Source organism: Centruroides vittatus, unplaced genomic scaffold, assembly GCF_030686945.1.
Source record: "Centruroides vittatus isolate TY-2023 unplaced genomic scaffold, ASM3068694v2 contig_1154, whole genome shotgun sequence".
NCBI lineage: Eukaryota > Metazoa > Arthropoda > Arachnida > Scorpiones > Buthidae > Centruroides > Centruroides vittatus.
In genome coordinates, this window is record NW_027120741.1 from 934,113 (window position 1) to 1,050,462 (window position 116,350).

The window sequence follows — 116,350 nt, forward strand, 5'->3', positions numbered from 1 at the left end:
TAATATAATTTTTCTAATTTATTTAACCGATTTATTAATTTTGCTGTTCTTTTATGTAAAAGAAAAGAAGTAAAGAGAACTATATAATTATATAATGATTAATATTAATTAATATATTAATTATATTATACTTAATAAATAAAAGAATACAATTTATTACACTTAATAAAATATGTTAGATTTATAAATATGTTATAATTTTAAATAATTAACTTCAAAACTTTTCATTTTATATTTTTATTATGAAAATAAAAAAATAATTTAAATATTTTACAATAATGACATTTGAATTATTAATACATTGTAAAAAATTAAAATATTATTATTACGATGAGGTGATAATTTATGATGAAGCAAAAAATAAAAACATTTCATAAAACAGAATAATTTAAATATTAAATCGTTCATTTATAATGAACATGAAGATTTTATATGCCAGTATACTGTATAGGCCTATATATTTAAAAATATTACAATAAATTGTTAAAAACCATTATGGAAGTTTTAAGTAATGAACTAAAGATATACATATTTTTTTGATTTCTTTTCCTATTGAACTTCCACCATTTCTGCATTTAGTATCGGAATCAAATTCTGTATCGTCATCATCATCATCGTCGTAATCATCATCATCATCTTGATTATAATACCTATGTAGAACGGTGCATACGGTGTGTTGACAAAAGCTAGCTACTTTCTGACCTCTCGTAGCATTTCTGTTTAATTGATCCGCCAAGCCAGAAACGATGGAAGAAGCTGAAATTCTGGATAGACTCATGTATGATTTATTTCTAGTAAAGTCTACCGCGAATGTCATGGCGGAATTAAACATTTCGTAAACAGTATTGAAGACATTCGATACTAATGACGTCCTGGATAACAGATCCATATCCGTCGGATGATGAATGTCGACTTTTTCCCAAGGATCATCTTCTATTGTCGCTAATCGAAACTGGCGACTATATTCAGGTTCTAAAAGTACCCTGTTCAATCTTTCTGGGAAATTTGTAATAAAGGCATCTACGCCTTCTCTGAAAATAAAACAATAATATTTCTTTTTAATTAAGAATATCATACGCAGAGAAATAATGAATGATTACTCTCTTAATTCAATGATCATTAATTAAATCTTGCTAATACGAAAGTTTTCAAGAGTACTTTTTTACTAATACTTCTAGAAAGACAAATTATATATTTTTAATGATCGCTGTTTGAAATATAACATAGGATAAAATATGATCTCAATTAACAATGTCTTTATTCGTACTAAAATACAAAACAAAATGTAATTAGGTTCTAATAACTTTGCAGAAAAAACTTTAATATATTTTCCTCATATGTCTAAAATCTAAATAGGGCCAATTTCCAATAGAAAATAGAGATATCCCGGTCTTCGTGATGCGTTGCCTTGTCCCAGCAAATAATATTTCTTTAATTTTGAGATATCTGAGTTTAAACACTTAAGAACCATTCTATTTATAAACTATTTTTAAAATAATTAACTATTTTAAATTCGATTTTATAGAATAAATTTATTATTAAACTTTATATATTGAAGTGAAATATCTGTCAGCGTGGTCAAAAAGAAAAATACCAGTCGGAATTTTTTCTGTTTACCCCGTTTGCCTACTAATGATTTAACTAATGTGTTTAAACAAAATACAGTACCGAATAACGGTCACCTCCTGACAGTGGTCTTCTTAACAGTGGCCATTTTTTTCAGAAACTTTTTTAAAGAAAAATGCGTATAAAATGACTTCCAAACAAAGCCCTTTTCTTGTGTTCCTCTCAGTGGCTGTTGTTCAAAATTTTAATTGCATTTCAATCAGGAGATAGACAATTCTTACTTACTTACTAGCAAAATTTTATAAATTATTCGTTCAAATTTAATTTTAATTTTTTAAAATTCGACTTTATCAATGTAAAGGTCGCCTTTGGCGGCCTGAGTCAAAGAAATCGCCCGACTGAGATAATTGCTCCCACCTGGAGCCGGGGTCATAAACGGCCGGAAGGATCAAAGGTGGAGCGTCCCCACTTAAGGGTCAATGTGTTGGCCACGTGCCGGCCAGCTTGAGAAAACAAAAATAAATAAAGCACGGACGCAAATGTGAGCTACGTCGGCGGGAGATAGGGCGGACGTCTTGGAAGGCTCTAAGAAGGGGAAGGAAGTGATTGGTCGCAGGAGGCAGTGCCAGAATCCCTTAAATTGGAAGGGTGGCAAAAAAGCGAGGAGAAAGGGCGAGGGACCTGGTACGTGGCGGTCTCTAACAACAGGCAGACCTTTGAGGCGGATAGAGAGAGTGTTCTCCTCTTGGAAAGTCCTCTGGAGAAAGGTTGTTGTAGAGACGGACGGCCACGAGGTTAAGCCATCTCCGGAAGAGTGACTCGTGTTCCCAGGCCAGCTAAGTCGACGTGCTGCATCACAGCTTCGATACTGTAGTGTACGTAATGCTATTACATAGTGTATATCTTTGTAAATATTTGTAAATAAACTGTATATAACTAATCATTGAGTGTGGAGGTGTGACTTTCCGACGGACCTTCTAACGGAACATTTGTAAAGATCACGAGACGAGTAAGAAGGATCTTCACTATCAATTAAACACCAGAATACTTCCAGCTTTAACACAAAATGACGTACAAAATTGAATGTATTAACATTATTAAATTTCTTTTGAAGAAGACATAGCTGAAACAAGTATTCAATTTCAGCAATATTATTATCAATTTGTTAAATTGTAATTCGAGAAAAATCAGATTGACTTAATTACTTTCTAAATATCTTTATTAAATAATAAACTTTCTAATAACTTTCAAAAAATGAATCTCTGTATATGAAATTCATAATGTCGCAATGTTATAAATAATGCATTAAAAGAATAATATTAAAATTTATTAATATTTAAAATAGTTTTAGATATAAATTAACCTGAGGGATCTTCGAAAGAAAGCAGAATAATCAACTGTCCACTGATATACTTTATTAATTTTTGAAAGAGAATCACGCATTGTCAAAGCATTCCTGAGTCTTCCTCGAGTTCTAAACGTTGCTAAACAGTTATTGATTCCGTCTCCTTGCCAAATATTCTTCTTTATATTTAAATTCTTCCACATTCTTTGAATTGATAATAGTGCATCGTTCAATCCAACATCCCAACCTAAAAATAAATTAGCATATATATATATATATATATATATCACAGTTCAAAAATGGAACAATTTACTTAAAAACATTTTATCTTACCTATTTTATCTGTTAGATGTTCTAAATTTTCTATCTTCAATGTATCCATAAATCCTCTAACTATATCACTATCTCCAGTGTGACCGATAGAGAATAGTATATTAATAGGTGTGACATCATCTCCTGTTAAATATTAACACCATACATACTTATTTCAAAATAATTAAAAATTGTTTAGGGAAAAAGAAAGCAAAACTCATTTAAGTTGGATTATTTAGCTCAAATTCCACACTTATATGACATTTAAGAATAATTTTGTTTTAATTTAACGAATATTTCCTCATGTAATTAGCATACAATCATCAATTTACTGATATATTAGTCGTTATAATTAAATTTAAATAAGTGACGTGAATTTCTAATGTTATTAATTACATGATTTTATGAAAGAATTTACATTAGTTACTATATAATTATTATTACATATGAATAAACTTCAAAAACTGATATGCATATCTGCAGAAACAATACATTTTGTGCATGGTGACTTTTAAAACAGTATAAATGTTTAGATGCACATAACTATCTACATGTTCGGGTTAAAAAATATAAATGTTTAAGTACTCAAAGAAATATATTAAGATTCTGGCTGAGATCCGAAACATGTTTAATAATAATGTAGACACTATGAAATAATGACTATTAAACTTAAGTAATGGTTAGTTTTTTAGGTAACTAATGGATGGATTCATTAACTAGGATATGAATATGTCTCTAAAGCTCGCTTAATAGTTGTAGTAATATGTTAATAAAGAAGTTCGGATCTCATGTAATATAAAGCTCACGGAATCTCATTTTCTGTCTTGATTCTTCCTTCAGAAGACATATAGTTCATACTTTAAGTGCTAATTACTTATTGAATATGTTCAAATTTAATAAATTTAAAACTCAGAAGTTCTTAATTACTACGTCTTTTATCTTTAATGATTTAGTAGTATCAGAGGCAGATTTGATATTTTGCTGCCCGTAGGCTATAACTTTCTTGTTATCCTCATAGGTAATAATATATCTTAAAACAAAAAAATACTTTTTAAACTAAAATTATATTTATTGCCTTTAAAATTACTTTTATGTACAAGTAAGAATTTTAACGAGATTTGATATTTTTAAAAATTTGCTGCTCTAGGCTTCAGCCTTTCGGAAAATCTGCCCCTAATTAAGCACTCATACATTTAAAATAGGAAATATAAAAATAAAAATCAAATAAAACATTGTTGTTTTATTCGATATTTATTTTTATTTTAATATTTCAAACAATAAATTTCATAAAAAGCAAAATGTTTTATATTGTTCTGTAAAGAGTTACAACCAATTTTTCTTTGATTAAATATTTTATTCAATGGAGCATTTATTAATTTAACTTCAGCTTTGTCATGAATATCATACGAATGGCATTCACAACGAAAAATTGATAATTAGTTTCAGCAAAAGGGGGAATTCAGTAATTTAATGCCAGGTTAATTGAGATAATCACTTTGAATAATAAACTACAAAAAGAATTTTTATGAAACTGAAATGGAATATTATTAAATATATTTTATGAAATAGCAAATAATATTTTTATCAAATAATAAATTAGTTTTAATAGTTTATAATGAAATATTAATAGTCATAAATTATTTATTGCCTATTATAAGAAACTCTAATATAATTCAAATATTCAAGTTAAGAGATTTTTTGATGTTTAAAATTATATTTTATACCTCTGTTCCATAAATGATCGATCAGTGCCTTAGCCAGATTAGTGCCCGCAGTATATTTGTGCTGAGGAGCTAGTGATGAGGATTTTAAGTCTAAAAATAGTAAGACGAAATTCTCTTTATAGTCACTGCTTCCTAAAAAGAAAAATTGTAGAAATGAACTTTCGGTATAAGGCTTTAATTACGTAATATTCTTATTTAACAATGGACTTACCCGGAGAAGAAATATTTCGTACATATTTAATATATTCGATAAAATCTTCTCTATTGTCACATATTCTGAAACAATCGCAAGGAAATCCGTGGTATGTGCTATGCAACGATCCATTTGTAGTGAATTGAACATCGACTTCGATGGCATTCGCTCCTTTGTCTAAATAAGTATCTAATTCTTTAATGGTGTTCACCATATGAGCTATGTTGTATATTGGACGCTGTTGATCCGCTTCTAATTTCCAAAACTACTCAAAAATATCACAAAATCATTAAATATGAAAAAATATTTTTAAATAATATAATGTAAAGATAATTAATCTTCTTAATCTCAAAAATTAATGTCGATATAAATTTAAAAGTTCAAAATATTTATTGATAATTGAAATATCGATAATTTAAACCTATAGAAATGTAATTTAGGATTATAATTTAATATGGGCACTTTATTTTATTAGGCTACTTCGTACTTTTTCGTAAGATATACATCATTCACACAAATAATTCATAAATCATAAACACAAATAGAAACACAAAAAAATATAAGTAATCTTGTTTTAAGTTTTATAAGAATTAAATAAATTTAAAGTTATTTTTAAGCACTTTAAATTTCATTTTAAAATTTCATATATTTATCAAAATAAATTTTTATCGTGTAAGAATTCCATTAATAGACAAATTATGAAAGATTGAATTTCTATGTCCTTTTTACTTAGCAAATTAACAAAAAGATAAAAAAAATTTTTTTCTATTTTATTTAAATCAAATTTTTCACAAGAATAAATCACAAGAATAAAAAGTTTTAGTGTTTTACTAAAATCAATCAATCAAGTTTTACTAAAATAATTGTGAAATAAAATAATTTTTACATAATATAAATAGGATTAAACCGTGCGAAATTAATGTTTAACAATTCTATGTAAAATAAAATCGAATGATTAATTATTGATTTTGATAATTAATAACAGAGATTTACGGTAATTGTTGATTTAGTTACTATACTAAATCAACAATTTTTTAGTAAATTCAATTTTCAGAAAATAGTTATTAAATTTATTTCTAATTGGAATTAGGCCTATATTAAGTTTTAAATCGCAATAATTATTACTCTATTATTCGGTCAATATTTCAAAAAAGTTACATCAGGTTATAAATGTTTTTCTTAACAATAAGTTGCAAGTTCCGCATGTTTGTTGTTTTGATAAGTTCAAGTATTGTGAAACAATTCTAGAGGCTATGTAAAAGCCAACCTGTTTTTCAACTGCATTTATTACCTTTAATCATCCGATAAGACCTAGTAATTTTACACTGTTGATTATACCTATTAAGTCAATAAGCATTGTAAAATTTACCTACCACGTTATAAAAAAATTTATACCTATGCTGAACTATTAGTCATACTTATTATAGCAAACACATTAATTAAATAAACTGTAACTCACCTGTACAGTGAAGATGTATGTGAAAAAGACTAGTTTTAATTTCATTATACTTCGGGATTATTCTCTGCAATTACAAGGATAAGTTTACTTCAGTAAGACTTCAAAATATGTAGTGATTTCATAAATGTAACAAAGATATTAAGTTTTTTCCCGGTTAATTACTTCAGTACCAGTCAATGTCCTTTCAATATTTTACATTTGAGAGAATTCGAAAATTGGGTCTCGTTCTTTTATTTTACAAAATTTCCCTCGAAAAAATTAAAAGGGAAATCTAAATATAGATAAAAGGATAGGATCATAGGAAATATAAATGTGATACACTTTCTAGTAGGACGAAGTAAATATTCATTGACCTTATGAGTAAAAGATACAAATACAATGTAGGTCGAGACTCTTCATTCTGTACAGGACATAAACCTTGATCGCAGACTTTACTATTTCCCTTTCGTAATTCAAGTACGACCTAAATTATAGCGAAAATACCTTCTTCAAGAACATATAGAGCGTTAAAGTGTAGATATTTATTTATGTGCGTGTTAATTGCTTAACAATTATTCTGACATCCTATTTATGAACTACCGTACTCAAGTTAATAAACAATGAAAAAAAGATAGTGATACAACACTTAGAAACATACCATATTCGGTCAGAAGTTAACAGTCAAGAAAAAAATAAAGATTCTTAGAATATATGGTATACAACCAGAGCTACTATATACTATGTTAATTTAATTTGTAACGACTAATAAATCGATGCTGTGTCATTTCGAACTTGTTCTATATTCTCGTTGAAGCAGGTTCTACCAGTTTAATTGCCAGGAAAATAATAAATGAAAAATATTTCCGGATTTATGAATTATAAAGTATATGTAACGACAGACATATTGAGCTTTATTATAAAACAATTCATGCTACTTTATATGACAAAACTTTTGCATGCAGGTTTCCTAGTAGACTTGCATAAATTATATATACAAATACATGTAAATAAATATAAAAATTATTAAAGTCGTAAAAAATTTTAAAATTATTTATTTATACGTTAAATTTTAAAGAAAAAAATTGTTAAAAACTAAGTATATTAACTTATAAGTGTAAATAATTAATTAAAATGCTTAAAGATTAAACTTCAAAAAATAAATCGAAATATTAAATCATGTAATATTTAAAAAAATAATTAAAATCTAGGTTCTAAATACAGTAAAATTATCAAAAAATAATTACATTTCGTAATATCGCTTCAATTATATAAATGACATAGGTATAATAATTAATTAGTAAGCCTTGATGCAATAAAGAAGTATACTAATAGCAACAGTATGCTTATTAAGAATTTCGATTGTAATAACCTGTAACCACTTGCATAATATTTACATCATACCTAAAGTTGATAGATAGCAAAGAACTGAATAGAAAATCTCACCTTTTCTATTGGAATAAGTAAGTGCTTATCATGTCTACGCCAATTGTAGAAGGTAGAATAAAGTATCTCCGATTCTTACCCTATTGATAAATCTCATGACTCAAAATAAGGAAAGCATTTTAATGGCCCAAGGTCACATCTAGTCGCCGGTTCCTCGGTAACATAAATGAACAATTGAGGCCAAAGAAGGTTGTCGACCTGACCACCCGTGGAATATCTCTTATTATTCTTTAAGTTTATTCTAGACAGAATTTAGCAATGAAAGTAGGATTGTTAAACTCATGAAAAATACTATAAATAAATTATTATAAATTTCTTTCCCAATTGCTAGGCAGTGAATCGAGTTTTCCAATCATTGGCATTAGGAAAATTGTAAAATATATATAACTTTCATTTAATTTTTTTGTATTAGTTCATATATAAATGAGATAATCCCCTGACCCATTTAGATATTTATAATTTTCAAGGATGTTTTATATAATATAATAAAAGATAATATAAGAATATTGCAAAACTCATTTTATTGTCATAAAATTTGCTCTTAACAATTGTCAATATTCATTACACAAATATTATGTAAAATTATATAATAATTTATTTAATTATAAAATTATAAAAATTATAAAATAAATTATTATATAATAAAATTGTTATATTTTTGTAAAGTATATTATTATTTTTAATTATTTAAGTATAAAATGTAAAAGTGTTGTCACTTAAAAATTACATAAAAGTAGATTGTTATTATTATTATTTTGCATTTAGTCCAAATTATTTTATTTTTAGTGTGGGAAAATGCCCTCAACTTATTTTTATCGACTTGAAATATCAAGGAGTAATCGACGCTAAAACAATTTAATAGTTTGATAAATATATGTAACTGGATTGTTTTACGCTACAGTTAACAACAACGACCTTGTCATAAATTCGTAGGGATAGAATATGAGTCTATTTTACACTCGAATTCTCAAAGAAATAAAGACTATAAGGTCGTTATTGTCATACGTTACGCTAATACATTAATCAGTTTATCATGTATTTTTATAATTTATATAAATACAACTTCATAAAAAGATTTTACGGATTTTGGAATTTTTTTATTTATTTTACATTTAATATGTAACGTCATAAATATACATTTTCTAATACATAGTTTGTTTATATAAATTTCAATTTCTATTCCATTTTCTCTATTCTCACAAGGAAATCCTGTGCGAAAGTCAGTCATATGCTAATGCAATTTTCAAGATGTTACTCTCGGGAATCTAAGGATACGGTTGAATTCTTTTTGCTACACTTTCTGCACAATTGAATTAAGCTCACGCATGTTTGATTCGAGTGTTAGTAGGTCTACTATATGAGAGTTGAGAACCTTTCAAATGAATCTTGGCAAGGAAAAGAAATTGTTTGAACAAATAAGTACTATCAACAACAACAATATTCATATAAACTTTCTTTGTTTACATTTATCCTTCTATTATGTATAACTTTATATGCGTTGTCTCTTTTTTATTCTAGTAATAACATTTCGAATTACTTGATGTCAAGTTTTCATTTTTCTATAAATAAATAACTAGGCGTAAATACTGTACATTATATACTTTTTTATATAATATTAATCTTATTAGGCGTAATCTTAAGTTTGATAAAAAGCTTTTATTAATAATTCTAAATATTTTAAGAATAATTTTTTATTAATATAAATATATTTTAAGATTTAATATATATATTAACTATTTTACTGGATTTTTTTTTTTTTAACTTTTATAGGAATCAGTTTAAGCTTTCTTGAATATATATATATATATATATATTATATAATGATTTTACAGAAAGTACAAAAAAAGTCATATTTATCCTTCAATTAATTAATGGGATGCAGCGACGACCATTACATCAATCTCATATCAAATAATTTAAACAAAATTTAAAATTCTTTATAAAAAAAAAACTTTATTTTTTAAGCAGCAGACGGATTTATATGTAAGCTAAACAAGACAGAGCATGCAGTCGAAACTACAGCTAAGGGCCTCACTCTTTTAAATTTATTACTACTAGAAAGGCCTCATGTTTTATAGCTTAGAGCCATAACAGGTCTAAATCCAGCTCTAAAAATATTTTAAGAAATAAAGAATTCAGTTTATGTTAACAAAATTGGGAGATAAGTAATTATGAAGAATCGCATGTACTATTTATTTATTTATTTTTTGAAGATTCCTAAGCATTTATTATTATTCAAAGAAATTAAATATAAAATTATTAAGAATTTAAAAAATTAATATTTAAAATTTATGATTATATTAACTAACGATAAAACTCCTTCAAAAATTTTCCTCATAAATTGTTTGATAGAAAAGAAAAATGGTAAAAGTGAAAAATTAATTTTTAAGTAACATCTTCGTAAAGAAGGATTTTTTAAAAAAAATATATTATATAAAAATTATTTTCATAAAGAATCTTTAAGGTTAAACTGTAATTTTTATAAAATAAAATATAAAATTACTAGCAGATAGGCCCGGCGTTGCTCGGGCAAAAGTAACGATAGCGAAGATTAAGATTATTACGTTATAGTCACAGAAGAAAAAGAGTAATTTCATCAACAAACTAAATATTTCTAAAGAAAAGTCGAATTTGAAAATCGAATATTCTAATATTGTTCGATTTTCACGACGTGTTCTGATTATATCGTTCGATTTTCATCGAATGTTCTAAAGAAGAAAAGTCGAGAAAAACCGAATAATCTGTTTAAATTTGAAAATCGAATATGTTCTAACATAATACTTTTTTTTGTTCTTTTCCTCCAGCGCCCGTAAGTCTTGCACGTCGCCTTTCTTTTGTTCTCCATTGGTACTTAACACTTCCATGTTGATGGAAGTGTTAAGCCTTAATCCTGTCCCTCTCCCCGTGGGGAGGAATTTCGAAAAATCACCTCTTAGTGTACGTTTTCGTGACGTACCGTAACTACGTACCAAATTTCAACTTTCATCTCTTAACCGTTTGGGCTCTTAACATTTCCATTGTTACGTAACACTTCCATTGTTGACACTTCCATTGTTACTTCACACTTCCGTTGTTACTTCACACTTCCATTGTTACGTAACACTTCTATCAACAATGGAAGTGTTAAGACTTAATCCTGTCCCTCTCCCCCGTGGGGAGGAATTTCGAAAAAATCCCTTCTTAGTGCGCGTTCTAGTGACATACCCTAACTGCGTACCAAATTTCAACTTTCAAGTCCTAACCGTTTGGGCTCTGCGCTGATTATTATTATTATTATTATTATCATCAACTCGTCTCGATTATATATATATAGATTTACGATTTCAAATTTTAAATTCTTTTATAATTCTACAAATTTACAGTGGAAAAAAAAAGAAATTCTTTTAGAAAAATTAAATAAATTCTCTAAAAAAATCTTTCAAAGAATTTATTTAATAAATAAGTAATTTTTAATTTCTCCATATAATTTTCTTGTTTATTTCAATAATCACAATGGAAATTAGATATTAAGTATAATAAAATTATTATTATTTCGTATTAAAGAAAATAAATAAAAATATGTTTGATTAATTTTATTTACAAGGCGATCCAAAAGTCAGTTAATCAAGACATATTTTTTTAAAAATTACTTTTAATAACGATCAAAAGCGAAATGGAATAACTTAAGATGTATGTATATTAGCTTATATATCATAATAACATTGATACTTTGTAATATTTAACTTATAAGTCACATAGGCTTAATATTAAAACAAATACATCTTCGAGATTAATTAAAGAAACTAAATTATTTATAAAATTATGAAATTAAATTTACATATTTCACATATTAATGAATTTAAAGCAAAAAGATTTCGTTAATGGAAGTTCAATTCATTTGAATTTTATAGCTTATAGAAGTAAAACAATAATTAAACTTAAAATATTCAATATATTACGAATTAAGTATTAATTAATCATTGGTCATTATTTAATATATTAATTAATTAATATAAAAAATTATTTCTAAAGTATAACATCGTCTGTAATTTAATATTTTAGATATACTTGGCCGCATATATAGACACTGAACGTATAGGCGCATTGGAACTCTTGTATTGGATAACGTCGACTTGCGATGCCAAAAATTTCATCCAGTTTGTACAGATGTACATCAGCTAATGTACAGTCCAAGTCTATGTTATACAAATTACAGTAAGATATAATATGTCTGGGATCTATTGCATAAAACGCTTGTGATGTAAGTCTTGTAGATTGTGATAGCTTGTAATTTTTATGTAACGGGACACAGGGGCCTGTGTTGTACAAGATCAAGTATATTTAAGATATTAATTAATGTAGTTCTTTATGTACATTTAAAAGAAAATACAGCAAGTTATATGTTTATAAATAATAAATCGAACTAATGTTATTATCCAATATGGTAATATTACTAACTCAATTTTGAAATATACTTAAATTTTTGAAAATTTGATAAAAATCTTAAATATTTATAACGGAAAAAAAACAAAAATTTAAAATACCAAGAAGTATATTGATGAAATGTTAAAAGTAAAGGAAAAAATAACATTATTGAAAGTATAAAATAGGAAAATAGCAAATTTAAAAAATTGAAGGAAATTTTACTTAAAAAAGTTTAAAAAATAAACAATAAAATTCCTTAAAAAAGGAAATAAATTTATTGTAAACTAGCTGATAAATCCTTTATTTATGATACTAAATGTAATCATTTAATTACACAAGGAATTGGAATTTAATTTACCTGTTTAGTTTAAAAAATTTAATAAAATTTATTATTATATTAATCTTTTGGTATGTTTAACCAAGAGACGTCTGGATGATATACTCATAATATAAATAAAGATTTTTTATAACATAAAATTAAAAAACTAAAGAATTTGGTATTTTTTCTACTTAAAAAAAAATTATATAATTATTATTTTAGACATTTTTGTAGACAATTCCTTTAGAGAGAAAAATAAACCACGCTGTTTTGAATTGATGAAACATTCTATTGATACTATAAAAAAACATTAAAATAATTATCACATACTAAACTGCTTTTTTAAAAGTATTTAACAGAATATTATATAAAAAATAATTATATATATATGTTACAGTCAAAACCCGTTTTTAGTTAGAACGCGTTTTAACTAGTTGAAACTAGTTTATACTGGATGTCTTTGTTAAATCCCTAGTCTAGTTAAAACTAGTTTTAACTCAAATTCATTTTTGACCACCAGTAAATTCTAGTTTTAACCAGACAAAACGGGTTTTAGCAGTAAATTAACTAGACAAAACGGGTTTTGTCTAGTTAATTTACTGCTGTACATGTTTTGATTTTAGATAAAACTAGTTTTAACTTTTAACATTAGTTAAAACTAATTTTAGCTACATAAATATGTTTGGGGGAAATAAATAAAGTTATGTATAGTGATTCGGGAGAAGATGCCTAACATTTTGCTTATGAAGGAAATTATAGCGATAATTTGGGTTTTGGAGGCCTCTAACGAAAATATCATATTCTTGAGTATGTTTTTCAAATAAAACTTTGGAGTATATGAAAAATAATTGTTTATTGTGTTTGCAATGACGACTTTTTCACTGTCTGGCATTTTAAGCATCTCACCCCAAGTATCCGGATGAGATGCCAAATGCCAGTAGGGCAAGATAACAAATATAATTGCATGAAATTAATTTTAGAATATCTTAACCAAATTTAATTTATTGCATATGTAGTACAAAGTACTTCATAGTAAGTATAACAGCACAGTATAAGTATTGTTAAGTTTCCGCCCGTTCTAACGTGCTCTATAGCTAGCTGAAAGCTTTTTTCAGTCCAAAAACCTTTTTGAGAAGTCCTTATATAGATTTCTATGCATATCCTGCAATAAAACGAGAAAACAAAAATTTATTAAAAATAGGCATATTGGAATTCAATTAACAAAAAATAGGCATGTTACCCCAAGAAAAATGTGGCTTCTTTTCCATTTGTCGGGGTAAGATGCCTAGTGGAGTCACGTGTTCTAGCATGTCCGATCGGGATTGGCGGTAGCTCACAATGGAAACTTTAGAACCTTAACTACATCACACATTAATTGTTTTTTGCAATTTTTAACAAATTCTATTTTAACTTTTAGTTTTAAAATGATTCTAGAAACATTTCACAACAAAAACTTCGTTCTTATCTTTCTTTTATTCTTCTCAGATGTAGAAAATGAGGTAACAGTAGCCAACTACAGCTTTCCGCACTCAATATTGGCCCAACGATTCATCATACAAACACATGACAATATCTGACGTCACCGTTTGAAAATATCAAAAAGTAGGCATCTTCCCCCGCTTACCATCTTACCCCGAATCACTCTATATGTTGCAGTCAAAACCAGTTTTTAGTTAGGATGCGTTTTAACTAGTTTATACTGGATGTCTTTGTTAAAACCCGTTTTGTCTAGTTAAAACTAGAATTTACTGCTAGTCAAAAATGAATTTGAGTTAAAACTAGTTTTAACTAGTCAAAACGGATTTTAACAAAGACATCCAGTATAAACTAGTTTCAACTAGTTAAAACGCGTTCTAACTTAAAACGGGTTTTGACTGTAACATCTATATAAAATTATTATAAATAATATATAATAAATAAATAAATAAATAAAGTTACATATAGTATTTTTAAATATTAATAAAAGGTGTTTAAAAAGTTATGTTATAAATATATAGGCTATATATATATAAGTAGATAACAAACTGAATTTTTAAAATTTCTTATAACAACAAACAACAAACATTTATAGCTATATATATATTATAATTCTTAAAATCTACGGCAAAAATTTGCTGAAGCAATTCGTAGAAGTTACACAAACATATGAATGATATTAGCAAGAATGAGAATAGAAGTTGGCGTTAAGGTAGAGAAAATAATATTACATATATGAAAATATTATTAAAAACTGATAAATTAATAAACAGTACAAAATAAAACATTCGAGAATAAAGTGCATTTGGTGATAATGATATTTGACGATTTTTAACTAACATACACCTTCTTGTCGAAATAATACAATTATTAAAACAAAAACAATTGATATTCAAACAAAAACATCTGAGATGTAAAAAGATTATGCCAAGTAAAAATTTATGACAATTTAGACGACGGTCAAAATTTGTCCTAGTTTTTCTTTGGTAAAGACAAGCTTGGCGCTTGGAAGCGGTATCCACAAGATTTTTACCTGTATTATTGTTTGTTTTTTCCTCATGACTAGGTGTATTAGTGGGCACAAGGCATTCTTACATCATCTTTATTTCTGAATCTTCTATAGGCCGATACGCGTTTCGGGCAAAGGCTCCTCATCCGTCGGCTACACAATAAGACATATTATAAATTTCTTATATTACAAGTGTTTTATCATAATATGTTATGACATACCATGACATTCGGGAATTTCTTTGTGTTATGTCGATACTTATACATTTCGTTTAAAATTACGTAATGTATTATTGTTTTCTACATTTCGCCTCCAAGCGAAATGTAGAAAACAATATGGAAAAATTTGAGACAATACACGTGCTTACTTGAATAAAAAAAACCATATAGAATAACGGAGTTTACTCTTAAAAAATTGTAAAATTTTAAATGTACGGAGGATTATCCAATCGTGTTAGAGGGAAACTGAAAATCGTGTTGTACTGGGGATTTTTTTAATTTACGAACTTTGCTAGAGCGTAACAGTGTTATAGAAGTGCCGTGTTGTGCAGAGAATACCTGTATAATGTAAATATTTTGTATAAAAGTATCTGCAATGACAATTTTTAATAATTCATTTTAAATGAAAATAACTTTGTAAGACATTTTGTGAAGTAAAAAAAAAAAAAAAAAAAGCAATTTATTGAAATTTTACAAAAAAAATTTATTATTAGAAGGGCTGCATTAATGCATGGACTCACGTGTTCACGGTCAGGCCTCATCTTGTTTGTTTGTTTAGTTAGGGCAACGCAACACTTGAGCGATCTGGCAACATGCGAGGTTTTCACTGGGCATGTGCTGTTTACCTGCAGTTTATTTATATTATTATTATCAATTATTAATTAAAGAAAATAGCGTTTTGTATACGTATATTCCATTTGCTTAATAAATTACGTCAGTTACATGGTATTTAGTATTGAATATATTGTACAGAAATACGTAAATCTCGGATAATTCGTAGTCGCAATTATTTCGTTCTTTAAATTTCGAACTAACGAGGATTTCCTGTATGTATAAATACTAAATGTTGGACCGAAAAATATATAAACATATAAATATAGAACCCATACAAGATAGATTAAAAAACTTTTGCCATTTCTGAAAGAAGTGATTTTTCTGTGTTATTTAAATTTGGGAAAATACTGAAATTCAGAGTGATTATTTTAAAAAAACACTGAATAACTTTACATTCTGACACGTTATGATGCTTTTATAAGAAATTATCGTTATTGACATTTTAACGTAATTATCGTTTCTAAGATTTATAGCCATTCATTTATTATATAGTACAACTATTATTAATATTGCTATACTTATGCAAATTTTGATGTTATTGTTAAACATTTACGAGTAGAGATTAACTGATTACATAAAGCAATTTAATCACATATCTGCAGTACTTCGTTACTTCCTGAATGATATCACATACTCATGCATTTTATAAATGACTATTCATAAATTAATATATAAATTTTTAATAAAGCATCAATTAACTTATTCACGAATCTATTTATATTTAATAATATATAATGTATTTTTAAATTCATATAAAATTTGATGAATCCTTAATCGGTCATCATCATGATAATATTGGATCTGAATTTGATATATAATTCATTTTATTTTAAAAACAATAATAACGAATTATACGTGCATCAACTAATTTAAATACAGTATATTTATTTATTGAAATTAACTTTGAATATCGTGTTTGAATATCGTGTTTCCGATTTCATAATATATTTTAAAACTAACGTTTAAAAAACACATAAATCAAATTAAAAATCCATAATAAAAACTTTTATTTAATTTATAAAACCTAAATAATAACCTTTGAAAATTGATAAATTCAACATATATATAATCACTTGTAAGAAAATAACCTCGACATATTCACGTTATACATAGATTCAACTTTTTGCAGAATTAATTAATATTTAATTTACTTTATTTAAATTATGCTTATTTTTCGAGTGTACATAGTAACGTAGCAATATATAATACAAATTATTATCTCACCACCCAGCCAGAACCGTTCCATTGCGAACCTAACCGAACGTAGAATGGGCATGAGAAAAGACCTTCTTGTCCACCGAACGGAATTAAAAGAAATTAAAAATAATTAAATTAAAGACCTATTTCTAACCATATTAAAATGGAAACAGAAATAGACACGCGTTTCAGACATAAGGCATAACCTTAAAGAAATATATTAATATTTAAAGAGATGTTTTATTTGAACACACAAGTGGAAATGTGAAAATAAGTTGAAATTATAAGAATTTTTTTAAAGAATTGACATAAACAAGAGATTTTAAAAGAGAAAGAAAGAAAATACATATAAATATCATTGAAAATTTTTGGTTTCTTCACTTACAATTTAGCAAAAAATTTTGTAAGCTTTTATTTTATAATCCCAGTAAATACAAAGCATGTTACCGGTATATGAATTTTTATGTTAGTAAAAAGATTTTTCAAAATAAATATTAATATTATTACAAGAAAGAGAAGAGAGAGAGAGGGAGAGACCTTGTTATTTCAAAATAACAAAATGAAACTATGTAAATCGTGAATGTTCTATATCTAAAATATGTTTCATACTGTAAATCAACCCTATCAATAATAAGGAATTAATTTAAATTTTTCCAAAAGGATAGAAACTATAAACTCTTTTAATTATTTTTAAATTGTTGCACGGGTACAAAAACAATTCCAATTTCATTGTTATAATTAGCAAAATTGCTAATAATTGTTCATAGAATCAATTTTTGTTTTAAGATTTACAACGGTGATTAATAAAACTAATTAAAAACATAATATATTTCTTAAAATTCCAATCACTGCTAAATCATTTTGACATAATTTATAGCAATCTTATTTTGCAATAAAAGGGTGAATTTCATATTTTCGAATTAAATATGTGAAAAAAAAATTCAATGAATTTCAAATATTTGCGACGAAAACGAAGTAGCTATTGAAATTTAGTCATTATATAAATTAAATAACTTAATTAAAATTCATTATGTAGTAGATACATATCACGCGTGTTGCATTTAGCCTATATCACAGATCTACAATTATGAATTTTTTTTTTGAATAATAATGCAAATTTAAAAATACATATATTTATTTTTTAGAAATAAATTCATTGAAATATCCAAGAAAACTATTTAAATATCAACGCTTAATTTATCTTTAATTTTAATTTATATTAATATATACTGTATTTAAGAAAGTATTTTCTATATCCTATAAGTAATAAAATAAATATATCTATCAAAAGATATTACCTGAAAATTAAACTTCATAAAAATAATTAAATAAATCAATATAATATATAAAAACTGCAAAGGTTATTTAAAAACCATTTTGTTTAAGATATTTCCATTCATAAATCATTTCTTTGACATTTATAAAATAAAAAGATAAAGTTTAATAATTTTAGTAATTGGTAAGTAAAAAAGAATTATTTATAATATATAAAAACTTTGCATATAATATGTTATAAGCTTAGATTTATCATTCACCTAACCTAATGTAAATATCATTGTTAAAAGAGAAGATATGATTGTCGTGCCACTACAAAGTACTACTACAATACTATAAAGTACTTAGAGAATATTAGCATTTGTACTAAAAATTAATTCATTAACATTTGTACAGAAGTTTAGCTTTTTAGATTTTTGGACTTAGGACACCTTGAAACGTCGAGAAATGCAAAACAAATTTGATTTTTCTCCCTATGTATGTATGATGTGTATACTGGTACATGGACGGCACGATTTTAACCCACTTTGAAGCTTAATAACTCCTGTGCCTTTTGTCCACAATTTCTGAAATTATGCAGGGAAGTTTGTGTATTATGTGCACTGTTTCTATTAAATTTTGGTAATTAAAAGTCAAGGGGTGAAGAGATAATGAAGGTCGTGTTTATCTCCAGTAAGGTCAGAGTTAATAACGATTTTACTCGTTATTAGCATTTAGAATTTTTATAAAACCCATCCCTATCCTCAAAATTAATTTTTTTGCCATTTTATAACAATTAAACATATAAAAAGTTTTTTTTTAAATAAAAATATCGCAACAGATGATGCTACCAAATGTTGTCGGTATATCGGTATTTTTGATATCCGCTTTGATGGACGGAGCTTAGCTCTTGTCGCCATTTTGTTACCATATTCTTAAATTAGTTAAGTTATAATTGTCGAAATTCTTCTTAGTTTAGCATTTAATTGGAAAGCAGGTGAAAAATTGAGTTACAAGATCTTATATAGACTGGTACCACTCAGGCTGGCGCTAAAGCATGAGCAAACTGGGTATTCGCTCAGAGCGGCAAATTTTCATAAATTTTCGTGAGTGAAAATAACGAACAGTGAATCAATCGTAGTTATGTAATTGAAATTAAACTATTTAAAATAAATTTAAATTTAAAAACATTTAAAAATTTCTTCCCACTTCTAATAGGCATTTTAAAACATTTTTTTTTTTAATTTTTTCGTTTTACATATGGGGATAAAGGAGCGTCAAATTCATGTCTTTTCCCAGGTGGCATGAAAATGGGCACCGGCCCTAGTACCTCTAAAACGGGACAAGGGCTTTCCGGTCTTGCACGATTTAAAAGGCACTCACAATTTATTAACATAATCCGATCTTGTTTATTAAGCAATGTATAGCGCCACCTGTTATCCAATTTCATTTACAAATTTTAATTTTTTTGCTAACTTTTGCTAATTGTTAAAATTGTTTGCAAACACAAAAGACGTATTGTCACCGCTAATACATATATATATATATATGAAAAGTTTCAAGTAAATCGTAAATTGGGAAATGAGTGAAAATTGAGTTACAAGATTTTATCTGGATATAAAACTTTGAGATTTACAGATTTACATAGTTCGTGTTTTAATAAAAACAAATAAGTAAATGATATTTTGTTACTGTGTTTAGTTAGTTAAGTAAGAATTCACAAATGATATAACGAGACAAACGCTAATAGTGCAGCTGTGTCATTTCAACACTCGTTCTGCGTTTTGTATAAATTTAATTGACAGTCCAAGCAAACAAGTTGGATTATTTAAGCTTATATTTATTTTAGTTTTAAATAAATTTTCAGTAATATTTTTAAAATTCGATCACCAGGTAAGTTTATGAAGATATTTATTTAATGACCCTATATTCGCTTATCATAATATTGAGCTTAAGTTATTTACTTTAATTTAAGGTAAGTCAATTTTTGTAACTCTAAAATTTGGATAAAAATCACAAGTAATAATTATTAACGAATTTTTTTTTTGTTAGAAATTCTTTTAATATTATTTTTAATTATAATGTATTTTTATATATGTTATATCATGAACATAGAACGTTACTCAATCAAATTTTTTAAAATACCAGTTAATATACTTTATTAATTTACAATTATTGATATAAATTAGTGGTAAATTGAAATCAATATATTTTTCATAAAATTTAATTAATATTAAAATGTTTTTTTTACTTATTAATGCTTTATTGATAGATTAGTTGTTTTTATCATTATAAAACTAATTAAGTCAGAGTATTTAGTATGTATAATATTTAGTATATAAGTCATTTATTATATAAATACGTACGTATTTCAGTATATAAAAATAATGTACAATACTTCAGCTCTAGTTAGAGGCATTAGCGGAGAGTCAACCTCCCACGTGTAAAGTTTAGAGGAGCGCCGAAATTAAGTTTCGTTAATTAATGTTTTTAATGCATTTCAGATTAACGCGAGAAAAATATGTCATTTCTTAATTTACTTTTTAGTGAATTTTAGTGACTACCGATTATAAAATATGATAGATCTATTTCTAGTTGAAGGCTAGTAATAACCCTCATTTAAAATTCATACATTGTCTGATCCTACATGCGATTACATTCCTCAGTCTGTCTGTAGTATATCTTGCTGAGGAGATGGCTTTGTGTGGCAAAATATAGATTTGCAAAAAACGTTAATTATCAATTAAATGTATTTTCTGCTGTAAAGATCAACACTAGTCAAAGAGATTCGATGAGATTTAACTCTAAAATCAGCCAACTCCCGAGCTCTAGTAACATATTTAGAAACTGTACGACTTTGATAGGATTGTTCGGCTGTAGCTCCAATACCATCTATAAAAACCCTTGTTATCACTATTTTCCGGCCAAATTAGTCGAGATCATCGATGCAAGTAGGCATGTGCGAAATAAACTGGTCTATTTGTAAAAGAGAGATGACTTTTTCAGATACGAAAGTAAATATTTAAATGTAGAAGGACTGTTTTCGAAAGAAAAATATACTTTATGTAGCACGTCTTTTTCTTCCAAGGAAAATTAAGTATTCTATTATTATTTTTAAGACAGACAGTAATTTATAAGTTGACGAGACTTTCTTCTCTTCGGAACTGTGGATTGTTCTTCAGGGCCCATGAGAGGGAAAGCTCGAGATTTTTTTCTGGGCACGTATTGGTTTCTATCCTATAAATTAATGCTAGTTTTTAAAACAAAAAATAACATGCTTAAGACTGCTTTTTATTAATAAAAGAAACGTTATTTCATTTGTTCAATAAATAAATAAGTAAAAGGGCCCACCAGTGGCTAAGTGGTTCCGTTCTCTGACCACTAGGTAGTTCGGTCATGGGTTCGCGCCTCGCAAGGACGGACAGGCCACGTGGTGTTCTCCACGTCTGTAACGCCTAAATAGTGGCCAGTTACTTTTCAAAATAACTCCCGGAAGGCATTCCTCCTAGGCAGATCGCCATAGTGTTGCGTTGCCGTAAATCAGCAGCGCCGCTAGCTGTTTGAGCGCCCGTGTGCAATACCGATTATGCCGCTCCAGTTTAACTACGACTACCTACGCTGAGCTTGCCAGCAATACCGATTTGCCGCCTCCTGGACGTGCCGCCCGCGTGCGGTGCACGCCTTGCACGCCCGCTTACGGCGGGCCTGCCGTAAATCCACAAACAAAACAAAATAAATAAAAGACGAAAGGGGCCCGTTCTATACCAGTGGTCCAAACTAGCTCTTGACGAATCTATCACAATCAAAACCATCTAATGCTGTTGTTTCTAGAATACCCTTGTTTGAACGCTTTAATGTAAAGTAAAATTTTTCTCGTCTCCACTGCCTGCTTTCCGGTGAACTTTTTATTATTGACAACGATACTACAGCAATCCAGCACGCTTTGTAGAATGAGCAACAGGAAATGATAAAATTGCCATTTATGGCTTCCCTTTCGCAGAATAGAACTTTGTGCAAAATCTTTTTTGTTCCACGCGGTAAAACAAGAAAGCATGCAATAGAATACGAATAGACCAATTAAATTTGATACTAAATTCGCTACTGACAAAAAAGAGGGCTTCAACACAGCTTCCTTTCTACCTACTGCTCCTTCAAGACGAGAATTGGCCAAACGCCAGCGATAAGCATCCTACACTGGCTGAACTTCTGTAGTGGTGCAAGGAACATTGACGGCACTGCTGTGCTTTCATGTACTACCTTTCTTGATAGGTCTGCAAACAGCTATTAAGACATACCTGGGAAGGAGACATACTTCGCCTGATCAAGGAAACATCGATAGAGATGGACAACGGTTAGCCAGTGTTGTATTAAACTACGTAATCAACTTCTAGTTATAATTACTGTTTCAATTTAAATTATTTATTATATTTTTTCCTTTGTTAACGCTTTCTGCTCTGTGAGCATTAAGAAAGCTTTTTATCCATGCCCATTATTTGTTCTCTTAGACCAGAGTTTTTCATTCTAGGGTAGGCATACCAACGGGGGGGGGGGGTGCTCGGAGCACTTTTAGGAAGTTGTTCAGTGGTTTTATTCACTCGACCACAGTGTTTAGTGGCATTGTCTATTAAGAATATTGAAGATAAAAATTATTTTGAAAGTAATAATAAATAGTGTGAAAGTTAAAAAAGTAATAATATGAAAACTGTTTTCTTAAAAGAAAACTGTTTTCTTAAAAGAAAACAGTTTTCTTATTATTAATTAAAATAACCTAGTAATATTAATTTATATAAATCAGTGAAAAAATTATAATAAATGAATAAGTAAATTATTCTTTTATTATTTCATTTATTAAAGTTAAAATCAAGTAACTCAAATTCGTTTCGAGATATTGTTTAATTTTTTTAATTTTTAGATGATTTATTCGAAATGAATAAAGGCCTGATTGTTTTATAATATCTCACCATACCAGAATAGTAACTTTCTTCATCAAGAAGAGAGTATTCACATTCAAGTATGGTGCGTTCGTTATATTCAACTTTCTTTGTTCTGTGTATTTTTCTCCATGGATTATCTTCGATGGTGGCTAATCTGTGAGTAGAAGAAAATTCTTTTTCTGACAAGACATCAACAAACCTGTGAGGATAATTAGTGATAATTCCATCCACACCAATTCTGTAAAATAAAATATGAGTTAACTAAACTCGCATTAACTGAATCTATTTACAATGAAGCTTTACCTGAGTGAATATCTCATGGTACTCCATTTATCCAACGTCCAATAATATACTTTATTCAGCGAATCCCATTCGACATGAGCATCTCTCTTCTTCAGAACTTGCAAAAGACGTTTTGATGAACGAGGTAGACAATTAGTTATTCCATCTCCTTGCCATATTGATCCAGTGATATTTAACTTCTCGTACGTTTTACGAATAACTTCGAGATCTTCGTTACCCGAAATATCCCATCCTATAAAACATATTCAAGTATAAATACCCAAAAGTATCCAGCTACTCATAAATATTTTCTGTGTATTCATCACCTATTTTAGAATCCATATGATTGTATCCCCTTTTTTTCAGCGTGTCCTTAAATCCGACTATGAAACCAATATCGGTTGTATAAGGAAATGATAGTAAAATCCAAAGTTTAGAATTACCTGTAAAAATACAAGAATAATAGTTATTAATACATTTATTTTATATATTATTTATAGATTTTTAAAAGTAAAATACCTGATCCTGACCACAAATAACGTATAATTTTCTCTGCTACATCACTTCCTGCTTTATATTTTAATTTATCATTCATCCCGGATATTTTATTATCGATCATCAATAAAACGAAGTTCTTTCTAAATTTTGGGCTCGCTAAAATAATTTTAAAAAATTAGCAATTCAATATTATGCTTATACAGTACTTATTATACATTTTTGCTTTAATTACGTAATTAATTCAATAGATAGGCTATATTTTTCTTTTCTCTGGATTTCTTATTTTATACTTTATCACTTGACAAAAATATGTTTTCAAATTATTATTGTTTTCCTGAACTTGGGTGTGGTAACCCCGCTACCCTATCGTGCGTTTGATGAGCTTTAAAAATGGCTTCTTGATATTTATTTTATTGATTGAGTTTCATATTAGTTAATGGGATAATTTATAAGATTATTATTTCTTGTTGGAAACACTCTAAATGAGGAATTATCATAATTTAGGAAATTATATGCAGTAAATTCGCGATTATCCGGCTAAATGTGGCTGACGGCCGAGCCGGATAACACGGAGATTGAAGGTAAGGTATTTCCTTTGCAATCAGTACCTACATGTGATTTATTTTTCGGCTGTAATTTTTACAGTATATATGATAATGTTTTAATACAAATTTTCAGCAAAAGTAAGCCATAAAACTTCTACAATTATCATAACGCATTATCCGCGGTAAAACCATATGTTTTACGAAAATGTATGTGATCGCATTTTATATGATATTATTATTTAATAATAATTTATTGAAATAAAAAGTTCAAAATAATTATAAAAATATATATATTTTTTGTACTTTTTATTACAATAGTAAAGTATTATTATGTTCATATGAAAAAAACTTTATGATATTGCTAATCAGGCTTAAAATATTAACTATGTGCTTGGAAAGTAAAAGTTTATATACATATTTACTTTGATCTGAATTGCTGTATCCAGGCCCGTCTTTAGGTGTGGACCTACCGGGCCTGGGACCAGGAGCCTCCTAACATTCGAGACTTCCAAAATGTGAAAAATTGAATAGAGCAACAAGTAATAAAATTTTATTGTTAATTGTCTACTTGGACTTTACTTATTAATAGGACTTTATACTGGAGTTTAAAGATTGGCACAGTAATGAAAGTTAGTTCAGAAAAAACAAAATTTCTTTATTATATCACCTGCAGTAATAATTTCTGTACACATATTATACGTGTTTCGGGCTTGTATGCCCCTCATCAGCAGTATTACTACCAAACACTGAAAATAATAATAATAAAACAAATAAGACATTGTATATAATAAATTTCCCGACAATAAAATACAATTTTAAAACTTACAATAAATACATATTCCAACCCCGAGTACAACTGGATGATATTTCTCCATGTAAATTTAAAGGGAGAAATATCATCCAGTTGTACTCGGGGTTGGAATATGTATTTATTGTAAGTTTTAAAATTGTATTTTATTGTCGGGAAATTTATTATATACAATGTCTTATTTGTTTTATTATTATTATTTTCAGTGTTTGGTAGTAATACTGCTGATGAGGGGCATACAAGCCCGAAACACGTATAATATGTGTACAGAAATTATTACTGCAGGTGATATAATAAAGAAATTTTGTTTTTTCTGAACTAACTTTCATTACTGTGCCAATCTTTAAACACCAGTATAAAGTCCTATTAATAAGTAAAGTCCAAGTAGACAATTAACAATAAAATTCGAATTTAGGACAGTAAGGCTCTTACAATTAAGTAATAAAATTATTACAATCAAAAGATGTGTTTGATAAGTTTTATTATAAATATAACAATACGTTTATCAGAGAAAGCTAATTGAAAAAAATTATGAACATTAACCCTCTATTACGAATTCCTTACGGGAGCCTCCAAGCTTTTTTTGGCCCAGGGCCTCGCAAGTACCAAAGACGGCTCTGGCTGTATCGTTGAAAACAGAGATTCTTTTGACAATGACAAAGACAAGCTGCAAATATCGCGACTAATTGCAAAATGCGATACTTATAAATTTTTGATGTAATTTTCTAAGCAAATATTTTGTGGTTTGCTTGTTAGCTATTACAATAATCCATTTCGTTTTTTGAATCTTCAATACGATATGATCCTTATGGAAACCGTCTATTTTGCACTGACAGACATTAGAAATAATTTTCTAACTGGAAATATGTGAATTTTACTTTTTATATTTTAATATAGATAATAAATAATAATATCAAGCGCAGCAAGTATCAACTAAATTCAAATTAATTTTAAATGATATTATAAATAATTGCATTTCCTTTTAAATATTAGTTTAAAATAAGATGTAGTAATTTTAAAAAATTACTACATCTTATTTTAAACTTCCTTATGAGGCATTGATAAATTCAACGACAGAAATGCTTTTCAATGGTAAACTCTACTTATTGCTATATGAATAAATAATTTTATTAAAAATTTTATTAAAAGAAAAATATACTATTTTAAACTTACAAATATCTATTCACAATAAAAGACCAATTTTTATCAAATGAATTTGCTCACTTGGATCTGTCAATTCTCTTATATAAGAAAGATAATCTTCAACCGCAGCATATTTCTTACAACTACGAAAACAGTCACAAGGATATCCGTGATAGGTCCATTCAGCATTTCCATGTTTATCGAAACTGAAATCAGCTTCTATAGCATTTGCTCCGAGATCTAAAAATTGATCGATTTGCCATAATGCATTGACCATATGGCCAATATTCCAAATAGGAATAACTTCAGCATTGTTTGCAAAAATCTGAAAGTAAAAATCCCATGGTGCAGAAATTTAAACAAATAATCTTTATCTCATTTTAACTTTGAAAATAAATCTCGAGATTATAATTTTATTTAATATGCCAAATTACCTGAATGAAAAGTGCAAAAATGCTAAACAACCATCTACAAATCATCTTGTCTGACTGTCAAATGTCTGACTGTGAATGTTTGGCGCCAAGACTATTAATATGATCTTCGTCAAGGTCATTAAAATTATCAAATATTCCGATTAAACATGACAGCTGTTACTCTAAAATATTCCTTTGATAATACAATTGTCAGATAGGGTACTTGATAAATACAAATAGTTTATGGAAAATTACAACTTGCTTACATGTAAAATGAATTGGTCAATTTCCAAAAGTCCATCTATCATTTTTTACATTATGAATTAAATACAGTGATAACTGATTATGCGACCACCTGCATTCGACTGGCACCTGTCAAAACGGGCAAAAATGTCTGGCACAGAATAGTTTATACATAGAGACGTTTATACAAGTTACTCGTATTAAACGACCACCTGTGTAACGACCACCTTGGATATTATTTTTCAGAAAAATAATATCCAAGTAACTTTCGCACGTAAAATATTCAAAAAACAATAAATGCATTAATGCAAAAATTGGTTTTACAGGCACAATTCCTTTTTCGATTCCGCGATTGTCATTGATGTAATGAAATCGGTTTATGAGAAGAAATAATAAAATCGTTTTATGAGAAAAAATAAAAAAATTGTTTTATTATTAATTAATGATTTTTTTATTGTACTTAAGAAAATATTTAAAAAATACAGTATTTTTAAAGTTAAAATAAGATTAAACTAACGAAAACCAAAATCGAAGTGGTGGAGAGATACCTCGTGCTTCTATATCTGACATAAACCTAATACACGTAACTGAGGAGCGAACGAAGAACCAAGTTGAATTAATTAAGTCGGAAGAAAGAAAGTGTGCATTATAATCGAAGATATGCGAGTATTGTATTCATCTTTAAAATATTGGTATTAAATCTGTTTTATAAAATCACCACGACTCCTGTAAATCGAGTTATCCGATAACAATAAAATACAATACCAATATAGCTCTATCGTTGAAAAAATTCGCTTATTTTTGCTCACCTCGAGTTTTGCTTAGTAGAAATGGCTAAAAAGTGCGCAAAATAGTCCGGAAATACGGTATTAAAGCACCACCTGTATTGGACGACCACCTGTCTAAAAGACCACTTTTTGAAGGAACCGTGGGTGGTCGCTATAGACAGGTTTTACTGTATATAAAACATTAATTATCCAATGTTGAATGATAATAAAAACAGTTGTACATATACAGTACCAAAAATAAAAAACAAAAACATATTTATGTACTCTGATGAAACTCAGAACAAAATATGAAAATGATGTTTAAGACGAATTAAATAAAATTGCTTTTTTTATTTCCCTGTATAAAATGAAATGTATAAAATAAAATGAATACAAAATATAATATGTATGCCTTCACGCATTAATAAATTTTTTATTTACCGTGGTAATTTCTTCGTTTTCAACTCTACTCAAAATTCCTCTTTCACACTTTATTAACGTGAATGCTTGAAATCGACATTCAGCAGTGCTACTGACCTTACTCTATTCTTTATATATTTTAATTTTAAAAGGGTTCGCTCGCAAGCTAATTGAGAAATTGGCAAAATTAAAAAAAAAGTTGATATGCAAGAACAAGTGGTGAGTACAACGAAAACAAATACAAATACAATATTTTTGGCACTTATTGTATTTGTGTCTGTATCTGTAGATTACAACTTTTAGGCCTACATTAATAATTTTAAAAAAATATATAGATAAAAAAGCAAAACAATATGTCCTGAACAAAAATTTCTGGGTGTATCAACAAAAAGTTCGGAAGGACTTTTATCGAAACTGGTTTCTATTTAAGAATTGCACACGCGAAGAAAACCCGGAAATCTCCACGCAGCCAGCTCGTTGGTCAGTGCCAAAAGTACTATAGTAGCGATGCTTTTTCAAAATGTTTTTAACCGAAATATATTTTGCATGTTCTGAAATGTCAGCATGCCAAATTTGATTGCATTTGGATTGCTGAATATCTTTATAGACATCTTTGAATAGGATGACATAGTTACGATCATTCGGTATATACTGTAGAACATATACGGTATCCTATAATTTCCTAACATCTCTTCGCTTCTCCTAAAGTCGAAAAAGATTCTTTTTCCCTTTTTTTACTTTGAACTCAAAACAAGCAAAAGTCCTTGCAACATGTTTAAACAGTTAAAAATTATTTGAAATTTAGCTACGGCAAAAGAGTGATGCACATTAAAGATCCATTTTTATTTTGGGAAATAGAAATAAATATAAATGAAAGCATATTTCGAATAATTTTTCCTACTTTAAAAATAATAAAGAAAACATAATTGTTAAATTTAATATTAATAAAATTTAAAACTTTTTATCAAATTTTTGAAATTTGTTATAAGTTTATATTTTGTAAGGAATATAAAACGTTTTTGTGAATTTACAAATACAGAACTAAGAAAGGTTGCTATATCAATAAATTCAGTTTATAAAATATGACACATGTTGCATAGATTATTAATAAAATATATTTTTATAAACGTTTTGTTAATAACTATTTTAAAATTTTATAATAAATTTTATTTGATTTGAATTTTATAATTTCTAAAATTAATATAAAATCAGTGTTGTTATATTTTATATAAAAAAACTGAAAATTTATATTTACATTTTATAAGGAAAATTATTGTTTATAAAAGTTTGTATTTCAAAAATACGAAGATAAACAGATAATATTGTTATATCATCTGTTCATTTTCACATTCTGTTTCATTATTTATGTATTAATGATAATAAATAAATTTATTTATTTTATCTAAATGTCATTATCATCGTATTCTTTATGTATTTTATGTAGTTTTAATTTCCAATTGGAGACCACTTCTTTTTTAAATCTTAAACAGACACCTTAACTTCCTCGATCACCCGGTCTTCTGCAATCGCAACTTAGAAGCAATATGGGACAATCTGTTTTACTTCCCAGAATTGATATAATATTGGTAAAGGATATATAACTCATTTCAAATAAAGTTCTGCCAGTGTGTACTGATAATAGCCCTTTGCAACGATTATAAGTAGAGTCGTGAAAATTTTTGTTTGAGCAGGAATACGTTAGATAGATAATTAGGTATTAACTACGTATAATTGCCTATTTCTTATATGAGGGAAATTGTATGTAGTCATGTGAAACCGAAGGAATGCATTGCAAATTGTCTAAACAACCAAAAATATGCCAAAAATATCGTATTGTAGTGATGATGTAGGCCTAACTCATTATAAAAGTAACGTGTAAGCACGTTCATATATACTGTATATACTATAATTAATAAATTTGTTTACTTCAATTCCATTTTTTCTGATTATTATTTTAAGTAGACATAGTTATTTACTTATTGCAGAAAAAAAATTGCAGGTAAATGAGAAAGACTTTTTTCTAAACAGTAATAAACTAAAACAAGCATATTACAATTAAAAATATCAGATAAATATAAAAACATACAAAAATGTTTGAAATGAAAAGTATTATTTATTAAATTAGAAAAATTTCCTGTTATTATCCAGATAATAAAATAGTAAAAATTTGGAAGATTAAAATAATTTTTCCAGAATTATCAATTTTAATTTTAAATAATTCTTTGTTTTATTAATGTACGGAGTCTTAAATATCCTTATAAATATTTAATAATTACGAAAACAAATACAACCCATATTTCAACACTAAAAGAATTTAATACAAATTACCGTATTTGTTCTAGTAAACAGCGTATTTTCAAGATGAAAAACAGCTATAGATAGCGCACTGTTTATTAGAATAAATACATATCATGCGTACAGTACATTAGTGAGATCGCGCACCTGATAATGTATTAATAAAGTGCATATGAAGAAATGGAAAAATAAATAATGATAATAATTTTTAAAGCTTCTAACGTGCAAAGAAACGGACAAATTCAGATTTTTGAATAAAAAAAATCACCTATATGAATGTTCTCAGGAAAAGGTTGGTGAATGTTAGAGGAGACCAGGGCTAATTGTCACAGTTTTTAGTCATTTCTAGTTTTAGGGTCTATAATATCAATTTTTTTTTTAGATTTAAGTGAAAATGTATACACCTACATATCTTTTGATTTGGTTTATAATGAATATATGAACATTCAATAATTTTTTGTCATAATTATTAATTATTTTAGAAACTGTGTTACCTCTGTGACAACATACTCCGTCTGGGGGTATGTTGTCACAGAGTAAGGGGTATATTATCACAGAGTATATGTAGTCTAAGTTCTCATATTTCATGAGTTTATTTTGCTTATGTTAAATTATGTGTAATATGACATTTACTCGTGCCAATTCTATAAAGAAAATAGGGTTAATGTTACCTATGGTAGCGAACATGGCGGATCGTCTCTGAAACTGTGGGGATGCACGTTCTAACCTAACCTAACCTATTTTAATAAATTACCATACTTATTGCCAACCAAATTATTAGAATAGGTTAGGTTAGGTTAGAACGTGCGTCCCCACTGTTCCCTGTCTTCTGATTGCTGGAATCGGAGACGAGCCGCCATCTTCGATACCTAGGGTAACATTAACCAAAAACGGTATTGATTAGAAGTGACAGAACACTTGTACAAAACTATAAAATATAAATAAGCTAATCAGTACTTATCAGTTTGTATTTTTTTTATTAAGCCATGCACTTTTAAAGGTAATTAACTTTCGAAAATATTTTCAAAAATTTAAGCGAAATAATAAAATAACTTTCAGAGTCAAACTAAAATTAAAAATGAACTTATTTGTGCTTCTTAGTGTAACATATAAAATATTTAATCTTTTATTTATTTTTACAGGGTGTACTGTGGTGGCATTTCGAATTACATAAAATCATTTTTTTACACTGGCACCTATTTATAGCACATAAATCAGTTCGGCCTAGGTCAAGCTAATTAAGACTAAACTATTTAGACCAAACTATATTGTCCTGGGCTTTGGCCCAGAACAATCTAGTATATCCGGACACGCGTAGGACAAACTAGTTTGGCCTGAAATCGGGTTTGGCCGGTAACATATACAATGTCATAAAAATTCTATAGAAATTCTATAGAAATGTTATGTTTACCTGTAGATAAATATCTTTAGAAAAACAGAGACGAATTTACTTTTATAACTTAAACTCATAACAAAAAATTCCTCTTGTGTCATTTTATATAAATATACAACTTTTCGATCTCTAATCACCTTTTAAATTTACGGCGCACCGAACATTAACACTGTTTATAACCTCAAGTCTTAATATAGAATTGAAAAATCTGTAAAGTCTATAATATGATTAAACATAAAACTCCTCTAAAAAATCAAAATATGCCAAAAATGAAACGAAAAATCACTTAACTAATTTTAAACATACATATAAATTACAAAAAGTAAAAACTGTTAGATAATAAAACGAAAATGCAATGTAAATTTCCTTTAAAAATAGTGGCGTGTCGCCATCTGCTGGTTAATAATCAGGCTATAACTAAAAAGCAGTAATTATAACTTATATTATTATTGACTAAACATTTATTAACTGGATTTTCCGTTTGTAGGAAATATTGTTTATTTATTTACTATTGCTTTTTTCTATAGTATAATTTTTATTTTAAAACAGATCAGTAATTTTACAGTCGAGCCTTTGAACTATGGTAAATTTTTAAGGAATTTTTTTTAAAAATCATACAAAATAACCTCCAAACAATGACTATTGTTTTTATGTTCCTGTCAACAGTCGTTCTTCAGAGGTTTGTCTGTATTTATATTATGTAATGATTTCGTGAATGTTTTAAATTTCAGTTTAATTAATTATTTAATAATAAAATACAATTGTCGTAAATTAAAAACAAGGCTTAAAATCCAGCAGCGAGTTGCCTAACTCTTCTCTCTGTTATGAGATTTTTATTAAAAATATAACTTTTATATTATTAATCATAACAAATGAAATCGTATGTAGCGCCATCTGTTATGAGATTGTGTTATAAAAACTTTTTATATTATTAGTTACTATAAAATGGCAAAAAGCTAAATCTTAAGGATAGAGACAAGTTTTATATTTCAAAAAAATCGTTAATTCTAATAACTAGTAAAATTTTCATTAAGTTTGACTACCCTCGACATATGATACGTGACCCATCTCTATCTCCTCACCCCTTCGACCTTTAACCACCAAAATTTAATAACGTCAATGCCCCTCATACACAAGTTATCGTGCCAAATTTCGTTCTTTAACTTTTATTCTATACTGAGATATTAAACCAAATAGACGCCAATACACACAGACGCATATGCATATTCTGGGTATCAGATTTATGACGTTTTGGGGTTCAGAGATGTCAAATTATCACGATTCCGTAAACCCGAAAGGTCAAATGTGACATGATTACAATATTATGTTATAACAGCCAGGAAAGTAACCAGAAAGTAAAAATTTGAGATCCTTCCCCATGAGTTATGTTATAACAGCAGGGAAGGTAAAATGAATTTTTTTAATTATTATTTTTTCATAACATATTAATGTATTATTAAATAATAATTTAATAACAACTCAATTAATTTTGAATAAATAGATTAAATTTAGTTAAAGCTATGAATTTTAGATTAATGATAAGTAATATAATTAGTAAGAGACTATTACTGCTAATTGCTAAAATGGAGGAAATTTAATTAGCCTGTTAATAGCGTCTTCACCGGCTTAACATGCAATTTATATATGTACCATTTTCAAATAGAAATTCTAGATCAACAATTCAATTTTCAAATGCATGTATCTAAAACGAAATATTATTATAATAAGAATATTTTCCTTCATTCATTTTTGAATCACGAGACTTCTTTAGATTCTGATAACGTTTGCTATTGCTTTGTATCGTTTTCAAAAGCAGGTTGTAGGTCTGTACAAAGAATGGTTTTATGGGATGATTATAGGAAAGATAATGTTTTGAAAATTTCTATATTGAAAGAATTGGACAAGCAAACTCTCCTCAATTCCGTTTTTTTTTTTTTTTTTCATTTTATATTTTGCTAAAATATGATTAAGTTTATTTAAACGTCAATTTTTAGTGGTACATAATTAAAATATTAATTAGTAATTGCATGTATAACTTAATTAAAAGTTTATACATTAACTGTTTGGTAGTGAATACACTTTTACACGAAAAACTATTTGACTTCTATAATAATTTATTAAATATAAGTTAAACTTTGCAGATAATTATTAATACAGAAATGATTTATTTCTGGGTCAGTGATTTTGGTTAATGTTACCTATGATTCCAAAATGGCGGCTCGTCTCTGATTCAAGGAAACAGAAGAAAGAAAACAGTGAAACGCACGTTCTAACCTAACCTAACCTATTCTAATAATTTGGTCGGTAATAATTATGGCAATTTATTAGAATAGGTTATGTTAGGCTAGAACGTGTGTCCCCACTATTTTCTTTCTTTAGTTTCCTTAAATCAGAGACGAGCCGCCATTTTGGAACCATAGGTAACATTAACCGTGATTTTATGAAGATCTCTGTAGTTAATTTCTGAGGTATCAGATAAAATTCCAGAAAAATCCTTGTCGATGAGATTATAAAGATATTATCTAGAAATTGTTTTAATATTTTATCTGATTAGTTTTTAATTTGCACTTTATAATTTGCTTCAACTGAATTTCATCCATTAATTGTAGAATCTACAATACGTTAAAAAGTAATGGAAACGCCGATATCTTCTTATTAGACTAATTTTTCAATGATAAGATTATTGTCTAAATATAGTTTAGTATATACTTTCTAAAAAACACAGCATCTATGAGATAACTGGCATCGGTTTGCCAAAAACGACGATTGAAAACCATGAAACAATGTTGTAAATACATGAATTATGAGTGGTGGTATATCCACGGCCGGGTGGCAGAAATGATTAGGGAGTTAATTTACTGCTCTAGGGGCCGGGATCTAATACAGACAGTCAAAAAATCGATGGGCATGATTAAAAAAGACTTTTGGTACTCAAAGGCAGGATGGTATGTCAGAGATCTGTATTTCTTAAATTTATATGGTTGCAAACAGACCTAGTAAAAATTTATAAGAAGTTTTTTGTATTTAAAACTGATTTAATTAAATATATCTATAATTCACAAACCGTTATTAATAACAATCGAACGGTTTTACATTTTAATACACTCTTTTTTCTATCATAAATCATATTCAATATAGATTTCATTTTGATTATTTCTCTTCTATAAATCGTCTCTTTTTTTAATTTGGCCAGATGACCTCGCAATGATGTTTTTCATCTGCTGTGGGAATAAATCCGGGTTCAAATTAGTTTCGGACTTATATGAATCGTTGTAGCTAGTTCCGGATCAGGACGTCATCCTTATTTTTTCTCGTGCTGTCTGTCGATCAGTCAGTCCTGCTTATAAAAGACAAAAGTTAAGAAAAACGTAGTAGCGAGGTTGAGGCTGAAGTTTTAAACGCGAAAACGCGTACGTCGGACGTTCAGCGCCGCTTTCCTGTAAGCCTAGAAGTTTGACAATGGCGTTTGGATTGTCGAGCATGATTCCACTGACGTTCCAAATGCTATTGTCAAATTGTCAAACTTTTAGGCTTACAGGAAAGCGGTGCTGAACGTCCGACGTATACGTTTTCGCGTTTAAAACTTCGGCCTCAACCTAGCTATTAACTTTTTATAACGTAGCTTATTAGTTTTTATAATATAGTTATATAGAGTAACGTAATATGAGCCTAGTAGTCAAAAAAATTAAACGGATACAGAATAAAAACACGATACACTGTTTTAACATAGTTACATTTCACTGTTTAAATTACCAAATTGAAAGGATTAAACCCCTAAAAATCCACCGTGTACACGACTTGATTCCTACAATATGTTCTTTAATTTGATAATTCTCAAGCACGTTTTTATTAAATTATATTAGAAAAGAGGAAAGTTTTTACTTCAAAAGTAGCATAAAAAATACATTTTAATATTCTAAACTTTTTCCAGATTTACTCTGACAGAACTGAAAAACAAATAAAATAACAGCATAGAAAGAGTATAAAATATATGTTCGACTTATTTAAGAAATCCTCAAGAACCATTAAAGTTTGAAATGCATCATTATATTTTGATTCATGTTCTTCAATATTTAAATTAAATCTACATACATGCTTATGGGATTGCCCGTAAATAATAGTTTCGAATGATTTAGTATTCAATTAATTATATTCGATTCAATACGCATATTTTTAGTCATGATTTATTATTAAAAATATCCATTACTCACATTAAATAATTTTATAACACACCTAGCATTGTAATTTGTGAAAGGTAAATTTTTTTATTATATGAATTTTTCTCAATAGAAAAAGATACATAAAGCGAATATGTATTTGGTTTTTGTCTCTTTTTTAAAAAATATCGAAATTATGTGTATTTTGTTACGCTACCCTCAGAAAAACTCAAAAGAAACTGACCCAGTATTGAAGAGGATTGATCACGACTATTCTAATAGATTGGGAAAAAATCTATATAAGCAAAACGACATGAATAGAAGTCGCTAGACACTATCATTCAACTCTTATATTCTCACACAATACTTGAGAGAATTATGTGATAAATTGAATGTATTTACGATCAAACAGTTTTTGACTAAACCAAACTGATTTAAGCTAATTGCACAATTTATTTTATTTGATAAATTCATGAATATTAAATCATTGAACCCAAAAAAATCGAATTAAATTTAAAAGAAACTTATTTTAGAATGAAGTTTCGTTATTTGAATAATAATTAGCATGGTTAGATGAACAGACGTATAAAACTGTTTCCTATTCGTGTCACGAATAAGATCATTTACTCATCACTGAATAAAAAATTCTACTTTTTAAAAATCTATTCTGTAATCAAACCATTTAAAAATCTGATTACAGTCATTAAAAAGAAATAATAGTCCGATAATTTGATAATGTGTGATTAGTTATTTTTATATAATAAATATTTTATTATATATTCAGACATGAGGTACTGTACTGTACAGTAAATTATGTAACAAAATATTTTACAATTAAACTACTAAATCATAGAATATTTTATTTTTCCATCTGATATTCATTTTTACATATTTTTATAAATCGTTAAGGAGTATCAAAATAGTTAACTGGAGCGATAATTTACTAACTTTTCGAAACAAGAATTTATTTCAGTACACATCTTATTATTATTAATCACGAAAAATATAGATTTGATTATATTTTACTGAGCAAAAAATCTAAACTACATACAACTGCGATTATATAGTAAAAGAAAAAAGAAATACAATAGTCTACTCAAAGGTTCAAGCTAGTTGATTAAAGAAATTTAAATATATAATATAGTTTTTTTACAATTTTTTGAGATTGTTTGTGTTCTTTTTAGAATAAAAAAATGTATATAACTTAGAATTAATTTAGAACAATAGAAGCTTTTAAGTACATTGGAAAATTGTAACACTATCCTAAAAAATACTGTAAATGCGACCTCTTATGATATCAATTGACTAGTTAAGTAACACCGACGTAAATAAATCAATGTAAACATGTTTCACAGCTCGAATAATGGTCTATCGCCTCGTAATTCTCAGTTAATTGCTGATATCGCTTTTCCTAATTGCTTGATTGATACAATGCATTTGGAATATTTATTGATAAACTTCGTTAGATTTATCCATTTACTAATCGACAATATCGAGTTTTATTATACTCACTTTCTAAATATTCAAATATAAACTTTACTAATTTCTCAATTCTGATGATTATAATGAGTTAATTACAAGGTACGAAATCACACAATTGTATATTGTTGCAATTATTCATACTTGGTAAATTTAATATAACGTCTGCACATAGAAATATATTATTATGCTGATTGATTAGCCTTTATTACAGTATATGTCTGTAATAAAGTATATAAAGTTTCTATAAAAATGAATTTCATAATGCACAGTAAAAGAAAACCTTTTTACATTCAGAAATGCATTTTATATTTTTAATCATTTCATAGTTTTTACACAAAAAAAAACAAACAGCGAGTGTGCAATTATATGAAATTATCGCAGATACAAATGAAGGAGGGCCAGAAAAACTATTCGCTCTACGCTCTAGACACGCGAGGAACTCCTCAACCTTTAATCTTTTTGTTAAATATATATAAGGAAGAAATAAGAAATATAGAATTTATTTTGTAAAGTGAATTAGTAATTAGTGATTAGTTAATTAATTTTTAAATGTTTAAATGATAGTTTATGGAAATGGTAATATACAGGGTATTCCGCGAGATAGTGGCAATTCTTTAGAGCGTGTTTCTAAGCTTAGGGGGATCCAAAAATGTTCTATAAATACAGCCTTCAAACGCATTATTTCAGCGCTAGAAGAAATTAAACTTAAGACGAGTTACCCCTTTAAGATGCTTCACTGCAGCACTGGAAAGTCCTGCGGAAAAACCAATCTCGTTGTCCATCAGCTTTTAATGCTGTACTAAAGAGCCAAGGAATGTAAGTGAACTCTACGTACAAGAACATTTCGCTAAGAATGTTCCTCAACTGCAGTGCACTCACTGTTTGACCTAAAATTCTATTGAAACAAAAAAACAAAGTCAATTTTAGACGAATTTTATGAAGTGGTTAATCTCTATTTATAAAAGTTTTGAACATGGCGATAAAATAGTATTCCTTATACTAGATTATCGATTGGATTATAACGAGATTTGTTTTATATAGTTAAGTTAATTTGTCTAAACACCAGAAAATTTGTTTCTATAGCTTCTTGTTCTATCATATTCGCAATTTCGGTTTAGCATAAATTTGCTTTTATTACGAACTTATCATACAGGAACATTTCAGACAAATGGTAAAAAAATAGATTTTATTGATTACAGAATATACATTTCGAGTGGTTCACCTCACATCAGTTCTCATTTACAAATACCCGATAATGTAAATATTACAATATAATAAATATTTTTACATTATTTAATTGTTATTACAAAACATTGCAACCAATAATCAGCTAGTAGATTTGAAGATTTTTGTTGTAGTTTTTATACAATAGAGAATTAACATGTTTAATCTAAATATAACAATCTATAATTAAACTATTATAAAAATTTATTTTTATATCCAAATTTTTTTAATATTAAAAGGATACTTATATTATGTTGCATTGTTTACGTAATTTCTTTAAAAGGAAATTACATGAACGTTTAGAGATTACAGAAGTTTCTTTATATAGTCAAATAAATTTAAATACAGGAATAAAAATCGATGACGTCTGGCAACCTCTAACATACAAGTAAAGTAATAAATACGACAGTGCCTCTTAGTACAGTTGGATGCTTTTTAGCGAAGTGATAGTGATTATAAATGAAAGAAACGCAAAATATTTTTAATATATCACATTTTAATTTTATTGTAAATAACTTTTTTATATAAAAAAACAACATTTGGATATAAAAATAAATTTTTATAATATTTTAAATAATAATTTAATTAAATGATTAAATTATATATAAATTAATAATGATTTATTTAAAATATTCACAAATTATATAAATAAGTTTTCATTTCAAATGTTAAAAAACAATCAAATCCTATTGTCTTATTTGTGTTTCGATCTAAATAAATTTTAAATATTCAAAAATGTATACGGTATTTTAATATTCGTAATACAAAAAAATATTTGTTTTATTGTTTTTGATTTAAAAAATAAAATTTTAATAACTACATAAAATATAATTTCTGATTTGTGTAATTATAACTGAATGTCAGCATTAATTTTATAAGACAAGTTTATTATAGGATTATAAGAAGATGTGTCTGCTCATTTATCTGTGCATTTTATCAAGTATTCAGGTGATTTTATATCAATATAATTTTATATATTCAATATTAGAAGCATATTAATATTAAATCACGTAAAAATATACAAATATTTTAACTTTATTTAGTGTTTATTAAAAAAATTTATTAATAACTGAAACTGAATGGAAATTATTTAGTTAAGTATTCAGGATGTTCGTCCATTCTGGAATATTGCTCATATGGTTAATGGCATTGAAGAGATTGAAGAATACTTAGAACAAGATGCAAATGCCATAGAAGTAGATATTCAGTTCGATTCTAATGGATCTGCCAATTATATATATCACGGCTTTCCTTGCGATTGTGGACGTTTTTGTGAATCAAAATCATTACTGTCTGAATACTTGCTTAAAATAAATGAATTAACACCACCAGGTAAATTTATCAAATCCTATTTGCTTTATTTAATGAAGTACAACAATTTATATTCCATTTAATGTATAAAAACATTTTAAATAGAGTTAATTACCAGATTTTAACTGTAAAAGTGCCTCTTATTAATTATAATTGCTGGCTTCATATTAACAATAAAAATATAGATATTTACTGATATCTTTTATTCAAATATTTTAAATTGTTTTAATAAATCAATTGCAATTTATTTTAAAATATATTACACAGACAGCAGTTTTACATACGGAAGAGATTTAGTTTTGATGTTATTAGATTGCAAAGTGTCGTCTTTATCTGAATCAGCGAAAATTGAAGCAGGAAAAGATTTGGCTAAGAAGATCATAGAATATTTATGGAAATACGGTGAATTTTAATATATATTAAAATTTATAGAATATTGTAAAACATGATAAAAACAAAATTTACGATACTTTAATTTCGTTTATTGTTATTTAATAATACACGATCTTCCAAAAAATACTACCATTTTGAATTACTATAATTATGTTAATTATTACCAGAGAAGTATGCGATGTACTGTGCAGTACACCAATTGATAGAATAAATGTCCGAGTTTTCTTTGCCTTCTGCATACAAGCATCTTTTTGTCTGCTGTCTCTAGGAAGCTTCGTAAACAAAAATGGTGATTTCTCAACAGAAGCCATTTAGCGTTCTGCAGTTCGCAAAGTCGGAATCAATTATCATTGTGCCACATGAGTTTCGCAGATAATTTCAAAGTGATCCCTCATGTAAAACAAACATTCTTTTTGTACAGTACAATGCTGACTGATCTCGACTTTGCAAACTGCAGAACATAAAACGCCTTCTCTGTTGCGAAATCACCATTTTTGTTTAAGGCGCTTCCTACAGGCAGCAGACAAAAATACGTTTATATGAGGATGACAGAGGAGACTCGGACATTTACTTTATCGATTGATGTACTGTACAGTGCATCGTATACTTCTCAGGTAATACTAATATACCGTAATTACAGTAACTTAAAATGGTGGCACTCTTTTTGGAAGATCCTGTATACAGTATACAACTTATAAAAGGATGAAATTATATCTTACTTCATCTTTAATTTGCTTTACACTGAGTGTGCTAGAAGACCTTTGAAATAATGCCCATCATGGCGCAGGCCATCAGAGGAACAGAGGGATAGTGACGGGCGGAATCTGATATATGCACATTTTTATTAAAGGTTACTCACGAAAATTTATTAATTTATTTTTTTAATTAAAACATTATTTTGTCAATAAACTAAAATATTAATACAAATTAATATATCAATTTACACGTTGCTACATATCGTGGGATGGAGGCAACGTAATTAAAAAAAAAATGGCTGATTTTATTACAGCACCTTGTTTATGTTGGCTTGAACATTGCTATTGATTTTTTTATAGCGTGCGCTGCTATGTACAGTACGTATGATTGTACAGTAATGATTGCAACGTTCATCGTTTTCAAAAATAGCATCGTCTTGCAGAGCCGTCTTTAGGGGAGGGCCTACGGGTCCCGGGCCCAGGGCCCCGAGGTCGTAGGGGCCCCTGAATCCGAAAGTAATAAAGTTACAAAGAAAACAAATAGGTTACTTGAATGAAGAAACCATTAATAATACGATTGAAATTACTCCTCCAACACGTAGTGTAAAGTGTTGAGTACAGGGTGAAAAATCTCACCGGCTAAAAAAAGAAAAAAAAAGGTGAACAGATTTTCTGGGATATGTTAAAAGGGTGATAACACGATATCCGTAACCGGTCTCGCCCGTGCTAGCTACACCAGCGACCCCTAGGTCTGTAATCTATAATAGTATTGATTTTGTTTCTTCATGGGGGCCCCAACATTCTTCTGGCCCAGGGCCCCTTATGTTCTAAAGACGGCACTGTCGTCTTGATAATCCGACATGAATCTGGTACCGTAGGTGCTGGGTTAACGAATTTCTATTTTATTTTATTGTAATTCTACAAAGATTTTTTATGTAGAATTACATTTATCGTTAGTTAGAATCTACTGAGAAATTTGATACATCTTCATGAATATTTATTGAAATATAAGTATAACTATAATTGTAATGGGAGAAGTATTGCAGCTTTCGTTAAGCACAGAATTTTGAATAATTTAATTTCATTAAATAAATATATATGATAGATTATTATATCTATTTGTTTAAATTTTTAACATTTAATAAAACTTTGACGGAAATAATTAATTTATAGAAAATACATATATTTTCTTAAACTAGATAAATCAATAAATAACATTTGGATTATAGTAAGTGTTTCAAATTCGGATGATATTGCTTTCATAAAGAGTTTCAGAAAGACTATGGAAGAGGAAAACTTTTATGATTTAGAACAAAAATTTGGTAAATAAATTTTAATAATATTAATTTTATCTTTAAATATATATAATAAATATGCTTAAATTATAATTAATTAATATTACAGTAGGATACGACATAGCAGGTTACGAAGAGTCTTCATTAGTAGAAGAAACATTACTGGATATTGGCACTAACAACATTTGGCTGTCGAATGGAATAACTAATTGTTTCTTATTCTCGGAGAAAGGATTAAATAGTAGAGTCCGTAGAAAAAATATGAAGGAAAGTCAAGTTTCCAAAGTATATTTTTGGACAGTAGATAAAGAAGATATTTTAAAGAAGGCCCTAAGGTAAATTCAATTTGTCATTCCTTTTTTTTCGGTATTTAGATTTTATCCTAATACTATTTTATTTGTTATATTAGGTTGGGTATCGATGCGACAATAAGTAATAAGCCTCAATTAGTGGCCAGCGTATTACTTTCTGACGAATTTAGATTTAAATTTCGTCTAGCAGAAATCACAGATAATCCATGGATTAAAATAGAGGATTCCATCAGTAACGAATAAAGTATAAGCCTATATAAATAACGATAACTTTGAATTTTAGCAATAAAAAAGGAAAAAAAAAATACTTTTAATTGTATTTTTCGTAAAAATTAATCAATATAGTTGGATTCAGTTACTATTTTTATCATGAATTTTGAGTTGTAATTTTGATTATTGGAGATTAAAACATTTGTTGATAAGCTTACTAGCGAGACAAATATCTTGGTGTTTGCAGTCAAAATCCTCAAATACTTTATCCAAAATGGCGTCGAAAGTTTTTATTTTGATATTATTATTTTCAAAGGAAGACTCTCATTACTGTAAATGGTTAATTTAAAAGTTTATTTAAAAAATCATGCTCTTTTAAGTTTCTTTTATAATTTTGCCAATTTATAGAAATATTTCATTCACTAAGATTTTACTAATTTACTAAGATTATATTTTTAAAAGAAACAAAAATTAAAAGCGTGAATAATGCAATATATATATATTTGTTTGTCTGTGTTGACTATATATTTTCAAAAAGTATTTTTAATTTTTTTTTTAAATACATAAGACGTATAGTATATTAAGTATGTTTTTAGTCTAAATTATAAATATATATCTCAGATTTACTAAAAACTTATTTATTAAACATTATTTTATTTTGATTTTTTTATAATTTAAAAAGTGAAAATAGAAATAAAATAGAAAGAAAAAGAAAAAGGACAAATTTTAAAAGTGTATAACATTTTGTAGGACTGTGTAATCAGTCATTGAAATATCATACTATAAAATCAAGAACTTTCGGCATTTATATAATATGTGATGTAAATGTTTAATTTCGAAAAAAATATTAAAATATATATATATATTTTCTAAATTAAAACATTATTCTTCATAAGGCCGAAGTTTTAAACGCGAAAACGTGTACGTCGCCGCTTTCCTGTAAGCCTAGAAGTTTGACAATGGCGTTTGGAAAGTCGGTGGAATCATGCTGGACATTCCGAACGCTATTGTCAAACTTCTAGGCTTACAGGAAAGCGGCGCTGAACGTCCGACGTACACGTTTTCGAGTTTAAAACTTTCAGACTGGACATATTTGGAACGGACGTTAAATTCATCTGTGCTCGTCTTTCTTTTTAGTTCAATTGTTGTATTATTAAAATTCAAAAGTTATGAAAGAATTTGACTAGCATTTTTAAGAATTCTAAATAACATTAACTAAGAATTGCATTCAAATAATACAAAACAACTTCTCATTTTTTTCAAGAAGTCAATAACTTTTAATTAGAACTGAATTTTGAATAATTCTGTATTTATATTACTGATATGTTTCGAAAACGTTCCAATTTTAAAAGTTTTTGACTTGAAGAAAGCTTAGAAATTGATATTGTTATATTAAAATGAGATCGTTGTTTTTATGTTTATGTATAATTTATTTGAAATAATTTCTTTACTTCGAAAAAAATTCTACCTTTATTGCCCGAATAAATTTAAATTAATTAAACGTATCTGAAGTATTTAATGAATAAATTCATATCATCACGAGACTACATATTAACGAAAATTAGTGTCTATATTGCACAGTATTTGACTAAAAAGTTAAAAATAAAACATTTTTATTAGATGTTTTTTAGTATGTAAACTACCTTACAGGATTCATAAAAATAAAAGAGAGCAGATACTTTTGAAAGATATATATGCTTAAGCATCACTTTTATGAAGACATTTCATTTTTGTAGCAGCAAACTAGACTATAGTTGTCGTACCACGGTTATTTATTTTATTCTTTATACGTAATGCGAGATTTGTCTTCGTACAGTCAGTTTATACGCTTACTATTTGTAAAGGAATTCCCTAGATACATTTATAGAAATGGCTGCAATTATTTTAACTACTATCTAGTGGCCATAACACTTATTTAGTTAAATTCTTGGCAGTATTTTTCAAGTGATTAGTATAAATAATACATAAACGCCAATTTATCCGAAATTACTGTAATGTATATCTTTAAAGTGAATAAAATAAATTTATATTCTCGCGAGCGGTCTTTCAAGCATTTATAGTTTGATTCGGAGTTCATAATGTAAACAGAAAACTCGGAAGTAAATTTTTAAAGTTTAATAACGAAAATATAATTAAAATTTATTAAGTTTACATTAAGAATAATTAAAATTATTCATATGAATTTATATCTTTCATTTATGTACATATTTAAAACATTAATTAATAATAACATGTTAATATTTAATTTCCAAAGAGGGAATATTTTACAACAACTCTCTTGATATAATTATTGAATTCCATATTGATATATGACTATAATTATTCGATAAATATGTATAATTTTTTAATTCTTTTGCGTTTTTAATTTACAAATTATCTGTCAATAATAAGGGAAGTAATTAAAATTTATACTATTATTAGTAAAATAAATATCTTATCTATTGATTCGTGTGATTTAGCCCATGCATGTTTATTTAAAATTATATTATTTTGTGGCTTTTGATATTCTCAAAATGTATTAATCAGGGATTGTGGACTTCACACAAAATTAAAGTTTTCTTCCTGTTTTTAAAAGTATTATTTAACATTGAAATCACTAATGCATGTATCAGAATAACATTGTCATTCTGTTCTTTGACATAATTCAACTATGTAAAATAATACAGAAATAATATAAATTTGAATCGACGTATCCTCAACGAAACTTACATTCTATATGTGAATTTGAATGTTAACAATCCTCTAACGTCTTTAATTATATTCATATAATTGTAAAATATTTCGAGCAAAACGAATAATTAAATACAATAGTCCGTTTATAATTATTTAAATATTAATTGCATTTGTCATTAAAATAAACAATAAATATAATGTTTATAAACAAAATAAATAATTCTTCTAGCAGAAGAATAAAATGTGATACGAATAATAAATATATTTATAAATTCGTAAATTATACTTACATTTATTTTCTTTACATTAATAAATAAGTAATAATAATTACAGTCCTTTTTAACCATAATGCGATATACGTGTTTCTAAAATCATCACATTATGGAATTTTGTGCAATTAAAATAACAGGTCTAATAAAATAAAATGTTTGGGATAGAACATTCAAAATTTGTAGTTTTACAAAAGATTTAAGCTTCTCCATACTTCAAACACTAAATAAAAAAGTAAAATTTAAATTCTTATGGCTAAGAGTCAGGTTAGGTCAGGTCTTTTATTAAGAAAAGCATAACATTTATAAAAAAAAACAAAAAATAAAAACAGCGTGATACATACTCGTAGAACAACTCAGTTGATTAGAGAGAGAGAGAAGATGCGGTATGCGAATTTTGTAAATTCCTCCGTGGTTCACTATGTCCAACAAAGTGGTATTGTTTACGTTTACCTGGTGTTATTCGATAGCACAAAGTATGGTCATCTTGTGAAAATGAGCTCACGAGATTTTTCGTTTTGTTAATCTTATTCCTTTATTTGTCTATCGCTTATGAACAAATTCGTTTATTAGAAGCAACTATTATAGTAGAAAATATTATTGTTGGATTTAATTAAAATTAATTTGTTCTCTTTACACACTTAGAAGAGATTGTATTTTATTCTACTACAATTATACAATTTTTTTCCTTTAAAAATGTTCATGATTATGAGATCATATCAAACGTAATACTACTTCAATTTAAATATTCCAAGGATTATATATATAATTAAATAAATTATCCTATTATAATAACTTTAATTGATAACACAAAAATAATTTTATAATACACTTTAATAATAGACTTAATTATTATTACTTTGTTTTAAAAATTTACACCGCTCAAGTAATAATTTCAAAGGATAATTAAAATATTTGCTAAACTTCAAAAGACCACATAATAACATTAAGTAAATGGCATCGATGCTTCATAGAAGGACTTCATCTTTATAAGTTTAATATTTTAATTTTAAAGTATTATCACATTTATTATAATAAATATCTCTAATGCGAGAAATTATGTTGGTTCTTTTGATAAAAAACACAGTTAAAGTACAGATCTACTGTATTCAATATATAATTATAATTTGAGTTATATATTGATATTTATATAACAGTGTCAATATATTATTATTCTAATTGTTAAATTATGTAATGATACATTTAAGATATATAACCATATAATTGAAGCGCATGCAATTAACAACTGCATGCAATATACTGAATATTTATACAAACAAGATTTTTATATATGTTAGCAATGTATTACTTTAAAACGGATACAATAAGATTTTTGCGAAGACAGCTTCTATTGAAATGAAACTCGTAAACTAAGAAAAACACTGCCATTAGGAAAAACAATGTAAAGAATAAGAAAACATATTTTAATTTCTAATAACATCATTAACTAAAATAAATTTTCAATATGACAAGTTAAAAAAATGTATTACATATCGAAATAATAAAGTCATATTTTTTATTGATTAAACAAAAAAACATGCTAATTAAATTGCTAAATCGTTTAAATAACTTAACTTTTCTTCCAATAATAAATAAAAATATTCTCTTTAAAATGTTAGATAATTTATATTAAATTGCGGGATAAGTCTAATTAAAATAGATTTTTTCAGTTGATTGTACGGAGAAAACAGCCATTAAATGTGATGTTTAGAATAGGAAATCGCAAATATAATTGAATAAAAAATATATATATATATCGTTATATGAGGATAAGCTAATCACAGTATGCAGAATGCGCAAGGAAATTATCATAGATCTTAGCTAATTGAATTTCATTAATTGTCTTTATAGTAAATAGAGTTAAATGTGATTTATTATATAATGCAATTAATTAGCAATCGCTTTAATCATTCTGATAGGAAACGTTTCAAAATTTACTTGGAAAGGATAAAATTATATTAAATTGCACTTTTAAGTACTCGCAAGTGAAAGTTTTATGTTTACATTTTATTATTTAAACGTGAATAGATTTCCTCTAACATAAATAATTTATCCAATTCCTAAAATTTGTTTTAAAAATGCTTGGAATGTCCATAAAAGTTTTTATATCTATCAGACTTAAGGTAGTAAAAATTTCGAGATAATAAATAAAAAAGAAATTATAAATAAAATAATCTCTAAAAAGTTTCAGATGTGCTATTTTCCCATAAAAACGGGAAAAATTCGTAATTCTTTACATTACAAAAATAATTTGTTATAGCAAACAGATATTTTTTCTGTTCTCACAGCAAAATTCTTACAGTTCACATATTAAAGCTCGCGTTAAAATTTACAAAAACATTTCTCGTTTTATCCTTATAAGATTTATATTTATAATATATTTTTAAAAGAAATTAAAGTAATATCTCAAAAGATACTTAAGAGATTTAAAACTTTTTCATTATTATATATTAAATAAACTAAAAAATATTACTTGAATATTTTTTACAGTGGATATAAAACCATTTAAGAGTATGAAAAAGTAATAGTTGAGTTAAACAAAGGTTAAAATATCTTAAATCCTCATTCCATAAAGTAAACGGGGAAAATATTGCTGGAAAAAAAAAGCTGAGATTCATTTTAATGCTACTCTCGTTTACAAAACTCGTTTTTTCCAATATACCAGTCAGCAGTAACCTTAAAAACAGACAAAATGATGCTGTAAACAACTTTCAGCTGTGATATTTTTCATCAGTTTTTATAAATAGTAACCAGGTTTGTTCTTATTTATACATTTCTTATTTATTATATTTTCTAAAATATTTTCAGCAATAGTATAATCTGTATCCTTATCATAACATATAGTCTGTTATTTAAATTTATTACATGTAAACATTCATTCTTTTATTTTATTGTAAAGATATAAAAAATATAGGAAAAATAATATATATAAATAATTTTACAGGTCATCAATACTTTTTAGATATCTAAAAAATATAAAATTTTATTAGGAACTTAAATTCCTTTATTCAGTTACCAAAAAAAAAAAAAAATATTTAGATTAATGAAATTCATAATGTTGCAGAGATTTTATTGTATGCAAATTTGTTGCATATACAGTAAAGTTCCGATTATCCGGCCTAAATGAGTATAACTGCTGCCGACTTGATAAAGAAAAAGCTGGATAAAAGAGTTGTACTCTACGTCATATGAGCTGTGTTTAGAAATAAATTGTTACCTAAGCCCAGTAATAGAATAAAAAATTTTATTCGTTTCAAACTCTAGTCAATAATCTTATTTCGGATAATATGGAAAATAGAATAACCATAATTCTACTGTATGTTTAAAATGAAAACATACGTCACAATTATTTAAATTACGAGTTTTGATCGATTTATATACCGAGTGATCATAATTAAACTATTCCTATTTGGCGCTGTCTATACAGATATTTAGCAGTCTAAATGCGACCAAAATCCGGTCTTGCGACATTTCAGTACATCAACAAGAAGTTTCCTTATTCCCCATTCTGAAGATGTAAAATCTGAAGAGATTAGGTTAGGTCGTCGAACAGTGTGTTCAACGACCTAACCGTAATTAAGCCTCTGTGATGCGTATCGTGTGACTATGATAGTATCTTCCAAGACTGCCAAATTTGCAACATATCCTCCATAAACTACCCTTTTTTAAGCGTCTCTACAAATAAATGTTATTTGGTTGTTTTCCGCGCCAAGAGTGCCAAAGTGAAAGTTGATGCTACATTTTTTTTTTTAAGTGTGATCTGTATACCCTAAAATGTCATCAGGCCAAATTTGGTTGCATTTGGACTATTAAATATTTCTTCTAGACAGCGTTAATTAAAGACAATTTTCAATATAACGATCATCTCATATAATGATATACTGTATTTGATTTTAAATTATGTATATAAACATGTACATAATTTAATAGGTCTATTGCGCAATACATAATTTATATTATATACTGAGTTATATTACGTATAGGAGAAGGTGGTATTATTGAACCCTATTTTCATTATAGTAAACTGTAAACAAGGTATCATAACTACGCCCACATTTTGTACAAAAAGTACTGGTAATTATCAAACTAAATGTTCCTAATTAGATTTTCGCTAGTATAACTATAACAATGGTTTTTGAATGCTTCTGTAACAAAAGTCAGAAAGTAGCTTTGGGAAGTGGGGTGGTAATATGGAACCCCATTGTATGTTTTCAAAAAATGCTTTAATGTGTTCAAAAACAAATAGAAAAGTACAAAAAAGTTAATTAACTACAAAATCATTTACTCCAATGTATTTTATAGAAAAAATGCTTTAATAATAAAAAATAATATGACCTCCACCAACATTATATATTCCACCAGCTCATTTTCGATATTCTCAGGAAGAATTGGCTTTACCTAGTGTCTTTTTTACAAATTGCTCCGGATAAATGTCTGCTTGCAAAGAGAGAAAGTTCGTAAAGTAGTTTTTGGCACTTCATAAAATTTTGCAGCTTTCTTCAGCCCCATTTTCTTGTTTCTTACCCTACTCACTGTCTCTGCCAACTTTTCCTGGCTCCATGTTTGTCTCTTCAAGTTTTTTTTTTTTTTGGCTTGTTCAGCTGGGCTCTAAGCATCTGAAAATTAAAATAAAATCAATTTTAAAAAATCAGTTTAAAAGAACACTTATCTATCCAGAACAGTTTTTTAAAACCAAAATAACTTCAGAATTTAGTTTGATCTACTTATCTATAGTTTTAGGTATCTATTTCTAATTTTTTCATTCGTCTACCACATACTTTTAGAAAAATATTCCATGGTTTTAATTTGTGGGTATTACGAACCCCAGAGGAGTCGGGTTCCATATCAAAAGCACCAATGGGGTCCGTATTTCATGCATCTCCATCTTGGGTTAACTTAATTTCTGTCAACGCCAAACTTTAAAAATGTAAACATCAGATAGATTAACATATACCCCTAAGCCTATAGAACGGGACATATGCACCAGTTACCTACAACTACATGATTTATATTTTAGAAATAATTAAATTCACTTACCATTTAAAAGTTTGGAATGGCGAAAAACACAAATGTCCTGTTTCACTGAGCTCAACCGCATAACTGAAATGGGAGGCGTATTCCCCTTGCTATGGATGGCTGCCTAGTGCAGCACAGCCACAATTTGCTCGAGTTCGAATCTATTATCAGTCTGAAATGAAGGGGTTCCATAATACCTATGGATTCCATAATACCACCTTTTCCTCTACTGTAAATATACATACACGTAATTTAAAATCAAATACAGTATATCATTGTATGGGATGATCGATATATTGAACATTGTCTCATTAAATGCTGTCAAGAAAAAATATATAATAGTCAAAATGCAATCAAATTATGTGGTGACATTTCAGGACATACGGATGACACTTAAAAAAAAGTAGCATCATCAACTTTTACTTCAACACTTTAACTAATCATATAGTGAATTCAATTAAGTGAAAAGCAAAAGAATGGTAATTTGTTCTTTTATTCTTATATTGATCGAATTTACCATAAATCCAATCATGAAAATGATTATTACACATGGGATGTAACTGCTAAAGTAATGTTATCTTAAAGCTTATTTAAAATCTGCTTTTCTACTACAAAGATAAACTATATTAACTAAATTTTCAAAAATTGAATCAAATTTAAACATTAAAAATAATATTATTTTATTATTGTTCTATTTAAAAAATAATGATGAACTTTGAATTTAAGCTTAAATTTAACATTAAAACTTTATAATCAATTTATTGTTGCAAAATCAAGAATTTCTTATCTAATTGAACTGTGATTCCGTCAAAGATAATATTACAGATATTCTAAAACATGTAGTTATTTACTTGTCATAATGAACTCGGCTTTGAGCAGAAGGTCATGAAATGTAATTATCGGTATAGACATGATGCAATAGACTCTCTCTAGTAAATTTGATATAGCAATCAGGTTGCAAAGTAAACATCAATATTTATTAACAAATAAAGTTTATAAATGAAAGCGCTCGCATAAATATACTTGAAATACATTATACGTAAATAGCTTACTAAAATAATTTGTTACTATGTTAGTTTAAAATAAGGGTGAGCACGTAAGCACTATGGAATATGCAAATTTTGGTTTAGAATTAATTACATAAAAAATAATTTTTTAATATTCTTCGTTCTTTATTTCTCCGGGAAATGCATTAATATTCAAAAATACTACATAATTTTGATTATGCATATTTATATACTACTATTTACTATTTATATACTACTATTATCTACTTATTTGCTATTTATAGCGTATATTAAGCATAATACAAATAGAAATATATTTTTAAACAAAATTTATAACAGATTAATAAAATTTACAGAGCCATGAGTGTATGCAATATTTAAATAATAATTTTTCAATTAAATATGAAAATGTTTATAGGTTTCTATCATTATTTCAAAAATTTAGGATTTAATAATTTTTTTACACATAGAGAAAATGATGTCGATTATTTTTATTCATTCAAAATTAGACCACTTCCTAATTTCTATTATTGGGCTTCCTAATAAAAGTTAATTCTTTCAGTTGCTTCAGTTTAGAGTTGCTTCATAGTAAGTTCATTTAATTATGATTTAAATATTATATTTTTAATTAATTAAATTATTAAAAACAATTTAAAATAATTCAAAAATTGACTGTTTAAAAAATCATTGGATAAATGCATAATTATATTCAGTTTATGATAGACTTATTTGTCATTATGATGAATACTATTTTAACTTCGATAAAGGTTCATATTTTGTAGAAGAAAAGTGAAAATAGAGATAGAAAATACTGTAGAATAATAACATATTAGTTTCATAAATTTATATCATTTTATGAAACAAATATGTTATTATTCTATTTAATATTCGATATGTTTAATATCCATTCAATATTTCCATACGACCGGAGAGCGGGGTTTTACCTTTAGACCAAAGAAACCAAAAATTCAAAAATCTTGCACATTTTTAAATAGTTTAAAGCTATCATTCTTATATTTAAATAATTACAAAGTGACTTGAGAATCAAAGGGGAATCACTCATTTGACAATATAAATATTTTGAATATGTAATATCTACTTTTAATTTAAAAGCATCTTATGCTTTTAAGTGAAAAGCACGTAATAATAATAACAGGATAATATGCTTACACATACTAATAATAAAATGTTTCATTAGTGAACATTGACCTAACCATCAAAAGAGATATTAAATAAAAAAGGTTGCTGATACTACATAAAAAAATAAAGAAACTACAGGTATTGGTGATGGCAGCTTGGCAAATGTCGTTTATGTCAAGTAAATATTTCTTAAATCTGTTTGTAAGTACCTATTTGAACGATTTAGCCTTGAGATTTATATGACAACAAGTTCGTCATCAGATGCAGACACATCCTGCATTTCTACAGGCAATACATATACTTTGCCAATGGAATTTTGAAGAGAATTACCTATGTAGAAAACTAATTAACAATGTAAATATAGCTTTTAATAATAATTAATTTTTAAAAGATTTAATGTTGATGCAAGCCTGTTGCAACATAAACAAAATCCATTCCCCCAGTAGATACACTTCCACTACCAGACACGTCCTTTAGTGGAGCATAGGGTTTGGGTCCCTGGACGTCTCGTGTCTCGAAGTCCCGGGACTTTTTCTAAATTTAATTGTCAGCACTATCAGCTCAGTCAGTCAGTCGTCAATTTCACTTTACCAGGTGAAGTGCTGTGCGCGGTTGTGTTGCGTCAGTCGCAAAATACGGATTTTTTTACTTCGAATTTGAATAAAACTGCACTTATTGCTTTTGTGGAAGATCTGTATTGCAGACTTTTTGAAAATATCCCTTCCCTCGTATCCAAACGTCAGTTTTGGAAATAATGGACGCCGAACCCAATACCAGTAGCTCCACATTACACAACGAACCTTATGAGTCGTTTCAAAGTCAAATGGAACAGGTAATCAAAAAGTCGAAGAAAATGTACCCGAAATTCTTGCAAAAAGATCAAGAGCAACATTAAAAAAGGAGTTTCAGTTATTTGAAGCAACCGGAAAACGTACTGAAAGTTTGGAACTAATTTATAAAGCTTTAAAAACAATAAGACCGACATCTGTTGAAAACGAGAGTGTTCTCCTTGTCCGGAAGCATTATTATGATACAAAAATCAGAAACAGATTGTCAGACAAAGCTGTAAATGGTCTGATTTTTTTAAATGCCTATTTTATTAAATCAGAAAAGAAGTCTAATTGATAGTTTATTATATTATTTATATGACTAATGAATAGAGACTAGGTGATGATTATTAATGATTAGTATGATTACTAAGTTGGTTTTATAATTATAAGATTTTACTGTCAAAAAATGAATCTATGATTATAAGAATTAAACATACGAATTGTTTAGACTTTAATTAACGTTATAAATGTTGAGATTTGCTTTTATGTTCAATAAATGTTGATTTTTACTAAAATTGCTTTTTGATTGATACATCTCGCCAAAAATGAACTCAATTCTAATTTTATTCTGAGAAGTCTCGAAGTCCCGGGACGTCCCGGGATTTTGATCGTGGGTTGTCTCCTGTCCCGGGACTTTGAGAATGTCGAGACTTCCCAAACCCTAGTGGAGCATCCAGTTGTGTATATTTTTTGCTGTGTGAATGATAGTGACAAAACTCGTGATTTGACAGTAGCGTAATAGCCATATTTCTTCACTGCTTAGTCTCAACTGGAATGATGCAAAACATGCTGACAAACGATTCTCAAACTTACAAGTGTCTCCTAAAGAAGTTAAACAAGACTCCTGAAATTGGTTTACTACTGCCTATGTCCATGGGCGTAGCCAGGAAGGGGCATGGGTGGGCACGGCTCTCCCAGTTAACCTAGTGCACCTCCCCAAAAAATTACAGCCCGGCCCCCACGCAGTTAACCTAGTGCCCCTCCCCAGAAAACTACAGCGCGGCCCCCCAGTTAACCTGGTGCCCCTCCCCAGAAAATTACAGCTTCTACTAGGCCCCCTCCATAACAAAACCCTGGCTACGCCAATGCCTATGTCCACATAGTTATTTCTATCTAGCTGAAGTTCATAACGCTGATGCAGTACACCAACGTAATTTAGCGATAAACTCGAAAAGTATCTTGATGAGATATACATCACAAAATTTAAACTGTCCGTTGGTGTAATTTTCCGCACGTAGAATGGTCTCCCCTATATATATATATGTTATGGACAAAGTGATTAATCAGGCATAATGACCAAAAAGGGCGGGCAGTGTAATAAATATTGATTAATTTATCAAATTATGAATACTGCTATCATTATGAATTAAGGGTGGCAGTATTCATAATGCCCGGTTATTATGAATACTGCTATCACCTAGTCGGGAAAAGTGATAACAATATGTTGAGGAATAATCATTCGACATACGCTAGCTAATCGGCACTCAGTTGCGTGTGCGTATCGTGTTTAGTACCGAATTTAAAATTGATTAAAAAACCTCCACTTATTTCATTTAGAAATATTTATTTTTTGTGAATTATTTCAAAGTATTTTAAAAAGAACGTGTAATCTTTTAAAACTAAGTACTATTAACTATAGTAATTAAATGGCAAAATTTTACCTATGTGCACCATCTTGGCGGTGGTCACAACTGTTCGTGCTCTCGACGGATTTCTCCCGGAAGGGAGCCGCCGGCAGGCCGCCGATTGTTTAACGTTACTAGATATTGATACATACTAGTTATTGATATCAAGAACTATCGTGAATAAATAACTAGTGACGTTAAACAATCTGCGGCCTGCCGGCGGCTCCCCTCCGGGAGAAATCCGTCGAGAGCACGAACAGTCGCGACTGCCGCCAAATTCGGTACTAAACGCAATACGCACGCGCAACTGAGTGCCGATTGGCTAACGTATGTCGTATGATCACTCTTCAACTTATTATTATCACTTTGCCCGACTAGGTGATAGCAGTATTCATAATGACCGGTCAAATTGATAAATTATTGAAATTTATTACAATGCCCGATTTTGTTGGTCATTATTCATAGTGCCCGTATTAATCACTTTGTCCATAACATATATACAACGGGGAGACAGTTCCATTAAGATATATATACATGTATATATATCTATATGATATCTCAATATTAATATCTCAATATATATTATATATATTAAGATATCTCAATATTAAGATATATATATATATCTTAATATTGAGCAGGTTCTCCTTTAGTTAACACTAATATCATTATTTTCAATCAATAAAATCATTATAAGAAAAGGTAAGACTCAATCATATCCTTATCGTTGTTTTCATGTTTTCATCCTACTCTTCACTTCCTCATTTTACATTTTTCATGTATGTAGCAACATTCCGACATTTTGATGTTAAATTTTATCACGTATTTTAATAAAACGTTATTTTAAAACTAACTTTTAAATAAAAAAAGTATCATAAACATTTTAACATGATAATAAATTATAAATTTTAATAAAAAATGGGCAATTATAATAATTTCTATTATAATTATAAACGCCTTTAATTTTTTTTATATCTGGTTGATAGGTTTAGATATAATCAATAGCATTCCATAATGTTAATGTACTTTAAATAAATATAATAAACTGTAATTTTTTTTTCTCTCTCTCTTTTTTAAATAAGCTCATCAAGCTTGGGTATTTTTATCATTTAAAAATAATATAACATTTTCCAAAACATTTTTTACTGATTTATTGATTCTTTGAAGTAAAAATAATATTGTCAATTATATTTTTGAAAAATTCGACAAATTAAAATTGAATTAGCAATTTTATTAATTAATTAATTAAAGAAGAGAATTAATAGTTGAATATAAAAAAATGTAATTTTGCTCTACAGCTTGCTTAGAAATACGATTAATTAAAGTTAAATGATAGACTTTTATACTAATAAGATGATTTTAAATAACAATTTTAATATTTATTGTGTGGTGAGAAATCACTCGGCAATGAGGTTTTAAAGGTTCATTGCATCGGAATTGATATGAAGCTGAGATACGGGGACCGATCTATCCGACTCATAGCCCACTTGAAGATCCACGTTGCCAATCGCAACGTCTACAAATAAATCCAGCAGCCGCCATACAACGCAGAGTTCAAAGGGACAACTACCTTATTTCCAGTTGTAATAGTTCACCAATGGCCGAGTACATAACACCGTTAAACACTGGTAGTTAGTCACGGGTTTGCGTTTGCCATAGAGTTTTACGGGTTTTTTCACTCTCTACGTGACTAACACTAAATAGGGCTAGTTCTTCACATGGCAAATCGCCTAAGTGTTGCGTTGGCTTATTTCATCAAGAAATTCTTAATTAAAGTCGAAGAGACTATATTTTAGCCCTTTAATAGAAAATAGAAATTTTATTTAACGTAACGAAGACTTATTTTATATTATGGCATAAACTAATTACCTGTATATATGAATAAGTGATTTTAAAGTAATGATGCCTGGAAATTCATTAAATTTGTCAGAAATGGCTGTTTTATGAATCTAATTTTTTAAACTTTAACAATACAAACTAACAACAACAAAAAAAAAAAAAAAAAAAAAAAAACAATATTAAAGTTTCGTAGATTTTCATGATTTATAATAAAAATTTTCCATTTTTATTCTTTAATTAATCTTAATCTCGTTTAACCTTTCTTTATCTTATAGAAATCTTACGATATGAAATCTCTTAACTGTGATAAAATATATCTTTATTCGTGATAAAGATGCATGAATAAAATTTGTGCAAAGATAAAAATATTTAAATCACCGTCATATGACTTAAATTTATTTGCTGAATAATCTGAAGACATTTTATTGTTTTTATTCTTTATTTTATTTTATTCTTTATCATTCATTCTATCAAATATTAACTCCAAATGTAAAACAATATGAATTATATTTATTTTTGCAATCTTTCTAGAGATTTTGTAATATAAACTTTAATTTTTTTTTTGTTTGTTAACACACATAAATTTACTAAATTTAATATTTTAAACATCAGAACAGTTATAAAAGTAAAATTTATCTAAGAGATTTGGAAAATTCGTTTCACAAAAATTGTAAGCAAAATGAGTTCGGAACAGTGCATAGAAATTCCTAGAAATTATATTAAATACGATGAAAATATACGAATTATCTTGATGGTTGATGACTTAATAAGGAGATTTTTTTAGAAATATTAAATAAAAAATAATAATTTTTATGAAAGATTAATGATTAATTTTGACGCGCCAATTACGTCAAGGAATATCTTTCACACAGATTATGTATAAACACAGTGTATTAATCACTGAATTTGTTACTTACTGCAAATAAGAACGTCTTAAGTTTAAGTATATTTTAAAAAAATATTTAACACATAATTTTAAAAGTGCTTGTTTAAAATATCAATGTTTAATTACTAAATTTGCTTTAGGTCTACTGCTGGCCGAGTGGAACTACTGAACACTGACAGTTAGTCGCGGATTCGTGCTTACCAATGGGCTGTGACGTGGAGTTTTCTGGGTTTTCTTCACGTGTCTAACACCTAAATAGGGGCTAGTTTCCCATAGAAAGTAGTCCCGGTAGGCACTCCCCCTTTTAGTTCGCCCATTTGTTGCGTTGCCTTATCCCATCAATTCTAAATTTATTTTAAGTTAATTTAGTTTATCTCTTATCACATTAAAATCCAATTAATCCAATCTACAGAATACTAAGCGAAATCATTAGGTTATTATTTTCTGATTACTTTGAAAGTTAATCTGTTTTATTTTTAAACGTTTTCATTAAAATTATTTTCTTATTCAATTTGTAGAAATTATTTATAGGTTTTATATTTGATACCAAAAGAATTTTCAATATGCTTTTTATTTCAAGTAAAATTATATTTTATTGTACGTAAAATATGAAAACAAATCTTATTTAAAATAATTTATTAAACAAAATCAGAAATATCCATTTACATTTTATTAAACTGAGTAAGTTTTGGCAGTAGTAAGCGAAAAACAAAGTCAATATTATTTATGATAAGTAATATGATTAGATAAATTTTAAACACTTGATTATTTATCAATTTTTGAAGATCTGAGACAGTGTTGAACGAAAAATGCTTCCTTTCATCTGTGTATGTCTCCTGTCAAGCATTCAGGTTAGTTAAAATTAACTTCAATATAACTATAATTTATAACTTATAACATTTTTATTTATATTAATTACTTGATTTTATAGGAAGTATTTAACAAAATTTTTTATGTATTTATCAGTTTTAAATGTTTTATATGATACTTTACATATGAACTGAACCAATGACCCTTTTAATGTTTTAAAAATAATTTTTTAAACATTAAAAAGGTTTAGCTGTAGGCCTATATATAAACTATGAAGTAATCTTTGCATTTTTTAAAATCTTTCTTAAAGCTGATTTAAGCTTATATTATTTAAATACTATTTAGCTTTTTAACTTAAGTAAATACTGTTTTTTACTTTAGCTAAGCACTCAAAATGTTCGTCCATTTTGGAATATAGCCCATATGGTAAATTCTATCGATGAGATAGAAGAATATTTAGACGAAGGTGCAAATGCTATAGAAGCAGATGTCACCTTCGATTCCGATGGTATTGCCAAATTCATGTATCACGGTTTTCCGTGTGACTGTTGGCGTTATTGTTGGAGAAGTTCATTGCTTTTTCGATACTTATTGAAAGTAAAAAAATTGACAACGCCAGGTAAATTTATATTCATTTTTCTCTGTTTAGTAAAATAATTAGCACTAAATTCTGATTTAGTAACCGTTTGTAAAATGCTTTTAAATAATTTTTAATTACTTGTTATTACAGTATATTTCTATTTAACATTATTTATTCAAACATGTTTATAACTTATTGATAAAGTACTTTATCTTAATGCTTAAATTCTAAGATGAAGGCTTATGAATGTAAATATCATTAATAAAAGTAAATTCTAAATTATCTTCAATCACATTATTTAGATGATCCTAGCTATAGAGAAAACTTTACATTATTACAATTGGATTGTAAAATTTCGTCTTTAAATTCTGACCGGATGAGGATTAAAGCAGGAAAAGATTTGGCTAAGAAAATGATCATATTTTTATGGGAAAGAGGTAAATTTTATTTTATTTAAAATTTTACGCTTTTTAAAAATTATCATCATCATCGTAAACAATTTCAGTTTAAGTGTTGGAGCCTGGAGCTTAATTTTAACTATTTTTCGGTCATTCTGAAGTTTCGTTACACGTGAGCCTCTTGTGTATGATGCACATTGGATACTAGTTTTTATGTGTTATATGAGGTATGATGTTCAAAAATATGTAACATGAAGCCTCTCCTTGTCATTAAATATCGACACTTCGATATTACTAAAAGTAGTTGAGAATAAATTCCCTGTTTTTTTTAAGGTTGAGATATTCCATACATCAATCATGAACAATCGGCAATCCCAGGCCGCATGCACCGCGCAAGGTCCTAATAAGTGGCCCGAGAGCTTCCACAGCGTTATTTTATTTTCTTATTTTCAGCCTCGTGCCATTAAGCAACCATAATTAAGCTGATATTAGTGAACGCTCAAAAAACATTCAAACTAAGCTTGACGAGTAAAAAGATGAGAATAAACCACTGAAATATATTACTAGTTTGAATGTCATTAGCAATATTATTTTGATACGTGATGTATTGGCGATTATGTATCATATCCGTACTCGTCAGGTTTAAAGCCAGCAACACCTCAAAAAAATAAAAATAAAAAAAAATACAGCAAAGCAACGAGTTGCTTAATTTTCCCGACAACATTTAAAACTGCGTGTGACGCCATCTGTTATGAGATTGTATTAAATAACTTTTTATAAAATTAATTATTATAAAAATAACAAAAAGCTTAATTTTGAGAGTATAGATGTGTTTATAAGAAATTGCAAATGCTATTAAAGAGTAAAATCTTAATTAAACCCGATCTTATTCTAGATATGACACACGACCCTCTTATATCTTTCCAATCTCTCTACCATTAACCACCAAAATTTAATAGCATCAATGCCCTTAATACACAATTCTCCCTGCAAAATTTCAGAAATTGTCTACACAAAGCACGGAAGTTACTAAGCTTCAAAGAGGGTGAACAAAATCGTGCTCCCTATACACAAACACACATACACACATAACAGTTTCCCTCTGTTCTATATAACAGTCGAGAAAGCAAAAATGTATGTGGAATACAAAGTTTACTTGTGGCTCGCATCACTTCGAGCTCCATATTCTACTTCTAAGAAGTTTTTATTAAAAAGTAATTTCATTATGGTTCTTGTTCATTCTGCTGATGATGAGGATAATAATAAAAACAGTGTCCGGAAAACACATCAATACTGAATTATTTTCCATATTGTTATTTTAAAACAGGAAAACTAAATATAATAAGCTATAATGTTTTATAATTTTAGGTCATTCCAAAAGTCAAGTTTGGATTTTATTGAGTATTCCTCATTCGAATCACGTCAATTTTATTAGGAGTTTCCGTGAAACGCTACAAGAAGAAGGATTATCTGATTTAGAAACAAAAATTGGTCAGGGAAGTTAAAAATATCTGTTTAAAATAAGTTAATATTATTTAGAAATAATTAATTTGTTACTATTTTTTATAAACACATTTTACGTGCAGGTTATGATATATCAGGTAATGAAGATCTTTTGAAAATAGAAAATGCATTACTGAGTGTTGGCGTTAATAGCTCTACATGGTTTTCTGATGGAATAACTAATTGCATACCAAGATCAATTTCAAGACTGAGATTTATAATTGATAAAAGAAATTCTCTAAGTAATTTGGTTAATAAAGTATACTTTTGGACGATAGACAGAGAAAACAATTTAAAGAAAGCTTTACGGTAATTTGCTATTTTTGTCTTGATAAATAATAATTTTTTTAACTTTTTCCGCCCTGTGGTACTGAGATGGCCTTTCTCACATATCCATTAATGGTTCGGCCAGGCCCTCAAAGAGGCCAGAATAGTGAGGTACGGGATCCTGGAAAAATTCCTGGAGAGTTACTCGCCCGGATCCCGAGAGCAGGGGAGCCTTAACTGCCTCGGCCATCTGATCGTCTAAATAATACTATCATCATCACAACTTAATCATTTATATTTAATTTTTCAGAATGGGCGTCGATGGAATCATAACTAATAAGCCTCGAAGACTGCATAATATATTAAATAGCGAAGAATTTAAGCGCACTTATCGTCTATCAAGTATTACAGATAATCCGTGGACAAAAATAATAGGTCCTTCGAAATACTACCTCAGATCCGATGATTACTATTTTGTCGAATGCAATAAAATTTTTCAACTTTATAAATATTACGGACTCATAGAAAAACGTTAATTAAGTATTTTATAATTATAATGTTTGAAATTTTAATTAAATATTTAATTATAAACTTATAATTAATTAAAACTTTATAATTCAGATGAATTAAATTTTGATAATTGAAATATTTATATCAAAGTTAAGTTGGTTTAATATGCAGGACGTTTTGTAATTTTGTATTATACAGAAATTGTATTTTATAAATTGTATTTAATTGAAATATAAAAGATTTAATGTTAGATATAAAACTAAGTTTGCGAAATTTAATTGTAATATGAATTTTGTTTTTAATTTTTTATACTTGATGTAATTCATGTGATAAATAAAATTATCGTCGTGTAAATTATAAAAATAACTGTATCTAGAATTTTTTAAGATACATGCAATATACTTTTTATTATATTGCAGTGTAATATTATATTATACATAAAAATAAAAATATGGAGAACATTTTTGATGTGTTTTTCTTTCATTTTACAATGATCGTACGTAAAAAATTTCTATTTGAATAATTTTTATGCAATAATATCAAGAATATTTTTAAAAATATATTTATTATGACAATTTCAATTTTGTAAATGAAACGAATTTGTATGCAATAAACTGCATAACAAAATAAATATTAATGATGACAAAATTAGATATAAATTTATTTAAGTTGATGTTACTAATTTATGAAACCGGAGGCCAGTAGCGGAGGTGGTTAAGATATCAGCGTACCGCTTTCTAGTACCCGGAATCCGGGCAGTCAAAAAAACCGTAGGAATTTTTTCGTGGGATATCTGTCCCGGATATCATGAGGCCAATCTCTTATCACCTGGTTCCTCATTACAGGATGTTATGAATAAAATCTGTCATGGTGCTCACAAAGCGAAAAGATGCTTTCTAAAAATTTAAGAAACCCTCTCTTTTAGTCAATTGTATTTCATTAATCATTGCAATTTTTTTATACGGAAATACTCAAATCAAAATTTAAAACACATTAATTACTCTATTGTATTAAAAACTACTAAATTTAATTCAATGACACTTGATAGATTTTGAAATTTTTAACTAAAAATATAGAATTCAGTGACTAGAAAGTAGAGCAAAAGTTTTTTAATGTCTAATTTTATAAAAATAATATGTGTCATTTACATTAGTTATAATAATGAGAAGCGATGTTATTTAATGAGATAACCTTAACTAAATGAGATATGTCAAAGTTTATAGCAAAATTATAAAACTTATTAAAAACGCTTTCATATTGTATAAACGTAAAAATAGCACGTTATAAATGAATCTTTGGTGAAGTATAATTCATTTACATTTTATGTACAATAAAGAATTTTATTATATGTATTTGGTTTAGTTTTTCGGATTGAACATGAAATTTTCTTCTTGAATGAATATTATTTTAAAAAATTTCAAATCAATATTTAAATTTCATAATTATTGTGTTCGAAAATGTTTACAGTTAAACCTCGGTTTACGAACTTAATTCGTTCCTATAAGGTGTTCGGAAACCGATTTGTTCTCAAACCAAAACAAATTTTCTCATAAGAAGTAATGTAAAATGGATTAATTCGTTCCTGATACCCAAAACAAAACCTTTTTTTTTTAAAAACCTTTTTAACTGTATTTCATGCATAAAATGACTATAAAGGCAATATAATATTAGTTTGTCTATATCTAAATCTATATTTATTCTATTTTTTAAATGCCATTTATATTACGTGAATTTCAATTAACTCGATTTTTATTAATTAATTTGATTTGAATTCAACTGCGGTGCCTAACGATAAAAAAAGCATCTTTCACACTGAAATCTAATCTAAATAGCAACGTCATCGGTGATTCGTGTTGCCACGTCTAATGACAAGAGGCGATCTCAGTGCCACTAACTTCTGAATCGGTAGTCTTATCGTTGATTTGTCGGGCCTTCGACTGTCTTTAACACAGAAAGTTTAGGGAGTTCACTGTCTGTGGACGGCTCGGCTATTGCTGAGCAGCTTGTTCGGAAACCGAATTGTCGTACAGTAACTGGAGCAAATATGGCATTCAAAATTTTGTTCGTAAACAGAGGTATAGCTGTACTTGAAATTTTTATTTTGAGTATTGTTAATAAATCAAATGCTATTAAATAATATTAATTTGACATTCAGGAAATTTTTTTTATAAAATTACATTGAAAATTCCTGTATTTTATATGTACCGCTGTTTTTGTGAGAAATATGTTTTCAAAAAATTTGATATAAAATTTATAATTTGTAAGATGCCAGTTAAAATGCATAATTGAATGGCAATGACTCGAAATGCATTTTGTCATGTGATTTTGTAATGTTTGGCAATAAAAGTTGTTCGAAGTAAAATCGAAATTTGTCAAGAAAACAAAACATATTTTAAAAAGCAAAATTTACAGTTTTATAATAGAAATTAAGGATTTGGTTAAGTGTATGAACTATGACAACGCAACACAAAGACGATCTGCAAAGGGATATTTACTATTTCCAGAATACAGTAAATATCCATTACATTTTATATTTAATGAAATATTTTTCATTTTTAATATAAATTAAACATACTATATAATAAAATTTAAAAAAATATAATTAATTATTTTTAAGAAATCATTTCTTAAATAAATAATTCTTAGATATATATATTTCATAGTATCAAATGTAAAAGTACCAGAAGTCCTTTTTTTAATACATGTCCTATATATATTTTAGCCTCGTGTCAGAAGCTGGAGGGAAATTTTCAAATTTTCACGAATTTTTGATGCAGTGAAAATATTTTATTAGTTTAGTTTTTGTTTAATTATTATTAGTTTTTTAATGGTATTAATTGAGCTATACGTTTGCTACAGCAGAGCCTGAAGAGAATGACCATTTTTAGTTAACATTTCAGTTTCGGCGTGTGAGAACTAAGCTTTACTTTATATATTTGACCTTAAAGCTGTTGATTAAAAATCCTGACGTATCAAATGTTTGATATTTATTATTACGCAATTGCATATGTGAAATTCAAGTCAGGTCTCTATCATTAGATTTTTTCGATAATAACTGAATACAATACTGAAAAGCAGTTACTTCACTACAGGAATTTAAAAAAGAAAAATTTATGGTTCTCACGTCATATTTCACTTTATCAAACGCCATGAAAAATTAAATCCTACTTAAATTTACTTCGTTTATAAAATATAAGAATTATTACAATAAATATTTAAGAAGATTAATATCAATATATCAAATAAATGGAAATAATAATAATTTAAAATGTGCATTAAGTAAATAGATGGAAAGCTAGAATTGTTCAATAAAAGATAAAACATTTTTCTAGAAAAACTTTTTTATTATTATTCTATCCAGCAGTGACAGAATGAATAAAACCAATGGAACACTGCCTCAAATTCTTGCCTGACTAAAAAGCTAGCCACCTGGAGATTTCTTCGCGTGACAAATATTTAAATAATAGCCAGTTTTTCGTAAAATGTCCTTCCGGGAGGCTCTTCTTTTACTATTCAATTCTACCAATTCAATCTTTATTATTCTTTAAAGAGCTACGAGATAATTTCATTTTATATTTACAATTTCATTTATTCACTTATTTACTAAACGAATTTTAATTTTCCAATATTAATAAATTTCTTCAAAATAAGAAAATAAAGATTTTTATGTCTTTCAGACTGCTTTGAAATTTTCTATTCTAAAATTATACAATGTTTTCCTATACTCTCACTATCAATTTCGACGTTATTAATACAAAGAAACTCAATACAATGTAATTGAAATTTAAGTAAGCTTATCATTTCTGGGGCAAAGTTTCGAGCAAATAATTCCGTAGAAGTATATTAAAATTTAGAAAAATAGTTTTGGACTCGACATTAACTGAAACAGAAATTGATAACGGAAACTGAAATTTATATACAGTAGTTTTGCTTCAATTTCGTTTTGGTTTCAACTAAGTATCAAAACATTACATTAATCTTTTGATTTCTTTAGTCAATTTTATAATTCTTTATTTTAATTTCTATGCATAGAGTAAGATTAATTAATTATTATTTTTGTATTTCAAAATCATATAAAACAAGACCAAGAAAATTGGACTTTCACTGTATAAAACTGTTCAGCATAGGCCTATTTCAATTGAAATAATATGAAATTTAAATATGATTGTATTTTTTCTGTGAACTATATTGACAGTGATTTTGCATATAGAGTGACATTATTGACAAATATCCTTGTAGTATTGAATTTTGGAAATATAAAATTTGAATATATTTTACACTGATCAAAAATCCTACGAAAGTGTCAGAAATAAATGAATAAATTTAAATTAAATTGTAAAGATGGACAGAGAGTGGATAGAATGTCAACCGTGATTTAATATGAATTTTAAGATGACATTTTTGTCCTTGAATGATACTTGTTGTCTTGGTTATCTTAAATTTTCTCCCGCATAAAAGGCTATTCAGAATGAAACCGAGCAGAATGGCTTCTTGAGTAATAAATAACGAGATGTGAAAATAATTAATTAATGTGACAAAGTTCGCGATAAAATCATGAAGAGTCTTAAATGACAAATTTTATAATATATTTGAATATATATATATATATATATATAGCCTATATAATACCAATCACATTTAATTTTAGAAGTTACAACGATATGCTCAATAATTTTAAGTATGAATGCTGTTCATAAAGTTGAAGTGGTCGTCAAGTATGTAACGCTGTCTAGAGTTACTTTACTTGAAGTTTTAAACTTCAAGACTGAAGATCACAATGCAAAAGCAAACTCATTGCAATAATTAATAGACAGTTCAACGAGAAAAATAATAATTATACATATTTAACTATTTCCTGAAAAATAATTAATAAAGTTTCCAAATTACACGAATTCTGTAATAAGAGAAATAATAGAAAAATGATTTTAATTTTTTTGGACTTTGTACAAATGCAGAAAGTATATTAATCATGGAAACATTCATATTCGTTCAAAGGCAAGTCATAATACCGGATAAGATAACGCAGTCATACGCGTAACAACAATAACAGTAGTTGGGCTGCAATTTGAAAAAAATTGTAGACATAAATTCCCATTGTCGTCCATCTGTCTTTCTCTGTTTTCTTTAATCTCGAGAAAGGAGTTAAATACATGAAATACAAAATCAGATATGGATACCTTAGGGTTATGAAACCACGATTAGCTATATATGAACTTCCTATACAAACCGAAAGTCACGTTATTTCAATTCGAACATTTTCTCCTAGAAGATGTTAAATAGATGACCGGCATGACTATTGTTAAAGGAAAAGTATGATGTACAGGGGCAAGCCACTACTAATTTGAGGTGGAGAGCATATATTTTAAATTAAATAAATTTAAAATATGATTAAAAATTGTAGATTGATATTGTAACGATGTCACAATAAATAATTACTAGAGAAATTAATTATCTATTTCTTAATATTTTTATATTACTAGATCATAATATCAAAGAATATTAGCGAGGTTGAGGCCGAAGTTTCAAACGCGAAAACGTGTACGTTGCACGTTTAGCGCCGCTTTCCTGTAAGCCTAGAAGTTTGACAATGGTGTTTGGAAAGTCAGTGGGATCATGCTCGACATTCCAAACGCCATTGTCAAACCTCTAGGCTTACAGGAAAGCGTCGCCGAACGTCCAACGTACACGTTTTCGCGTTGAAAACTTCGGCCTTAACCTCGCTATTTTCTCTACTCTTAAATAAAATGACTTTTTAAATTTATATAATTAGCACTGTTTTTTCTGTGTGATGTTTTCTGTTTAACTTATATCATGTCTGTAACTTTTGTAATGAGTTTTCTTTGTTTTTTCACTACAACGTTTATGTAGTTTTTTGTAGTTTTTTCTGTAAAACATTGTTAATATTTTCCATATTTTTGCGAAACTATTTGGTTTGCAAAATCTATTCAGTGTCGTGTATAAAAAAAATAAAAAATGAAAATGAGATCTGCGGTGATTATTTCAGATCTTAATTTATCTGTGATGAGGTAATTTTCCAGATAGGCCTATTAAAGCTCTTAGGGTACAATATATACCAGAGTTTTTTAATTAAACTTAATAATCGTTAAATTTTATCAGAATATATAAAATAAAATTATTAGGTTTTAATCATACACATTTATTTAATAAATAAGAAATCATAAAAACTCGCTTTTTTCAATTAATACAGAACTAAAGGACTACAGACAATATTTGTAGTTTACCATTCAGATTTTCATCGATACACTAAATTAAATTGAGTAATAATTAATTATCTGACTAATTATCAACAACCTAAATTAATATTGCTGTTAACATAAAATTTGTATTTTTATTTTAAACATTTTTGAATAAATTTCAATTAAATATTTAAACGTTTCTTGTCGGTTCAATATTAGAATCTGGTTTTAATCAGTATTTAAATAATTAAATTAATTGAATTTATGCAAAGATTTTTAAGAACAATATAAATGAACAATATAATTATATTTTTGCTACCCATAATTAGTCAGAAAATCTTTCATTTGTCTAGCAATTTTTGATTTTACTTCCTCCGCTTTCTTATGTGTAACAAACGGAAAGTATGGATCGATCAAAAAATGACACCAAGATTTTTACATTTTTGGACTCAGGGGGCTTTCAAACGTCGAGAAATGCAAAACAAATTTGTTCCCCTTCCCTCTGTATGTATGGACGTGTGTATATGGGAAGCACGATTTTCTTCATCCACTTTGAAGCTTAATAATTCCTATGCTTTTTGCTGAAAATTTCTGAAATTTTGCAGGGAAATTTGTGTATTAAGGAGATTGATGCTATTAAATTTTGGTGGTTAAAGGTCGTGTGTCATGTCTCGAGTAGGGTCGGACTTAATGACGATTTCACTCGTTACAATTTCTTTATAAAACTCACCTTTACCCTCAAAATTAAGCTTTTTGCCATTTTTAATAATTAATTATATAAAATGTTTTTAAAATAAAATATAACAGATGGCGTTCAACAACTCGTTAATGGACTTTTTTTATTTAGCTGCTGCAATTTGAAAAAATTGTAGACCTATAAATTCTCACTGTCGTACGTCCGTTTGTCTGTCTTTCCTTAATCTCGAGAATGAAGTTGTGTAGATGAAAGACCAGACAGGTATGGAAACGATATTGGAAGAAAGCCTTCATTAATTATATATTAACTTTCCAATACAAATCGGAAGTGACGTTAATTCAATTCAAATATTTTCTCCTGAAAGGTGTTACATAGATGACCGACATGACTTTATTGTTAAAGAAAAAAGTATGATGTACAGGGGCAAGTCACTACTAATTTGAGGTAGAGAGCATATATTTTACATTAAAAATTTTTAAATATATGATTAAAAATTGCAGTCCGGCATTGTGACGATGTTTTATTTTTTCTTTATTGACAGAAATTAATTAAAGTGAGTCTAGTGCATAATATTTATTACAGTAGCGGTTCAGTAATAAGCAATAGACAACAAATTCTAAAAATAATTGCTGATATAGTGTATTACGTTATCAGAACAACACCTGTGATGTGGATCAATTATTTCGTTTCGGTTGTCAGAAAATTAACGGATATAAAACCGATCGTTACATTTCTGTCATTCAATTATTTTATTCTTATTTAGTTTATTTAACTTATTTTTGTTAAGAATTATGCTCTATTATATTATTTTATTTTTAAATATATTATATTTATTATAATAATAACCTTAAATAAAATTAATTTCTACATTACGTTATCAGACCATCACGATTCAAATATCATAAAATTAATTAATTTATACAAGTTTCGTTTAAATTTATTACTTTAATTATCATACATTAAAATTAAATGATGTAATCTTTCACTTTTATATGTAATAAACTATAAAATTAAATTTCTTAATGTATTTCTTCATCATCATCTAAAATTTTATGATGTGATTCAATATAAAATCTCATAAATACACTTGACAAGTTTGTTAATAAATTTTTAGAATTTTAAAACAAATAAATTTAATTTAATAAATTCATAAAAAATTAGATTTTTAAATAATTAAATTTTGTCTATATTTATTTATATTAAAAATAAATAAAAAATTATACAGGAACTAAGTATGTCGGAGATCATATTTCAAGCTTTATTAAAAAGGTTTTTTTGTTATAAAAATAAAAATTACAATGCATTTTAATATAATTTTTAAAACAATTTTATAAAACAAGAATTAATAAGCATTATATTTCAATATCTGTATTGCTAGAATGTAACTATTTATATTTTTATAATTATTTTTAAATAAGCACTTACAAATTTATAAAAAAATAAATAAATAAAAATCTTTTTATATTAAAATATAAAAAGTATAAACTGATTTATAATATAATTTATAAAAAAATTTAATAATTCAAAATTAAAATATCTTAAATCTTAATAAAAAATAGTCGCATTATATATATTTAATTCAAAATTTATTTAGGGTAAGTAAATGCTTTACAGTATGGTCTTACTAACCCCAAAATAACAACAAATTATTAATGATTTAACAATAAATTTAATTAATTAAAATTAAAAATATAAATTTTAAATATAAAATAAACAAACTTGCAATTTAATTATACAATTAACAATTAAACTAATCATAATTCTATTCACAAATTTAAATGTTATTTATACAGTTCTGCAAATTTTCAAGATATGTATTCTTCATCAAATATTTTGGTTAATAATATTTAATGAGATTATCTAATAATAATATTAACTTATAAGCTAATGTCGACAATTATTCATCATACTAATCAAATGACAGCTTGGTGCGAATGAACAGATGGCTTCTCAAGATTAGTTACTCTATTTTTCTTTCACATTACTAAGTGAAAGGAGAAATAAAAATATCATTAATAAAATTTCTTAAGATATTTTAATTGAATAAATCGATTTCTTTAAGAAAAATTAAGTTATTAATATATAACCCACTTTATAAAACTACGTTTAATGTTTTGTAATTGATATAAAAATCTTAGAAATTAATGGCCTTGTAGATTAAGAATTAAGAACTAATTCGAATTTTTGTTAATTACGTCCGGGCCATCAAAATACCCGCGGAATTTTTTGGAGGATGATCTTTTCAGATTATTTTGGGCCCCATTCCTTATCATTTGCTCGTTCTTTTGTGGGCCTGGACAAAATACTGCTCTAGGATCTTCGAGGTCCTTGGCAAAATTTATTTTTGACGCCCATTAAAGAGCAATGAGTGTAAAGAATAGATTTATTTAGATTTACAATAATATAAACATTTTAAATATAGAAACAGACAGTAAAACAGAAATAATCAAAAAAATGTATAATAGTTTTACAGTGAATTAGAAACTTTAATCCCTTAAGCATTTCGGCATGTCACTCTATAATAGCATTGTACCAAACATAAGACTTTTATAGTGTCTGTACCAATAGAAGAGAATTCTGCAAATTTTTAGACAATTAGATGGATTTTTGTACTAATTAAAACATGCTTCTGAAAAAAGAGAAGTTTTGAAATTTTGTTTTTTTTTTCTATAGATAAAAATATAATCAGAAATATAAAGTCACTTAAAGTAAGAAGCTTATTTCCAATTATTTCAATTGGTTCTAATTAATTTGTTAAATGATATAAAGCTATCCAAAGCATTTGAAATATTTCTAAAGTCTGTAAGATTTAAAATGAAATGACTTGAGTAGATTTATAAATGAATAGATTTGAAATACAGTATTCTATTGACAAATTCACTCTTATCACTTCTTATCTATTCTTACCATTTTGAATCATTTGCATGTGTCAAATGATGTCGATTGATATTTTACTAGGGATATATCAAACCATGTTCTTGTCTTTGCATCAAATATGTATAATTTAATCTCCATAAATAATTTCTTGTTTTCAGTTATTTTAATATTGTCACACAGAAATTTAATAAATTAATTTTGTGCATGATAACTGTATTTAAGATTAAAAGAATAATTTTGTATATTATTAAATAAACTTTTATTTATTAAATAAAATTTGTCGTATAATTTTAAAGTTTATTATTAATTTTTTCGAAACATTTGATTATTGATCATTTTTTAAAGATAATTCTTAGACAGTAAACTATGTGTACGTCGGCGCTTTACAAAACGATCATGGAAGACATGATGTAATTTACAGATTACTTTATACTGGCAGCCAAGCTACATCTGCGGGGAGACGATCACACGTATAGAGCCGCCACGAACCATTGATAGGGTTTAAATAATGGATCTCTCAATTGTTAGTGAATTTAGAATGAAAAGAGTCCAAATACTCTATTTATAGTTTTAAATAATGTAGTTTTAATAGAGTAAATAATTATTTAGTTATTATTTTTACCAGGGCTATGGAGTCGGAGTCAGAGTCGTCAAAAATCCCCTGATTCCGACACCTTTTTACTCTCCCAACTTGTTATGTATATAAAAAACGAAAAAGTATTTGAATCGTGTCACATTTGACTCTCCGAGTTCTTTGCAAATCTATACGTTTGGAGATCTCACGAACCCAAAAAAATGTCAAATAAAGGGAAAAATTCGCGCGTCCACGCGCGTATGTCGGCGTCTAATTTGTTTAATTTCTTTATTCTGTTCTGAACTATTAAACAATATCTCAGAATGAGTAAAGTTTAAGAAACAAAATTTAGCACGGTAGCATGTGTATAAAGGGCATTAATCTATTAAATTTTGGTTCTTTATTAAAGGTCGACAGGGTAGAGACATAGAAGGGGTCATGTGTCATATCTCCAGTGCGGTCGGACTTAATGAATATTTTACTCGTTATTAGCATTCACAATCTTAAAATATAATCGAGATGAGTTAATAATAATAATAATAATAATAATAATAAATAATAATAATAATAATAATTCCAGTACTCACATATTCTTTTGGAGTTATACATTGGACTCACACAGATCTCGAGCAACTCCAAAGGAAAACAAGAACTACACTTACTAAGCATAAACAACATCATCCTAAATCCGCCACAGAAAGATTAACCCTTCCACGTAAAGATGGCGGACGTGGCCTGATTGACATAGTTAACCTTCACTACAAACAAATACAGTCACTGCGAGAGTTTTTCTACAAAAAACAAGAAACATCACAATTACATAAAGCAGTAACTCTAGCAGATTCAAATAACACACCATTAAACTTACACTCACATCATATGGACACAACGCAACATATAAAAAGCACAGACACCATTAAGCAATCGTGGGCTCGAAAGGCACTCCATGGCAGGCATCCTTACGATCTGGCCCAGGATTCTGTTGACAAAACTGCGTCAAACAGCTGGTTAGCTCGGGGATGCCTCTTTGGGGAGACGGAAGGATTCATGATTGCCATACAGGATCAGGTCATAAATACTAAAAACTACAGAAAACACATACTCAAAGATGCAACACTCACAAATGACACATGCAGAAAATGTCACGTCATGCCAGAAACTATACAACACATCACCTCTGGTTGCAAGCTCTTGGCACAAACAGATTATTTACACAGACATAATCAAGTAGCAAATATAATACACCAAGAGCTTGCAAAGAAACACAAATTAGTAGACATCCACGAACCATACTACAAATACATTCCACAGACAGTATTGGAAAACAACACGCACAAAATGTACTACGACAGAGCCATAATCACAGATAAAACAATTTACCACAACAGACCAGACATCACACTCATTGACAAACACAATAAAATCACATACATTATAGACATATCCATTCCAAACACTCACAATATACAAAACGCATGCACTGAAAAAATTAGCAAGTACACAGAACTCGCCCAGGAAATAAGGCATCTGTGGAGGATGGATAGGGTGCTTATTGTACCTGTTGTTCTCTCCTCTACAGGTGTCATACCACACATACTACACAAAAGCCTGGGCACATTGGAATTGAATAGAAACACATACATCACACTACAGAAAGCCACTATATTGAATACATGTCATATTGTGAGAAAATTCCTGAATACAGACACACACACTGATACACTTCTTTAATTTCTGTTTTGGTTACTATGCCTTGACTCTGGTCCGGCATAGTACACAGCCACCGGTGTTAACCGAGTATATCTCACTTAATTCAACATAATAATAATAATAACTCTCCCGTGGTCACCACCTGGTCGTGGTGGGAGAGCCCAGTAATTTTACTGATCCATAGGGCAATGCAGGCTGGAGCACAAGCTCCTGGTAGGGACACCCATGCCAGTAAGGTCTATGGGGAGAAATGAAGCTAAGAGTGACCACACCCACATTCAGTGGAGATATTTACTATGGTGATAACTAGATCAAAGTGTGATACCGGCTCGGACGTCGCCCGGGTTAACAAGGTCCGCGTTCGTGGGTTAGGCAGAGGCTCACGTTCGAAAAATAGGCCACAGTCTCCCCTGGTTACCGGTGGCGAAAGCAGCACCGGCCCAAGCATGGCTACTGCAATACCCTCAACAAATATGAGGAACCAACCCAGCCTTGGTGTTTCTGTGGCAATGCATCCACAGACCACAAAGGCTGGAAAACCACGCCAACGGATGAAATGGACAGTAGAAATGAACGAGTTTATCATCCGTACTTATTACATGATCACAAAACTTGAAACAAACATGACAGCGTACAGACAACAACTACACCATAAATTCACACAACAATATCCTCACCTCACTGTCACCGAACAAAGGGTTGTTGATCAAAAAAGAACAATTATACACAACAACCTTATTCCACAAACAACACTTGAACTTATCAAACAACAGGTTGCTGATCAAATACATCAACAGACAGAAACATCTAACATTAATGAAGATCACGTAACCTGTCAGGATAATCCAGTAACAAGCATTGATAATAACACACATACAACAATTACCACTAATGATACTACAGACACTTCCTCATCCATCACTGATAACATAGACTTGGATTTAGTTAATACGCTCTCACTTATATTTCAGGAAACACTCACTAAATATACAGGTACAGATCCCACACAACGACCACGAATACCAAAAATCAACACGTCAAAGGAAGTAGGAAAAACACTAAATTATGTAAACACTCACTTACTACCACACTACATTCATTCAATTTCTACACTCTCAGACATTCATACATTAGTTTATGCTGGGGCAGTCACAGTAGTGACACACCATGGACTGAAAGTACAATCACAGACAAATACACAGAAAACACAATTCTATCACAAGCCTGCCTGGCAGAGAAGAATAGAAACACAAATAAATGACATTAGACAGCAATTAGGCAGGCTAACACAATACACTAAAAACAACATAACACCCAAATTAAGGAAACAGCTCAAAAACATTTTCAAGAAAATAAAAACACACACAAAACATGAACATCACAACACACGCATTACAGAATACATTGATACACTAAAACAAAAACTTGCTGCCAAAGCACGTAGACTCAAACGATACAAAACATGTACACTACGAAAACAACAAAATAAATTATTTACAAACAATGAAAAACTCTTTTACAGACAAATTAATAACAAAGCAAACACTGATACACAGCACAGTGGCACACCAACAGAAGAAGAACTCACAATATATTGGTCTTCTCTTTGGTCCAGTGCTGTCACGCACAATGCTGATGCAGGCTGGATCGAGGAGGAGAACAGAAACTTGCACAACATACCAACTATGCCCTGTGTTGAAATAAACATACATGATTTCCAATACACTGTTAACAGAACACACAACTGGAAGACACCTGGTGTAGACAACATTCACAATTTCTGGTACAAAAAGTTCACATCACTGCACCAGGAACTAGCTAAACATCTAACACACATCATCATCAATCCACAAGACATGCCAAATTTTCTTACTCAGGGCATCACCTACATGAAACCTAAAAACAACAATACCACAGACTCTACACAATACAGACCAATTACATGTCTTCCAACACTCTACAAATTATTGACATCCTGTATTGCAAACAAAATATACAAACATGTTGAAGAACACGACATTCTAACAGAACAACAAAAAGGTTGTCGTAGAAACCACAGGGGATGCAAAGAACAGTTACTCATAGATTCAGTCATTCTACGGCAAGCACACAGACAACACAGAAACATACACATGGCATATATAGACTACAGAAAAGCATTCGACAGTGTTCCACACAGTTGGCTGCTACATATCCTACACATGTACAAAATACATCCATCACTCATTGCATTCTTTCAAAACACTATGCAGCACTGGAGAACAACACTACATCTCAGGGTTAGTAACACTTCCATACAAACAAACCAAATTTTTATTAGGCGAGGAATTTTTCAAGGAGATTCCTTCAGTCCTCTCTGGTTCTGCTTAGCCCTGAACCCATTATCCAACATGTTAAACAACACGCAATATGGTTACAATATCAGACACGAAAAAACAACACAGTTTACACTGTCACATCTCATGTACATGGATGACATAAAACTTTATGCATCCACACAAAAACAACTTCATCAACTCCTACAAATCACACATTCATACACCAAGGACATACAAATGGAATTTGGCCTAGATAAATGCAAAACAGTTCACATAGAAAAAGGAATCCTGAAGAAAGAAGATTTTGCACTTGGAAATGGAGACATTATTGAATCCATGGAAGAGGGCGAGTTCTACAAGTATTTAGGATTCCAACAGGCCAAACTAACAGAACATACACAAATAAAGCAAAGATTAATTAAAGAATACCAAAGTAGGTTAAATGCTATTCTCAGAACACAATTAAATGCAAAACACACAGTTAAAGCAATAAACACATATGTCATCCCAGTACTCACATATTCTTTTGGAGTTATACATTGGACTCACACTGATCTTGAGCAACTCCAAAGGAAAACAAGAACAACACTTACTAAGCATAAACAACATCATCCTAAATCCGCCACAGAAAGATTAACCCTTCCACGTAAAGATGGCGGACGTGGCCTGATTGACATAGTTAACCTTCACTACAAACAAATACAGTCACTGCGAGAGTTTTTCTACAAAAAACAAGAAACATCACAATTACATAAAGCAGTAACTCTAGCAGACTCGAATAACACACCATTAAACTTACACTCACATCATATGGACACAACACAACATATAAAAAGCATAGACACCATTAAGCAATCGTGGGCTCGAAAGGCACTCCATGGCAGGCATCCTTACGATCTGGCCCAGGATTCTGTTGACAAAACTGCGTCAAACAGCTGGTTAGCTCGGGGATGCCTCTTTGGGGAGACGGAAGGATTCATGATTGCCATACAGGATCAGGTCATAAATACTAAAAACTACAGAAAACACATACTCAAAGATGCAACACTCACAAATGACACATGCAGAAAATGTCACATCATGCCAGAAACTATACAACACATCACCTCTGGTTGCAAGCTCTTGGCACAGACAGATTATTTACACAGACATAACCAAGTAGCAAATATAATACACCAAGAGCTTGCAAAGAAACACAAATTAGTAGACATCCACGAACCATACTACAAATACATTCCACAGACAGTATTGGAAAACAACACGCACAAAATGTACTACGACAGAGCCATAATCACAGATAAAACAATTTACCACAACAGACCAGACATCACACTCATTGACAAACACAATAAAATCACATACGTTATAGACATATCCATTCCAAACACTCACAATATACAAAACGCATGCACTGAAAAAATTAGCAAGTACACAGAACTCGCCCAAGAAATAAGGCATCTGTGGAGGATGGATAGGGTGCTTATTGTACCTGTTGTTCTCTCCTCTACAGGTGTCATACCACACACACTACACAAAAGCCTGGGCACATTAGAATTGAATAGAAACACATATATCACTCTACAGAAGGCCACTATATTGAATACATGTCATATTGTGAGAAAATTCCTGAATACAGACACACACACTGATACACTTCTTTAATTTCTGTTTTGGTTACTATGCCTTGACTTTGGTCCGGCATAGTACTTAGCCACCGGTGTTAACCGAGTATATCTAACTTAACCCAACATAATAATAATAATAACACACAGTTAAAGCAATAAACACATATGTCATCCCAGTACTCACATATTCTTTTGGAGTTATACATTGGACTCACACTGATCTTGAGCAACTCCAAAGGAAAACAAGAACAACACTTACTAAGCATAAACAACATCATCCTAAATCCGCCACAGAAAGATTAATCCTTCCACGTAAAGATGGCGGACGTGGCCTGATTGACATAGTTAACCTTCACTACAAACAAATACAGTCACTGCGAGAGTTTTTCTACAAAAAACAAGAAACATCACAATTACATAAAGCAGTAACTCTAGCAGACTCGAATAACACACCATTAAACTTACACTCACATCATATGGACACAACACAACATATAAAAAGCATAGACACCATTAAGCAATCGTGGGCTCAAAAGGCACTCCATGGCAGGCATCCTTACGATCTGGCCCAGGATTTTGTTGACAAAACTGCGTCAAACAGCTGGTTAGCTCGGGGATGCCTCTTTGGGGAGACGGAAGGATTCATGATTGCCATACAGGATCAGGTCATAAATACTAAAAACTACAGAAAACACATACTCAAAGATGCAACACTCACAAATGACACATGCAGAAAATGTCACATCATGCCAGAAACTATACAACACATCACCTCTGGTTGCAAGCTCTTGGCACAGACAGATTATTTACACAGACATAACCAAGTAGCAAATATAATACACCAAGAGCTTGCAAAGAAACACAAATTAGCAGACATCCACGAACCATACTACAAATACATTCCACAGACAGTATTGGAAAACAACACGCACAAAATGTACTACGACAGAGCCATAATCACAGATAAAACAATTTACCACAACAGACCAGACATCACACTCATTGACAAACACAATAAAATCACATACATTATAGACATATCCATTCCAAACACTCACAATATACAAAACGCATGCACTGAAAAAAATTAGCAAGTACACAGAACTCGCCCAGGAAATAAGGCATCTGTGGAGGATGGATAAGGTGCTTATTGTACCTGTTAGTTCTCTCCTCTACAGGTGTCATACCACACACACTACACAAAAGCCTGGGCACATTAGAATTGAATAGAAACACATACATCACACTACAGAAGGCCACTATATTGAATACATGTCATATTGTGAGAAAATTCCTGAATACAGACACACACACTGATACACTTCTTTAATTTCTGTTTTGGTTACTATGCCTTGACTTTGGTCCGGCATAGTACACAGCCACCGGTGTTAACCGAGTATATCTCACTTAACCCAAAAAAAAAATAATAATAATAATAACTCTCCCGTGGTCACCACCTGGTCGTGGTGGGAGAGCCCAGTAATTTTACTGATCCATAGGGCAATGCAGGCTGGAGCACAAGCTCCTGGTAGGGACACCCATGCCAGTAAGGTCTATGGGGAGAAATGAAGCTAAGAGTGACCACACCCACATTCAGTGGAGATATTTACTATGGTGATAACTAGATCAAAGTGTGATACCGGCTCGGACGTCGCCCGGGTTAACAAGGTCCGCGTTCGTGGGTTAGGCAGAGGCTCACGTTCGAAAAATAGGTCACAGTCTCCCTTGGTTACCGGTGGCGAAAGCAGCACCGGCCCAAGCATGGCTACTGCAATGCCCTCAACAGATGTGAGAAACCAACCCAGCCTTGGTGTTTCTGTGGCAATGCATCCACAGACCACAAAGGCTGGAAAACCACGCCAACGGATGAAATGGACAGTAGAAATGAACGAGTTTATCATCCGTACTTATTACACCATCACAAAACTCGAAACAAACATGACAGCATACAGACAACAACTACACCATAGATTCACACAACAGTATCCTCATCTCACTGTCACCGAACAAAGGGTTGTTGATCAAAAAAGAACAATTATACACAACAACCTTATTCCACAAACAACACTTGAACTTATCAAACAACAGGTTGCTGATCAAATACATCAACAGACAGAAACATCTAACATTAATGAAGATCATGTAACCTGTCAGGATAATCCAGCAACAAGCATTGATAATAACACACATACAACAATTACCACTAATGATACTACAGACACTTCTTCATCCATCACTGATAACATAGACATGAATTTAGTTAATACTCTCTCACTTATATTTCAGGAAACACTCACTAAATATACAGGTACAGATCCCACACAACGACCACGAATACCAAAAATCAACACGTCAAAGGAAGTAGGAAAAACACTAAATTATGTAAACACTCACTTACTACCACACTACATTCATTCAATTTCTACACTCTCAGACATTCATACATTAGTTTATGCTGGGGCAGTCACAGTAGTGATACACCATGGACTGAAAGTACAATCACAGACAAATACACAGAAAACACAATTCTATCACAAGCCTGCCTGGCAGAGAAGAATAGAAACACAAATAAATGACATTAGACAGCAATTAGGCAGGCTAACACAATACACTAAAAACAACATAACACCCAAATTAAGGAAACAGCTCAAAAACATTTTCAAGAAAATAAAAACACACACAAAACATGAACATCACAACACACGCATTACAGAATACATTGATACACTAAAACAAAAACTTGCTGCCAAAGCACGTAGACTCAAACGATACAAAACATGTACACTACGAAAACAACAAAATAAATTATTTACAAACAATGAAAAACTCTTTTACAGACAAATTAATAACAAAGCAAACACTGATACACAGCACAGTGGCACACCAACAGAAGAAGAACTCACAATATATTGGTCTTCTCTTTGGTCCAGTGCTGTCACGCACAATGCTGATGCAGGCTGGATCGAGGAGGAGAACAGAAACTTGCACAACATACCAACTATGCCCTGTGTTGAAATAAACATACATGATTTCCAATACACTGTTAACAGAACACACAACTGGAAGACACCTGGTGTAGACAACATTCACAATTTCTGGTACAAAAAGTTCACATCACTGCACCAGGAACTAGCTAAACATCTAACACACATCATCATCAATCCACAAGACATGCCAAATTTTCTTACTCAGGGCATCACCTACATGAAACCTAAAAACAACAATACCACAGACTCTACACAATACAGACCAATTACATGTCTTCCAACACTCTACAAATTATTGACATCCTGTATTGCAAACAAAATATACAAACATGTTGAAGAACACGACATTCTAACAGAACAACAAAAAGGTTGTCGTAGAAACCACAGGGGATGCAAAGAACAGTTACTCATAGATTCAGTCATTCTACGGCAAGCACACAGACAACACAGAAACATACACATGGCATATATAGACTACAGAAAAGCATTCGACAGTGTTCCACACAGTTGGCTGCTACATATCCTACACATGTACAAAATACATCCATCACTCATTGCATTCTTTCAAAACACTATGCAGCACTGGAGAACAACATTACATCTCAGGGTTAGTAACACTTCCATACAAACAAACCAAATTTTTATTAGGCGAGGAATTTTTCAAGGAGATTCCTTCAGTCCTCTCTGGTTCTGCTTAGCCCTGAACCCATTATCCAACATGTTAAACAACACGCAATATGGTTACAATATCAGACACGAAAAAACAACACAGTTTACACTGTCACATCTCATGTACATGGATGACATAAAACTTTATGCATCCACACAAAAACAACTTCATCAACTCCTACAAATCACACATTCATACACCAAGGACATACAAATGGAATTTGGCCTAGATAAATGCAAAACAGTTCACATAGAAAAAGGAATCCTGAAGAAAGAAGATTTTGCACTTGGAAATGGAGACATTATTGAATCCATGGAAGAAGGCGAGTTCTACAAGTATTTAGGATTCCAACAGGCCAAACTAACAGAACATACACAAATAAAGCAAAGATTAATTAAAGAATACCAAAGTAGGTTAAATGCTATTCTCAGAACACAATTAAATGCAAAACACACAGTTAAAGCAATAAACACATATGTCATCCCAGTACTCACATATTCTTTTGGAGTTATACATTGGACTCACACTGATCTTGAGCAACTCCAAAGGAAAACAAGAACAACACTTACTAAGCATAAACAACATCATCCTAAATCCGCCACAGAAAGATTAACCCTTCCACGTAAAGATGGCGGACGTGGCCTGATTGACATAGTTAACCTTCACTACAAACAAATACAGTCACTGCGAGAGTTTTTCTACAAAAAACAAGAAACATCACAATTACATAAAGCAGTAACTCTAGCAGACTCGAATAACACACCATTAAACTTACACTCACATCATATGGACACAACACAACATATAAAAAGCATAGACACCATTAAGCAATCGTGGGCTCGAAAGGCACTCCATGGCAGGCATCCTTACGATCTGGCCCAGGATTCTGTTGACAAAACTGCGTCAAACAGCTGGTTAGCTCGGGGATGCCTCTTTGGGGAGACGGAAGGATTCATGATTGCCATACAGGATCAGGTCATAAATACTAAAAACTACAGAAAACACATACTCAAAGATGCAACACTCACAAATGACACATGCAGAAAATGTCACATCATGCCAGAAACTATACAACACATCACCTCTGGTTGCAAGCTCTTGGCACAGACAGATTATTTACACAGACATAACCAAGTAGCAAATATAATACACCAAGAGCTTGCAAAGAAACACAAATTAGTAGACATCCACGAACCATACTACAAATACATTCCACAGACAGTATTGGAAAACAACACGCACAAAATGTACTACGACAGAGCCATAATCACAGATAAAACAATTTACCACAACAGACCAGACATCACACTCATTGACAAACACAATAAAATCACATACGTTATAGACATATCCATTCCAAACACTCACAATATACAAAACGCATGCACTGAAAAAATTAGCAAGTACACAGAACTCGCCCAAGAAATAAGGCATCTGTGGAGGATGGATAGGGTGCTTATTGTACCTGTTGTTCTCTCCTCTACAGGTGTCATACCACACACACTACACAAAAGCCTGGGCACATTAGAATTGAATAGAAACACATATATCACTCTACAGAAGGCCACTATATTGAATACATGTCATATTGTGAGAAAATTCCTGAATACAGACACACACACTGATACACTTCTTTAATTTCTGTTTTGGTTACTATGCCTTGACTTTGGTCCGGCATAGTACTTAGCCACCGGTGTTAACCGAGTATATCTAACTTAACCCAACATAATAATAATAATAACACACAGTTAAAGCAATAAACACATATGTCATCCCAGTACTCACATATTCTTTTGGAGTTATACATTGGACTCACACTGATCTTGAGCAACTCCAAAGGAAAACAAGAACAACACTTACTAAGCATAAACAACATCATCCTAAATCCGCCACAGAAAGATTAATCCTTCCACGTAAAGATGGCGGACGTGGCCTGATTGACATAGTTAACCTTCACTACAAACAAATACAGTCACTGCGAGAGTTTTTCTACAAAAAACAAGAAACATCACAATTACATAAAGCAGTAACTCTAGCAGACTCGAATAACACACCATTAAACTTACACTCACATCATATGGACACAACACAACATATAAAAAGCATAGACACCATTAAGCAATCGTGGGCTCAAAAGGCACTCCATGGCAGGCATCCTTACGATCTGGCCCAGGATTTTGTTGACAAAACTGCGTCAAACAGCTGGTTAGCTCGGGGATGCCTCTTTGGGGAGACGGAAGGATTCATGATTGCCATACAGGATCAGGTCATAAATACTAAAAACTACAGAAAACACATACTCAAAGATGCAACACTCACAAATGACACATGCAGAAAATGTCACATCATGCCAGAAACTATACAACACATCACCTCTGGTTGCAAGCTCTTGGCACAGACAGATTATTTACACAGACATAACCAAGTAGCAAATATAATACACCAAGAGCTTGCAAAGAAACACAAATTAGCAGACATCCACGAACCATACTACAAATACATTCCACAGACAGTATTGGAAAACAACACGCACAAAATGTACTACGACAGAGCCATAATCACAGATAAAACAATTTACCACAACAGACCAGACATCACACTCATTGACAAACACAATAAAATCACATACATTATAGACATATCCATTCCAAACACTCACAATATACAAAACGCATGCACTGAAAAAATTAGCAAGTACACAGAACTCGCCCAGGAAATAAGGCATCTGTGGAGGATGGATAGGGTGCTTATTGTACCTGTTGTTCTCTCCTCTACAGGTGTCATACCACACACACTACACAAAAGCCTGGGCACATTACAATTGAATAGAAACACATACATCACACTACAGAAGGCCACTATATTGAATACATGTCATATTGTGAGAAAATTCCTGAATACAGACACACACACTGATACACTTCTTTAATTTCTGTTTTGGTTACTATGCCTTGACTTTGGTCCGGCATAGTACACAGCCACCGGTGTTAACCGAGTATATCTCACTTAACCCAACAAAATAATAATAATAATAATAATAAGCTCAGAGTTCAAACGGTTGAGTTGAAATTTGGTACACAGTTAGGATACATCATAAGAGTGTACACTAAGAAGGGATTTTTCGAAATTCCTCTCACGAGGGGAAGAGGGAGAGGGTTAAGGATTACTCCGAAGAACTTCGTTTCTACCGTACTATTTTAGATGCGGTATTTTGCGTTTTTGTGAAAAATCGAACATACTTTTAGACCCATCTAAAAATTCTCTAATTAGTCTCGGAAGAGAGAGGACCTAATTCTTGCACCCAGTGAAAACAGGTAAAATCGGCTATAATTTAAATATCTTAATCTTCGTTATCGTTACTTTTTGCGTGAGCAACATCTGGCTCATCTGCTAGTTTTTTTATTTTATTTTTATTTTTTTATAAAATTCGTCTCTACCCTCAAAATTAAGCTTGAGTTCTAACATGAGAACAGACAGAAAAGGAAATTTTATAAAATTTGAAGATGATATTTATTATGCACTGAAAAAATAAATCACATTGACCACTCTTCGAGTTTGGATGTTAAAACGGCAATACTGCACTATCCAGACATTATCCAAAATACAACATTGATTGTCACAGCATTGTCACCAACCGAGTTTCAGTAGAGAGTTTATTTTCCGCTCTTAAAATTATTAAATATGATTTAAGAGCTTCAGTGAATGCTGACTTAATAGAAGTGATTTTTTTGTAAGGAATAATTCAGTTTATAACAGAGATGAAAAATAATAAATTAATCAACGTGGTAAAATAAACAACCTCTTTTTTACCAGTCTAAATGTTATATTTCTCATTCTTGACTTAGTTTAATGTATCTGTATACTTATATATTACCCAATATACTCGTATATTATGTACTGTACAACACTTTTATTAAACTAATTTGTTTGTATAAGAATATATATACTATTTTTATTCATACATGCTTACCAAATACCAATACCATCATCAAACAAGTCAATAAATGTGAACTTATATATTCAGTAGATGTGTCAAATTTTAATATTTAATTAATTTTTTTAAATCGTTTTATTTTGCATTTTTTTAAAAATAATCAGAATCGTCGTCATTATTACTTTCCCGGCTGTTATACAGTATAGGCCTATAACAAAGGAAAAGAATGACGATCAGTCTAAAAATGACTTTCTCAGATTTTTATTCTTTTGGACTCGGGAAACCTCGAAACGTAGAGAAGTGCAAACGGATGTTAGAATGTGTACCAAAATTAATAGTAAATGAATAATTATATAAATATATATATTTTTAATTAATCATTTAATTATATCATTAATTAATTGTTATTTACAAAGTAATAATATTAATTTTGTAAATAATATATATTATTTATAACTTTATTTAAAATATTATTAATTAAAAAGAAATAAATAGTAAAAAATGTTTACATTTTTAATATCTATATTTATATTTGTTTGTGATCATCGCTCCATCTAGTGAGCATAAACGAAATTTTAATTTTGAATGTTTTTCTTTGAAATAATCATTAAAAATTACAATTAAATTTAGATTCATTTGTCTTTTGTCTTTAATTTATTTTATAAATTAAACTTTTTATTCATTAATTTTAATTTTAAATTAAATGGTTTCCCATTTGTTTATAATTTGTTTTTAAATATTTAAAATATTTGTAATTTTTGCACAAATTTATCATTAAATAATTTTTTTTAAATATTTATTTTATGAGAGAATGAGAGATATTCTGAGGAATTGATGTAGGAAGCGAGTAATAGCTAAACTTATCGTTCTTGCTATCAGATAAGCTTTGGTAGTGGTTTGAAGTCTATAAATTCAGAAAATTGTTTTTCAAATATATTCAAATTTTTCCCAAGAGTTCACATTTCATGAATTCAAAGATGCAATCCCAAGTTGAACAGAAGTGACTTAATGGTAAAGTTATTTACTTTACTCTTTCATTTTTGTGAGTCGTATACTATTTAGAGTATCTGAAGAGTTTTACTTCTCCTAGCTGATGTAGAAGCCTTAAGATATATCTTTACAATGGAATATATTTGAGAAAAATTGCTAAAATAGATCTAAAAATCTTTTTAATGTCTTACAAATTCTTTATAGAAATAAATTAAATGAATAAGTTGGTGTAGAACATAAATGGTTTATTAAAATTTTACGAAGATTAGAATATATTTTATTTATGAAATATTGTCTGTACTTATTTAAAAATTAATATTAAAATGATATTTTATTGCTGATTTTTAAGGTATTAAAGAAAATAATGCTTTAGTTTAGCTTTACGACCTCTCAGAAAGCGGTCACATATCTTTCTAAGGCCTTCAGAGTATTAGAAAAAATAAGCGTTAAAAATTGTATTATTTTTATGTTTATTATAATAAAATTTGACAAAACCTTTTTCTTAATAAATAAGCAATGCAATGGAATGAAAAATTTGTAATGTTTTCAAGATTCCTGTTTTTCTCCCTACGTTTGGCTTTAATCTTAAAATATAGAGGATAAATTACATAAAAATACAAGATGTAGCGCAATTAAGAATGGAAGAAAAGATAGTTAAATATGTCTTAAGAAATAATAAATTGTCGAAATAAATTTTATTAATTACTAGATAGTCGGATTTTTATAATTCTATCACTTTTGATAGAATATATCTAATTATTTACTTCAAATTTATAATTAAATTCTATAGCTTTATACAATCAATAAATAGACAGAGTTGTATTTCTTAAAGATCATACATAAAAATATAAAGCGTAAGGATTATAATCAATGTATTCGTACGTACAACGTCTTATATGTGAATAAAAATGTCTTCGTGCAAACCGTGATAAAGGTAGACCATCATGCCTATTTGGCATGTTATCGAATACAAACCTCCAAAACTTAGTTTTTTTTTGTGTACAAAAACATAACACGAATGTAATAAAAATTAAAGTTTCTTTTGATAAATGCTGAAAATTTTCTTTAATTTGTTTTATTGACTTAATTTATATGTATTTTTATGGCTCTCAGAAGAGTGTAGATACCACAATGGCGACTGACCTGGGCTCTAAATTATTACTCTGTCCCCGAGTACTGTACATGTATGTAAAGAAAAATTCGCGAATTATTAAAAAATATATAATTATTTAAAATTATTAATAACTTTTTCACAAAGGAATATCAAAAGAAATATCACTCGAATCAATAAAAGGTTATTATTTTATCATTAATAAAACTTTTCGAAATTATGATACACAAACTATATAAAGATGGTAAAATCGATATTGATCGTATGATAATAGAAAATAAATTTGAAGCTTATATAATAGATTATTACGATTGAGTGAAGAATGAATAACCTAATTAATTTTGAATTAAAGTATAGCATCAATTGTTGATCCATGATATTAATTAGATAACAAATACGCGCATCATTTGGATAGAGAATCTGTTCTATAAACAAGTATATTAATTATAAATAAAGTGTTTTTTAACTAAAATTATGAATAAAAATGAACATTTATTAAAATAATTCTATCAAATTCAGATATCGCGTAATTCCAAACAATGATCGCAAAAAAATCAGTTTACTTTTTAACCTGTATAATACTTTATAACTTATATAGCATCTTCTTATTTTTCGTGTTAAGTAACTCAGGTACAATGTATATATTTTCGGCATTATATATTACAATACTTAAAATGTAAATATCGTGTATTTAGGTTATAAATTTAACTCATATAAACATTATATATCGAATGAAAAATTATTGTATTGAATAAAATCTTAGCTAGCAAATAATTTTTGTATTTTGTTTTAAAGAAATAAATCAGATATTCATTGTATCAATCACATCTCTCATTTATTTACTTTTGTAACCTCTTCCTTCTCTATTGCTATCAAAAGGTGCCTTATAGCAGTCCATTACAGGCTAAATAAACCCGAAACAGGAAGACCAACTGGTGAGGGATGAATTATGATTTATACCTTATACATCAGTTCGCCCTGAAAATTTCTGACGATTCAATCCCAATTTGAATCCGGACCTTCAGAGTGGCAGACTAATATCTAAGATGCCTCATCTATCTGGACACACGTTTAGCGTTAATTCCAATTAGCTTTTATTTCTGTCAATGCTTTTACTTTTCCAGTTGGTTATTTATATAATACGGGAAAGTGTTGAAATCGTAAAAAATTTTACTCTTTGGATTTTTGCTAATCTCCACGTTTTGAGACCTCCTGAACACACACACACACAAAAAAAAATATATGGACATGTATGTATGTGTGTGTTTGTTTCTTTGTTTGTGTTTGTGTGTATGTATTGGCGTCTATTTCTTTTAATATCTTAGGCTGGTTTAAGGTTATTAAACGAAATTTGGCATGGTAACTTGTATATAAGGGGCATTGATGTTATTAAATTTTGGTGGTTAAAGGTCAAGGGACTGGGAGATAGTGAGTGGTCACTTGTGATATCTGCAGAGGGACAGGACTTAACAATTTTACTCGTTATTAGAATTTACAATATTGTAAAAACTTATCTCTACCTTCAAAGTTAACCGTTTTGTGCCTTTTTAAAATAATTAATAATAGAATTATTATTTCTTAACAATCGTCTCGTAACAAATGGCGCAACACACAATTTTAACTTAGCCAGTGTCATAGTGTTTTTTTAAACTTAAATATTTTTTTAAAATGGAGATTTTTATCTTAATTCAGCAAAGTTACTCCTTTTAAGCTTTTGTTATTACTTAAATTTTATATCTTAGTATAATTGAAAATTATCGAACTTCCTAATTGTCCGTTTAACCTTCTGTTTGAGTGCTTAGAAATTCAAACAAGGGTTCCTGCCAGTTTTTTTAAAAAGATTATTGTAGACCTAGACGTACCATTGTCATAAAGTCTTTAATCACAAAATATGGTTTGTGCTATTAAGGATTCACCTACCGATCTAAAGTACCCGAAATTACATCAAATCCCTAGGAATTTTTCTGGGGTTGATCTTTTCCGGATATGTCGAGCTCTGTCCTTCAGCATCCAGTTGCCCTATTATGAGCCTAATCCACCGTATAATGGGCCTGCTAAAATGTTTCTTTAATTACCATAGGGTAGAAAGTAAAAGAAAAATATTACAAAAATGCATTTTAAATTATTTCTGAAAAATATCATTATTATTTATCTTATTTTCAATTATATGTATATAGTTTTAATACTTGATATCAGAATAAATGCCGAGATATATTTACAACAGAGAAATTTATCAAATCTGACATTTTATTGATTAACTTTTTCTTTATTAAAAATGAAAGAAGTCATAACTATCAAATCGTAACTAAATTTTAAAAAGCACATTTTATATTATTCATTAATAATCGAAGAATTTAATTTTGAGTTTTAATTAATTTTTCTAAAAATTAAAAATAACGCTGTATATTTGGATGAAGAAGATATTCCTGTAATAATAAATAATTATTTTTGTTAATTTCGTTGCTATATTCTATTATATACAGTAATATAACACAATATCTTAGTCAAAAATAATATTAAAAATTTAATTTTCAGATGATTAATAAACAAATGCATCATTTTATTTTATATTCCTTTAAATATATTTTTAAATTTTGTTCCGAATCATAAAGCCAACTTTTTGTTTTGCCAAATCGAGTTTAAAATTACGAATTATTTATCAGTTTAATTAAATTATATAAAATTTTAATTAACCACTAAATATTACGAACAAATTAGATTATTATCAGGAAACAAAATCAATTGTTATTATTAATATATTGTTTATAAATGGATAAAAATAAATAAAACCTGGAGACACATCTTTGTTGATAACTAAATCAGACGAATATTAGTTCTCAATTCGAATAATATTTCTCTAGCTATGTAAACATCGATAAGAGAATCATACAAACCACAGATAATAACTCGGATACTAATGTTATATAATGTGAATATGTAATATCATTACATTCACACGATCAAATGCATGACTGAAGTGCAGAATGACTGATAATATTATTATTTCTATCTAGATTATGCTTAATAAAATTACGATGAGTTAAGGAAGCCATCCGCAATTACTTCCACTACAAAAATCAATTTGGTTTAATTGATAACTTGCATTCGAATGTAATCATTTATTAAACACTAATTTTTACAGATTGTAGTAATTATTGGAAACAAAATTATATAATATTTATTAACCTTTATATAACAATATTTTTAAAGGTATACGTGTTTAATTTTTGGAAATGATATTAATATAATGTAATGCTTTCATGCCAAATTTATGATCTGAGGGAGGAAAATATGAGCCTTTAATACAATTTTTCAGAAAATATATTGCCAATATTATGTGGATTGCATGAAGAATATAAAGTATGGTTTATGGTCAGTCGAACTTCCTCAGGAGATATAAGAGAAATGTATTTATGTAGACATGCAGGAAACTGAAAACAAAAATATTGGTAAATTTGTTCTTAAAAAAAAGTTTATGTATTGAATATGAAAATGTTTACCAAAAGAAACTGTCACAGTATTTTATGAAATTCTTAAAATAAAATTTAATTATAAATTTAAATTTATACGAAACTTATTACAGAAAATATGAGAAAATTCCGGTTTGTAACTCTTAAAACTTAATTACGCTAACCGGTTACAAAAGAGACTTGTCAGAATCGTATTATAATAATAAAATTTAGTGGCAACAAAATTTATATCATGATATAATTACTAAATTGATATATGGTTCAGTAAATAAACTGAACTTTGAATAATTGCTGATACTGCAAATGATATACTGCATAATCAGCTTTATATTGTAAATAATCGCATGCATCCTCTTTACTGTTTCAATTAAGTTTATCAAATTTTTTTATTTATAAATAATAATTACAGTTTTAAAATTATAGAAGGTATCACCCCACAAAATACAATGTAAACATAATCACGTTTTAAATACTTAAATTAATTATATGTTGTTAATTTTACAAATTTATTTTTAATAAAATTCAGTTTAAAAAAATAAATAAATGTTTTAAATTATAAAAGTAAAATGTAATAAATTATGAAATAAATAAAATAAATTCTAAGAATTAATAAATTCTTAGAAATTAAAAAAAATATAATAAATAATGATTTTTCTAGATTTATGATAACAGAAAAATCATAAAAGTACTAAAATATATTTAACAAATTCATAAATATTAAAAGCTATAAATCTATAAATTGACTGGTATTAGTTATATTAAAGTCTTGGAAGCGTGGTTTAGATTTATAAAAAAAATTAAAGTAGTAAATATTAAACTAACAACATAAAAAATTATTTTTTTCTAGTAGAATATAAGGTATTTTCCCATTTATTTTTCTATTATTGAATTTCTGTTTTCAAAGACTGTTTAGATCGTACGTGATGGCTCCGTATATTTCCGGATTGATAAATAAATTAATAAGTAGCCTAGCTTTGTAAAAGAAACGTATCATGTTTATTTTATTTTACTTGGCTATAAAAATCAGTTCAATTTAACAATTTTTCTACTCTGTGTCTATTTATGACTTAGGAAAAGATTTTTGATAAATAATTAAATAGAATATCACGTCTTCACAGCTAATAAAATAAAAAGGTATATGTAATTTATATATACAGAAATAAGAAATTATTGATGTAAAATTAAATATAATAATATAAAGTATTAAACAATCTTTATGGTAAATTAAGTAAATTAAGGTATATGTAAAACATCAAATTTTAAACATGTTTTCTTAAATAAAAAGTTGTTTTATCTCTAATGAAAATGATGATAAAGAGTCAATTTTTTATTAATTTTTTTACTATTTTCTATTTTTTTTATCATTATATAAATTAATTATGATAGTTGTTATGACAGAAATTTAGCTACAAGGAGACTTAAAAAGCTCAGCTTCCAACGCTAAATTATATATTAACAATTATTTATTACCAGGCTGCAATTTTTAATAATATTTTAAATTAATTTAATTTAAAATATATGCTCTCCACCTCAAACCAGTAGTGACTTGCCTCTGTACACCATACTTTTCCTTTAACAATAGAATCGTGCCGGTCATCTTTCAGGAGAAAATTTTTCAATTGAAATAACGTGAATAGTTGGCATCGGAAGTTAGTATATAGTTAATGGAGGCCTCCTGTCCCTAAGGTTTCCATATCTGGTCTCGTCGTTTACCTATCTAACACCATTCAAGAGATTAAGGAAGCAGACAAACAGTGGGAATTTATAGGTCTACAATTTTTTTTTAAATTGCAGCTCAAAAAATGTTTGCTAGAACAAGTATTATACATCTTTTATTATTCTGGAACAGTTTGGCATTTTCAAACATGTTTTTTTAATTAATTTGTATATGATATAACTTAGTATCGATACAACTTGACTAAAAATATTTATGTATAATTATATGAAATCTCAAAAAATATTCTTTTACATAAAGATATTTTGTGTAATTTTGTACACAATTTATACATTATACGTTATTAATTTATAGTAAATTATTATTACAAATACAAAATTAATGTTCTTTATTTAATAACAACAGTAAGTTATTTATTTTAATTTATTTATTCATAACGAAATACTTTCAGTAATTATTTATTTCGTTGTTATTAGTTTGATTTTTAGAAATTTTTGCTAATTGCAAATAATGTTAAATTATGAACATTAGAAAATTAATAATATATGCATTACATTATACTTGAAAAGATATGACAATTCATATAAAATATATATTTTTATGAATATAGCTAATTAAGCTAATTAAATAATTATAAATTAATCATATGTATATATATATAGTATTTATGTAGATTTTTATGTAGATTTATTTATAAAATAATAAAAATTTCCAATTAAATATGTTTTATGTATAAATGCTATTTGAATAAATTATTATTTTGCTTTAAAGCTTATATTGATGGAAACTTTATTTTAGAATATTTATTTTATTTGTTTATAGAATTTATTTTTGTATGCTTTCTTCGATAGAAAATAAAATTAATTTATAAAATATCGATAAATTAAACAGTAAAAATCCATTTAAAAAAAAGGACTATAATTAAGAAATGAACTTGAAAGAGAATTTTAATTTCAAGCTATTAAAAATGTCAAATTATTTGAAAATTTGCATAAATCTTTATAAAGATTGGATGGTTAAACAGATTAACAAAATTCTTTTCTTGCAATTGCAATTATCCATCGAAAAAGTAAAAGGAATCGTACCGAAAAGATGATAGAATTGATTTTTTAATTTATATTTTCCTCACTTAATCTTACTTTGTAAAGTAGAATTAAATTCGTTAATAATGAAAACTAAAAAAAAAGTATTTAAAAATTTAATATTCGCATTTTCTTGACTTTTTCAAAACTTCTCTATGAAAGACTTTAGAATTTTTTGATATCGATTAAATCTAGTAAATTAGTGCTTATACCATCGGTACTTCACGTATGTATACACGAGTTTCTGATAAAGACATCACGAAATAACAAATTATAATGAATTTTTTAAGTATAAATTATTAATAATAACATAATTATATAAATTTGAAAATGTTTATTATTCAAAACTTTCAGAAGTATCGATTATTAAGCGCATAATTTACGAATTTACTTTTTATACAAAAGATACATGGTATGCCCAATGAGCACCCCACGTAAATTAAAAAAAAAATTCCAATTAAAATCTATAAAAATAACAGTTTAAATGTTATCAAATTTATTAACTAGACGATGTAATTTTCTAAAATTTTTCTCCTTAAAACATCGTCCTTTCTGTTATAGATATTCATTGAGTGCATACAAACAAGCAAGTAAAAAGCTGTTATAAGTTAGTATTTAAAAAAAATTACTAAAAGTAATGATAAAAATCTTTATAAAGATTGAATGATTAATAAGATTAATAAGATTTTTCTTACATTTGCAATTATCCATTGAAAAAATAAAGAGAAGAGTGTCGAAAAGATAATAGGATCAATTTTTTTTTTTATTTATAACATGCTTCACTCATTTAATCTTACTCAGTAAACTAGAATTAAATTCTAGATTATCTTAAATGCTATTAATTAGCTCATTTAAATACATTCTGCAGGAATTAAATGAATTACTTGATATTATCATGTTTTCACTTACGTAATTTTATTAAATTAACACATTACGTTTAGTATCATCGTAATCGTCTGAAAAATCGCATATTTCTCTATAATATCATTTACGAATGTTAAATGAGTAGTTTGATCAGATAAATCCATGTTGATTAATTTTATAAGTTGTAATTAACACTCAACTGGAAGGAAAGTAAGGAAAGAATTCGGAATACGAAAATTTTAATTCGCTTTTGGATCATAAAAGATTCTTAAATTTAAATAGAATAATTTCGATTTTCTAGTATAAAGGTTATTGACGTGAAATATAATTAAAAAATAATTAGTTTTAGTATTTAAATATTCTTAATTTAGTTAAATTAGTTGATATAGTAACGAGATAAGTGATGGAAATATTAAAATTTTGGTAAAAATAAATGAATAAGTTTTGACTAATTAAACTAATTGTATATGTTTTAGTTCAACCCTTCAATTTTCTATTGTTCCATTTTAATTATACATTTTTCTCTTACAATAAAAATTTGAAAGATCTTTAATGATTATTGATTTTTTTTATATTAAACCTGTAGCTGACACTATGACAAAGCCATTAAGTTTCCTCAGAAAAATCTTTTAATAATTAACATAAATTGGCAATTAAGAAATAATTAATAATTTTCTAACATAAAAAAAATAAGAAAAAGTAAATTAATGAATTTAGTTCGCAAAAATGATTTAAGATTTGTAAATTTGTGACGAAAAAAAAAAATAATAATAATAAGTTTATCGATAATGATTGAATTGTTTACTGTTTTTGTATTTTTAAAATACATTTTTGTATGATTAATAATAAAATTGTATTATTTTAAAATATTGAAATAACAAATTGAATGCAATTTCCGAAAAGTAATTTCTAAAAATTGTTGTTTTGCTTTCGAACTTTCCGTATTATCTGCATTATAAAACACCATAAATGTCTACTCTCACGTCTAAAAAACAGAAAAATTTCCCTTTTTTTCTGATATACATCGAAAATTGATGTGATATACAACATCTTTAATGTATATGGCTTGTTGTAGATAAAAATACACGGTAGTCCTTTCCCACTGGGAACAATACATATTGTTTGATGACTTATATGTATATATATAATGCATCAACTACATTTACTGACTAAAATAAAATAAAAATTATATTCCTATTAATATTCTATAGAGAACGTAACTAAACTATTCTTCAAACTATTCAATATGAAATCCTCTTATAATAACACGATAAAAAGTCAAGTAAATATAGATTTAATCATGTCGTTCATTCATGGATTTCACGTTTCAAGTTACCTTCAAAGTATTTGCCTTGGAGAAAAATTTTAGATGAAGTTAGCAGACAAAATATTTCAAGAATTCTCCCATTTAATTAATATAAATTTAATATTATCAATCCATTCTTTGATGTAGAGTTTAAAAAAAGGGAAGTTATAAAGCGTGTCTATTATAAAATTTGTAACATAAAAATACAAGAAAAAAAATGATTTTCAATACTTAAAATGAATATGATTAAAGTCAAATTAAATTTTTTGAACTTTTAAGCTTTAAAATGAATTTTTTTTTCTATTTTTTTTCCTAACGAATAATCTTGGTAGTTAACTTGTATGTGTATAACAATCAAGTTTCTCTCCATTGTTAAGAAGATTATTATGTCATCACAAAAGGAATTATGGAAGATAAAGACAATAACTTTTGATCCATGACTAACCTTAATTAAGATGTAATCCGATTATTCTTCGTACCTAATGTTTTTGCTCTTTCAAGTTGACACATATTTCATTATTAAAACATTACAAAAATTCAATAATTAAAAAATGAATTTTTATTATTTATCGAATTTTTCTTGCAGCGTTCAATAAAATTATGATTTATAAATATAATTATATCAATTTTCGTTAATAGTTAATTATTATTTATATAATTAAATTTAGAAGAGTTTTCTTTATCTAAAGAGATTAAAATGAGAGTTAAACTATTTAATATTCTTTAGTAAAGTTTATAGAGAAATCTAGATAATTCTTTTGAAAATTACACGTCTAGAAGTTAGTGAGAGAAAGGAGACTTAAGTGTTATTTGTAGAATTAGTTGGATTTAAACAGATTCTAAGGGAAATCGTATTACATTGTTTAATCCCAATTGCGAGATTTTAACCAATTTAGGAAAGAAAAGGTGTCTCTATTAATAAGATTAAGTAGCAAGAATAATAGATATTATTTTTAAGTTTGTTCGATTTATATTTCTTTGATATAAATTATATTAGCGCTTCAAAATCCTTTCAAAAATCAAAACATATCTGATGTCTGCTGACTCAGATTTAAAAACAATAATTTATCACTTCTTTCCAACAAGTATCTGAAGACATTTTTATTATATATATGCTATGGACATTAAATGCGCTCTCTCAGAAAATGACTTGTATACATGCAGGCGCGACCATATAGGTAAAGTAAGTGGCCGCCTAGGGCGGTATCAAGATAGACAATTTGCTTAAGAAAATATTATAAGCCGATTGAGATAAAATCTACAATCAATAAATGAAATTGAATGTATTATAAATTTTATAATACTTAAATAAATTTTTACGAGAGTGAGAGCTTTTATTTGAAATAAATTTAGAAAATTTAATTAATAAGTACTGTACATATGTATAGGTTTGACAAACAGAATTTCTTCATACGCTCGTACATCTTATCAGAAAATGTCATATTGAGCCTTACATGCATATATGCTCGTAATATCTATTAGCGAATATTCTCTTACCCTTTTATAATTAATGTAGTGTCATTTATTGCCAATAAATATGTGATACTTATTAACTTTATCGTATTTTTTGCATAAGTTATATAAGCATACCACTATTGTATCATCTGGGTTTGTATTTTTGAAAGAAAATAACTTAATTTTTTCCGGTAAGTTTTCATCTAAACAAAATTTTTATCCAATTAAGGAATAATTACGCTTTGTCTTCTTCGCCGTTTATCATATTTATATCATGAAGCAGTTTTATTTCTAATTTTTTTTTTTTGGATAAAAGAATTGTTTAAAATAATGCTAAGTTGTTTTTACAGAAAGTTAATGCTGTGGTAAAAGCATTAGTTAAATGGATTCCCTAAAAATTCTATGAACTATTTTTAAAAAGTTCATTAAATATCAAATACTTAATGCAGTGACTTTGCTATGACTTTAAATAACTCTTAAATATTGGAAAGTTTTTTTGTTTTCTTTATTCACGTTGCATTAACTTGTACAGTACATCTGATACATTGTACAAAAGTACAGCTGTATCCCTGATTTGTTTTAGATGTTAGAAATATTTAATAGCGAGTCTCTAAAGTATGTGATTTAATAAAATTTTCTTTTAACATTTTATAGATTTATCCAAAATTCTGAGAGAATTTAGGTAAGTTATGCCTTAAAAAGAATTAACTCTGTAAAAACGATTTAAGATTATTTTAAATATTTAAAAAATTTTTCTTATAAAAAAAACAGTGAAGAAGATAAAGAATAAATCTTTTTGGTTAATGTTACCCTAGGTATATACCTAGGGTAACATTAACCATATTTTTAATTACTATTAATAACGTTTGGGAATGTTTACTATAAAATATTCAATTCAATTCATTAAAAAAGAATACTTATCTGTGCAAAAATCACTCATACTCATTTAAATATGTAATTTTGAATATAATGAACAAAAGTTGAACATAGACACAGGTTTTAAATTATAAGATTTAACATGATAAAGCTTAATTCTAATAAAAAATTCAAATGTATAATTTTAATATAGATTTAATAATTAAAGGATGAAAAATTTACCTATTAATAGTTTTTATACTCAGATCTTTATATATTTTTGTTGTTTTTTTAAATTAAAAAAATTTATTCTGTGTCTTATTATGTATCACGAATTAAATGTTTAGTGAATAAATTAATTATGTGAAATGCAATTAATTTGTATTCAGATATCATCCAATTTTGGCTTATTATGTTATAATAAACCAAAATTTATTATGTTGTTATATTATAAGACATTACAGATTAACAAACTGACATTTTAATGCTTAACATATAACAGATATACGTCTTTATATTAATTTAAATATTATATTAGAAACGTTATAGCATAACTTTGTTACAAAATTAACTTTGACTTCAGAAATAGTTTATATAAAGAGTTTCTTATATTGGTTTTGTAAAGAACAAGCTTAATTATAAGCCTTATAAATTTGATGTATTGCAATATGTTAATTATTTTACTTTCGTTAATTTCTGTTACACTTAAACAACTCTCTTCTGTGAGCATTTTACCGCGAGGTGAAGCTCTGGCTTAAAGAGAAAGGAAGACGGATGCCTTTAATTCTTTTGCGTTAAAGATAGCTGTTGGATTTCATGGGGGAGATAAAGTGTGCGGCGATACGACTGCGTGGCGATACGATCTGCCTTTCGCCGATGGAGTGCTCTGGTGCTGGGCAGACTATTGTCGGTCGAGCTGCTGCGTGCCTCCGTTAGATCTTCGTAGGACAAGAAGTCAGAACGAGTTCGGTCAGATGACAAATGCTCCCCACCCTCCGACGCCGAGAGATTGACAACTGAAGAGCCGCGTCAGAAAGACGGGGTGCATCCGGTACGGACTGGAAGCGAGAAATTTTGTGTGGCAAATAGAGAGGAGGGCACTGATCCAAAGGAGATGACGGAAGGCAGTGCGGTCGTAGGAGAGGAGGCTAGGAGGTGCTGCCGAGGTGCATCGAAAGAGGAGGAGTGGACCGGAAGAGAGACCAGATAGGCAAAGGCTGGCGGAGACCGAAAGACAGTTTGGTAGGTGGGTGGGAAATGGAGTGGCCGACGAAGTTCCAAATCCGGGTGGAGCGGCAAATCTGGCAAAGGGAGGAGGAGGAGCCGAGAAGGCCCGGTTTTCAGAGAAGAGAGCCGCCAGCGTACCATCGCCTTTGACAGATCCGCGAAAAGTTTGAACGGGAGAGGGAGAGACAGAAGTCAGACACAGAGGAGGCGTTTTCAAGAGGAGGCAGACACTCATTTTTGGACATTTCTGTCATGACGTCCTGTCCCATCGGCAGTGGCGATTCGAATCTCATTAAACCCCTGTCGGGGAAACTCTGTTTCTCCGGCTGGACTTCTGGAGAAGGAACGCCGCTGGGGATGGGCTGACACAGAAGGTCCGCTGGAGAATTCCTCATCTGTAGCAATTCTCCAGATTGAACTTTGTTTATCAAATCGCAATCTTTCCTTTGGCAGTCCATCTTCACACTTTTACGTTTCTTCAGAACATTGTCATCTTCCCTAAGAATGTCAATGTCACTGTCACCTGTTCTGTCTCGGGAATGTCCCGAGGCAGAACAGGTGGAAGTGGAGATCCTGCAGTTTCTCTGTTTACCATTATTACTCTCTTACTTCTTCGACCACGAATAACAAAATAATCGGGTTGGGAATTAAACATCGTCGCTATGCTTGGAAAACCATACTGTGCAGGACGACACGGAACTCCAAAGCGTTTCAGAAACAGTGATTCAAAATTTTGTAGAGGCGACTGACCTCCATTCTCATGAAGCGAAATAAGGATATCACGAAACAGCGTGAGAAGTGGTATCAATTTAACAACACCTTCTTCCACCTTTAAGGAGCTTCTCAATTTAGATATAAGCTTGGGTAAGCTGAAGCACCAAATTCTTGACAGTGCAATGAGTAACCATGTTGATTAGCATATATGCTAATTAGCTTATCTAACAAGATACATTGCTGAGGCGATGATCGCACAATAGATACTAGTCTGTCAGCTAATACCTTTAGTTTTTCTTGTTCTGTAAGCATAAAGACTTTTCTTCATCAATCCTGCAAACGTCTAAAATGTCAGGAATTGCTTCAAAGAGTTCTATTAATTTTGAAAAGCCATAATCAGATACCCGACATTGCTTGCCAAAATGGTGGTGATAGGCAGGAATGAATTTACTAAATGGCGTAGAGCAGTTTGGAACATGCCTAAATAGCTCTATGACTTCAGCTGCAAATTGTTTTGTTCTCTTTATTTCTTCTGAAGTTTGTTCTCTTTTTTGGAATGCCTATGATTGTCTCTTCTTCAGAAGATGCTACCATAATTATATTTTCAGAAAGCTCTGCCAACATGTCGACCGTTTCACAGACTCCGTAATCAGTTATGCCAAATGCTTTATTTATGCACTGCTCATAAATTATGGAAAGTTCTTTAAGGGTTACTTGCTTACTTGCTCTCGACTTCAAGATTCGAAGGAGATCGGAAGAAAATCTTTTAATTTAAGTCCGATGAGTGAGTATTAATATACGATTCTGTCCTTGGCCTAAAATCTGAACAGAATGAGGAACAGCTTCGAGTCAATTAACTTAGTAAATCCATAGTCGGCTACACGGCACTGCCTTCCAAAATGATGGTAATAGGCAGGAATAAACTTATTGAATGGAATTGAACATTTTGGTTGACTTCCCAATAAGTCGATCATCTCTTGAATGAAGAGCGCAAGTTGTCCTGCAAGGGCAGGACTGATGCTACGCATTTCTTGTTCTGAAGGTTTATTTTCTAACCACTGAATTTTTTTAATTGCTAAAACTGATTTGGTAATCTGAACACTAGTGTGACCGGATGGTCGGAGTCTCTTTGACCCCTCGTCAGGATGTGACACCACCGAGTCGATCGAGACTCGGAAATCGCGACGCAGAGTTCTTACGTCACGCGAGCGGTCGCGAGTGAGCGGGTACGTTCGCGGTGGAGGTGGAGGTAGGAGAACCGAGGAAGTGAGTCACTCAAGACACCGGCTAAGTAACAAGGATAATTTTAATAAGGGAGTATAACAAAATTACAGCAAGACGCATAGCTAATACGGACGTATTTTTAGATACGCGGAGAGAGAGAGTTTACAAACGATTCGCGAGTTGATAAATACCTTGGTTAAGCAAAGGTGAGAGTCCGGGAGCCGTCGTCGGGTATCCCTGAGATGATATGTTCCACGGAGATTCACAATCAGAAGAAACAGTTCACAATAGAAAATAATCCGTACGGTACTATGTTTTCGGTATAAATTCCCGGTCTTCTGGGTGGGGTCGCTTCGGAAGATGGCGGAAAGGGTTCAGGGTTGGATTCGCGGTAACTAAACGACGACTGCTGGATTTGTCATCGTTCGTTCGTTTTATTTTTCCACTCGGGTTTTTTCCATGAGGTCAGAATCTCGTTGTTAAGGGTCGGGTGTCCAATACGTAAATTTCTTCTAAAAGTTCCGGGTGGCATACGTCTAACTAGATGGATCAGCCTCAACGAGGAAGCAAGTTCGTGGGAAATAATTTTTATGGGTTTCAACAGATCTTCTGATAAAATGGTGGAGAGAAAAATCGAAAAATTTTTGATTGAACACCTTCGTCCCTTCGTCCGTCACACTAGGAATACAGGCCATCAAATGTTCTAATGGTACCCCTTTCCCAACACCTTGAGATTCACTGCCATGCTGTTGACAGTTTTCATTATTACCATCAACATCTGATGAAACTGCGATAGTTTCTTGAGACAGCTTACTTTCCACATTTTCCATTATTGGTAATGGGCCAAATTCTGCCAGGTAACATAAGCAAAAACTATTTAATGGTAATGATCCTTGAGTATACAATAATGTATGTACAGTACACGAGGTGCTAATGTTTTCAAAGATATTTGAACATTTGGTAGAGGATAAACACTATTTTGCTCAGCCCATCCGAGAGACTCTGATACATGAAAGTGTTGTTCGCAATACGGTTTTTCTAAAATTTGTTGAACTTCTTGAAAACTTTCAGAATCTGTCGGAGATGGAGTATAACGAAAATCTGAATTCAAACACACCATTCTTCCCATCGAACTTTCTATGACAGACACAGCATCTTTCATTTTATATAGTTCAGAAACACTTATACTTCTATGATATCTTCTTTCAAAAATCTCTCTGAATTTAAAAAGAGGCAATCTTTTTGAAGGTATATCCATTAAAAGAGCAACCACTTCAGATCTAAGAATGTATAATGGAGGTGATCGATCAGTGGCAACGTAAGAAATCAACGATCTCTTGAAACCAATTCTGCGTCTATGCAATTGTGATATAGCGTATTGGGCATCTGAAGTGATGGAACTTTAACAACGGCTTTTAAACTTCCATATGGCTGTAAAAGCATCGATATATGCAACACCATAATATGCTCACGAAAAACAGAAAGTAAAATTTTCTTCATTTCATTAGCGTCAATATTTTGATCGAAATTGGTTACCAGCAATTTAACAGGTGATGACGATGTCGCTCTTCTAACTGAATGAGCACTATCACCCAGAGAAAGTGGGTGAATGCCAACTCATTTGATTTTGATAATCTGAATTATTAGAAAAGGGGCTAAAAATATTGGAGAATTTGAGTTATAATTGTTAAAATTGTTTGTTATGGAACTGGTAGAAATGTTATAATTACCAACTATTGTATTTTGTGGATTATAAATATTAGAATCTGATCTTGAGATAGATTAAAACTGAAATCCAGATTTAGGGGTACGGTCTACCATTAAAAATAGAGACACTCTTCCAACATTTTTTTGAGATAATCTGTTTCCTGTTTCAGACACGTCATTTGCTTGAGAAGTAGATGAAACAATTCATTGATGTTTTGATCTTGATATGAAGACCACTTGAAACTTTTAGAATCCTGAGTGTCACACAATAAAGAATTCAATTTATCACTTCTTTCAGATGCAATTCTCTCTGGACAGTTATCAACATTTTTCCTTGAAGCACTATCTTCCATTATATTTGGTGGTGGAGGAAACTCAACTTTTGTTTTTAATATTGGCATGTCATTTTGGGTATTTACACATTCCACTGCTTCATTATATATTCCAGTTTGACTAACAGGTGAAGAATTGCAGCTACTACTTCAACTAACACAATGTCTTGTGTTTTTGTAAGTTTTCTGTCTGTTTTTATAATGTTTCTGACTGTTATAATCTGCACATTCATCTCCACTGGTTGATGGCTGAAAATATAATACTGTTCTCTTTTTTCCAAATACGTCTTATCTGTCCATCCGATTCTTCGCTATTCTATAACAAAGCCAACTTTCCTAAATACATTAAAACGCTAAGTACAGCTCGTCTTCGTCCGGCAGATACTAGCTTAAACCCCGATGTATTATAATATTCTAAATTTCATAATCCAGTTCGAAAGTAAATAAGTTTCTGATTTAAAAATCATGAAATATAAGGGTTAAGTATAGATTATGAATGACAACAATACAACATGATTTTGCACTTGTTTATTATTCAAATTTTTGGAAAAGTCTTGATTATTAAACACATAACTCTCGTATTTAAAGGTTATCAAATTGATTAGCTAGACGATATAATTTTTTAAACTCTTCTTCCATTAAAACATTACTAAGTTTGCCAGGGAAATTCGTAATAATACCGTCGACCTGTAAACTGAATAAAATATAATATATTAATAAAAATAATATTGATGCATTTTTATAATTATAGAATAATTTAACACTCAAATATTATAGTAAAAAATATTTTTATCAAGTGATAAAATCATTACGAGTGGATCTTACCTGAGCGCCTTTCTCATTGTTGATTTAAGATCGGTAGTCCAGAAGTAAACTTTGTCAAGATATTTCTTTGATGCTAAATTTCTAACTAAAATACTATAGTATAATTTAGATAATGAAAATGGAAGGCAATTTGCATTGCCTTCACCTTTCCATCTTCTTTTCGTAATATTTAATGTATTATAAGTTTTGACTGTTGACTGAACATCGCTCGTAGAAATGTCCCAAGCTGTTAAAAACAAAAATTATAATATTTTATGTAAAAATATAAACAATATATTAATAAAAAATACCTATTGAATTGATAATTTTAACTCCTCCACCAGATGATTGGTAATCAGACTCTATTGTAAATCCATGAATAAAGGAGATATCATTGATGGTTGGAATGCTGAGCATAAATTTTAATGGAGAACCTTAAAGATAGGATTAATATTAAGTAAAATAATATTTTTAAAAATCTTAAATATATTTCTGTAAATTTATATGGACCTACCACTTCTAAATATGTATCGATATAACTTCTTCGCCATATCAACACCAGCATGGAATTTGCACCGATCAGAAAGCTTACTTATTTTCAAATCAAACATTACCATAATCAGATTTGGATGATATTTGGGGCTTTCTCAAAAGGATTAAATAAAAATATAACAGAATTAAGTTCAATATACTAAAAACAATCGATAAATTACTCTCGGTATGTGTTACCTGGATTAGAAATCTCGTCGAGTTCTGCCAAGTAATGACCGGCTTTAGCGTATCTCCAACAATTTCGAAAACAGTCGCAGGGAAATCCATGATAAGTATATTGAAACTGGCATTTAGAATTAAACGTTGCATCTACTTCTATAGCGTTAGCACCATCTTTTAGACTTGGCACAATTTCAGAGATGCTATTGACCATATGAGCTATATTCCATACTGGACGAAGAAAACCAATTAACAGGTTTATCTGAAATAATTATAAATACAATCAACTTGTTTGAATTTATTATCACATGGGTACACTCTTGTTTCTTCTGCCATCTATTGGATTTTTGTGTAACAATATTTATTGCTAACATCTTAATCAGATTTACATCATATTTAATTCAATTAAATTTCACTTAAAATAACCATTTTTTCTTCTAGGATATGTTCTTATTAAAATCAAATATTCTATTTACTTTTATCCTTTGCTTTCATTAATTTAAATAAATTCTAATTTTTAATGGAAATGAATTGCATAACATTTATACACTAAATTACGTTTATTTGTTAATTAAATTCCTAAAGATAATGTTTGAAATATATTATATTGTTAAATATTTAAAATTATATAAAAGAAAAAAGTGTGCAGATTTATATTTTAGATAAGAAATAAGAAATTTAATTCTATTTATATGAAAATTTTACCTGAGCAATGAATACGAAGACAAAAAATAATATTTTAGCGTAGTTCATGATCAGTTCTTTTGAGGAAAAACTGCTTTATAATTGCTGAATTAAAAAATATCACTTAAATAGCTCAATAACTCTATCAAAGTTATATGAACTTTAATGTAAACACGCTCTAAACTTTATTTATGTTGATAGTTTTCGAAGTGTGTATACTTTCTATAAAAATTTGAGGCCCATTTAAGGTCAAACTATATTAGAAAGAGCTATGTCAATATTAATACGATTTTATACGAAAATATTTTAAAATTTCTTTCAATATGCGAAGCATTTAACTTTACAGAAATCACTTTAAATCAATTTAAAATCTGATAAAATTGAGTTTGATTTTCTTCAGATAAGCTAAATAGATTGAATTGAAAATTGCTAGATCAAATTGAGACTCTACAATCAGATTTCATTCATTTTTTTTCAAAAATTTACTACTTTATAATATATATAAAGCCACTTACATTCGAGTGCGGAAGCTCATTAAATATATTATCCAATCTACCTTTAGCCTTGATCTCATTTAAATATTTCGCTTTATTATATTCGGTTATGGCCAGAGGATATTAAAAAGAGAAGAGAAAATGAAGAAAATAGTATTTAGAAGATAGAAAAAAAGTATAATAGATAATCATTGCCTTTGACGGAATGAATCGAATTACAAACATGTTCGTAAAAGTTGGACAATCAGCTGAAAACGTTAAGGTTAAGAATAAAAATGTCGTTTCTTTTAACTCACTGCAGCAAAAATACGTTAAAAAAAGACGACGAGATGTTTCTAAACGTCTCTTCCGATACAATATGTCAATATGTATTAATATAGATAGTAATGCGATTATTCTTGAATTAAATTTTCGTTTTCTATAACAATATAGCGAAGTTATTTTATAGAGAAACTCCTCTATATATTATATACTGTATATGTACAGTACATAAGGCTTTTTTCATTCAATTTTTCTGTTGTTGTTTAAAATAAATCAATAAATTAAATTTATAAGATTATATTTTAATAATATATCATGGTCGAGCCTGTGAGAGGGGCCACAAATTTGCAGTCTCGGTCTTTTCTGAAAGACAAAGTGTTAATCAAATTAATGAAACAAATCAAATTGTTGTCATTTATTAAAAGAAATTCTAATTAATATTTTTTCTATAGCATATTTGGGAAGAGATACAGTACATTAAGGTTAGTTGTCTTAGTTCTATGTCTTTTTAGCTTAATGTAAAAACATGTTATACATAAAACCTATTGATATATGTGTTTTCCTCTAATGTTATTGGATGCGCCTCTCTTAAATTCTTATTATTATTATTTATTTATTTTTTTTTATATTTTCCCGGCTGTTATATGTAACAGAGGGAAAAGCATGGAGTTCGATCAAAAAATGACCCCTCCAAGATTTTTCAAATTTTTGGACTGAGGAGACCTTGAAACATCGAGAAATGCAAGACAATTCGGGGGGGGGTTCTCTATGTATGAATGTTAGTGTGTGTGCGTGTGTGTGGAGCAAGATTTTGTTTACCCTGTTTGAAGCTTAATAACTCCTATGCTTTTTGTCGAAAATTTCTGAAATTTTGCAGTTAAGATTGTGTATCAGAGGGATTGATGCTGTTAAATTTTGGTGGTTAAAGGTCGAGAGGTGGGGAGATAATGAAGATCGTGTTTATCTCCAGTTAGGTCAGACTTAATGACGATTTTACTCGTTATTAGCATTTTTTTCAAAAAAACAACCCATCCCAGACCCTCAAAATTAAGCTTTTTGGTATTTTTATAATAGTTAAAAATATAAAAACTTTTTAATAATAAAATATAACAGATGGCACCATCAAATATTGCCGTGAAATTAAGCAACTCGTTGCTGGATTTATTTTTTTTTATTTTTTATATAAAAGACTAAAACTTTATGTGTCCGGGCCTTTGCCAAATGTCCCTGTTAATACCCTCCACTCTGTATGAACATGCTCTTAGTTAAACTATTTTTATATTTAAAATGAATAAAATAAATGATGATTGAGATTTAGATAACATCGTTTTAAATCTATTAAAAGTTGAAAATTAGATTTAAGAAATTAAATTTTTGTTAAAAGAAGAATCCTTTCTATTATCTTTGCTAATTATTGGTGCAATTAAAAAGTTTCTTCTGAAATTAGAAGAATTTTAATTGCTTCGATTTTGTTTCGATGGAAGAAACTATAAACAAGATTTCTCACGAATAAGATAATTTTTTTTTCGAATTTAAATAAATTTTAATATTTAAAAAAAAAATCCCAATTAATTTATAGGAAATTTTAGTGATGAATTTTAATTTCTAATTTTAAAGGGAAATTTTCGAGTTTGAAGTTTTGTCGTGTGATTTAAAAATTGAACGTAATTAAACGATTTATCTTGTTAAGTTTTGTGGCGTGAAGCCAAATTTTTATAGATCAACAGATTAAAAGCATTAATCTGTTTATTTTGTTAAGCTTTTATTATGACAACGTAACTAATAATAATAACGTTGTCGTAATAAATGAGTTAATGTCTTTAAACAAAACAAAAAAAATAAGCGTATAATCATCATAAATTCGATGAAAACTTTGTTTACAAAATATAATTCTGTCAAGGGAAGCATTTTTCTTAATAGAATTAAATTATGTTTTGTTATTTTTATAAATATTTGTTATAAATATGTAATCTGTAGCATCCTGTTATTAAAAAAAGCTTCTTCGCTATGACATTTATAAAAATTCTATTTTTTATCTTCGAGAAAATCCATTTATTCTTATGAAGTTACGTTTCACAAAACTTTGGTTGCTGCTAGAAATATTTAATGTCATCAGATAATTAAACTTTACAGACAATTTTGCTTTTTTTTTTTTTAAACGTTGTTACGTGAATGTATTTTTACCAGAGGCTATGCTTTTCGTTTTGTATTGCTTTTCTTCTTATTTGAAGTCATAGTTACATACTTGACTTACGCAAATTTACATTATATAATTTATAAAATGCCGTGTTATTTCAGCTATACCAGGTAATCAAAGACACGTCTGGTAAAATTAAAAATTACAATAATTAAGAAATTTAGCCGAACTTCAATACAGATCCATCCTAAATAATTCCACCCTGATAAAGCGTCAATATATGCGCACGGATCTTTATGTTTTTTTAGTATCTGTGAATTACTAAATGAGCTATTTTGCTTTGAAAACGCCTTTGTATTCACTAAATTATGTGTTTTTTAAACTCAAATTTTTATATAGACCTTATTATTATACAGGCTGTAATTCTTATCGATTAAATTATTTCGTTTAAGTGCCACATTTGATTTAGGGTCAATTCTGAGGGCTAACACAAATAATGACGTTAAATCGAAGTTTGTATTACTTTTATTTGTTGTAATTAGATTTATTTAGATATTTCTTATGATGTTTTAGAATGATAGTTTTGTACGAATTATCTGAAATGGTAAATAAAAAAGTATTTTTAAAATATATTAAATTGTTATTAATAATGATAAATAATTTAAAAAAACCTTTATTAGCAATTTTCATAACGAGCAATTATTTAAATTTTTAATCGTAATTTTAATTTATTTAACTTAAAATACATGCTTTTCATCTCAAATTAGTAGTGGCTTGTCCCTGTATATCATACTTTTCCTTTAACAGAGTGGTACTGGTTATCTATCTAACATCTTTCACGGGAAAATTTTGAATTGGAATAACGTGACTTACAGTTTGTTTCGGAAGTTCGTGTATACGTAATTAGGGCTCCTTGCCCCTAAGGTTTCAATATCTGTTCTCAGATTTCATTTATCTGACTCCGTTCTCGAGATTCAGAAGAGACAGACAGACGGACGGGCGGACGGATGGCAGTGTAAATTTATGTTTACAATTTTTTTTTTTTTTCAAGTTGCGCTGCTGAAATCGCTATAATAAAATACGCATCCTGATGATGGAATTAGGATATTACATTTTACTGTTTATTAGTTCTAAAAATGTCGATAATTATACCAAAGGTTTAGTAGGATAAAATATATGATTTATTTTTTCAGTTATTTTTTATTTTATCTATATCTATTTATTTTAAAATCGATAATAAATCTGTAGACAGATATTTTAGATAGACATATAACGATACGACTTTTATTTAGTGGATAAGAATTTGATAACTACCTTTCTTTTTTTTTATCCTTCGTCGTCTTTCTACTTTCTTTATCCATTAAGACTTTTGAAAGAAAATGTCAAAAGTACTTCCGACTTGAATCAAATTTTAGATAAAATTGAAATTCTTGTAAGATATTCTCTTTCTTGAATTTTATGCTTAACCGTAATCATTTTTATACTTGAATTTTTTCCCTCCTTCTGAAATTGCGAATTTTATTAATTTATTAAAATTATTTTTAATAGTACAGTAACCTAAATAAAACATTAAAAGCTTATCTGCCATGTGATTCCGTTTTATCAGGTTTTACTGTGTTAATAATTTGTTAATAAATTTAAAAAAAAAAATTGCTTTTTAAAATACATTAATGATTTATTCCTACAAAAGTTAGTTTTAAGCTTAACGCACGTGTAATACTGTATGTCTGACCAAGCAAAATCTTTGATAAAAGTTATTTTACAATATTAAATGAACGAACATCAGCACTTTTGTAGCAAAGATGTAAAATTCAATATAAATGATGGTTATAACTTGACTTATTGTAGTTTATATACCTTCCTTTAAAATTGTCGTCGTGTTATAATATAAACAATATGCATTTTGTATTTTGTAAGTATTATCCAAGTAAAATAATTAATCTTAAGATTAAATCATTTTTTAAATTAAAGTTTAAGCTAAAGTTTCAGAGGTTTAAATAAAAAAAAATTACCTTTGTTAGTAGTTCATCCGTTTGTCTGTACGTGTACAACAAATGTCATTTCAGATGGGAATTGGAAACTTACTGAAGAGTTATAGTGGCCAAATACATATTACGGTAACAAGTTTTGTTATAATTAGATTTAGAAATTTATGTTTTTCCGTAGAAAATTTTTGAAAAATGTGTTAAAATGAAAAAATAAACTGGAAAATGATAATATTTATATATTTACAATATTTGTGATTCAATTTTGTTCTAAATTATTTCAAATTTTGTAAAACTTTTGTATTATTTCAATATTTTAATAGAAATTTTTATTATATTTATTCGTAAATATTACTTCAATTTATAAAATTTTAATCGATTTTCAAAAAATTTATTAATTTTATTCTTAAATTTAGCTTAGAACATTTTAAAACATATATAACTACAGTAAATGGAGATTATGTTTTCATTTAAACATTATTTATTGTAAAAGTGATAAATTCTGTACATTTTCATTTTGATTTTGGCAAAACGAACACGATATATTCATAGCTTTAACATATTTATAACTGCATAAATACATATATAAAAGTGTATAAATGTTACTTTAAGTACTGAATCTATTAATATATGAACCGTTCTGACCTAACTGAGGAACTGTTGAAGGCTATAGGTACAGTACGTGCTCGACACATACACGATGCACGGGCCCTGTACACCCCAGAGAGATTACCAGAGACTGCTAAGCCACATACAACTAGTTTTCCAGGTATGTCTACGTCACATTGGCCTACTCTGTGTCAGAATTTGTCGTCTAAGATGGATCAGCAGCTTCAGCCATCTATGAACTTAAGGGATCTGGAGCGGCAGTTGCAACATCTATGGACAAATATAGTGTGTGATGCCTGTAAGACCGTATCACCACACGTATCCAGACAAAAGGTTTGTTTAAATTGTACCGTTCACTTATCACTTAATATCTTCGACATTGCACTAATAAAGATTGGATATTGGATTCCAACGCCTCATTCTTGATACGTAATTTTTTTTAATTTTGTTAGTGAGTGTATATACGATATATAATATACATTATTCAATATTTAAAATAATATTTATCTTGTCTATCTTGCAAAAATTGATGAACTGCTTGCAAAAAACGCACTTATCATTTTTGAAATACAGTCGGCAATTTGTAAAAGTATATCAGAACGTTATAATGAGAAGGATCTTGTTTTGAACAATTTTTGTAATGTTTATAAAAGTAATAAAGTATTTGAACAAGATAACAGCTTCAGTCTTTGCAATCATTAACTACCTTTAGAGTCATCCTGTATAAAACATTGAAGTGTCATACATAAAAATATTTTAATTTTAAATGAATTTTCATAATGTTCATAAAAATTTATGTTTTAAAAACTTTTATTTTCGATAAGAAATTTAATGAATTTCATAAAATTTATGAAAAAAATAAAAATAAAAATATTGTGGAAATTGTTGGAAGTTTTCGAAAGATTTTGTATATTTTTCGAAACGATGTAAGCTGTTAAAAGTTTTATCTAAGTCTTTGTTTGTTCTTTTTTCTTCTTTTCAAATCTGATCAATTTGTCCAAAATTTTATAGTATTTGCTTTAGATTCAAATTTTAAAAAACAATTTATAAAAAGCTTTAAATACTTATTTTATTAAAAAAATTATACAAATACTTTTTCATTTACAAGTTTTAAAATGGTGTGGCATATAATACTATATCGATTTGATAAAATTAAGAAAATATTTTTAAAAAATCGATAAACTTTTTTGAAGTTCGTCGGATGTTAAATTTTTGTTTAATAAATTAAGACATAGTCGCTCTGGAAACATTTTTTACTTTCCTAGATGATCTCCATTTTTTTCTTTTTGTTCTAGAACAATTTTTCTTATAGATGACTGGACCTTTCTTTAGAGGCTACTCAGCCATCCAATATTTAAAAAAAGTTCTTTAAAAACAAGGTTAATCCAATTAAAATTATAAAAATAATTTCTTAAAAATTGGGAAATGGGATCTTACGACGTCCTTTCTTACATCCATGTCCATTCGGGAGTTCGGGCCTTTATCCACTCAAAAATGCGCTGGAAAATGTAGATTTTTTGACTCGATCCCTCTGGCGACGATTTTCCATTTTAAGTTTTTCGAAGTTCGTCGGATGTTAAATTTTTGTTTAATAAATTAAGACATAGTCGCTCTAAAATTTATTTAATGACTATTTTCTGCAGAAGCGATCTATAGTCTGTAATTTTTTAGAGCACTAGCATAATATTTAACAAAATCCGACGAACTTCGAAAAACTTAAAATGGAAAATCGTCGCCAGAGGGATCGAGTCAAAAAATCTACATTTTCCAGCGCATTTTTGAGTGGATAAAGGCCCGAACTCCCGAATGGACATGGATGTAAGAAAGGACGTCGTAAGATCCCATTTCCCAATTTTTAAGAAATTATTTTTATAATTTTAATTGGATTAACCTTGTTTTTAAAGAACTTTTTTTAAATATTGGATGGCTGAGTAGCCTCTAAAGAAAGGTCCGGTCATCTATAAGAAAAATTGTTCTAGAACAAAAAGGGAAAAAAATGGAGATCATCTGGGAAAGTAAAAAATGTTTCCAGAGCGACTATGTCTTAATTTATTAAACATCGATAAACTTGTTTAAAATGTTAAGTGCAGTGGTTTCCAACCTGTGGGGCGCGCCCCCCTAGGGGGCCGCGAGACTGTTGCAAGGAGGGACATGCAGCTGTTTCCAAAATATCATTTTCGAATACAAACCAAAAAAGTCGAATAGGTGTCAAAAAAATGAATCAGCAAAATAGGTATACGTAATCCACAATCCTCGCCGCGAATTTTTCGGGTACAAATGCTAAAACATCCATCCATACTCTTGCTGGAACGAAAACATCTCGCTTTCGCGTTTGGAGCCGAGCGCCGGCGGGGCGAGGAAACAAAAGACAAGCACTCGGAACATCCCGGGTATTCTCGTGCTTACTCGCGCCAAACTTCAGTAAACAGAAGCATCTGTTTTTTTTTCTGTTGTTTATGAACAGAATTAGTTCGTTAGTAGTGCTTGCGATAACCACGTTGATATATAGAATGAAACACTTCGCTTTGGTAACTTCTAAATTAATATTGAGGTAAATTTCATAACTGTTATAATAGTACATTATTTTTAGTACATTTAAAATTATTATTTCTTATAATAAATAATTATTTTTTATGTATATTTTTACATAATATTGTATATTATTTTGTAGCCCATTAAATAAATTATATCAGTTGAGTATTTATGAAATTAGATTGTTAGAAAAATTAAGGAGGCGCAACAATTTTTTTAAGGGGGGCGCAAGTACAAAAAGGTTGGAAACCACTGTGTTAATGTATCATCATTTCATTCCATTAAAAAAAAAAAACTTACATAAAACTTCTAAATTATACTTTATAATAGAAAAAGATGTGTTTTTGTTATTAAAAATCATAGTTTTTAAAATATATTTATCTTACAAGACATAAAACTATTCAATAAGTTGTTAGAAACGTTTTATAAATTTTTAATTTTTAAGAATATGTTTCGTTTCAAATTCCCAAGAGTAACTTTTCTGTTATCAGTTCAGACTTTTTTCCTTTTTTTTAATCTTGTGGAAAATAACTGATAACTTTTGATATATTGATGAGAGAAGATAATGATTTTTCAATGTTCATCCGAACTTTTCAAAAATAAATCATTTAAATTTATGAAGGATATAATGAGTTAGCTATTGGAACTTCACATTTATTTCATGTTGTATGATACTTTCAATAAATAGACAGTTAAATATTATAATTTTAAGTTACTTATATATAAAAAAAAAATATGTACAGATTTCTGTTTAAGTTTATATAGATTTTGGAAACTCGAATTTTTGATGTAAAAAAAGTGTTTAAGTTTAAGACAGCTTCAAGAAACAACGTACGGTATAACTTGCCATAGGCAGTAAGACAGCAATATTCTTTTGATTGAAAATATAAAAATGAAAAAACAAAACGCTCTATTTTTTTACGTTCAATAACAGACTTATACGAAAAAGATATAAGCTTATTCTCCTTCTTATATTCGATAAAAGTTAGTGTTTTTTTAAAAAAAGTTGACGGGTATCTAGCTTATAAACTTTTAAATTGGAAATAGACATGTCTATTACAGATCTAAAATCTTTCGGAGTATCTATCAGCTAAGATGATTATTATAAGTCGGATTTACACATAAACTTAAAAAGCTACAGCACGGGGCCTCGTTCTTTTAATATATTATTACTCGGTGGTGAGAGAGGGCCTCTTTCGTGTTAAAAATAAAGCCACAACAAGTCTCAAAAATATGAAAAATCTACACCAGGAAAGAATTGTAAAGCACTGATCATGCTTATTATGGTGTAGAAAATTTAAACATAACATTCGTTTAAAGATTTAAATCGTTTGTTTTATATACAATGATTTAAACTAAAATCTTTTTATTATTATTAAATATGCGATTTCCAGCTCTTCGTACTTCATTTTTCAACTCTAACTTTCATTTAGATATCTTATCTTTTCTTATCTCACATAAAAATCTGCGAGTAAACGGAAAGATTCATATCTTAAGTCATATGCTTTTTTTACTACCATTGCTTGTGTCTATCTATATTCAAGATTATTATCTTTAATATCGATAAGTCTATATCTGTCAATAATAAATACTGGAGCGTAAGGAACGATAAAGTTGAAGACAAAATATGTGAACTCTGTTTTTTAGAGTAAAATATGATTTTAGCCAATAAAAATAATTAAAATTTAATTAAGTGTTTGTAATATATGCATTTAAAAGTTCTTTTTATTTATTTATTTTGAACGTTTAAAATAAACGAAAGACAAAGACTTAAAATTTAGAGGCTTATTTATAAATTTTCTTTAGAAAATACATTTTTTTTTTTTTTTTTTAAATTGAGTAGAAAT

At 28.7% G+C, this 116,350-nt stretch overlaps 4 protein-coding genes and 1 pseudogene across 4 annotated transcripts; 1 reads left to right on the forward strand and 4 right to left on the reverse strand.

Moving 5' to 3' along the window:
* Positions 1-344: 344 nt before the first annotated feature.
* Positions 345-8,236, reverse strand: LOC136978443 (dermonecrotic toxin StSicTox-betaIB1i-like). Its single transcript, XM_067274148.1, has 7 exons — positions 8,022-8,236; positions 6,600-6,663; positions 5,159-5,405; positions 4,948-5,079; positions 3,245-3,367; positions 2,930-3,158; positions 345-1,031 (listed from the first exon to the last, which is right to left on the reverse strand). The coding sequence occupies exons 2-7, from the start codon at positions 6,642-6,644 to the stop codon at positions 494-496; spliced, it is 1,314 nt and encodes a 437-aa protein (XP_067130249.1). The 5' UTR covers positions 6,645-6,663; positions 8,022-8,236; the 3' UTR covers positions 345-493.
* A 12,197-nt stretch (positions 8,237-20,433) lies between these two features.
* LOC136978591 (uncharacterized) lies at positions 20,434-62,948 on the forward strand. The gene is made up of 13 exons (XM_067274332.1): positions 20,434-20,488; positions 40,012-40,065; positions 40,212-40,486; positions 40,700-40,830; positions 42,716-42,838; positions 42,921-43,146; positions 43,221-43,354; positions 59,410-59,468; positions 59,809-60,046; positions 60,310-60,444; positions 61,774-61,896; positions 61,992-62,217; positions 62,486-62,948. Exons 2-13 carry the CDS (start codon positions 40,024-40,026, stop codon positions 62,709-62,711), a joined length of 1,938 nt encoding a protein of 645 aa, XP_067130433.1. The 5' UTR covers positions 20,434-20,488; positions 40,012-40,023; the 3' UTR covers positions 62,712-62,948.
* Positions 23,339-27,208, reverse strand: LOC136978811 (dermonecrotic toxin Hl-PLD1-like). The gene is made up of 6 exons (XM_067274633.1): positions 27,158-27,208; positions 26,805-27,048; positions 24,249-24,383; positions 24,056-24,172; positions 23,751-23,982; positions 23,339-23,685 (listed from the first exon to the last, which is right to left on the reverse strand). Exons 1-6 carry the CDS (start codon positions 27,200-27,202, stop codon positions 23,415-23,417), a joined length of 1,044 nt encoding a protein of 347 aa, XP_067130734.1. The 5' UTR covers positions 27,203-27,208; the 3' UTR covers positions 23,339-23,414.
* A 38,204-nt stretch (positions 62,949-101,152) lies between the features above and the next one.
* Positions 101,153-104,355, reverse strand: LOC136978597 (meiosis regulator and mRNA stability factor 1-like; annotated as a pseudogene).
* A 506-nt stretch (positions 104,356-104,861) lies between these two features.
* LOC136978603 (dermonecrotic toxin LspiSicTox-betaIE1ii-like) lies at positions 104,862-106,636 on the reverse strand. Its single transcript, XM_067274344.1, has 6 exons — positions 106,507-106,636; positions 105,820-106,063; positions 105,605-105,736; positions 105,402-105,524; positions 105,112-105,337; positions 104,862-104,980 (listed from the first exon to the last, which is right to left on the reverse strand). The coding sequence occupies exons 1-6, from the start codon at positions 106,552-106,554 to the stop codon at positions 104,869-104,871; spliced, it is 885 nt and encodes a 294-aa protein (XP_067130445.1). The 5' UTR covers positions 106,555-106,636; the 3' UTR covers positions 104,862-104,868.
* Between the last annotated feature and the right edge of the window lie 9,714 nt (positions 106,637-116,350).

Coding starts and splice junctions, on each gene's coding strand:
- LOC136978443 (XM_067274148.1), bottom strand. CDS start 6,644: ATGAAATTAAAACTAGTCTTTTTCACATACATCTTCACTGTACAG. Junction 5,080..5,158: donor ACGAAATATTTCTTCTCCGG/GTAAGTCCATTG, acceptor TTTTCTTTTTAG/GAAGCAGTGACTATAAAGAG. Junction 1,032..2,929: donor TTCTTTCGAAGATCCCTCAG/GTTAATTTATAT, acceptor TTTTATTTTCAG/AGAAGGCGTAGATGCCTTTA.
- LOC136978811 (XM_067274633.1), bottom strand. CDS start 27,202: ATGATTTGTAGATGGTTGTTTAGCATTTTTGCACTTTTCATTCAG. Junction 27,049..27,157: donor TTTTTGCACTTTTCATTCAG/GTAATTTGGCAT, acceptor TTTTACTTTCAG/ATTTTTGCAAACAATGCTGA. Junction 24,384..26,804: donor AAGAGAATTGACAGATCCAA/GTGAGCAAATTC, acceptor AAATTATTTTAG/CGAGCCCAAAATTTAGAAAG.
- LOC136978591 (XM_067274332.1), top strand. CDS start 40,024: ATGTGTCTGCTCATTTATCTGTGCATTTTATCAAGTATTCAG. Junction 42,839..42,920: donor TGATTTAGAACAAAAATTTG/GTAAATAAATTT, acceptor TTAATATTACAG/TAGGATACGACATAGCAGGT. Junction 60,047..60,309: donor AAAAAAATTGACAACGCCAG/GTAAATTTATAT, acceptor CACATTATTTAG/ATGATCCTAGCTATAGAGAA.
- LOC136978603 (XM_067274344.1), bottom strand. CDS start 106,554: ATGAACTACGCTAAAATATTATTTTTTGTCTTCGTATTCATTGCTCAG. Junction 105,737..105,819: donor CGACGAGATTTCTAATCCAG/GTAACACATACC, acceptor AATCCTTTTGAG/AAAGCCCCAAATATCATCCA. Junction 105,525..105,604: donor TCGATACATATTTAGAAGTG/GTAGGTCCATAT, acceptor CCTATCTTTAAG/GTTCTCCATTAAAATTTATG.